At 42.9% G+C, this 144,179-nt stretch overlaps 4 protein-coding genes and 3 pseudogenes across 5 annotated transcripts; 3 read left to right on the forward strand and 4 right to left on the reverse strand.

The window, feature by feature from the left end:
* The first annotated feature begins 18,654 nt into the window (after nt 1–18,654).
* LOC121568059 (gliomedin) lies at nt 18,655–24,873 on the forward strand. Of its 2 annotated transcripts, none has more exons than XM_041878626.2 (13): nt 18,655–19,720; nt 21,299–21,350; nt 21,553–21,570; nt 21,665–21,754; nt 22,015–22,089; nt 22,480–22,641; nt 22,732–22,836; nt 22,949–23,230; nt 23,315–23,398; nt 23,495–23,545; nt 23,694–23,819; nt 24,017–24,167; nt 24,268–24,873. In XM_041878626.2, the coding sequence occupies exons 1-13, from the start codon at nt 18,998–19,000 to the stop codon at nt 24,740–24,742; spliced, it is 2,394 nt and encodes a 797-aa protein (XP_041734560.2). In that variant the 5' UTR covers nt 18,655–18,997; the 3' UTR covers nt 24,743–24,873. The 2 variants fall into 2 exon arrangements, with proteins under 2 accessions (XP_041734560.2, XP_041734561.2); XM_041878627.2 differs by having other exon boundaries at nt 23,318–23,398.
* A 7,212-nt stretch (nt 24,874–32,085) lies between these two features.
* Nucleotides 32,086–69,733, forward strand: LOC121568058 (ATP-dependent Clp protease ATP-binding subunit clpX-like, mitochondrial). Its single transcript, XM_041878624.2, has 15 exons — nt 32,086–32,267; nt 32,742–32,810; nt 33,743–33,903; nt 34,409–34,526; nt 34,702–34,856; nt 40,698–40,851; nt 54,097–54,138; nt 56,436–56,612; nt 56,747–56,911; nt 58,572–58,660; nt 60,326–60,490; nt 62,248–62,547; nt 67,201–67,293; nt 67,520–67,626; nt 69,588–69,733. Exons 2-15 carry the CDS (start codon nt 32,756–32,758, stop codon nt 69,679–69,681), a joined length of 1,875 nt encoding a protein of 624 aa, XP_041734558.1. The 5' UTR covers nt 32,086–32,267; nt 32,742–32,755; the 3' UTR covers nt 69,682–69,733.
* An 8,893-nt stretch (nt 69,734–78,626) lies between these two features.
* LOC123484396 lies at nt 78,627–80,674 on the reverse strand (annotated as a pseudogene).
* Nucleotides 80,675–90,856: 10,182 nt separating this feature from the next.
* LOC121568504 lies at nt 90,857–91,030 on the forward strand (annotated as a pseudogene).
* A 439-nt stretch (nt 91,031–91,469) lies between these two features.
* On the reverse strand, nt 91,470–91,649 carry LOC121568503 (annotated as a pseudogene).
* A 12,259-nt stretch (nt 91,650–103,908) lies between these two features.
* Nucleotides 103,909–124,050, reverse strand: LOC121568057 (protein regulator of cytokinesis 1). The gene is made up of 14 exons (XM_041878623.1): nt 123,894–124,050; nt 122,020–122,152; nt 121,630–121,752; nt 121,179–121,412; nt 109,727–109,897; nt 109,296–109,445; nt 108,674–108,821; nt 108,320–108,456; nt 107,795–107,890; nt 107,469–107,615; nt 107,108–107,218; nt 106,742–106,855; nt 106,443–106,625; nt 103,909–104,535 (listed from the first exon to the last, which is right to left on the reverse strand). The coding sequence occupies exons 1-14, from the start codon at nt 123,902–123,904 to the stop codon at nt 104,464–104,466; spliced, it is 1,830 nt and encodes a 609-aa protein (XP_041734557.1). The 5' UTR covers nt 123,905–124,050; the 3' UTR covers nt 103,909–104,463.
* A 589-nt stretch (nt 124,051–124,639) lies between these two features.
* LOC121568056 (transcription factor PU.1) lies at nt 124,640–139,069 on the reverse strand. Its single transcript, XM_041878622.2, has 5 exons — nt 138,821–139,069; nt 138,401–138,494; nt 137,399–137,598; nt 125,574–125,739; nt 124,640–125,281 (listed from the first exon to the last, which is right to left on the reverse strand). The coding sequence occupies exons 1-5, from the start codon at nt 138,851–138,853 to the stop codon at nt 124,962–124,964; spliced, it is 813 nt and encodes a 270-aa protein (XP_041734556.1). The 5' UTR covers nt 138,854–139,069; the 3' UTR covers nt 124,640–124,961.
* Between the last annotated feature and the right edge of the window lie 5,110 nt (nt 139,070–144,179).

Consider the following 144,179-nt stretch of genomic DNA (forward strand, 5'->3'; position numbering starts at 1 on the left):
TGAAGAATCCGGTTGGCGTTTCACTTCACTACTAATATGATGATAAGAGGAAGCCAAGTGACCGGCAGTGGGAGGAGATAGATTTTGGCCTACATTATGCTCATTTTCTCATCGATTAAACATTTGATCCCCATACAGTTGACTGTTTTCAAAACTAAAATCTGTAACAAACAGAGTGGGCTGCGTTTTGTAGACTTAACCCTTTGCCAGTCGTAAAAAAAAAAAAATGCGTTGTTTAGGAGTGCAAGGGCGAATTGAGTGACTGCAAACGCGCACTTCACAGAGTAGGCGGTCCCTAACGGAAATATGCTAATAAAAATACACTAGCTCGTGCTTGGCTCTGCCCACCTCCTTGCTCATTCTGCCCACTGAATCATTTGCGGCCATTGGAAATGGCAGGCTCTGGTCTATCTTGGGTTAGATATAAAAACCACTGCCTTAACTCTTACCAAAGACAGTACAGTATGAAGATTGGTAGTAACTGCTTTTCCAAAAGAGGCCTTGCAGGTTACCTAGTAACCGCACCAAGTGCTATGTTGGAAGACCAAACTCCGTCTGTTGAAAGTCCTCCAATCGTCCACATACAGTTGAAGTCGGAAGTCTACATACACTTAGGTTAGAGTCATTAAAACTTGTTTTTTAACCACTCCACACATTTCTTGTTAACAAACGATAGTTTTGGCAAGTCGGTTAGGACAACTACTTTGTGCATGACACAAGTAATTTTTCAACAATTGTTTACAGACAGATTATTTCACCTATAATTCACTGTATCACAATTCCAGTGGGTCAGAAGTTTACATACACTAAGTTGACTGTGCCTTTAAACAGCTTGGAAAATTCCAGAAATGATGTCATGGCTTCAGAAGCTTCTGATAGGCTAATTGACATAATTTGAGTCAATTGGAGGTGTACATGTGGATGTATTTCAAGGCCTACCTTCAAACTCAGTGCCTCTTTGCTTGACATCATGGGAAAATCACAAGAAATCAGCCAAGACCTCATAAAAAAATGGTAGACCTCCACAAGTCTGGTTCATCCTTCGGAGCAATTTCCAAACGCCTGAAGGTGCCACGTTCATCTGTACAAACAATAGTACGCAAGTATAAACACCATGGGACTACGCAGCCGTCATACCGCTCAGGAAGGAGACGCCTATCTGTCTCCTAGATATGAACGTACTTTGGTGCGAAAAGTGCAAACCAATCCCAGACAACAGTGAAGATGCTGGACGAAACCGGTACAAAAGTATCTATATCCACAGTAAAACGAGTCCTATATCGACATTACATTTACATTTTAGTAATTTAGCAGACGCTCTTATCCAGAGACATAACCCGAAAGGTCGCTCAACTGCTCCAAAACCGCCATAAAAAAGCCAGACTACGGTTTGCAACTGCACATGGGGACATAGATCGTACTTCTTGGAGAAATGCCCTCTGGTCTGAAGAAACAAAAATAGAACTGTTTGCCCATAATGACCATCGTTATGTTTGGAGGAAAAAGGGGGTATTTGCAAGCCGAAGAACACCACTCCAACCGTGAAGCACGGGGGTGGCAGCATCATGCTGTGGGGGTGCTTTGCTGCAGGAGGGACTGGTGCACTTCACAAAATAGATGGCATCATGAGGAAGGAAAATGATGTGGATATATTGAAGCAATATCTCAAGACATCAGTGAGGAAGTTAAAGCTTGGTCGCAAATGGGTCTTCCAAATGGACAATGACCCCAAGCATACTTCCAAAGTTGTGGCAAAATGGCTTAAGGACAACAAAGTCAAGGTATTGGAGTGGCCATCACAAAGCCCTGACCTCAATCCTATAGAAAATGTGTGGGCAGAACTGAAAAAGCATGTGCGAGCAAGGAGGCCTACAAACCTGACTCAGTTACACCAGCTCTGTCAGGAGGAATGGGCCAAAATTCACCCAACTTATTGTGGGAAGCTTGTGGAAGGCTACCCGAAACGTTTGACCCAAGTTAAACAATTTAAAGGCAATGCTACTGATAAGTTGCGTCAATTCAAATCTGGTATTGGAACAAAAAGAGGTCAATACACGTCTTCTATAATAGACTAGTATTTTAATTAATGCAAAACACTTCAATGGTAAATATGATGTTCGTATATACGGGTCCACTGAAATACCACGCAGGGCAGACAGAGAACTGGTCCATTGTTATGAGTTCTTCTTTAAATACTCTGACAGAGATAGTTCCTGTTCCAAGCAGGCCTATCAGAGTAGAGACTGAGCGTGGTTTAGACTTACTCAGCCTATCGTTGGCGCACAGGCTGGTCCCAGCCCCTTGGCGCTTCCCTGTTGCCAGGTGTTAGTTGTTTTGCAACTTGTCCAGAGAGTCAGCACTTTTGCAGTACACATGCCCTTGAGCGTTCTAACAAAGAGGCAGTGTTTGTGTCTGTGTGTGACACAAGCCTTATCTCCCCCTACTCCCCTAACAGCTCCTCACATGAATCACAGCTTGTTATGTTAAACAGTCGATATCAGTACAGCACATTCCAATGAGATAAGCTAATCTTTTTCTCCTGATTATGATCTAAAGATGGTAGTACACACAAAACATGATACAGATATCCCCAGTCCTAACCCATCAATAATTGTTTGTATCAATCTAATTTCTCATAACTAATCCATAAAACCACTAAAAATTCCTCGAGTATACAATGATTATTTAATTGATTACCCTAAATCTGCTACATGTGATCTCATCTCAAATGATCCATTATCAATTATTTGATCAACCCCCTAGGAAAATCTGTCTCCCCTTCCATTGTTCCTGTCCCCCCTGTAAATGTCATATTTCATTTTTTAGCCAATACAATCACGGTTACATCAAAAGTAATGCAATGTCTATATTAGGGTGGAAGGTAAATTATTCCTGTTTTCTTTTTCAGCTAAACGTTTTATATCCCTCAGTTAATGGTATTTTCTCCCTAATATATCTTCACACTCTGCTTCTTTCCCTAAATGAGATTTAATCCCTTGCCTTTCCTCTACTATCCTTCTATCATTACTGGATCAATGATAATAACTGTAATAACTATTAATAATAATTGTAATAACTATTTCACATTAAATTGTGCCTTTTTCTGATAATGTTATAATTGTAGCCTATTGCATTACTTTAGTTTAAAATATAAGTTTGTTTATTTAACAAATCTAGAACCCACTATAGGTTGGTGCTATTCCCTCAGCATAATAGCTAAAGCTCCTTGCATCCCCTGGTCCCCGTAACGAAAATACATTATCGTTGTAGAATTCACCAACTATTTGCATACACCACTGGCGTCAAGCAACCCATCGAATAAAGTAATAACAATTAGAATTTATCAAAGCACTGCCTTCCAGTCAAGCATTCAGACCTCCACTTGAAATCCCACAGCTCAACCCAACTCGCTTGACTGTCTCTATTTTTTATTTATTTTTCGCTAACCAGAGCCATAAATTATTCTCCTTTGTCCTCAACTCAATTTTCACAGCTCTATCGCCATTTCAGTTCGCTATTCAATTTCTTTAACTGTTCTCTCTGATTAGGCCCTAATTAATAAAACAAATACTTGCTATCGTTGATAAGCATACATTTAATGATATTCCTATCATTTGAACCATCTCTCACCCCTCCCCTTGCTCCTTCCTACACAACGGGGAAGGCACGGGGACCTTGTAACATATTTTCATAGACCTTTCTAGAATACTTCTACTTAAGCTATCTAATTCAACCTTTCACATTTCTCAATCCACGTAGTAATCTAGGTCTATAGCCCCAATGCGAAAGCTTTACCCACTGTCCCTACCTGTGTTCGAACCAGGGACCCTCTACATACATTGCCAGTCACCCCACACATTCCGCGATGCTTTCAAAGTCGCCAAACAACCACTTCCATGTCGCACAACCAGCCACGTCATCACTCCCCCACTAGCCAGCCCTTTCATCTCAAACACTAAATCCCCTAGTAGCAAAAATAAACACACTCTCAAACAGCGTTTTGCATTTACCTCTATCATCGGGTTTAAAAACTAACGTAACAACATTAACCATCCTCTATTGCTGTAGTAACGCCTTGTTTGGTTCAGTTTATTTATTACGGAGTGTCCATAATACTTCTCTATTCTCAGTAGTTTAACTCTCACCTCATTCAGTAACACAAAAACTCTCTCCCCGCACCTATTTCGGTTGAATAAGTGAGCCTTTCTATTTAACCCAAAACACGCTACAAATCGTCCATTCAACATCAACAAACCAAATACTCAGTAGTATCCGGTCACTACCCATACCAGCCGTTGAATTCACTCATACACACAGATTTCACCTTATGCCATTGAAATGCCCAACAAAACATAATAGTTCAATGGTGCCCCCTATTGGCTCTCCACTGTTTATACATTACTTCCATAACCACACCAGTCATGGTCCGATTACCCATCAAACCCTATCACATGATCAAACAACAGTACAACCTTAAACTCATATTCTCTACTTTCTCACCCATTACGTACGTCTACGTTCGGGTGTGCAAGTTCATACATATATATCGTTAGAAATTTATAGGTACCTCTCAAATAATCGCCCGTGGTGTTTTTAGCCAATTCTTAATCGACACAAATTACTTCTTCAAACATTATACCGTGGAAACAAAAATAGACTGTCATTTCCCGGACATTGCCCTTTCCCTTAGCTCTGCAGTCGCGATGGTTATGACCTGTTTTGTTACAGTATTTACACGGGTCCTTACACTCTCTAGCAAAATTCTCTAGTCTTTCCTGACTCTCCAAAAGCCACACTCTCGCTGTCTCCAGCCCCTCCCTCCTTTTGTTTCAAGGGTGGACTTCAGTACTTTCAGCACTCGTTCCGCCTCTGTGTGTCCTGCCATATTAATGTACACGACGCTTCCTTCTTTTTATTTCTATTCTAAAAGTTTTAAAATTTTAGGTTCAAGTTTCTATTTCTCACTTTTAATACGTTTTATTTTAATTTCTCTACCTTAGTATATCTATTCCCAATTATCATTCACAAATTATACGGTTTAAACAACCACAAACCCAATAGTTATTCACAAATTATACAGTTTGGACAGCCACAGCCGTCTTTAATTCCTAATTAGTTTTCTATCAAGGTATACAGGTTTATTAATTTTAGTTAATAATTAATTTTTTAATTCCGCATTCACTCTTTTATTTCGTCTGCAAACACTATTTTATTACACTGGGATCATTCGCACTCTCGTGCATACGACACCCTATACTTTAAAGTGCTCCTCCGATCTGGGCGGTACCCCCGAGTACAGCTCCCTGCCGAAGCGCAACACGATAGTGTACTTTAAAGTGCTCCTACGATCCTAGCCGTACTAGTTACGGACCTTGCCGATAGCGCAACACTATCTAAAATTTCCCGAACCTAGCCGTACCCTCGAAGTTACGGACCTTGCCGGTGTAATTCTTCGAACCTAGCCGTACCCACGTAGTTACGAACCTTGCCGATAGCAATTACTTAAGTCAATTATTCCCTGTATCTTCGAACCTAGCCATACCCTTGCAGTTACAGACCTTGCCGATAGATTTCAGTATTTTCTCCGAACCTAGCCGTACCCCCGCAGTTACGGAACTTGCTGGTAGAAAAATACTCTATGGTACCATGGTTTAACATCACATTCACCAAAGGTTTGCATGTCACAATATGGTGCTTATCTACTCATAATAGTTTCATAATTTAGTTCACTTACATCAGACAGGTGTTTCACAAAATTAATTTGGATAAAGCCAATGTGCAGAACTTTAGTTATATAACAATAGGTGTCTGCTTACCTGTTTTTAGTAGTCTGGACTCTTTGTGAAACACACCGTCCAATGACAGAGATGTCCAATGGGCGGACAATACCCAGCGAAGTCCCTTTACCAGATCACGCCGGGTACCAATTGATAAGTTAGCGCCAATTCAAATCTGGTATTGGAACAAAAAGAGGTCAATACACGTCTTCTATAATAGACTATTATTTTAATTAATGCAAAACACTTCAATGGTAAATATGATGTTCGTATATTCGGGTCCACTGAAATACCACGAGGCAGACCGAGAACTGGTCCATTGTTATGAGTTCTTCTTTAAATACTCTGACAGAGATAGTTCCTGCTCCCTGCTGGCCTATCAGAGTAGAGACTGAGCGTGGTTTAGACTTACTCAGCCTATCGTTGGCGCACAGGCTGGTCCCAGCCCCTTGGCGCTTCACTGTTGCCAGGCATTAGTTGTTTTGCAACTTGTCCAGAGAGTCAACACTTTTGCAGTACACATGCCCTTGAGCGTTCTAACAAAGAGGCAGTGTTTGTGTCTGTGTGAGACACAAGTCTTATCTCCCCCTACTCCCCTAACAGCTTCTCACATGAATCACAGCTTGTTATGTTAAACAATTTATATCAGTACAGCACAAACCTATTATGTTTAATCATTAATGCTTTCTTATTAAGCTAACGGCACATCTAAAATATAAGAGAATAATTTCCCACACTACCAAATACTAATTGAGTGTGTGTGAACTTCTGACCCACTGGGAATGTGATGAAATTAAATCTATTGTTGGGCTTGAACAACCAACAGTCAACACAGCAGGTTGTCATATCCCATTGAGGCCTTTGTCCTATGAGGTAATGTCCATACATTTTCCCCTCATCTTATGATAATGTTCTCAACAAATTTATCATTGGGTTATATAAATATGTGATAACCACTGGAGTTGTTTTGGGACAATAATGTCCACCAGTCTATATGGAAGTCGTATTGTACAATATGCGTCTCCCCTTTTCATGGTCACGGCTAGAAGGGATACAGCTTTTGTCAAATTAACGTCCTATTTGACATTTCGTAGGAGATTAGCAGAATTTAGGCAGCAGGTTTACGAGAATTAGGTTAAGGTTATGAAAAGGGTATGGGTTAGCTAGAAACGCAAAAAAAAAAAAAGCACGATCCCTTTTAGCCAGGACCCTATAGGTAGGCCTAGATTACATGGTTGCATTCAAGACGAGGTCATTTCTATTGAACCGGGTAGGACTAGGCTACCCGCGTATTAAAAAATATTCTGCTAACGTCTCCAGTCATATAAAAGTGTAGTAGAATCGCATGAAATGTTTATCAAAAGGCCACATTTTTCCGTGCAAAGGAAACGTCTCTGATATTGCCTATAAACCTATGCCACTATGCGCTTACTAATAACCTAAATTATCACTATCCACTTCTCATAACATTAGGAATAGTAGGCTTACGTTAGTCTGCAATGAGATGATAGAGGCAGGCAATCCTTTGTTATAAAGGTGCATTTTTATGGTGAAACATAGCTTCCCAAAAACGTTAAACTCACACGACACATGCTAGACTAAAAGCTATCTAGCTAACACCTGGTAAACACCCCCACACAGTGACAGAATAAATTAAACTACAACTTTGTTTTATCACAAAAAAAAACGGAGAGTAACCTCTGTCCAGTGAAGTCCACAAATCATATTGCATGTACAGCAGTAACAGACAGTTACATGACCTACAGCATGGACAAGCAAGTTAATGTTTCCGACTTTTTTGGACCATTAAACAACTATTGATTTAGAACCACGGAGAGTTACCGCAAGTCGCAAAGAAAAACAGGAGCTGCCTCCACTATTCCAGCACCATTTCAACTTTAACATTTCAACATCATCAAATCACATATGCTTAGTCTAATACAGTGACAACTAAATGATACCAAAAACAATTTAGTCCAATCAACGTAAGCTAAATATGATGTGGCTGTCCATGGTACTGATTTCTGTGTGTGTGTGTGTGTGTGTGTGTGTGTGGGCGCGTTCGTGCAAGTGGAAAATATGTTGACTCACCCTACTTGTAGAGAAACACCAATGCCATCCTCCTCTCTTTCATGTTGATGAAATGGTCTATGACTCTCATACAGTACATGGCGTTTATTTGTTGTTGTCCAAGGCTACCTGGATAAAATGCTTGATCACTACCCTAACTTCCATTCATGGGCAACGTTAGCTAGTTAACATTAGCCTTCTACATCTAGCTACATATTGAACGTCCATCCTCTCAGGCCAGGGGCACAACAATGTATGAATTAATGGTTGGATCAGAATCACTGTTATAATCATTGGCCAGTACATAGAATTAAGTAAAACCACAAGTCCAAATCCCTATCTCCATCCATGGCTAATTTAGGAAAGGGACAATTTTAGCTAGCTGGCAAGCTATAAGCCACCAGAGGACAACAACACAACGAGCTGCAACAATTCAAGTTTTTCTGTCAATGACGTATGCTCTCAATGGGATTTGATAGGAGTGAAGCCAAATACAAGCTGGCTTCACCTGACACTTTTTTTTTGGTGTGCCACCATTCACAGTGGAGCTCTCTCAGTCAAGGGAGGACAGATGCTTGCTGGCTTCCCTTTAATGTTGTTGTTTTTAATCGCACTGCTTTGCTTTATCTTGGCCAGGTCGCAGTTGTAAATGAGAACTTGTTCTCAACTGGCTTACCTGGTTAAATAAAGGTGAAATAAAATAACAATTAAATAATGCTATGGGCGGCTACAGTGTGATACTCCTTTTGACCAGACAGCATCAGATAGATGGCCTACAGGTAGAGAGACAGAGGGGCGCTGTTTCACACGCTCTGATGTTTTCTCCTGTGAGATACATTCAGCCTCTTGCGAATTGAAGGACAATTATGAAACACAAAGAGATTAATGATACATGATTTAATGTTGTTATTTTTTTATTGTCAATTTTCTTGGGGAAGCCTAGCTCCCCTTGGCATCCATGAATACACACCACTGCTTCTAAGTGTCAGAGGAAGGCCCTCAAAATTGTCAAAGACTCCAGCCACCCTATTCATAGACTGTTCTCTCTGCTACCGCACGGCAAGCGGTACCGGAGTGCCAAGTCTAGGTCCAAAAGACTTCTCAACAGCTTCTACCCCCAAGCCATAAGACTCCTGAACAGCTAATCATGGCTGCCCGGACTATTTGCACTGCCCCCCCACCCCATTCTTTTTACGCTGATGCTACTCTGTTAATTATTTATGCATAGTCACTTTAACTCTACCCACATGTACATATTACTTCAACTACCTCAACTAGCCGGTGCCCCCGCACATTGACTCTGCACCGGTACCCCCCCTGACTCTGCACATAGCCTCCCTACTGTTATTTTATTTTACTTCTGCTCTTTTTTTCTCAACACTTTTTTTTGTTGTTGTTTTATTTTTACTTTTTTTGTTAAAAATAAATGCACTGGTGGTTAAGGGCTGTAAGTAAGCATTTCACTGTAATGTCTGCACCTGTTGTATTCGGCGCATGTGACCAATACAATTTGATTTGATTTGATTTGAAGTTATGTGGGGTTTAACCTGGGTTGCCAGGTCTAGCTAAAATGTCTAGCCCAATGTCCTCTGAAAACCCGCCCACAAGACCTGACAACTAGCCAAAAAATGTTTTTTCGCAGCAAAAGGGGAGTTGCCACATTTATCCAATAAATCCTTTATCCATAACGTTATCGAGCAAATTAAGAAAGAATATCGTCATTTTTAACAAAAGTAGGCTAAGAAGCAAAATTCGTTTTTCCATCTAAATTATAATTATTGTGAGTTTAAGAATATGTCGCAAGAGAAAAGATAAATCGCCCTTATTAAACTCTCCAGATCATTTTTTATCAATGGATGTCAATTTAACCGGTTTTGACCGCTATGATTAAGCAATAAGGCCAGAGGTGGTGTGGTATATGGCCAATATACCACGGCTAAGTTGCTGTTCTTATGACATAGCCCTTAGCCGTGGTATATTGGCCATATACCACAAACCCCTGAGGTGCCTTTTTGCTATTATAAACTGGTTACCAATGTAATTAAAACAGTAAAAGGTATTTTTTGTTATTCCTGTGGTACACGGTCTGATATACCATGGCTTTCAACCAATCAGCATTCAGGGGCTCAAACCACCCAGTTTATAACTCTAAATAAATCATGTTTGTGCATAGCTATAGATAAATCCAACAGGAGAGTTTGAGTGATGAAAGATGGACAGAGGATCTCGAAATCTCTGTGCAAGAAACACTTTGACGAACTTTAAAAAAAAAAAAAAAAAAAAATGTTAGGCTATTTCCTGGTAATTGTGCCGTTATTATGTTCCAGATGTTAAGACTACAAACCGTTATAAATGGCCCATTTGCGAGATTTACTTATTATTTAAAATAGGCATAGGCTAGTGACTAAAATCTGGGTTTATAATTGCAATTCAATTTTGCCATAGTTTGCTGAGCTAGATGCAGGTATCCTATAGCCTCTGATAGGCCATCATCTAATTTCAGCAGTGGCGGCTGGCCGATAGAGGGCGCTAGGGCGCCGCCCCCTTAAATAATTTTTTTTTTTTTTTTAAATAAAAAAAATAAAATAAAAATAATAATAATAAAAACATCAGTATGTCAATATTTGTGTGTTTGAAATATGGAATGCACACAGTAATATGTGTAAGATATGATAGAAAATCATATTCGCAACCTTTCCTCTGCCTGTCAAACGCCTCGTCAGCTCTGGGCGATACAGAAAGTGCCCCGAGGAGGCGGGTCTACGTAGCAGTTAAGCCAATTGCTAATTTAAGATATGAATGTATGACATAAAATGTAGCTAATCAGCGATTTTAATTCGAATCCAAGGAGGGCGATTATTTTATCGCCCAAGCTCGCCCCTGATAAAATAAGGACCGGGCTCCAGTGGCGCCATTTTTACTAGACGACAATGGCGAACGCATAACGTTACTCCTCCAAGACCCAACCCTAACTTCGGTGAAATCTCTCCTCCAAGATCCGTTTGAGAGGAGAACTTTGTCAGAGAAAGTTCGGGTGAAAGAGCTGGGCCCAGATCAACCTGACCTCTCAATCAGACAGCAGGCTAGCGAGAAAGGGAAGCAGTATATGCACGGCTTCTCCCGTAGCTGGTACACCAGGAAGGCTTGGCTAGCTGGGTGCACTGATGCTAATGCTTTATTTTGCTTTCCGTGCTTGCTTTTTAAAACGACGGGGGTCAGATTCAGCATGGACAGGTACCGGAGTGAGGGATATGAAGCACCTGTCAGAGAAGGTAAAGAAACATGAGAACACCAGGGCACACATGGACAACTCTGTAAAGCTAGCTGTATTAGGAAGGGGTGAACATTGCTACGCAGCTGGATGACGGCCACAGGATTGCGGTGAGGAAACACAATGAGGAGGTGGATAAAAACAGGCACATTCTATCCAAAATTATCGATTGTGTGAAGTTCTGTGGGGCTTTTGAGTTGGCCTTGCGTGGGCACGAGGAGACTGACTCCTCGGACAACCCCGGCATTTTCCGGGGCTTAGTGGATTTTGTTGCCTCCCTCGACAGTGTGCTGGAGGAGCACCTGAAGACAGCTACCGTTTTTAAGGGCACGTCAAAGACGATACAGAACGAGCTGTTGGACTGTATGTTGTCAGTGCTTAAGGATTACATCCTGGAGGAAGTAAAGAGTGCTGATTTTATCGCCATTCAAGCTGACGAGACGACTGACGTTTCCACCACTGCCAGTTGGTGCTTGTGATACGCTACATCGATGCTAAAAGTAACGTCCAAGAGCGTTTTTTCGAGTTCATTTTGATCGAGACGCAACCGACGACACCATCGCTACAGCGCTGCTGGAGAGGCTCAGCACCATACTCTCACATGGACAAAAGGCCAAACTTATTGCCCAGGCTTACGACGGAGCAAGTGTGATGAGGGGAGCCACCGGCGGAGTGCAGCGTAAAATAGTGGATGTGTACGAAAATGCGCACTACGTCCACTGCTATGCACATCAGCTGAACCTCATCATGCAGCAGGCTACTTCACGCATCCCCAGGATCGGCACTTTCTTTTCCGACCTTGCAGGATTTTCTGCTTTCTTCTCCAGGTCTCCCAAGCGAACCACCGTGCTTGACGAAGTGGTTGCGCATAGACTCCCCAGAGCCTCTACAACACGGTGGAACTTCCACAGTCGCGCTGTAAACACTGTGTACGAGTACAGGGATGACCTCCTAACGTGTTTCCAGACCATCAGAGACTCTGGGAACTTTGATGCCCCGACTGTCAGAGAGGCGGGGGGCTTTGTGAGGATGCTCGAAGACGAGGCTTTCTGTTTTTTCCTGGCACTGTTCCACAAGATCATGCCAAATGTGGACATGCTTTTCCAGCCAGCTGCAGAAGAGGAACATCGACCCTGTCTTCATTAAAGCACTTGTCCAGAGGTTCACAGAAAGCATGCTAACAATCGGGTAAATAACTATATTTACTATTGGCTGATAAAGATGCTGTTAGAAAGATGAATAGTTCACTTACAACAGTTTAAAAGCCTAAATGTGTCTGGTCATCAAAGTGAGTGATTATCATAGAGCCGTCACAATTATATTTGTTTTAGTATTTTAAAAGGAAAGAGAAGACATTTACATTACATTTTAGTCATTTAGCAGACGCTCTTATCCAGAGCGACTTACAGTTAAGAGTGCATACATTTTTTCATACTGGCCCCCGTGGGAAACGAACCCACAACCCTGGCGTTGCAAGCGCCATGCTCTACCAACTGAGCTACACGGGACCACATTAGTTTTGGCAAGATCTGAAAAAATAAGTTGGTGGAGTGCAACCCTCAAACATTGAAGAATTACAGCAGTTTGCTGCTGAAGAATGGGCCAAATTGCCAGCAGAAAAGGTGCAGCAAGCTCATTGATGTCTACAATAAGCATATGTTGGCAGCTATCTTGGCCAAAAGCTGTGCAACCAAGTACTAGCTCCAGGGTGCCAATAATTTAGTCCATGACATTTGTCTATATTTTCTAAATTACAATTGTAAACTTAAGTTTACAGAAATATAATTAAAGGTGTGGAGACCCATTTTTTCCTCTCAAATTTCAACTGATTTTAGAAGAAATAGGGAATTATTTAAGAAAAGCCCAAGGGTGCCAATATATTTGGACACAACTGTATGCCTTCAGTCTAATTGGAATGTATGGCAGTAGAGTTGTTTGTATTTCTCCCCTAACCAAAATGGCTGCCATTAGGATACCATTCAGGATTTTTTTTCACCTGTGTTACCACGACAATCACGCCAAATGAGCATTGCATTTGTGTGCTCCTTCAGTGTGAATGCGCAAATTTGATATGGGTCACATGTAAAACTGATACATAATTGATACAGATTTACGGTATGTTGCCTATATATTACTATATACCGGTATTGATGCACAGACCAGTTTGGGTTTTTACTTTACCTTCTATAACGGTATTTCAATGTTTGGTTTGTTAAATGTGGTAATGCCACTCCGCCATGTGTAACGTCCGTTTTTCTAGTTTACTCCGCAATTTGGGTCAGTCTCTCTCCCTCTCTCACCAAGTACCACCCCGTCACTCAAGGAGCGCAGTTGTTGTTACTCGACCACGAGAACAAGTGTTTGTCCAAAAAGACACAATCAGACGTTGATAATAATGCAGGAAAGTACTACACAGTTTGTAATAATTATTCAGGTGTCCACCAGGTCAATTTCTAGAAGAGGCCTAGTTGTTATTGAAGATTAACTTTATTGCTAAGTGCACAGCATAACAAAATTATGTTGCATCCCTCTCACAAATGTAATAGAAAAAGGCTTTAAAACGTAATAACATCAGTTAATTATGTACATCACAGGTTAAAAGCAGTTACTAGACATAGTTTGTGTGTATATACACACTATCTGTCTGTCTGTCTGTCTGTCTATATATATATATATATATATATATATATATAAGTCACTGGTTGTGTGTTGAGGGGGAATTACAGTGAGCTAAGAAGTCTGATTGCAAGTTATCAAATTAAACTTTATTTTTTGGACCCAGGGCCTCAATTCCCTCTTTGTGTGGGGACAGCGCATCTGACGAGCAGCAACAGCCCATCAAGCGACGGAGGATGCTGGGACCAGGAGAACAACAGAGGTTGGCTATAGAGGTAAGTTGTGATGTAATTGTCAGTGTTTCCCCATATAACTTTTTTTCAGGCCTGGTAGTATGTAGCCAAAACCCTGAACAATCAGCACCTTGGTAATCATATACTTGAGTTGGACATAGGCATGTGTCAGTCAGGATCACTTGCATCAAAATAGCTTAATTGCAAATTAAAGCTGATGATGTATCTTTTACAGGTATGTGATACCATCCTGAGTCATGCCAAAGAGAGGTTCTCCTTCACCCAGCACCTCATCAGCGCAACACTATTGCACGGAGAGTTGTTCCCACAACACAGTGTGAAGTTCCCCGATACAGCGCTTGGAAACAACCGTGGAGGCGTACCCCATGTTGAACAAGGCCAAGCTCAAAACCGAACTGTCCCTCATCTATGAGAACAGTGAGTTCAAGGCTTTGTAGTGGTGCAGTGCCCCTGTACCAGTTCTTCATGGAGAACAACCTTCAGAGCACTTTCACAGAGACTGCCAGCCTCCTCAAGATCCTCATCACCACACCCATGACAACTGCTGAGTCAGAAAGGTGCTTCTCTACACTGAAAAGGATCAAGACCTTCCTGAGAAACAGCATGACACAGGATCGCCTGAACGCTCTGGCCATGCTCTCCATGGAGAAGAAACTTGTCAGGGACATTCCTGACTTTAATCAAAGGGTCATTGAGAGGTTTGCCACTCAGAAGGACAGACGGGCAAAATTCCTGTACAAATAAGATGACAGACACACACACACAGAGCAGCTCTGGCCGCATGTTTCTTTGTATATAGTTGACCTTAGCATAAAAAATCCAGTTATATATGGTACTCTAGAAAGTCTTAATAGTGTCTTTGCTAATATTACTGTATATATGTTGTTTTGTATCAATTAATTGTTGCAGTTCTGGAGCACATTAACAATTAGTCACATTTAGTATGATCATAAAATACTGTATGCTATTCTTCCAGTCAAAGGTTTGAGTTCATCCACTTGATATCCATTTCTATATTATACATCCTTTTATACAGTGTAAGATTTCCTATAAACTTTATAATAATTTCATGTTATTGTCCACTTTCCACTCTGTTCTGACAGCATGCCTGTTGCGTTGCCTGTTTACTACCAATGGTAAAAAGTTCACTTTAAATGCAAATGAAAGGCTTGGGTTTGTGTAATATGTTTTTGTGTAAGAATGCCTCAACTTTTTAATATTGGCATTAAATAATTACTGAATGTTTCACTGAGCACTGCTGTCCTGCAGTTTGTGTTAAAATATATCGCGATGGTTACAGGAAAAAAAAAGTATGGCACAGCCCCACCGAGAATATTTTTCACCAGCCGCCACTGAATTTCAGGGAAAAAAGTCCACAATGAAACTGACATTAAGCTGACAAACCGTTATAAAATGGCCTAACAGAAGCGGGCGAGGAGTTCCATAACTTCCATTTCAAATGTCCAATCGCGCAGCGCTCCACACCCTAAAACTGAGCATGAGTAAAACCCTTCGCGTGATACGGTTATCCATAAGAAAAGTCGACATTAGAATGCAGTTTACTTTAAACCACCTCTGGGTGAATTTATCTAAAAGAGCTCTACAGTTCTCGCCCGTTTTAATATGTTTTAATGGAAAAAGGGTGTCTCCATAATGAACGCAACATGTAAAGTGTTGGTCGCATGTTTCATGAGCTGAAATAAAAGATCCCAGACATTTTCCATAAGCACAAACAGCTTATTTCTCTCAAATTTTGAGCACAAATTTGTTTACATCCCTGTTAGTGAACATTTCTCCTTTGCCAAGATAATCCATCCACCTGACAGGTGTGACATATCAAGAAGCTGATTAAACAGCACGATCATTACACAGGTGCAACTTGTGCTGGAGACAATAAAAGGCCATTATAAAATGTGCAGTTTTGTCACACAACACAATGCCACAGATATCTCAAGTTTTGAGGGAGCGTGCAATTGGCATGCTGACTGCAGGAATGTCCACCAGACCTGTTGCTAGAGAAATTAATGTTCATTTATCTACCATAAGCAGCCTCCAACGTCGTTTTAGAAAATTTGGCAGTACGTCCAACCGGCCTCACAACCGCAGATCATGTGTAACCACGCCAGCCCAGGACCTCCACATCCGGCTTCTTCACCTGCGGGATCGTCTGAGACCAGCCACCCGGACAGCTGATGAAACTGTGGGTTTGCACAACCGAAGGATTCCTGCACAAACAGTCAGAAACCGTCTCAGGGAAGCTCATCTGGGTGCTCGTCATCCTCACCAGAGTCTTGACCTGACTACCAGTGTGGCGTCGTAACAGACTTCAGTGGGCAAATGCTCACCTTCGATGGCCACTGGCACGCTGGAGATGTGTGCTCTTCACGGATTAATCCCGGTTTCAACTGTACCGGGCAGATGGCAGACCACAAAGTCCTGGAAGCTGAAAATGTCCCAGTTCTTCCATGGCCTGCATACTGACCAGACATGTCACCCATTGAGCATTTTTGGAATACTCTAGATCGACGTGTACGACAGCGTGTTCCAGTTCCCGCCAATATCCAGAAACTTCACACAGCCATTGAAGAGGAGTGGAACAACATTCCACAGGCCACAATCAACAGCCTGATCAAACTCTATGCAATGGAGCTGCATAAGGCAAATGGTGGTCACACTAGGTACTGACTGGTTTTCTGATCCACGCCCCTGCTTTTTTTGTTGTGAGGTATCTGTGACCAACAGATGCATATCTGTATTCCCAGTCATGTGAAATCCATAGATTAGGGCCTAATTTATTTATTTGAATTGACTGATTTCCTTATATGAACAGTCTTTGAAATTGTTGCATGTTGTGTTTATATTTGTGTTCAGTGTATATTGATTAGATAAGTATTCAACCCCCTGAGTCAATACATGTTAGAATCACCTTTGGCAGCGATTACAGCTGTGAGTCTTTCCTGGGTAAGTCTCTAAGCTTTGGATTGTACAATATTTGCACATTATTCTTAAAAAAATTATTCAAGTTCTGTCAAGTTGATCATTGCTAGACAGCCATTTTCAAGCCAAAACTGTAACTAAGCCACTCAGGAACATTCTATGTCATCTTGGTAAGCAACTCCAGTGTAGATTTGGCCTTGTGTTTTAGGTTATTGTCCTTCTGAAAGTTTAATTCATCTCCCAGTGTCTGTTGGGAAGCAGACTGAACCAGGTTTTCCTCTAAGATTTTGCCTGTATAGCTGTATTTTGTTTCTTTTTATCCTTAATAAAACTCCCTAGACCTTGCCGATGACAAGCATACCCACAACATGATGTAGCCACCACCATGCTTGAAAATATGAAGAGTGGTACTCAGTGATGTGTTGTGTTGGATTTGCCCAAAGCATAATGCCTAGTATTCTGGACATAAAGTTAATTTCTTTGCCACATTTTTTGCAGTTTTACTTTAGCGCCATATTGCAAACAGGAAGCATGTTTTGGAATATTTTTATTCTGTACAGGCTTCCTTCTTTTCACTCTGTCAATTAGGTTAGTATTGTGGGGTAACTACAATGTTGTTGATCCATCCTCAGTTTTCTCCTATCACAGCGATTAAACTCTGTATCTGTTTTAAAGTCACCACTGGCCTCATCGTGAAATCCTTGAGCGGTTTTCTTCCTCTACAGCAACTAAGTTAGAAAGGATGCCTGTATCTTTGTAGTGACAGGGTGTATTGATACACCATCCAAAGTGTAATGAATAACTTCACCATGATCAAAGGGATATTCAATGTCTGCTTCTTTTTTTTTTTCATCTACCAATAGGTGCCCTTCTTTGCGAGCCATTGGAAAACCTCCCGGGTCTTTGTGGTTGAATCTGTGCTTGAAATTCACTGCTCGACGGACGTACCTTACAATTATCTGTATGTGTGGGGTACAGAGATGAGGGAGTCATTAAAAAAATAATGTTAAAGACTACTATTTCGGTGAGTCCATGCAACTTATGATGGGACTTGTTAAACAAATTTGTATTCCTGAACTTATTTAGGCTTGCCATAACAAAGGGTTTGAATACTTGTTGACTCAAGACAATTCAGCTTTTCATTTGTAATTAATTTGTCAAACAAAATTAAAAACATAATTCCAATTTAACATTATTGTGTGTAAGCCAGTGACCGATTTAATTACAATGTAATTAATTTAATCAATTGTAAATTCAGGCTGTAAAAAAGTCAAGGGTTGTGAATGCTTTCGGTGTGACCGACAGAAAGGGAACTGATATCAGCACTCCTACTCTGTACCATTGTGGATTGGTGCTACAGGAAAATAATTAAGTGGAAATGGCGTGGCAGTACAATTATGGATATTACATGGTGCTTTCAGCCTTTCAGAGACAAAGGAAGTCTTACAACAGAGCACACTGGTCTATGTGTGCTCATCATTCAATAGGCTCAGTTCAAGTTTCACTTGTTCATCTAATGAATGCTTTCCTTGTTCAGAATTATCTTGAAACTTTAGCAATTTTTTTTTCTCAAGCAGCATGCACTTGGCATGAAAACCAAGAACACCACAATAAGAATGTTGAAATTAGAATGATAAAAGAAAAACTCCCGTGCGCTCTATGCAGCTGTATCCATTTCCTGTCACATATATGATCACTGCTGCTACTAAACTGTTCTCCAGTAGTTTCCGGAGTTGCGCAATGAATCTTGCGTCTGACTCTTAGAAAAAAAACAAAAAACTACTACTACTACAGCTTTTCTTCTGATTTCTTCAACAGTTCTTCTATATTCGGTCTCTCGTTCGTTACTTAGCAATAGCGTGCACTACCTGTAACAGAGCGTGTTTGTGCCTCTGTGGACGTGAGATCCAGAGCCTAGATCACTGTGTTGTGTGTCAGTAGGGACTATTTGGGATGTATCCGGAGAGGAAGCAGTGTACCATGAACTAAAAAAAGCTTGTTGGTCATTTTTGGGAGCAGAGATTTCACCTTTCCTTTTTTTTGGAAATAGTCATGACAGGAGCGGAAGCAGGATGACGAGGGAGGGTCGTGGAGGTGGAGGTGGCTGTCTGGGACTCCCAGGGATGTTACGAGTGTTCTTGGCGGGGACGTGTGCTCTGACGGTCCTGAGCTCTGCAGGCTTGGTGTTCCTCCTGGTGCAACACAGGCACCTATCGGCCCACCTGGCCCGGTTGGATCTACAACTGCAGGTGCTCTCAGAGACCTCTGGCACTGTGCTGCGTCATTCTGCAGCAGTATCCCTCTGGACCAGCAGGGACCCTGGAGAGGAAGCTTCCCTCAGGACCAGCAGGGACCCTGGAGAGGAAGCTTCCCTCAGGACCAGCAGGGACCCTGGAGAGGAAGCTTCCCTCAGGACCAGCAGGGACCCTGGAGAGGAAGCTTCCCTCAGGACCAGCAGGGACCCTGGAGAGGAAGCTTCCCACAGGATCAGCAGGGACCCTGGAGAGGAAGCTTCCCACAGGATCAGCAGGGACCCTGGAGAGGAAGCTTCCCACAGGATCAGCAGGGACCCTGGAGAGGAGACTGATGGGGTACAGGTGCTCTCAGAGGACTCTGGGTTGGAGACATCACCCCACAGGACCAGCAGGGAGGACCCAGGCAGAGAGGCAGAGAGGGAGCTGCAGCATAGCCGACCCCGCGGTAAGAGGAGCCAGGCTGGGGAACACCAGACTAAGCGACAGCAGAAACGTGAAGACGGGGACATGATGATGATGATGACATACTCCATGGTCCCGGTAAGAATCCTCCAAAAATATTTACTACATTAATTATAGACAGTATGTTATAGATATTTATAGTAGGTTATAGTTAGTTCTAGTAGACATTTACATTACATTACATTTTAGTCATTTAGCAGACGCTCTTATCCAGAGCGACTTACAGTTAGTGAATACATATGTTATTTTTTTCATACTGGCCCCCCGTGGGAATCGAACCCACAACCCTGGCGTTGCAAACGCCATCCTCTATCAACTGAGCTACATCCCTACCGGCCATTCCCTCCCCTACCCTGGACGACGCTGGGCCAATTGTGCGCCGCCCATGAGTCTCCCGGTCGCGGCCGGCTGCGACAGAGCCTGGATTCGAACCAGGATCTAGTGGCACAGTTAGCACTGCGATGCAGTGCCTTAGACCACTGCGCCACTCAGGAGATAGTAGGTTAGTTATAGTTAGTTATTGTAGGTTATAGTTATAGTAGGTTATTTTTGTAATTTAGTGGTAGTGAGTGCATACGTTTTTAATACTTATTTCCAGTACTGATCCCCCGTGGGAATCGAACCCACAAAACCCTGTTGTTGCAAGCGCCAATGCGCTATCAACTGAGCCACATTGGATCATACCATGGATCATACCATTGGATCATACCATTGGATCATACCATTGGATCATACCATTGGATCATACCATGGGTTATGTGGTATGTGCAGTATAAACTGTAAGAAGACTCTGACCAGCTAGGACTGTCATGGCTTGAGTATTGGGTTTTCTTATGCATGTGTATCATCTATGTCCAACTGTGAATGCATATGAAAAGGATAGGAGATCGGGAAAGTTTAAAACTGATTACAGAACTTCAAGTTATTAGAGAGGTTTTTTTAACAGAGGAAGGAATATTCTCCAGATGTCCAGTCGTCTCCTCTTCTCAGTCTTCTGGGATTAGCAGAAATGTCCTTCCCACGCCAATAATAATCACAACCGAAGTCTCTGGATATATGATTAAGAGGAGGAAAACTGAGGATGGGTCTGAAATGGCACCCTTTATAGTGCACTACTTTCAGCGTTATGGGGTCCTGGTCAAAAGTAGTGCACTATAAAGGGAACAGGGTGCCATTCGGGGCGCAGCCTGATCGTTTTTCCAAGTGGTGTTTCCTGGAGAAGTAGGAAAAAACTCTGAGCATGACAGGCTGTCGTTGGATTAGTATGGCAGAGTACCAAGCCACTGAATGTGTCCCAAATTGCACCCTATTCCCTATGTAGTGCACTGGGTTCCTGGTCAAAAGTAGTGCACTGTATAGGGAATAGGGTACAATTTGGGATGCATTCAGTGGCTTGGTACTCTGCCATACTCATCCTATCCTCTGGGCCTTGGCTAAACTACAGAGGGACCCACTTGGCTGGAGAAATGACACAGGAAATTAACATCAAACCGCTGATCAGACAGTCATATGGAAATGAACCACTGGCAGTATTATTAGGTACATGATTCATTTACTTTCTCTGGCTGCTCTCAACTAATTACCCTTTAAAGCGCACTGGAGCTAAATGGTGAAGTTGCTGTTGTCGTCTTTTGACCCTTTCCTTCTGCCTTTCAGATCAAGGTCCTATTGGAATTATGTAACAGCAGAAAAGACATGTGTTTAACAGGTGTGTTGTTGGAAATATCTCTTCTAGTATCTTGGGTACACGGGTAAGAAGAAACACATTGTTTGAAAACTACAACGATTAAATCAAACATTAGCACCTAATTGAAATACTGTGTGTTGCGGATTGCACACGAAATGGACATGAATATATATATTTAAAAAAAGGTACATTACTAAACCATTCCTTCCATCCTACATTATAGGACCACCAGGACCTCCAGGTAAAATTAATCAATAACACTTTTCATCAAATCAAAGCATGACAAAAAGGCATATAGTTATTGATGATCAATACACGATGGTGTCTGTCCCAAGGAATTCCAGGTGTGGATGGGAAGCCAGGATTCAATGCTACAGATGGTATTCCGGGACCACCTGGAGTTGCAGGGAGACCTGGAAAAAAAGGTAAGACACTGTTGGTGGTTTGTGACTTTTCCTTCCATGCATAAGTGCTGTATTATGTAGACCAGTGGAGGCCGTGTCACCTTCAATTGGAGGACTTGTAATTCATTCCATTCCGGCCATTACAACGATTCCATCTTCCAATTCGAAAGTGACACCAGCCTCCACTGGTACAGTACCCAATAACGAAAACAAAATAATTTTTAAAGAAATCTTTCAAAGAATCCATCCATAACTATCATGATGACCCCCTGCCTGCCCAGGTCCCCCTGGTGAGAGAGGGGAGCCTGGACCTCCAGGACTGAAGGATGAGACCTCCAATGACATCATCATAGAGGGTAAAAGAGTGTAGAGTTCTCATTCTCTTCAAAAATCCATCTCACTAGCTCATCCTACTAAATTATCAACTACATCTGAGCTACTAGCACGGATTTTGCAGATATAGCTGCAATTTAAAAAAAAATGTTTTACTTGCAATGATCATAATTGTGGTTGTATTAGATACTGTAAATGTGGTCCTCTGTAGCTCAGCTGGTAGAGCACGGCGCTTGTAACGCCAAGGTAGTGGGTTCGATCCCCGGGACCACCCCATACACAAAAAATGTATGCACGCATGACTGTAAGTCGCTTTGGATAAAAGCGTCTGCTAAATGGCATATTATTATTATTATTATGTTAGTTTCTCTGAGAAGCCTGTTCAGATCCTGTGCCTCTGGTTGTGTTTGAAGGACCTCCGGGACCAAGGGGCCCTCCTGGCCCTGCCGGTCCCCCTGGTCTACCTGGCCCCCCAGCGACCTTAGAGGCCCCAGAACCCTCCAGAAACAGGAACATCCGAGCACACCTGTTGGAGAACGCCTGTCTCCATCAAGCCAACACGTCTGACTCTCTGGGTGAGTACGCTGTCGGAGATTCCACCAACAACAATGACACGCATTCCACTTCACTGTCGCTGCAAAACACTGTTACATTACATCTCTTAGCTTCAGAGAATACAGCCACAAGCAACGACGCCTTGAATGTAACCGACGCAGAGAATGTTACTAGGAACATCCGAGCACACACCCATCAAGCCAACGTGTCTATGGGTGAGCGTACTGTCCCTGGCAGAGATTCCACCAACAAGAACTCAGAAATCACTATGTGTGAACACACGTTTATTCCTCACTGTAAAATACTATTGCATCTTTCTCCCCTTAGAGTCAGCGAATCCAGCCGCCATTAATGACACGTTGAATGTAACTGACACCGAGAATGTGGAAGCAAATAACCGACAAATGACAGACACCGAGGTTGTGGAAGAAGCCCCTTTGAATGTAACCGTCTTAGAGAATTTGGAAGAAACTTATTTGAAAGAAACATACACAGAGATGGTGGAAGAAGAAAATAACCGACAAATAACAGACACCGAGGTTATGGAAGAAGCTCCTTTGAAAATAACTGACACAGAGAATGCGGAAGAAGCAGCTTTTAGGAAAACTGGTATGAAACTATTTACATCTATAAGGATGTTAGAAGGTGTTGAAATTGTCTTCATAATTGATTGCATTTTATGTACATTTTCAGCAGAAATCTTCTCTGTTCCCCCCAATGACACCTTGAACGTAACCGACACAGAGGATGCAAAAGAAGCACCCGTTTGGAAAGCTGGTATCAAACTATTTCTACATAGGCAACACTGGGGGTTAAATTGGGATGTTGAAGGTAGATAATTTTTCCTCATAATTGGTTGCATTTTGTCAACAGAAGGCCTTGACGTCTTTCCTGTTCCCACAAATGTAACCCCAACAATTAAAGGTACAGTCTGTAACCTTAGTTTGTACTACTGTACTGTGCCTTCAACCTTTACTCACGAGCACCCCTAGTGGAAACTGTTGCTGAGTGAAGTGTTTTGTCATTTCAAACATTCTTTAATTTCCATGTTTTTCCTTCCGTATCCATATAGAATGCATTATCAAAACCATAACATGCTTTACAAATGTCACTCAAATGGAAACTACATTTGGAGTTTGGATGCAAGACGCAGCCCAGGTGAATGATAACCAGATTTGGATGGCTGAACACTTTTCAGGTACAGTGCCTTTGGCAAATGGTGAAGGAAATACCCGTAATATTGAGGTAATATGTATTTATAATAGGGAAAACTCAGGGCCAAAGAAAGAAAACAGCTTGGTACAATACATCACGTTTATATAAGTTGCAACAATGAAGCAATCTCCAGCAGAGCAGAAAGAGACTGTGTGAAGGCGATTTACATTTGGCTTTCAGGTCGAGTCTTGAAGGAATACAGGAGCATCGCATCATTTCCCAACAGTAGCAGCAAGTCCATTGACATGAGGAAATTCTACCAGGGCTGTGGCCACGTCATCTACAACGGATCCGTGTACTATCACAATGCAGGAACCTCTAAAGTTGTCAAGTAAGCGTTTCTTCACTGCAGTTTAAAGCAACACGTATCAGATACGTATCCAAAAAAATCGAAGTATTTTGTCCCATTCTCAATATTTTTGCTTTTACAGGGATAACCTGAAGACCAGGAGATTACAGACACTGGCCATTGAGAATGCCCTTTACCACAATCTGACCTATCTCTTCCACAACTCCAAGACATACTTTAAGTTTGCCGTGGACGAGAATGGACTGTGGCTCATCTATGCTTCAGTTGTCGATGAAACCATGATGGTAGCCAAGTTAGACCACAGGAGGTTTTCTGTGTTGTCTGTGGTTGACACGTCCTATCCTCTGTTGAAAGCTGGGAATGCCTTCATTGCATGTGGAGTTCTGTACGTGACTGACACCAAAGACACGAAAATCACACACGCCTTTGATTTAATGAGAGCGAAAAAACCTTTGAATGTAAGTTTGGATCTTAGATCAGCCAATGGTATTATGGCTATGTTGTCATATTATCCCAAAAATCAACTTTTGTATATGTGGGACAACAGCTCTGTGAAAATATGCAAGGCTTATTTTACTTTGGATCAAAAAGTATAGTCAAATCTTATTGGTCGTGGGAGAATTAAACATTCTGCCTATGTCTTGAGCTTATTACATGTCAATGACGTGATCTGTTCATAATATTTTTTGAATTTTAGTGTCATAAAATATATATTTTTGTATAATGTAGCATCAATTTTTTTATATATGTTTTTTATTCATTTTGTACAATTTTACCAATAAATATGTTTTCTTTTCATCTTTTACTGTAATCCTCAATTCACCTGTAATCCAACCCTCATTCCTGTAATCCAACCCTCATTCCTGTAATCCAACCCTCATTCCCTTTCAAAGTTTGATAATGGGATACATGACATTAGTTACAGGGGCGTCATGCACCCCAAACATCTGAGGGGCCACAAAGTATGTGAGGATGGATGGGTTGCAGACCCGGGGCCAGGATAAAGGGACTAAAGGGGGCAGTTGAAATCGGTGAAGGGGCACAATTTTGGGAGGGTTGACGCATTGGAAATATATTGAATTCTGCTTACATCACGCTATACCACAATAAACATGAAGTTCAAATGCCGCGACTCAGAGACCATCGAGTGCTTTTGAAGTGACAGGTTGGCACAATCTGTAGGCTATCTCCGCTGCGTCAGCACAAGGGACAGCACCCTACACACTAAAGCAAGCCTGTTTTGGTAATGAATATAGGCTACAAGATAGATAGGGGTAATTCACCTATTACAGACAGCCTGTGTGAATGCAGCCGTACACACAGCGGTCTTGCCAAAATAATGCAAACTAAATGCTGAAAGTAGTAGCCTAGTTATTCATGCAAAATAAAAACACTGAATGGCAGTTTGGCTTAAGATAACGACAATTGCGAATGCGAACGAAGGAATGCTGTTACGTTCCCCAGCTAGAAAACCAAACAATGTCGCTCAAACAGAAGGGTGAACTAACAGAGCCACTGACAACAACCAAAACTGAGCAGGTGGGGTTCTAGAAGGGGTTCTAGAAGTTGACCAGCAACAACAACTGGAACCTAAAAGACACCCACCATGAGCGCCCACAAAATTTGCCCAAGAAGAGGCAAACAAAAGAAAAACCCACATCAAACTTAAAGACAAGAAACAAACCAAAACGTTGAGCAAAACTAAAACAGGGAAGATCAGACAAAGGAATGTTTTTCTAGAAATCAACTAGGGCGAGCCAACTAAAGGAGTTAACCCTCCACGTCTCTCAAGACAACTGGAGCACTGGGCCAGCCACTCTTAAATAGCACCTGGGCCAGCACAGGTGAAACACCTTCCCACTAACGAGATGGCAACCAGCACAGGTGTTAAATTTAGAATCTGCTTCCTATTTCGCAACAAAGCCTCCTTCACTCATGCTGCCAAACATGCCCTCGTAAAACTGACTATCCTACCGATCCTTGACTTCGGCGATGTCATTTACAAAATAGCCTCCAACACTCTACTCAGCAAATTGGATGTAGTCTATCACAGTGCTATCCGTTTTGTCACCAAAGCCCCATATACTACCCACCACTGTGACCTGTACGCTCTTGTTGGCTGGTCCTCACTACATATTCGTCGCCAAACCCACTGGCTCCAGGCCATCTATAAATCACTTCTAGGCAAATCCCTGCCTTATCTTAGCTCATTGGTCACCATAGCAACACCCACCCGTAGTATGCGCTCCAGCAGGTATATCTCACTGGTCATCCCCAAAGCCAACACCTCCTTTGGCCGCCATTCCTTCCAGTTCTCTGCTGCCAATGACTGGAACGAATTGCAAAAATCTCTGAAGCTGGAGACTCTTATCTCCCTCACTAACTTTAAGCATCAGTTGTCAGAGCACCTTACCGATCACTGCACCTGTACACAGCCCATCTGAAATTAGCCCACCCAACTACCTCATCCCCATATTGTTATTTATTTTGCTCATTTGCACCCCAGTATCTCTATTTGCACATCATCTCTTGCACATCTATCATTCCAATGTTAATACTAATTGTAATTATTTTGCACTATGGCCTATTTATTGCCTTACCTCCATAACTTGCTACATTTGCACACACTGTATATATATGTTCTATTGTATTTTTTGACTTTACGTTTTGTTTACCCCATATGTAACTCTGTGTTGTTTTTTATCGCACTGCTTTGCTTTATCTTGGCCAGGTCGCAGTTGTAAATGAGAACTTGTTCTCAACTGGCTTACCTGGTTAAATAAAGGTGGAATAAATTAATAAATTAATAAAAAACACATACTGACTAACGAGGTGACACCAATCGGTGCGCCCTACGTTCTAACGAGCTATACGTGCTAAAGTCCAACCTCAAAACATACATGGAAAAAAACAAAAACAAATCTGTAACAAAACAAAACAAAACAAATCTGTAACAATGCGAACAAAACAAAACAGAGGTACCAAGTAGACCTAGTAAACAGAATATCAGATCAATAAAGGCAAGACACCATCTATGTTTAGGCTAGTTAAAAACACTGTAAACAAAAAGGCGACTGGAGACCCAAATAACCAAAACAACGACGCCTAACGTCTACTACAGTGAGATGCAGCCATGCACACAGCTGTCCTGCCAAACGAATAGGCCTATAGGCCCGCTTCAATCATGCAAAATCACGGCGGAAGCCAATCCAGGAGAAATAAAATGCCATATGACAACCTGTGTTGTGATAATTGCATTGTTTGCTCTATAACCTGTTAGTTCATATGCTTTGACACCGTGATATAAAGGCAGAGACAATAAGAAGACCACGCCTGTGCTTCATCACAAAACTGGAGAGCAACATCCGTCCGGTGACGTCCACAAAACATATTGCATGTAACAAACAGTTACATGACCGACAGCGTGGTCAAGCAAATGAATGTTTCCGACATTTTTGGACCACTAAACATCCATTGATTTTGAACCACGGAGAGTTTTACCGCAAGTCGAAAAGAAAACTGGAGCTGCCTCCACTATTCCAGCACCATTTCAACTTCAACATTTCAACATCATCAAATCACCTATGCTTATTTTAATACAGTGACAACTAAAAGATGCCAAAAAACGATTTAGTCCAATCAACGTATGCTAAATATGATGTGGCTGTCCATGGTACTGATTTCTGTGTGTGTGCATGCTTGCAAGTAGAAAAAAACATGTTGACTCACCCTACTTGTAGAGAAACGCCAATGACATCCTCCTCTTTTTCTTGTTGCCTAAACGGTCTTTGACTCTGTCATACAGTACATGGCGTTTATTTGTTGTTGTCCAAGGCTACCTGGATAAAATGCTTGCTCTCTAGCCTAACTTCCATTCATGGGCAATAATACGCCAGTCCAGCTAGTTAACATTAGCCTACCACCTCTAGCTACATGTTGAACTTCCATCGTCTCAGTCCAGGGGCACAACGTATTGAATTTATGGTTGGATCAGAATCGCTGTTATAATCATTAGCCAGTACGGAGAATTAACTAAAACCACAAGTCCAAATTCCCATCTCCATCCATGGCAAATTTAGGAAAAGGACTATTTTAGCTAGCTAGCCACCGGAGGACAAAGACACAACGAGATGCAACAATTCAAGTTTCTTTCTGTAAATGACATTCTGTTTTTTATGTGATGTGATTGGTGTGAAGCCAAATCCAAACTGGCTTCCCTTGACACTTTTTTGTTGGTACGCCAGGACCATTCACAGTTGAGTTAGCTCAGTTTAGCTCAACGCTGATTGGCTATTTTTATTTTTATCAAGGCAGGCCAAATGCTTGCTGGCTTTCCTCGCATTCAATCCGATAACAAAGTCATACTCTTTTTGACCAGACAGCAGATGGGCTACATATACTGAGAAAGATTGGCACCGTTTCACTCGCTCAGATGCTTTCTCCGGTGAGATACATTCAGCCTCTTGCAAATTGAAGGAAAATTCTGAAACACAGAGAGACGAAAGATAAAAGAATATATGTTTTTTTAGTCAAAACCAATACGCTACCAAGACAACCATAATAGAACGTATCTATTTCTATGATGAAACATACCAATATGTAGCTATACCCAGGGGGACGTCATTTGGGTTCTTGCATTGGAATTATATATATTCTGCTTATATCACCCTGTACCACAATAAACATAAAAGTTTAAAATGCAGACACCATTGAATGCTTTTGACCAAGAAGTGACAGGTTGGCTCAGCAGCGTGAACAGCGCCCCACACACAAAGCAAGGCCATTGGAAAACACAGGCTGCTGGCTAAGGTAGTCATTTTGACATTCTAGACCCTAGATCTTTGCTGAAAGGACGCCATTGGCTATACCACCAAGATGTTGATAAAAACCAACCCGGCTAGATTGTTTCTTACCTTTTCAGAAGAGTTGCAGCCTCCTTGATGCTCTGTGGAACTTCCTGAGTAATCAATCATTCCATTCTCCCTGAAATCTTCTTGTAAGAACCCCCTCAAATGCCAGTTGGATTTGTTGAGCTTTCCTCAGGTGAACACGTTGGTCAAAGTAGGAAATGAGTTCTGGCATGTAGCTGTGGAAACCCCACTCATGAGCCCTATGATTTAATTTTGAATATGGTGTGATGTGTATGTGGGGTATGGTGCTAAACACCTTGGCAAGTTCCTTGTCTTTTCGGAGAGTATATTCCCTCATATACAGAGGAGGTCCACTGCCCCCCTCCCCTCTTGACTCTAACCCTCAGTGGTTGCTGGTTTGAAACAAGGAACTCAATAAAATCGCAGACAAATACATGTGATTTCTTGCCAGCTGCCCATCATTAACAACTGTTGACAGCGATGTTCCCAATAGCCCTTCCAACTAGTTTTTTCTTTCCACAGTGCATTTCAAATGCTTTTGCTTGATGGCGCCTAGCTAATCTTAGAATGGTACTATCCATAGCATTCTTCCAGTTAGAATACCCAGCTTGGGTGAAGGCCTTGTCTGCGTTAGCATTTGAACCAACACAGAACTTTTGACATGGGAAACAAAATGCTGCATCTTCAGTAACCGAGTATTCCAGCCACTCTCTTGCTAATGACCAGTTGCTATTAAATTAACGTTTTCGAACAGAAAACCTGCGGCTAGGGTAGGATTATAGGCTAACCTGGGCTGGCTCCTCTGTTCCAAGATTATCAGGAACAGTCGGAGGTCGAGGGGGCTGTGGAGCCATTATCCTGGCGGCGCTTGTGGAAGGGTGGGTAGGCTCTGTACGCGGAGCTAGCTGGAGCTTAAAGACTCCAGTCACCCAAGTCATAGACTGTTCTCTCTGCTAGCGCACGGCAAGCGGTACCGGAGCGTCAAGTCTAGGACCAAAAGACTCCTTAATAGCTTATACCCCCAAGCCATAAGACCGCTGAACAATTAATGAAATGGCCACCAGGACTATTTACATTGACCCCCCGTTTGTTTTTGCACTGCTGCTACTTGCTGTTTATTATCAACACATAGTCACTTTACAAATTACCTCGACTAACCTGTACCCCCGCACATTGACTCGGTACCGGTACCCCCTGTAAATAGCCTCGTTACTGTTACGTAATTTTTTTTCTTATTTTTTTAACTTTATTTAGAATTATAGACTGATCATGTCTATGTCAGTGGGCAAACGTACAAAATCAGCAGGGGATCAAATACTATTTTCCCTCACTGTATATATATATATATATATGTATATATATATATATATATAATATACACACACACACAACTGAGAAATGTCTCCATGTTTGTCATGCAGAGCACTAACAGCTCTGCTGACAGTGTTCCACATAACAGTGCAGTAGTAGGCTACCGGATGTATTTTCTCTCCTATTTAGAATAGAATAGAGCTGAATAGATTCTAGATTCTAGAACAGGTCTAGAATTTGTGGCAGTGGCATCCTGAAACTAGTTTAGTATGTTAATCACCTTCACAGCAGATGGCAGCAAATGACACAATGTGACGAAATTTACATTTACATTTACATTACATTTTTTGTCCTGACCTCAATGACCTCAAACCAATCCAAGGGAAGAATAATTTTACACTCCACCTTGGATATATCTGATGCAAACAGCCAACAACATCGTTCTTAATATGTATTAACACGGGGGGGAATTGCTGACCTCGGTCTCGCAGTTTCCCTGACCTACTAACAGCTAACGTTACATCACACAGGGGACCAGTCGTCCCACCTGCGCTGGGGTTAATATCGGTCTGACGCCGCGTTGACATGCTAGTCGGAACTAGGAAACTGACATTTCCCGACATGCTAACTGGTTGTAGTTGTACACATGCAGCGTTCAACGAATCAGCAAGTCCGGAATTTCCTAGTTCCGATTAGCATGTAAACGCGGCATGAGTTGAAGCAGGTTACCAATCCTGTTACGAGCTTATGTGCCGAATACATTACGATGTTACAGGTGTCAAACTTATGGGCATGTGGCAGCAGTGTGTAGGAGGGAGGTTCCAAGGTGTGAGAAGTGTGAAATTGAGGTTGTGGTGGCAGCTGCAGAGAGGTATTTGGGTGTGCGAGACTTGACATCAGAAGAGTGTGGGGATCTATTTTCTTATAACTAGATGTGATGCCTAGCTTAGAAAGAATACATTAATGATTAAACATAATAGGTTTGTACTGTACTGATATAGATTGTTTAACATAACAAGCTGTGATTAATGTGGGGAACTGTTAGGGGGTAGGATGAGATAAGACTTGTGTCTCACATACACACACACTGCCTCTTTGTTAAACCGCTCAAGGACATGTGTTCTGCTACAGTGGAGAGGAACAGACTATGTCTGAGGTTGCTGACTCGAGACAAGTTGTGGAGATAACAACTAATGCCTGGCAACAGTGAAGCGCCAAGGCGCTGGGACCAGCCTGTGCGCCAACGATAGGCTGAGTAAGTCTAAACCACGCTCAGTCTCTACTCTGATAGGCCTGCTTGGAACAGGAACTATCTCTGTCAGAGTATTTAAAGAAGAACTTATAACAATGGCTCAGTTCTCTGTCTGCCCTGCGTGGTGTTTCAGTGGACCCGTATATATACGAACATCATATTTACAATTCAAGTGTTTGCATTAATTAAAATACTAGTCTATTTTAGAAGACGTGTATTGACCTCTTTTTGTTCCTATACCAGATTTGAATTAACGCAACTTAACAAGAGTTACGGGGATTGTTAAGTGGTGATGTCCCATCATTTCAGGTTGAGGGCATGAGGTAGGAATGAGTATATTTGAATAGTGGAGTAGGGTGCTGTTAATTATTAATAATATTTTTGAATTTGTGAGTCTAGTGTTAGATGGTGGGGTATTTCTTTATTTTATTTTTCAAGCAAAATATAAGGGAGTTGTACTCCAGTCTAGTAGGTGGCGGGATGCCAACCGCCGTTAAACCTCATCGAGGAGGAAGAAGAAGAAGAAGAAGAAGAAGAAGGTTACCCATGCTAGCTGGACAGTCACACATTGGTACGACACCGTTGACCTGCTACCCTACACAGTCGCAGTGACTCGACGAAATTGTGCTCCGGAAGAAACTGTCAAGACTTGTTTTGGTTCCATCGTGCTCCTTTACGAGTCGACAGGTAACGTTAGCTGGCTAGCAAACCGTATTGTCAAGACACATTTTGCGTCTCTTAAACATGTCACATAGCTAGCCAGTTGAAATGTTTAGCTATGTTTCACACCGCTAACTAGCTAAATGACCTCTTTTCCGGAATGCTCACTTGTTTTTCTGTCGCCAGCCGCGTTTGCTAGCTAACATAAGCTAGCTAACTGCCCCACTCCATCCAAAATCATGCCTTGGCCTACCATCTCTAGGGGTGTTATTTGTGTTTTGAAGTTTGTACAGTAGCTTGTAAGTCATGTAACTACGCCCGCTACTTGTTGACCGGTGAACCCGATTAACTAGTTAGCTGTATTGTTTGTAGGGAGTTTAGTTAGATGTGTGTACTTTGCTAGCTACCTAAAATATGGCCTATGTAGTTACAGTACCTAACAGCTGCCCGGGTTGATCAATGCTAGTTAGTTAATCCTGCTTCTCTGTATTTATTTGCTAGACCTCGACTAAAGTATGTCCTGCACATGCACGTCGGCCGCGAGGATATTCTTGAATTCCGCACACAGAGGTAAGAAAACTTTACAATCATGAGAAATTAGCTAACTACAGTAATTTATTGGTCATCTAAACGCTTCTGCTAGCTACCTAATTTGCCAACCTAGACTATTTAAGTCTGTGGATAAGCTACGTGACATTGACCTCGTGAACTAGTTTTGAAAACGGGTCGCCTGTTGCATTCTGTAAATGCTAGCTGTATTTCCATATTACCAATTGTTGACGTTGTAAACAACACGTTAGGCTACGCCAATTCGTGATTTCCTGAAAGGCTGATCTAATGATTGGCTGATGAAGAAGGAAGGAATCATTCTATTTCTATGGAACAGGGAAGTTGGGCTGACCTAATATGAATCATGGTGTTAAGTTGCGTCAATTCAAATCTGGTATATACGGGTCCACTGAAATACCACGCAGGGCACTCAGAGAACTAAGCCATTGTTATGAGTTCTTCTTAAAATACTCTGACAGAGATAGTTCCCGCTCCCTGCTGGCCAATCAGAGTAGAGACTGAGCGTGGTTTAGACTTACTCAGCCAATCCGTTGGCGCACAGGCTGGTCTCAGCCCCTTGGCGCTCCACTGTTGCCAGGTGTCTAGTTGTTTTGCAACTTATCCAGAAAGTCAGCACTTTTGCAGTACACACGTCCTTGGACGGTTAACAGATCACAAAGAGGCAGTGTTCGGGTATTGTGAGACACAAGTTCTTATCTCCCCCTACTCCCTAAAACAGCTCCTCACATGAATCACAGCTTGTTAGGTTAAACAATTTATATCAGTACAGTACAAACCTTTTATGCTTAATCATTAATGCATTCTTTCTAAGATAGGTATCACATCCAGATCCCCACAATGGCCATCAGAAATAAAGATATAGGAAAAGTACACATTTATGGATTATAACATCAGCCTAAACATTTGGTCGCATTGTGTTTTCTGTTGTACAGGACTGTCTTGTTCTCGGATTCAGCTGTATGCTCTGAGCAGACCTGGTTCTCGTGAAGCCCCCCTATCTCCCAGAGTCCGAGTGAGATCCATCCATGAAACGGCAGTATGTTTCGCCGCTAAAGATGGATCCACCAAGGATGGATCCAGCGATGGCGGAAAGGTGAACTTGATTCCACTGGATTATGACATATCTGTTTGCCGCTTTACAGAATGAATCACCCAGTGGTGACTAGCTTGGACCCAGGTCTGTTTGTGCTGTCTCGCAAACTCCTATGGTCATTGCCAAACATGGCATAACAACGTGGCACGACGGCTTGTTCCCTTGTCTGTTCATGCTAAGTGGAGACGTCATAATTGAATGACTGAAATGAAATGGAATTGACCCCATCTCTGGTGGTGACATCATCATTGAATGACTGAATTGAAATGGAATTGACCCCATCTCTGGTGGTGACATCATCATTGAATGACTGAATTGAAATGCAATTGACCCCATCTCTGGTGGTGACAAGACACAAGAATAGACTTTCTAATAAATGCCCAGTGGTTTCGACATGTGACAACGACATAGAAACAAAGCTTCCTATCTGTGGGTATGTGTTCTACATGATGGTTTTTCCTGCTGTTTTGATAGAACGTCTCTATTGTGTCCAATCATAATGCAGAAGAACCTCAGTGAAGGAAAGAGACTGTCGGACTCTTCTGGTGGATCAGGGAAAGGGGGGAACCAGCTGCACTGTCCCAAATGTGGAGACCCCTGCACACATGTGGAGACCTTTGTATGTGAGTACCTTAAAAAAAAAAAAAATACTCTGTTCGCATAGGCTGTCTTTTTCTAAAGATTCAAGTCGTAGAAAAAGCAGCCGTATAAATGATTGACTTGTCACACCGTCACTACTATTTTATGACATCAGAGACGGATAACGGAAACATTAAAAATGTTTTCTTTTCTTTTCAGCGTCAACACGTTTTGTGAAGTGTGAGAAATGCCATCACTTCTTCGTGGTGCTCTCTGAGACAGACTCTAAGAAGGGTCTGAATAAAGAACCAGAGTCGCCCGCTGAGGCTGTCAAAATGGCCTTCGTACAGAAACCTCCCCCGCCACCCAAAAAGGTACGAGCACCAATGACAATAAACAGGAACTGGTTCTTTTTTTTCTCCAGTTTTTTTTTAGTTTCTATGATGTGATGGTTATTTTCAAACAGGAATTACTATGATAATGCTGCAGGTATACCTGGAGCTATAATGCATTCCCTCTAAATGTACACATTTTGTGCTCTTGTAGAACTATGCAAAATATCTTGCATAGTTCGTTTTGTTTCGGTATGTTGCATTGTAAGTGGCTAATATTGCGTTGATTTGATCACAATTGCCACGGTAAAGGGAAAACTGGAGTAGTGGTCACCAACCTTTTCTGAGTCAAGATCACTTTCTGAGACAATGAAAGCAGAGATCTACTGCTCAGTTTTTAAAAAAAGTTCATTTATTTATTTTTTAACATGACTTAACGTAAGCCTATGCTACATTAACCAATTAAAAACAGTACTGTAGCAATGAGGTTTGTGCAGTAAGCTATAGGTCCAATACATTATCACCACATATTGTCTTTGCTTGAATTGCCCTGCCAATGCATTATTCTTTTAAGTTATATAAAAAAAAATGGAGGTAGGTTATATGATCACACTGGTAATAGATCTGTGGTTGTATTACTTGTGAGGCACAGCTGAGTGAGCATACATTTTTAAATAATTCGCTTTTTATTTTACTGGTCTGATGGTGCCTGCATCTGATGGTACCTGGGCTGATGGTGCCTGGGCTGATGGTGCCTGGGCTGATGGTGCCTGGGCTGATGGTGCCTGGGCTGATGGTGCCTGGGCTGATGGTGCCTGGGCTGATGGTCAGTCTCAGCGGAGGGAGAGAGCGGCAGACTGAGGGTCCGCCTCTCAACATCCCTCCGCTCTCCCTTTCCTCCACTGACACTGAACCAAAAAGGGACCCTTTCCTCCACTGACACTGAACCAAAAAGGGACCCTTTCCTCCACTGACACTGACCAAAAAGGGACCCTTTCCTCCACTGACACTGAACCAAAAAGGGGACACCGTCTTCCAGCTGATGGCTAAACTCGAGTCGCACCGCCTAATGCACAAATTCATGTTGTTACTCCTATGAGCAGAGAAAGTGAAATATTCCTCCAATATAAAAAAAAAAGCCTATAGATACTCATTCACTACTGCTGCAGCACTGAGTGGAAATAGGATGAACGCTCATTTTACAGCTTATTCAAAAGTGTTGAATACAAAGTGACATTGCTGAGTAATAACTTAAACATGAACTCACTCATTAAAAACAGCAGCTCTTTGCTGTATTCGTTGACAGTCTCTCTGTAGTCATGGTTGTATGAAAATAACAAATAAAAGTATGCACTCACTAACTGTAAGTTGTTCTAGATAAGTGTCTGCTAAATGACTAAAATGTAAATGTAATGGTTGTAAATGTTTTGAAATCTCACAGTATCACTTTTCTGTAGCTTTCTTTTATGCCTGCCTGCTACGCCTGCTACGTTTTATGCCTGCTTCACAGTAATCTGAGCCATCCGATTGGCCAGCGGTAGGCCTATAGTGCACTTGATTTGCTCTCCGGGCCCACCGGGAAGGCAACAGTTCGCCTACTCGGCGAGCAGCGCAGCTGAATCAGGTGCACCTACCGCCAGCCCGAGGCGAATAAAAACAAAATATAAATAATGTTATAATGTGAGCCTACCAGACAAGCTAAATGCCTTCTATGCTCGCTTCGAGGCAAGCAATACTGAACCATGCATGAGCGCACCAGCTGTTCTGGACAACTGTGTGATCTCGCTCTCTGTAGCCGATGTAAGACCTTTTAAATAGGTTAACATTCATTTTACATTTACATTTTAGTCATTTAGCAGACGCTCTTATCCAGAGCGACTTACAGTTAGTGAGTGCATACATTTTTCATACATTCACAAGGCCACAGGGCCAGACGGGATACAATGACGCGTACTCAGAGCATGCACTTACCAGCTGGCAAGTGCCTTCACCGACATTTTCAACCTATCCCTGACCCGGTCTGTAATACCAACTTGTTTCAAGCAGACCACCTTGTGCCCAAGAACGGCAAGGTAACCTGTCTAAATGAATATCGCCCTGTAGCACTCACATCTGTAGCCATGAAATGCTTTAAAAGCCTGATCATGGCTCACATCAACACCATCATCCCAGACACCATGGACCCACTTCAATTCGCATATTGCCCCAACAGATCCACAGATGGCACAATCTCTATTGCACTCCACACTGCCCTCACCCACCTGGACAAAATGAATCCCTATGTAAGAATGCTGTTAATTGACTACAGCTCAGCATTCAACACCATAGAGCCCTCCAAGCTCATCACTAAACTAAGGACCCTGGGACTGAACACCTCCCTCTGCAACTGGATCCTGGACTTCCTGACGGGCCACCCCCAAGCGGTGACGGTAGGCAACAACACATCCACCCGCTGACCATCAACACAGGGGCCCCTCAGGAGTGTGTGCTTAGTCACCTCATGTACTCCCTGTTCACACACGACTGCGTGGCCGCGCACGACTCCAACCCCATCAAGTTTGCTGACGACACAATGGTTGTAGGACTGATCACCGTCAACGATGGGGCAGCCTATATGGAGGAGGTCAGAGACCTGGCAGTGTGGTGCCAGGACAACAACCTCTCCCTCAACGTCATTAAGGCAAAGGAGCTGATCGTGGACTACAGGAAACGGGGGGGCGAGCACGCCCCCATCCACATCGATGGGGCTGTAGTGGAGCGGGTCGAGAGCTTCAAGTTCCTCGGTGTCCACATTACTAAGGAATTAACATGGTCCACACACAACCGCACATTTGTGAAGAGGGCAAGACGGTGCCTCTTCCCCCTCAGGAGGCTGAAAGGATTTGGCATGGGCCCTCAGATCCTCAAAACGTTCTACAGCTGCACCATTGAGAGCATCTTTAGTGGCTCCATCACCGCTTGATGCGGCAACTGCAAGGCACCCGACCGCAAGGCGCTACAGAGGTTGGTGAGTGCAGCCCAGTACATCACTGGGGCTGAGCTCCCTGCCATCCAGGACCACTATACCAGGCGGTGTCCGAGGAAGGCCCAACAAATTCTCGTTCTCCAGTCACCCAAGGCTTAGACTAAGGATATTCAACACTTACCCATCCGAGGTCCGGAGCCTGCTGGTTTTCTGTTCTACCTGATAATTAATTGCACCCACCTGGTGTCCCAGGTCTAAATCAGTCCCTAATTAGAGGGGGAACAATTAAAAACACAGTGGAACCTGCTTTGAGGTTGAGTTGAGTTTGAGGGACATAGACTGTTCTCTCTGCTACCGCACGGCAAGCGGTACCAATGCACCAATAGGACCCTGAACAGCTTCTACCCCCCCAAGCCATAGGCCTGCTAAATAGCTAATCAAAATGGCTACCATGACTACCTGCATTGATCTCTCTTGCACTGACTCTATGCACACACAGTGAACTCTACCCACGCAATCACTCATACTTACACTGACACCCCAACACACACACACACACACACACACCCTACATGCGCACACAAGTATACTGACGCCACACACACACAATCTCACACTCACCACATACGCTGCCGCTACTGTCTTATCTATCCTGTTGCCTAGTAACTTGACCCCTACCTATATGTACATAGCTACCTCAATTACCTCGTACCCCTGTACATTGATTTGGTACCGCCTGCAGCGCCATGTTATTTTTATTCGTTATTCGCTGTGTATTTATGACTCGTGTCACTATTTTTAAATCAAATCAATCAAAATGTATTTATAAAGCCCTTTTTACATCAGCAGATGTCACAAAGTGCTATACAGAAACCCCAGCTTAAAACCCCAAACAGCAAGCAATGCAGATGTAGAAGCACGGTGGCTAGGAAAAACACCCTAGAAAGGCAGAAACCTTGGAAGAAACCAGAGAGGAACCATGCTCTGAGTGGTGGCCAGTCCTCTTCTGGCTGTGCCAGGTGGAGATTATAATAGTACATGGCCATTAAGGCCAGATCGTTCTTCAAGATGTTCAAACGTTCATAGATGACCAGCAGGGTCAAATAATAATCACAGTGGTTGTAGAGGGTGCAACAGGTCAGCATCTCAGGAGTAAATGTCAGTTGGCTTTTCATAGCCGGGCATTTAGAGGTTGCGACAGCAGGTGAGGGAGAGGGTTGAAAACAGCAGGTCCGTGACAAGGTAGCACGTCTGGTGAACAGGTCAGGGTTCCACAGCCACAGGCAGGACAGCGGAAACTGGATCAGCAGCACCACCAGGTGGACTGGGGACAGCCAGGAGTCATCAGGCCAGGTAGTTCTGAGGCATGGTCCTAGGGCTCTCATCCTCTGGGAGAGAGAGAGAGGGAGAGAAAGCGAGATGGGAGAATTAGAGGGTGCATTCTTAAGTTCACACAGGACACCAGATAAGACAGGAGAATTACGCCAGATAGGACAGACTGACCCTAGCCCCCCGGCACATAGACTATTGCAGCATAGATACTGGAGGCTTAGACGGGGGTGTCGGGGGACACTGTGGGCCCCGTCCGACGATACCCCCGGACAGGGTCAACCAGGCAGGATATAACCCCACACACTTTGCCAAAGCACATCCCCCACACCCCTAGAGGGATATCACGATGTGACGCACCCCTCCTAGGGACGGCATGGACGAGCACTAGTAAGCCAGTGACTCAGCCCCCGTAATAGGGTCAGAGGCAGAGAATCCCAGTGGAGAGAGGGGAGCCGGCCAGGCAGAGACAGCAAGGGCGGTTCGTCACTCCAGTGCCTTGCCGTTCACCTTCGCACCCCTGAGCCAGACTATACAATCATAGGACCTACTGAAGAGAGGAGTCTTCAGTAAAAACGTAAAGGTCGAGAACGAGTCTGCGTCTCTCACATGGATTGGCAGACCATTCCATAAAAAATTAGCTCTATAGGAGAAAGACCTGCCACCAGCTGTTTGCTTAGAAATTTTAGGGACAACAAGGAGGCCTGCGTCTTGTGACCGTAGCGTACGTGTAGGTATGTTCGGCAGGACCAAATCAGAGAGATGGGTAGGAGCAAGCCCATGTAATGCTTTGTAGGTTAGCAGTAAAACCTTGAAATCAGCCCTAGCCTTAACAGGAAGCCAGTGTAGAGAGGCAAGCACTGGAGTATTATGATCACATTTTTAGGTTCTATTCAAGATTCTAGCAGCCGTGTTTAGCACTAACTGAAGTTTATTTAGTGCTTTATCCGGGTAGCCGGAGAGTAGAGCATTGCAGTAGTCTAATCTAGTGACAAAAGCATGGATTAGCTTTTTTGCATCATTTTTGGACAAACAATTTCAGATTATAGCAATTTGACAAAGGTGGAAAAAAAAGCAGCCCTTTGAAATATACTTCATATGTTCGTCAAAAGAGACATCATGGTCCGGAGTAATGGCGAGGTCCTTGAGTTTTATTTGAGACGACTGTACAACCATCAAGATTGTCAGATCAAACAGCACATCTCTTTGTTTCTTTGGACCTAGAAGTAGGATCTCTGTTGTTTTGTCTTGAGTTTAAAAAAGTAAATGTGCCGCCATCCACTTCCTTATTCCTGAAACACAGGCTTCTATTTTTGTTACATTTGTTATCTTTATCTCACTCTGCATTGTTGGAAAATGACCCTTAAGTAAGCTTTTCACTGTTAGTCTACGCCTGTTGTTTTACGAAACATGTAGAAAATAAAGTTTGACTTGATTATGCACCGTAAGACTTGTCATGAGCTTGAAAACTTTACTTAAAGCCTGGAGATACAGTACAACGCGTTTATGAAACAGTTCCTTTATTGTTAGACTTGTATGACCACGTTTATAATGTCTTTATCGTAAATGACAAGGTCCCTGTCTTCCAGATCTATGCCTACCTGGACAAGTACGTAGTGGGTCAGTCCTATGCTAAGAAGGTGCTGGCGGTGGCTGTGTATAATCACTACAAGAGGATCCACAACAACATCCCTGCTGGGAGCAGACAGGTGGAGGAGAAACAGGCCTCGCTCACACCACGAGGTCAGTACAGTCTACTGTTAGTTAGAAACAGGCCTCACACCACGAGGTCAGTACAGTCTACTGTTAGTTAGAAACAGGCCTCGCTCACACCACGAGGTCAGTACAGTCTACTGTTAGTTAGAAACAGGCCTCGCTCACACCACGAGGTCAGTACAGTCTACTGTTAGTTAGAAACAGGCCTCGCTCACACCACGAGGTCAGTACAGCCTACTGTTAGTTAGAAACAGGCCTCACACCACGGGGACAGTACAGTCTACTGTTAGTTAGAAACAGGCCTCACACCACGAGGTCAGTACAGTCTACTGTTAGTTAGAAACAGGCCTCACACCACGAGGTCAGTACAGTCTACTGTTAGTTAGAAACAGGCCTCACACCACGAGGTCAGTGGTATAGTCTACTGTTAGTTAGAAACAGGCCTCACACCACGAGGTCAGTACAGTCTACTGTTAGTTAGAAACAGGCCTCACACCACGAGGTCAGTACAGTCTACTGTTAGTTAGAAACAGGCCTCACACCACGAGGTCAGTGTACAGTCTACTGTTAGTTAGAAACAGGCCTCACACCACGAGGTCAGTACAGTCTACTGTTAGTTAGAAACAGGCCTCACACCACGAGGTCAGTACAGTCTACTGTTAGTTAGAAACAGGCCTCACACCACGAGGTCAGTACAGTCTACTGTTAGTTAGAAACAGGCCTCGCTCACACCACGAGGTCAGTACAGTCTACTGTTAGTTAGAAACAGGCCTCGCTCACACCACGAGGTCAGTACAGTCTACTGTTAGTTAGAAACAGGCCTCGCTCACACCACGAGGTCAGTACAGTCTACTGTTAGTTAGAAACAGGCTCCTCACACCACGAGGTCAGTACAGTCTACTGTTAGTTAGAAACAGGCCTCACACCACGAGGTCAGTACAGTCTACTGTTAGTTAGAAACAGGCCTCACACCACGAGGTCAGTACAGTCTACTGTTAGTTAGAAACAGGCCTCACACCACGAGGTCAGTACAGTCTACTGTTAGTTAGAAACAGGCCTCGCTCACACCACGAGGTCAGTACAGTCTACTGTTAGTTAGAAACAGGCCTCGCTCACACCACGAGGTCAGTACAGTCTACTGTTAGTTAGAAACAGGCGCTCACACCACGAGGTCAGTACAGTCTACTGTTAGTTAGAAACAGGCCTCACACCACGAGGTCAGTACAGTCTACTGTTAGTTAGAAACAGGCCTGCACACCACGAGGTCAGTACAGTCTACTGTTAGTTAGAAACAGGCCTCACACCACGAGGTCAGTACAGTCTACTGTTAGTTAGAAACAGGCCTCGCTCACACCACGAGGTCAGTACAGTCTACTGTTAGTTAGAAACAGGCCTCGCTCACACCACGAGGTCAGTACAGTCTACTGTTAGTTAGAAACAGGCCTCGCTCACACCACGAGGTCAGTACAGTCTACTGTTAGTTAGAAACAGGCCTCACACCACGAGGTCAGTACAGTCTACTGTTAGTTAGAAACAGGCCTCGCACACACCACGAGGTCAGTACAGTCTACTGTTAGTTAGAAACAGGCCTCGCTCACACCACAAGGTCAGTACAGTCTACTGTTAGTTAGAAACAGGCCTCGCTCACACCACGAGGTCAGTACAGTCTACTGTTAGTTAGAAACAGGCCTCGCTCACACCACGAGGTCAGTACAGTCTACTGTTAGTTAGAAACAGGCCTCGCTCACACCACGAGGTCAGTACAGTCTACTGTTAGTTAGAAACAGGCCCTCACACCACGAGGTCAGTACAGTCTACTGTTAGTTAGAAACAGGCCTCGCTCACCACGAGGTCAGTACAGTCTACTGTTAGTTAGAAACAGGCCTCGCTCACACCACGAGGTCAGTACAGTCTACTGTTAGTTAGAAACAGGCCTCGCTCACACCACGAGGTCAGTACAGTCTACTGTTAGTTAGAAACAGGCCTCGCTCCACCACGAGGTCAGTACAGTCTACTGTTAGTTAGAAACAGGCCTCGCTCACACCACGAGGTCAGTACAGTCTACTGTTAGTTAGAAACAGGCCTCGCTCACACCACGAGGTCAGTACAGTCTACTGTTAGTTAGAAACAGGCCTCACACCACGAGGTCAGTACAGTCTACTGTTAGTTAGAAACAGGCCTCACACCACGAGGTCAGTACAGTCTACTGTTAGTTAGAAACAGGCCTCACACCACGAGGTCAGTACAGTCTACTGTTAGTTAGAAACAGGCCTCGCTCACACCACGAGGTCAGTACAGTCTACTGTTAGTTAGAAACAGGCCTCACACCACGAGGTCAGTACAGTCTACTGTTAGTTAGAAACAGGCCTCACACCACGAGGTCAGTACAGTCTACTGTTAGTTAGAAACAGGCCTCACACCACGAGGTCAGTACAGTCTACTGTTAGTTAGAAACAGGCCTCACACCACGAGGTCAGTACAGTCTACTGTTAGTTAGAAACAGGCCTCGCTCACACCACGAGGTCAGTACAGTCTACTGTTAGTTAGAAACAGGCCTCGCTCACACCACGAGGTCAGTACAGTCTACTGTTAGTTAGAAACAGGCCTCACACCACGAGGTCAGTACAGTCTACTGTTAGTTAGAAACAGGCCTCGCCACACCACGAGGTCAGTACAGTCTACTGTTAGTTAGAAACAGGCCTCGCTCACACCACGAGGTCAGTACAGTCTACTGTTAGTTAGAAACAGGCCTCGCTCACACCACGAGGTCAGTACAGTCTACTGTTAGTTAGAAACAGGCCTCACACCACGAGGTCAGTACAGTCTACTGTTAGTTAGAAACAGGCCTCGCTCACACCACGAGGTCAGTACAGTCTACTGTTAGTTAGAAACAGGCCTCGTCACCACGAGGTCAGTACAGTCTACTGTTAGTTAGAAACAGGCCTCGCTCACACCACGAGGTCAGTACAGTCTACTGTTAGTTAGAAACAGGCCTCGCTCACACCACGAGGTCAGTACAGTCTACTGTTAGTTAGAAACAGGCCTCGCTCACACCACGAGGTCAGTACAGTCTACTGTTAGTTAGAAACAGGCCTCGCTCACACCACGAGGTCAGTACAGTCTACTGTTAGTTAGAAACAGGCCTCGCTCACACCACGAGGTCAGTACAGTCTACTGTTAGTTAGAAACAGGCCTCGCTCACACCACGAGGTCAGTACAGTCTACTGTTAGTTAGAAACAGGCCTCGCTCACACCACGAGGTCAGTACAGTCTACTGTTAGTTAGAAACAGGTCTCACACCACGAGGTCAGTACAGTCTACTGTTAGTTAGAAACAGGCCTCACACCACGAGGTCAGTACAGTCTACTGTTAGTTAGAAACAGGCCTCACACCACGAGGTCAGTACAGTCTACTGTTAGTTAGAAACAGGCCTCCCTCACACCACGAGGTCAGTACAGTCTACTGTTAGTTAGAAACAGGCCTCGCTCACACCACGAAGTCAGTACAGTCTACTGTTAGTTAGAAACAGGCCTCACACCACGAGGTCAGTACAGTCTACTGTTAGATAGAAACAGGCCTCACACCACGAGGTCAGTACATTCTACTGTTAGTTAGAAACAGGCCTCGCTCACACCACGAGGTCAGTACAGTCTACTGTTAGTTAGAAACAGGCCTCACACCACGGGGTCAGTACAGTCTACTGTTAGTTAGAAACAGGCCTCACACCACGAGGTCAGTACAGTCTACTGTTAGTTAGAAACAGGCCTCGCTCCACGAGGTCAGTACAGTCTACTGTTAGTTAGAAACAGGCCTCGCTCACACCACGAGGTCAGTACAGTCTACTGTTAGTTAGAAACAGGCCTCGCTCACACCACGAGGTCAGTACAGTCTACTGTTAGTTAGAAACAGGCCTCACACCACGAGGTCAGTACAGTCTACTGTTAGTTAGAAACAGGCCTCGCTCACACCACGAGGTCAGTACAGTCTACTGTTAGTTAGAAACAGGCCTCGCTCACACCACGAGGTCAGTACAGTCTACTGTTAGTTAGAAACAGGCCTCGCTCACACCACGAGGTCAGTACAGTCTACTGTTAGTTAGAAACAGGCCTCACACCACGAGGTCAGTACAGTCTACTGTTAGTTAGAAACAGGCCTCACACCACGAGGTCAGTACAGTCTACTGTTAGTTAGAAACAGGCCTCACACCACGAGGTCAGTACAGTCTACTGTTAGTTAGAAACAGGCCTCACACCACGAGGTCAGTACAGTCTACTGTTAGTTAGAAACAGGCCTCGCTCACACCACGAGGTCATAGTACAGTCTACTGTTAGTTAGAAACAGGCCTCACACCACGAGGTCAGTACAGTCTACTGTTAGTTAGAAACAGGCCTCACACCACGAGGTCAGTACAGTCTACTGTTAGTTAGAAACAGGCCTCACACCACGAGGTCAGTACAGTCTACTGTTAGTTAGAAACAGGCCTCGCTCACACCACGAGGTCAGTACAGTCTACTGTTAGTTAGAAACAGGCCTCGCTCACACCACGAGGTCAGTACAGTCTACTGTTAGTTAGATACAGGCCTCGCTCACACCACGAGGTCAGTACAGTCTACTGTTAGTTAGAAACAGGTCTCACACCACGAGGTCAGTACAGTCTACTGTTAGTTAGAAACAGGCCTCACACCACGAGGTCAGTACAGTCTACTGTTAGTTAGAAACAGGCCTCGCTCACACCACGAGGTCAGTACAGTCTACTGTTAGTTAGAAACAGGCCTCACACCACGAGGTCAGTACAGTCTACTGTTAGTTAGAAACAGGCCTCACACCACGAGGTCAGTACAGTCTACTGTTAGTTAGAAACAGGCCTCACACCACGAGGTCAGTACAGTCTACTGTTAGTTAGAAACAGGCCTCCACACCACGAGGTCAGTACAGTCTACTGTTAGATAGAAACAGGCCTCACACCACGAGGTCAGTACAGTCTACTGTTAGTTAGAAACAGGCCTCACACCACGAGGTCAGTACAGTCTACTGTTAGTTAGAAACAGGCCTCGCTACACCACGAGGTCAGTACAGTCTACTGTTAGTTAGAAACAGGCCTCGCTCACACCACGAGGTCAGTACAGTCTACTGTTAGTTAGAAACAGGCCTCGCTCACCACGAGGTCAGTACAGTCTACTGTTAGTTAGAAACAGGTCTCGCACACCACGAGGTCAGTACAGTCTACTGTTAGTTAGAAACAGGCCTCGCTCACACCACGAGGTCAGTACAGTCTACTGTTAGTTAGAAACAGGCCTCGCTCACACCACGAGGTCAGTACAGTCTACTGTTAGTTAGAAACAGGCCTCACACCACGAGGTCAGTACAGTCTACTGTTAGTTAGAAACAGGCCTCACACCACGAGGTCAGTACAGTCTACTGTTAGTTAGAAACAGGCCTCACACCACGAGGTCAGTACAGTCTACTGTTAGTTAGAAACAGGCCTCCACACCACGAGGTCAGTACAGTCTACTGTTAGTTAGAAACAGGCCTCACACCACGAGGTCAGTACAGTCTACTGTTAGTTAGAAACAGGCCTCACACCACGAGGTCAGTACAGTCTACTGTTAGTTAGAAACAGGCCTCGCTCACACCACGAGGTCAGTACAGTCTACTGTTAGTTAGAAACAGGCCTCACACCACGAGGTCAGTACAGTCTACTGTTAGTTAGAAACAGGCCTCACACCACGAGGTCAGTACAGTCTACTGTTAGTTAGAAACAGGCCTCACACCACGAGGTCAGTACAGTCTACTGTTAGTTAGAAACAGGCCTCACACCACGAGGTCAGTACAGTCTACTGTTAGTTAGAAACAGGCCTCGCTCACACCACGAGGTCAGGTACAGTCTACTGTTAGTTAGAAACAGGCCTCGCTCACCACGAGGTCAGTACAGTCTACTGTTAGTTAGAAACAGGCCTCGCTCACACCACGAGGTCAGTACAGTCTACTGTTAGTTAGAAACAGGCCTCACACCACGAGGTCAGTACAGTCTACTGTTAGTTAGAAACAGGCCTCGCTCACACCACGAGGTCAGTACAGTCTACTGTTAGTTAGAAACAGGCCTCACACCACGAGGTCAGTACAGTCTATTGTTAGTTAGAAACAGGCCTCACACCACGAGGTCAGTACAGTCTACTGTTAGTTAGAAACAGGCCTCACACCACGAGGTCAGTACAGTCTACTGTTAGTTAGAAACAGGCCTCGCTCACACCACGAGGTCAGTACAGTCTACTGTTAGTTAGAAACAGGCCTCGCTCACACCACGAGGTCAGTAGTACAGTCTACTGTTAGTTAGAAACAGGCCTCGCTCACACCACGAGGTCAGTACAGTCTACTGTTAGTTAGAAACAGGCCTCACACCACGAGGTCAGTACAGTCTACTGTTAGTTAGAAACAGGCCTCACACCACGAGGTCAGTACAGTCTACTGTTAGTTAGAAACAGGCCTCGCTCACACCACGAGGTCAGTACAGTCTACTGTTAGTTAGAAACAGGCCTCGCTCACACCACGAGGTCAGTACAGTCTACTGTTAGTTAGAAACAGGCCTCACACCACGAGGTCAGTACAGTCTACTGTTAGTTAGAAACAGGCCTCACACCACGAGGTCAGTACAGTCTACTGTTAGTTAGAAACAGGCCTCGACACCACGAGGTCAGTACAGTCTACTGTTAGTTAGAAACAGGCCTCACACCACGAGGTCAGTACAGTCTACTGTTAGTTAGAAACAGGCCTCACACCACGAGGTCAGTACAGTCTACTGTTAGTTAGAAACAGGCCTCGCTCACACCACGAGGTCAGTACAGTCTACTGTTAGTTAGAAACAGGCCTCACACCACGAGGTCAGTACAGTCTACTGTTAGTTAGAAACAGGCCCGCTCACACCACGAGGTCAGTACAGTCTACTGTTAGTTAGAAACAGGCCTCGCTCACACCACGAGGTCAGTACAGTCTACTGTTAGTTAGAAACAGGCCTCACACCACGAGGTCAGTACAGTCTACTGTTAGTTAGAAACAGGCCTCACACCACGAGGTCAGTACAGTCTACTGTTAGTTAGAAACAGGCCTCACACCACGAGGTCAGTACAGTCTACTGTTAGTTAGAAACAGGCCTCGCTCACACCACGAGGTCAGTACAGTCTACTGTTAGTTAGAAACAGGCCTCGCACACCACGAGGTCAGTACAGTCTACTGTTAGTTAGAAACAGGCCTCGCTCACACCACGAGGTCAGTACAGTCTACTGTTAGTTAGAAACAGGCCTCACACCACGAGGTCAGTACAGTCTACTGTTAGTTAGAAACAGGCCTCGCTCACACCACGAGGTCAGTACAGTCTACTGTTAGTTAGAAACAGGCCTCACACCACGAGGTCAGTACAGTCTACTGTTAGTTAGAAACAGGCCTCACACCACGAGGTCAGTACAGTCTACTGTTAGTTAGAAACAGGCCTCGCTCACACCACGAGGTCAGTACAGTCTACTGTTAGTTAGAAACAGGCCTCACACCACGAGGTCAGTACAGTCTACTGTTAGTTAGAAACAGGCCTCACACCACGAGGTCAGTACAGTCTACTGTTAGTTAGAAACAGGCCTCGCTCACACCACGAGGTCAGTACAGTCTACTGTTAGTTAGAAACAGGCCTCCACACCACGAGGTCAGTACAGTCTACTGTTAGTTAGAAACAGGCCTCGCTCACACCACGAGGTCAGTACAGTCTACTGTTAGTTAGAAACAGGCCTCGCTCACACCACGAGGTCAGTACAGTCTACTGTTAGTTAGAAACAGGCCTCACACCACGAGGTCAGTACAGTCTACTGTTAGTTAGAAACAGGCCTGCACACCACGAGGTCAGTACAGTCTACTGTTAGTTAGAAACAGGCCTCCTCACACCACGAGGTCAGTACAGTCTACTGTTAGTTAGAAACAGGCCTCACACCACGAGGTCAGTACAGTCTACTGTTAGTTAGAAACAGGCCTCACACCACGAGGTCAGTACAGTCTACTGTTAGTTAGAAACAGGCCTCGCTCACACCACGAGGTCAGTACAGTCTACTGTTAGTTAGAAACAGGCCTCACACCACGAGGTCAGTACAGTCTACTGTTAGTTAGAAACAGGCCTCGCTCACACCACGAGGTCAGTACAGTCTACTGTTAGTTAGAAACAGGCCTCGCTCACACCACGAGGTCAGTACAGTCTACTGTTAGTTAGAAACAGGCCTCACACCACGAGGTCAGTACAGTCTACTGTTAGTTAGAAACAGGCCTCACACCACGAGGTCAGTACAGTCTACTGTTAGTTAGAAACAGGCCTCACACCACGAGGTCAGTACAGTCTACTGTTAGTTAGAAACAGGCCTCGCTCACACCACGAGGTCAGTACAGTCTACTGTTAGTTAGAAACAGGCCTCGCTCACACCACGAGGTCAGTACAGTCTACTGTTAGTTAGATACAGGCCTCGCTCACACCACGAGGTCAGTACAGTCTACTGTTAGTTAGAAACAGGCCTCACACCACGAGGTCAGTACAGTCTACTGTTAGTTAGAAACAGGCCTCACACCACGAGGTCAGTACAGTCTACTGTTAGTTAGAAACAGGCCTCACACCACGAGGTCAGTACAGTCTACTGTTAGTTAGAAACAGGCCTCACACCACGAGGTCAGTACAGTCTACTGTTAGTTAGAAACAGGCCTCGCTCACACCACGAGGTCAGTAGTACAGTCTACTGTTAGTTAGAAACAGGCCTCACACCACGAGGTCAGTACAGTCTACTGTTAGTTAGAAACAGGCCTCACACCACGAGGTCAGTACAGTCTACTGTTAGTTAGAAACAGGCCTCACACCACGAGGTCAGTACAGTCTACTGTTAGTTAGAAACAGGCCTCGCTCACACCACGAGGTCAGTACAGTCTACTGTTAGTTAGAAACAGGCCTCGCTCACACCACGAGGTCAGTACAGTCTACTGTTAGTTAGATACAGGCCTCGCTCACACCACGAGGTCAGTACAGTCTACTGTTAGTTAGAAACAGGTCTCACACCACGAGGTCAGTACAGTCTACTGTTAGTTAGAAACAGGCCTCACACCACGAGGTCAGTACAGTCTACTGTTAGTTAGAAACAGGCCTCACACCACGAGGTCAGTACAGTCTACTGTTAGTTAGAAACAGGCCTCCCTCACACCACGAGGTCAGTACAGTCTACTGTTAGTTAGAAACAGGCCTCGCTCACACCACGAGGTCAGTACAGTCTACTGTTAGTTAGAAACAGGCCTCACACCACGAGGTCAGTACAGTCTACTGTTAGTTAGAAACAGGCCTCACACCACGAGGTCAGTACAGTCTACTGTTAGTTAGAAACAGGCCTCACACCACGGGGTCAGTACAGTCTACTGTTAGTTAGAAACAGGCCTCACACCACGAGGTCAGTACAGTCTACTGTTAGATAGAAGCAGGCCTCACACCACGAGGTCAGTACAGTCTACTGTTAGTTAGAAACAGGCCTCACACCACGAGGTCAGTACAGTCTACTGTTAGTTAGAAACAGGCCCTCACACCACGAGGTCAGTACAGTCTACTGTTAGTTAGAAACAGGCCTCACACCACGAGGTCAGTACAGTCTACTGTTAGTTAGAAACAGGCCTCACACCACGAGGTCAGTACAGTCTACTGTTAGTTAGAAACAGGCCTCACACCACGAGGTCAGTACAGTCTACTGTTAGTTAGAAACAGGCCTCACACCACGAGGTCAGTACAGTCTACTGTTAGTTAGAAACAGGCCTCGCTCACACCACGAGGTCAGTGGTACAGTCTATTGTTAGTTAGAAACAGGCCTCGCTCACACCACGAGGTCAGTACAGTCTACTGTTAGTTAGAAACAGGCCTCGCTCACACCACGAGGTCAGTAGTACAGTCTACTGTTAGTTAGAAACAGGCCTCACACCACGAGGTCAGTAGTACAGTCTACTGTTAGTTAGAAACAGGCCTCGCTCACACCACGAGGTCAGTACAGTCTACTGTTAGTTAGAAACAGGCCTCAAACCACGAGGTCAGTACAGTCTATTGTTAGTTAGAAACAGGCCTCACACCACGAGGTCAGTACAGTCTACTGTTAGTTAGAAACAGGCCTCACACCACGAGGTCAGTACAGTCTACTGTTAGTTAGAAACAGGCCTCGCTCACACCACGAGGTCAGTACAGTCTACTGTTAGTTAGAAACAGGCCTCGCTCACACCACGAGGTCAGTAGTACAGTCTACTGTTAGTTAGAAACAGGCCTCGCTCACACCACGAGGTCAGTACAGTCTACTGTTAGTTAGAAACAGGCCTCACACCACGAGGTCAGTACAGTCTACTGTTAGTTAGAAACAGGCCTCACACCACGAGGTCAGTACAGTCTACTGTTAGTTAGAAACAGGCCTCGCTCACACCACGAGGTCAGTACAGTCTACTGTTAGTTAGAAACAGGCCTGCTACACCACGAGGTCAGTACAGTCTACTGTTAGTTAGAAACAGGCCTCACACCACGAGGTCAGTACAGTCTACTGTTAGTTAGAAACAGGCCTCACACCACGAGGTCAGTACAGTCTACTGTTAGTTAGAAACAGGCCTCGCACCACCACGAGGTCAGTACAGTCTACTGTTAGTTAGAAACAGGCCTCACACCACGAGGTCAGTACAGTCTACTGTTAGTTAGAAACAGGCCTCACACCACGAGGTCAGTACAGTCTACTGTTAGTTAGAAACAGGCCTCGCTCACACCACGAGGTCAGTACAGTCTACTGTTAGTTAGAAACAGGCCTCCACACCACGAGGTCAGTACAGTCTACTGTTAGTTAGAAACAGGCCTCGCTCACACCACGAGGTCAGTACAGTCTACTGTTAGTTAGAAACAGGCCTCGTACACCACGAGGTCAGTACAGTCTACTGTTAGTTAGAAACAGGCCTCACACCACGAGGTCAGTACAGTCTACTGTTAGTTAGAAACAGGCCTCACACCACGAGGTCAGTACAGTCTACTGTTAGTTAGAAACAGGCCTCACACCACGAGGTCAGTACAGTCTACTGTTAGTTAGAAACAGGCTCGCTCACACCACGAGGTCAGTACAGTCTACTGTTAGTTAGAAACAGGCCTCACACCACGAGGTCAGTACAGTCTACTGTTAGTTAGAAACAGGCCTCGCTCACACCACGAGGTCAGTACAGTCTACTGTTAGTTAGAAACAGGCCTCGCTCACACCACGAGGTCAGTACAGTCTACTGTTAGTTAGAAACAGGCGCTCACACCACGAGGTCAGTACAGTCTACTGTTAGTTAGAAACAGGCCTCACACCACGAGGTCAGTACAGTCTACTGTTAGTTAGAAACAGGCCTCACACCACGAGGTCAGTACAGTCTACTGTTAGTTAGAAACAGGCCTCACACCACGAGGTCAGTACAGTCTACTGTTAGTTAGAAACAGGCCTCGCTCACACCACGAGGTCAGTACAGTCTACTGTTAGTTAGAAACAGGCCTCACACCACGAGGTCAGTACAGTCTACTGTTAGTTAGAAACAGGCCTCACACCACGAGGTCAGTACAGTCTACTGTTAGTTAGAAACAGGCCTCACACCACGAGGTCAGTACAGTCTACTGTTAGTTAGAAACAGGCCTCACACCACGAGGTCAGTACAGTCTACTGTTAGTTAGAAACAGGCCTCGCTCACACCACGAGGTCAGTACAGTCTACTGTTAGTTAGAAACAGGCCTCACACCACGAGGTCAGTACAGTCTACTGTTAGTTAGAAACAGGCCTCGCTCACACCACGAGGTCAGTACAGTCTACTGTTAGTTAGAAACAGGCCTCGCTCACACCACGAGGTCAGTACAGTCTACTGTTAGTTAGAAACAGGCCTCACACCACGAGGTCAGTACAGTCTACTGTTAGTTAGAAACAGGCCTCACACCACGAGGTCAGTACAGTCTACTGTTAGTTAGAAACAGGCCTCACACCACGAGGTCAGTACAGTCTACTGTTAGTTAGAAACAGGCCTCGCTCACACCACGAGGTCAGTACAGTCTACTGTTAGTTAGAAACAGGCCTCACACCACGAGGTCAGTACAGTCTACTGTTAGTTAGAAACAGGCCTCGCTCACACCACGAGGTCAGTACAGTCTACTGTTAGTTAGAAACAGGCCTCGCTCACACCACGAGGTCAGTACAGTCTACTGTTAGTTAGAAACAGTCCTCACACCACGAGGTCAGTACAGTCTACTGTTAGTTAGAAACAGGCCTCACACCACGAGGTCAGTACAGTCTACTGTTAGATAGAAACAGGCCTCACACCACGAGGTCAGTACAGTCTACTGTTAGTTAGAAACAGGCCTCACACCACGAGGTCAGTACAGTCTACTGTTAGTTAGAAACAGGCCTCGCTCACACCACGAGGTCAGTACAGTCTACTGTTAGTTAGAAACAGGCCTCACACCACGAGGTCAGTACAGTCTACTGTTAGTTAGAAACAGGCCTCACACCACGAGGTCAGTACAGTCTACTGTTAGTTAGAAACAGGCCTCACACCACGAGGTCAGTACAGTCTACTGTTAGTTAGAAACAGGCCTCGCTCACACCACGAGGTCAGTACAGTCTACTGTTAGTTAGAAACAGGCCTCACACCACGAGGTCAGTACAGTCTACTGTTAGTTAGAAACAGGCCTCACACCACGAGGTCAGTACAGTCTACTGTTAGTTAGAAACAGGCCTCACACCACGAGGTCAGTACAGTCTACTGTTAGTTAGAAACAGGCCTCACACCACGAGGTCAGCCTTACTGGTGTAGTGTTCTGTTAGCTATAGTAGTTCTCACACCAGAAGGTCAGCAGAGTTCAGTCAGCTACATGCCTTTTGTTTGTTTAAAATATTAATAATAGTCAGCCGCCAGAAAACGTATACTGGACAAAACAGAATAGTATAATTTCATTAGGCAACAGCGTTATGCTTTCGTTATGAGCAAAGTTTGTGCTGAAACACCTGTTCAGATGTCACAGTCACCTCATGACGCTCTCATCTGTATAATTTGGCATTTGTTCAATGATTTGCTTTTACACCCACACACTTGACAGCTTGAAAGGACGATGCTAATGGATTTAACAAGATAACAGGGTGATGATTACGAACAACAAACAGTGGAATCTGATTCTTCCATGCAGAAATGTAGTGATGTGTTAATCTGGCAGTACGTGATGTCATCCTCTCTCTGTAGAGCTAGAGCTGAAAAGACGGGAGGATGAGTACAGATTCACAAGTAAGTGATTTGATTGGTCCTCCTTACGTAGCTGTCTCCGTATCATTGGCTATTTTAAACATGTCACTTTTTTGATTGGAGCGTTCTGTTGTGGTATATGTTTTATTTTCAAAGAATTGCACAAATGATAAAGTTTACAGACTAGCTTCTCTTGTTGTCAATGACGTATTGTTTTTAGGGTGTGTTAGATTAAAAAAAAAGAAAATGTATCCTAAACTTTCACACCTGATTCAATTAGTCAACTAATCATCAATCCTTTTTTATTTAACTAGGCAAGTCAGTTAAGAACAAATTCTTATTTACAATGACGGCCAAACCCGGACGACGCTGGGCCAATTGTGCGCCGCCCTATGGGACTCCCAATCACGGCCAGATTGTGATACAGCCTGGAATCGAACCAGGGGGTCTGTAGTGACGCCTCAAGCACTGAGATGCAGTGCCTTAGACTGCTGCGCCACTCGACTAATTTAATCAGATGTGGCAGTTTCAGATTAAAACAAAAATGTGAAAAGTCTGGCGGGGGGGCCGGGGGGGGCCAGAGGAGCGCCATGCTCTAATTAACTGAGCCACACGGGAAGCCCATATAAAGTATTTGAAATTATTTTGAATACTCCACACTGGCTCCCAGTAAAGAGTAGAGCAGGGCACCTGTATTTTTAGATTGAACTTGGACCTATTGCCGTGATGCAGCACCACCACAGATACTTCACATTATAACTAGGGAGCCTGGCGAACTGAAAATACGAGACACAAACGTGTTATACACGGAGTGTACAAAACATTAAGAACACCTTCCTAATATTTTTACATTTTTTTTTGTTGTCATTTTAGCAGACGTTCTTATCCAGAGCGACTTACAGTTAGTGAGTGCATACATTCTCATACTGCCCTCCCCGTGGGAAACAAACCCACAGCCCTGGCGTTGCAAGCGCCATGCTCTACCAACTGAGCTGCAGGGGACTTATATTGAGTTGCAACCACCCCTTTTGCCATCAGATCAGCCTCAATTCGTCAGGGCATGTGCTCGACAAGGTGTCGAAAGCGTTCCACAGGGATGCTGGCCCATGTTGACTCCAATGCTTCCCACAGTTGTGTCAAGTTGGATGGATGTCCTTTGGGTGGTGGACCATTCTTGACACACACGGTAAACTGTTGAGCATTAAAAACCCAGCAGCGTTGCAGTTCTTGACACAAGCTGGTGCGCCTGGCACCTACTACCATACCCTGTTCAAAGGCACTTAAATATTTTGTCTTGCCCATTCACTCTCTGAATGGCACGTATACACAATCCATGTCTCAATTGTTTCAAGGCTTAAAAACATCATTTTTTTCTCTTGTGGCTGTATTTTACCCCCTTTTTCTCCCCAATGTTTGATCTTGTCTCATTGCTGCAACTCCCCAACGGGCTCGGGAGAGGCGAAGGTGGAGTCATGCGTCCTCTGAAACGTGACCAGCCTAACCGCGCTCCTTAACACCCGCCAGCTTAACCCGGAAGCCAGCCGCACCAATGTGTCGGAGGAAACACTCTTCAACTGGCGACCGGGGTCAGCCCGCAGGCACCCGGCCCGCCACAAGGAGTCACTAGAGTGAGATGAGCGAAGTAAAGCCCCACCGGCCAAACCTTCCCCTAACCCGGACGACACTGGGCCAATTGTGCGCCGTCCTATGGGACTCCCGGCCACGGCCGGTTATAGCACTGCCCGGAAATGAACCCGGATCTTTAGTAACGCATCTAGAACTGCGATGCAGTGCCTTAGACCGCTGCACAGCTCAGGAGGCCCTATAAATCCTTCTTTAACCTGTCTCCTCCCCTTCATCTACACTGATTTTGAAGTGGATTTAACAAGTGTCATCAATAAGGGATCATAGCTTTCACCTGGTCAGTCTATGTCATGGAAAGAGCATGTGTTCTTAATGTTTTTTTTACACTCGGTGTACATTACAATACAGTGCAAACGTGTAATACAACTTAAGTTGCCAGATCACAGAGAGTAGGCCAACATTGCATATCCTGTTCGGAAAAGTTACGTTTTAGTGCCTGGTCATTGCCATGAGAGATGGGAAACATTGACCCAAAATGGATTCCCCTAGCCTGGGGGCAAATCTGTTTCTGCCCTCTCGCCAACTCCTTATGGAATCCGTCATGCCAAACAAGCTTGACGAGGACAACAATGGAGTTGACATTTGGCAAGAGCACAAACAGATCTGGGACCAGGCTAGAAATCACCACTATCCTGCTGCCAAATCTGAACCCAAATATACAATATGGCTGTTTTGTTTACATTTGTCATTTGTAGAACTCCTTCAGATAGCAGGGATCAGTCCCCATGGCAATGCTCTGGGGGCCTCCATGCAGCAGCAGGCCAATCAGCAGGCTCCTCAGGAGATGAGGGGCGGGGACGTGTTAGACTCCACCCACACCGACATCAAACTGGAGAAGAGCAACATCGTGTTGCTAGGCCCCACCGGATCAGGTTAGTAAACTACTAAATGTATTCACTACACGTGGCAAATTTTAAACAATTTTTGTCCAAAACAACTTACTGCTGTGAAAATATATATATCCTTGTCTCATGTCCATTAAAATATTTCTCACTATATTTCCCAGGAAAGACATTGTTGGCCCAGACCCTGGCCAAGTGTCTAGATGTACCCTTTACCATCTGTGATTGTACCACCCTGACCCAGGCTGGCTATGTTGGGGAGGACATCGAGTCTGTTATCGCCAAGCTGCTGCAGGATGCCAACTACTCTGTGGACAAAGCACAGCAAGGTGGGTGGCTCACAAACTCTGTTTTCTGGTTCTCCGGGACTTAAATAGATCTGTTATGCTTTTCGTGTACAGCACTTTGTAACTTGTGTGTAGTCTGATGCAGGGAATTATTTAAAAAACAAATTTGCGGATGAGAATTCACTATTCTCTTGTAGTTCAAATAGAACTATCTTATTCACATAAGCCCTCTGTACAAAATCTATATCTGTTTAATATAATGACCACAATCTCACTAAGATGTGGTACAGGCATTGTGTTTCTGGGTTATTTACAGTGCCTTCAGAAAGTATTCACACCCCTTGACTTTTTGTTGTTACAGCCTGAATTTTAAAATTGATTACATTTAGATTTTGTGTTACTGGCTTACAAACACAATGCCCCATAATGTCAAAGTTGGCTACCTCATCTTTGTGCCCCACACATACAATTATCTGTGAGGTCCCTCAGTCGAGCAGATTCAACCACAAAGACCAGGGAGGTTTTCCAATGCCTCGCAAAGAAGGGCACCTATTGGTAGATGGGTAAAAAAAAAAAAGCAGACATTGAATATCCCTTTGAGCATGGTGAAGTTATTAATTACACTTTGGATGGTGTATCAATACACCCAGTCACTACAAAGATACAGGCGTCCTTCCTAACTCAGTTGTCGGAGAGGAAGGAAACCGCTCAGGGATTTCGCCATGAGGCCAATGGTGACTTTAAAACAGTTACAGGGTTTAATGGCTGATGGTGATCGGAGAGAACTGAGGATGGATCAACAACATTGTAGTTACTCCACAATACTAACCTAATTGACAGAATGAAAAGGAAGCCTGTACATAATAATAATATTCCAAAACATGCATCCTGTTTGCAACAAGGCACTAAAGTAACACTGCAAGAAATGTGGCAAAGCAATTTATTTTATGTCCTGAATACAAATTGTTATGTTTGGGGCAAATCCAACACATCACTGAGTACCACTTCATATTTTCAAGCATAGGGGTGGCTGCGTCATGTCATGGGTATGCTTGTCATCGGCAAGGGAGTTTTTTTAGAATAAAAATAAATGGACTAGAGCTAAGCACAGGCAAAATCCTAGAGGAAAACCTGGTTCAGTCTGCTTTCCAACAGACACTGGGAGACGCATTCACCTTTCAGCAGGACAATAACCTAAAACACAAGGCCAAATATACACTGGAGTTGCTTACCAAGACGACATTGAATGTTCCTGAGTGGCCTAGTTACAGTTTTGACTTAAATCAGTTTTAAATAAGTTCTATCAATGATCAACAACCAACTTGACAGAGCTTGAAGAATTAAAAAAACATTGTGCAAATATTGTAAAATCCAGGTGTGCAAAGCTCTTAGAGACTTACCCAGGAAAGACTCACAGCTGTAATCGCATGCCAAAGATGATTCTAACATGTATTGACTCAGTGGTGTGAATACATCTGTATTTCATTTTCAATACATTTGCAAAGATTTCTAAAAACATGTTTTCACTTTGTCATTATGGGGTATTGTGTGTAGATTGGTGAGATACATATATTTAATCCATTTTGAATTCAGGCTGTAACACAACTACATTTTGGAATAAATCAAGGGGTATGAATACTTTCTGAAGGCACTGTAGTCGTTTTTACCTACTTTAGTTGAATGTAAATGTCTCCCTGTCCAGGCATTGTGTTTCTGGATGAGGTGGATAAGATCGGCAGTGTTCCTGGAATCCACCAGCTCAGAGACGTAGGAGGAGAGGGAGTACAGCAGGCCAGTACTCAAGCCGTACTTTATTATCCCAAGCTTAGGAAACTCATTTGGTCAACTTCACAGTAGTGACCAGACATACGCTGAGAACACAAAACATTAAGAACACCCTGCTCTTTGTAGATTGTCCCACTAAAGCCCAAACCAGATGGGATGGCGTGTCGCCTGCAGAATGCTGTGGTAGCCATGCTGGTTAAGTGTGCCTTGAATTCTAAATAAATCACAGACCGTGTCACCAGCAAAACACCATCACGTCTCCTCCTCCTTGCTTCACGGTGGGAACTACACATGCAGAGATCATCCGTTCACCTACACTGCGTCTCACAAAGACACAGCGGTTGCAACCAAAAATCTCCAATTTGGACCCCAGACCAAAGGACAGATTTCCACCGGTCTAATGTCCATTGCTCGTGTTTCTTGGCCTAAGCAAGTCTCTCCTTATTATTAAAATTTTAGTCATTTAGCAGACGCTCTTATCCAGAGCGACTTACAGTTAGTGCATTATTACATTATTTTTATTTTTCATACTGGCCCCCCGTGGGAATCGAACCCACAACCCTGGCGTTGCAAACGCCATGCTCTACCAAATGAGCTACATCCCTGCCGGCCATTCCCTCCCCTACCCTAGACAACGCTGGGCCAATTGTGCGCCGCCCCATGGGTCTCCCGGTCACGGCCGGCTACGGATTCGAACCAGGATCTCTAGTGGCACAGCTAGCACTGCCATGCAGTGCCTTAGACCACTGCGCCACTCGGGAGGTGTCCTGATTCACACAGTCTCCTCTGAACAGTTGATGTTGATGTGTCTGTTACTTGAACTCTGTGAAGCACTTATTTGGGCTGCAATTTCTGAGGCTGGTAACTCTAATGAACTTATCCTCTGCAGCAGAGGTAACTCTGGGTCTTCCTTTCCTGTGGCTTGTCCTCATGAGACCCAGTTTCATCATAGTGATTGATGGTTTTTGCGACTGCACTTGAAGAAACTTTCAAAGTTCTTCACATTTTCCGGATTGACTGACCTTCATGTCTTAAAGTAATGATGGACTGTAATTTGTCTTTGATTATTTGAGCTGTTCTTGCCATAATATGGACTTGGTCTTTTACCAAATAGGGCTATCTTCTGTATACCACCCCTACCTTGTCACAACACAACGGATTGGCTCAAATGCATTAAGAAGGAAAGAAATTCCACAAATTAACTTTTAACAAGGCACACCTTTTTAATTGAAATGCATTCAACTACCTCATGAAGCTGGTTGAGAGAATGCCAAGAGTGTGCAAAGCTGTTATCAAGGCAAAGGGTGGCTACTTTGATGAATCTCAAATATGAAATATATTTTGATTTCATTAACACTTTTTTTGGTTACTACATGATTCCATATGTGTTATTTCATAGTTTTGATATCTTCACTACTATTCTAGAAAATAGTAGAAAATAGTCAAAATTAAGAAAAACCCTTTAATGAGTAGGTGTGTCCAAACTTTTGACTGGTACTGTATATTTATTTATTTATTTATTAATTTTCTCTGAAAACTTTGGCCACCAAATGAATCCACCTGCAGGCCAAAGTCGGCCCGCGGGCCACCAGTTGGGGAACCCTGTTATAGAGTGTTACCTTACGGGATGGGAGATATCAGTGATTTGACGTCTGTGTTTTCTGAATGTAGGGCCTGCTGAAACTCCTGGAGGGCACGATAGTGAACGTCCCAGAGAAGAACTCCAGGAAGCTGAGAGGAGAGACGGTGCAGGTGGACACCACTAACATCCTGTTCGTAGCGTCAGGAGCCTTCAACGGACTCGACAGAATCGTCAGCAGACGGAAGAATGAAAAGGTTAGCAAGAAGAAAAAATATATATGTTTTCCCTCATTGTATCGACCCAGAACTGTAAAACGGCTGCGGTCCTTTGACTATTTATTCTGTTCACTGGTTTTCAAGAGACTCGGTCAACAGTCTCTCTAATCTGAGCAATCTGCAGTTGCTACATCCATTTAATAATATGTACCCATTGATTCTTGAAGAATATAACTTATAAATAAGTACCTAATGAGCTTAAATTCAACAGTCGTACCCCATCAGAACCTACACTGAACAAAAGTTACAGTTCATATAAGGAAGTCAGTCAATTGAAATATATTCATTAGGCCCTAATCTATGGATTTGACATGACTGGGAATACAGATATGCATCTGGTCACAGATACCTTTTAAAAAAAAAAGTAGGGGCGTGGATCAGAACTAGTCAGTATCTGGTGTGACCACCATTTGCCTAATACAGCGCGACACATCTCCTTTGCATAGAGTTAATCAGGCTGTTGATTGTGGCCTGTGGAACGTTATCCCACTCCTCATTGGCTGTGTGAAGTTGCTGGATATTGGCTGGAACTGGAACACGCTGTCATACACGTCGATCCAGAGCATCCCAAACATGCTCAATGGGTGATATGTCTGGTGAGTATGCAGGCCATGGAAGAACTGGGACATTTTCAGCTTCCAGGAATTGTGTACAGATCCTTGCGACATGGGGCTGTGCATTATCATGCTGAAACATGAGGTGATGGCGGTGGATGAATTGCCACCGATAAAATGCAATTGTGTTTGTTGTCCGTAGTTTATGCCTGCCCATACCATAACCCCACTGCCACCATGGGGCACTCTGTTCACAATGTTGACATCAGCAAACCGTGAAGAGCACACTTGTCCAGCGTGCCAGTGGCCATCGAAGGTGAGCATTTGCCCACTGAAGTCGGTTACGACGCCAAACTGCAGTCAGGTCAAGACCCTGGTGAGGACGTCGAGCACGCAGATGAGCTTCCCTGAGACGGTTTCTGACAGTTTGTGCAGAAATTATTTGGTTGTGCAAAACCCACAGTTTCATCAGCTGTCTCAGACGATCCCGCAGGTGAAGAAGCCGGATGTGGAGGACCTGGGCTGGCGTGGTTACACGTGGTCTGCGGTTGTGAGACCGGTTGGACGTACTGACAAATTCTATAAAACGACGTTGGAGGCGGCTTATAGTAGCGAAATGAACATTTGATTATCTGGCAACAGCTCTGGTGGACAATCCTGTAATCAGCATGCCAGTTGCACACTCCCTCTTTTTTTTTTTTTTTTAGCTCATGAAACATGGGACCAAACATTTTATATGTTGCATTTATATTTTTGTTCAGTATAAAATAGAAGCTTGTTCAACTCCGTTGTCTGTAATCAAAGTAAATGTAAACAAACACTATATAGCCTCAACATGGTTAAAACTGTCATTGTGATGTCATGGATGGTCAGTCCTTGCATCCACAGCTCTGTCTGTTAATCTGAGAGTGGGTACATTTCTCCATCCCCCATCACTCTGCTTTTTACCAAAACAGTGGCAGGGTGTCACTTTTTGTTATTGTTTGAACTGATGGTTACCGCTTTAATGTAGTATTTTAATGAATGGAACATGAATGTCTAGGCCTGCCTCTCCTAGATGACGTCTCATTTCTTCAGTGTTTTAGACCACGTGTTTTCCTTAACCTTCTCCTCTCTGGTCCCTCTCCGCCTGTGTAGTACCTGTTGTTCACCCACTAATCGCCTCTTTTTTTTCTCTTCTAGTACCTGGGCTTCGGGACGCCCTCCAACATGGGTAAGGGTCGCCGTGCGGCGGCAGTGGCCGACCAGGCTAACAGCAGTGAACAGACGGACATGGTGGCAGAGATGGAGGAGAAGGACCGGCTGCTGAAGCTCGTGGAGGCCCGGGACCTCATTGAGTTTGGGATGATCCCGGAGTTCGTGGGGCGTCTGCCAGTGGTGGTGCCTCTGCACAGTCTGGATGAAGAGACTCTGGTCCGCATCCTGACAGAACCACGTAACGCTGTCATACCCCAGTACCAGGCCCTGTTCAGCATGGACAAGGTTAGTAGTAGTAGTGGTCTCAGTACCAGGCCCTGTTCAGCATGGACAAGGTGAGGAAAGAAAGGCCTTTCTCAGGACTGGAAGAACAACTCTACTGCTGAGGATGCACTAGCTCCATACAGCTGACAGGACTGCTGGCTACTTAGCAGACACAAACTAGACAGATAATATTGTCATTTATCAAGGCTGTGTTTGTCATGTTTTAGTCTAACCCAAGTCTTTTGGATGTACATATCACATTCACTCTGCCTGTGTCTCGGTCCTGTTATAACATTTACGTCATTTAGCAGACGCTCTTATCCAGAGCGACTTACAAATTGGTGCATTCACCCTATAACCAGTGGGATAACCACTTTACAATTAAAAAAAAATAAAAAATTTAAGAGGGGGGTAGAAGGATTGCTTTATCCTATCCCAGGTATTCCTTAAAGAGGTGGGGTTTCAAATGTCTCCGGAAGGTGGTGAGTGACTCCGCTGTCCTGGTGTCGTGAGGGAGCTTGTTCCACCATTGGGGTGCCAGAGCAGCGAACAGTTTTGACTGGGCTGAGCGGGAACTATGCTTCCGCAGAGGAAGGGGAGCCAGCAGGCCAGAGGTGGATGAACGCAATGCCCTCGTTTGGGTGTAGGGACTGATCAGAGCCTGAAGGTACGGAGGTGCCGTTCCCCTCACAGCTCCATAGGCAAGCACCATGGTCTTGTAACAGATGCGAGCTTCAACTGGAAGCCAGTGGAGTGTGCGGAGGAGCGGGGTGACGTGAGAGAACTTGGGAAGGTTGAACACCAGACGGGCTGCGGCATTCTGGATGAGTTGTAGGGGTTTAATGGCACAGGCAGGGAGCCCAGCCAACAGCGAGTTGCAGTAATCCAGACGGGGAGATGACAAGTGCCTGGATTAGGACCTGTGCCGCTTCCTGTGTAAGGCAGGGTCGTACTCTCCGAATGTTGTAGAGCATGAACCTGCAGGATCGGGTCACCGCCTTGATGTTAGCGGAGAACGACAGGGTATTGTCCAGGGTCACGCCAAGGCTCTTCGCACTCTGGGAGGAGGACACAACGGAGTTCTCAACCGTGATGGCGAGATCATGGAACGGGCAGTCCTTCCCCGGGAGGAAGAGCAGCTCCGTCTTGCCAAGGTTCAGCTTGAGGTGGTGATCCGTCATCCATACTGATATGTCTGCCAGACATGCAGAGATGCGATTCGCCACCTGGTTATCAGAAGGGGGAAAGGAGAAGATTAGTTGTGTATCGTCAGCGTAGCAATGATAGGAGAGGCCATGTGAGGATATGACGGAGCCAAGTGACTTGGTGTATAGCGAGAATAGGAGAGGGCCTAGAACTGAGCCCTGGGGGACACCAGTGGTGAGAGCACGTGGTGCGGAGACAGCTTCTCGCCACGCCACTTGGTAGGAGCGACCGGTCAGGTAGGACGCAATCCAAGAGTGAGCCGCGCCGGAGATGCCCAGCTCGGAGAGGGTGGAGAGGAGGATCTGATGGTTCACAGTATCAAAGGCAGCAGACAGGTCTAGAAGGACAAGAGCAGAGGAGAGAGACTTAGCTTTAGCAGTGCGGAGAGCCTCCGTGACACAGAGAAGAGCAGTCTCAGTTGAATGACCAGTCCTGAAACCTGACTGGTTAGGATCAAGAAGGTCATTCTGAGAGAGATAGCAAGAGAGTTGGCTAAAGACGGCACGCTCAATAGTTTTGGAAAGAAAAGAAAGAAGGGATACTGGTCTGTAGTTGTTGACATCAGAGGGATCGAGTGTTGGTTTTTTGAGAAGAGGTGCAACTCTTGCTCTCTTGAAGACGGAAGGGACATAGCCAGCGGTCAAGGATGAGTTGATCAGCGAGGTGAGGTAGGGGAGAAGGTCACCGGAGATGGTCTGGAGAAGAGAGGAGGGGATGGGGTCAAGCGGGCAGGTTGTTGGGCGGCCTGCAGTCACAAGTCGCAAGATTTTATCTGGAGAGAGGGGAGAAAGAAGTCAAAGCATAGGGTAGGGCAGTGTGAGCAGGACCAGCAGTGTCATTAGACTTAACAAACGAGGATCGGATGTCGTCAACCTTCTTTTCAAAGTGGTTGACGAAGTCATCCACAGAGAGGGAGGAGGAGGGGGGGGAGGAGGATTCAGCAGGGAGGAGAATGTGGCAAAGAGCTTCCTAGGGTTAGAGGCAGATGCTTGGAATTTAGAGTGGTAGAAAGTGGCCTTAGCAGCAGAAACAGATGAAGAAAATGTAGAGAGGAGGGAGTGAAAAGATGCCAGGTCCGCAGGGGAGTCTAGTTTTCTTCCATTTCCGCTCAGCTGCCCGGAGCTCTGTTCTGTGAGCTCGCAATGAGTCATCAAGCCACGGAGCTGGAGGGGAGGACTGAGCCGGCCGGGAGGATAGGGGACATAGAGAGTCAAAGGATGCAGAAAGGGAGGAGAGGAGGGTTGAGGAGGCAGAATCAGGAGATTGGAGGGAGAAGGATTGAGCAGAGGGAAGAGATGATAGGATGGAAGAGGAGAGAGTAGTGGGAGAGAGAGAGCGAAGGTTGCGGCGGCGCATTACCATCTGTGTAGGGGGCAGAGTGAGTAGTGTAGGAGGAGAGCGAGAGAGAAAAGGATACAAAGTAGTGGTCGGAGACATGGAGGGGAGTTGCAGTGAGATTAGTAGAAGAGCAGCATCTAGTAAAGATGAGGTCAAGCGTATTGCCTGCCTTGTGAGTAGGGGGGACGGTGAGAGGGTGAGGTCAAAAGAGGAGAGGAGTGGAAAGAAGGAGGCAGAGAGAAATGAGTCAAATGTAGACGTAGGGAGGTTGGAATCCCCCAAAACTGTGAGGGGTGAGCCATCCTCAGGAAAGGAACTTATCAAGGCGTCAAGCTCATTGATGAACTCTCCAAGGGAACCTGGAGGGCGATAGATGACAAGGATATTAAGCTTAAATGGGCTAGTGACTGTGACAGCATGGAATTCAAATGAGGAGATAGACAGATGGGTTAGGGGAAAAATTGAGAATGTCCACTTGGGAGAGATGAGGATTCCTGTGCCACCACCCCTCTGACCAGATGCTCTCTGGGTATGCGAGAACACATGGTCAGACGAGGAGAGAGCAATAGGAGTAGCAGTGTTTTCAGTGGTAATCCATGTTTCCGTCAGCGCCAGGAAGTCGAGGGACTGGAGGGTAGCATAGGCTGGGATGAAGTCAGCCTTGTTGGCAGCAGAACGGCAGTTCCAGAGGCTGCCTGAGACCTGGAACTCCAGGTGTGTGGTGCGTGCAGGGACCACCAGGTTAGAGAGGCAGCAGCCACGCGGTGTGAGGCGTTTGTGTAGCCTGTGCGGAGAGGAGAGAACAGGGATAGGCAGAGGCATAGTTGACAGGCTGTAGCAGATGGCTACAATAATGCAGAGGAGATCGGAATGAAATGAACTAAACATCTGGGAAAGGAGAGAGCAGGGCCTCCCTCACCACAACTCCCAAATATAACTCGCCCAACTTCCACCTCAGAAACTATAATTGTTTCACTGAACCACCCGAATAAAACTCTCCCAACTTCCACTTTAGAAATTAGAATTGTTGTAAACTACAGCGGTTCAATGTTTCAAGGAATAGACTCAACTTACTTTATTCAGCTAGCTAACTATGACGCCATAGCTAACTAGCATGCTAGCATCCAATAACACACAGTTTAGCACCAATACTTGGTTACAACAAACTACCAATAGTGTGTTAACACACTAAACAGATAATTCGTGTCCGTGTCTAGTTCCTTTCATAACGCAGCAATAATTAAACGTTGGCTAGCTAGCACAAAGATATTGTATTTAGCTGCTACAGTACAGCTAGCTGGTAGTGTTGGCTAGCTAGCAATGGCTGCTGTGTTGACTTTGTTTGAAAAACGGTGTCGCTGCGAACGAATGTAGCTGGCTAAAATTATATTGTATTTAGTTGCTATAGTACTGCTAGCTGGTAGTGTGGCTAGCTAGCAATGGCTGCGGTGATGACTTTGTTTGAAAAACGGCGTCGCTGTGAACGAATGTAGCTGGCTAAAAGGATATTGTATTTAGTTGCTACCGTTGCTAATAGCTACTCACCAGCTAGTCCAGGAGGTGAGTTAGCTAGCTAGCTTCGTGCTACACCCGGCACCGCCGAATACAATACTAACCTACAATAAATACATACAATAACTACCCACAACAACCCACGATGCCTACCTACAATACCTAACTACAATCTAAATACATAGTTTAAGCCTTACTCGACAAAGCCCAAGCTATGTATAAAGCCAAACTTACCCGACGCCAGCTGTCTGGGTGGCAGACAAGAAGACATTGGTCTTCTGCAATCAGTAGCTGTAATTAAGTACAGTAGCTACTAACTACCTAACGTTAATGCTTCAGATAATGAGGTTAGAAAAACAGCTGAATGGTAGGTAGCTAGCTGGCTTAATTACAGGTACTCTTAAGCGTGAAATAACATTGGAAACAACTATCCACAGTTGCTAAAAGTTACCAGTAGCTACCCGCTAGCTAGCTAGCTTTATTGGTCCAGGTAGTGGGTTAGCTAGCCTCGTGCTTCACCGGGCTCAGCCGAATACAATACTTACCTACAATAATTACCTACAATAACCTACAATAACTACCGAAATAACGTTCCTCTCTCTGTGATTTGTGTTCCAGTGTGAACTGAATGTAACCACAGATGCACTGAGGGCCATCGCCAGGCTGGCTCTGGACAGGAAGACGGGAGCCCGTGGCCTGAGGTCCATCATGGTCAGTCAATACAACGTGCTCAATTCCTATACATTTGGTATTTGAGTCTTTATCAGCAGTAAGAATATACACAGAACGGATTCGGTTGCTGATGGTAAATCTAAGTGATATTACTAGTATGGTGAGTGACTGTGACAGTGTAATGAAGCTGAAATTCATTAATGAATGTCCTGTTTCAGTTTTCTGACACTGCTGTGTGAAATCTCTCTCTTTTTTTTTTAAACAGGAGAAGCTTCTTCTGGAGCCAATGTTTGAGGTGCCGTGTTCAGACATCATGGCTGTGGAGTTAACCGAGGACGTGGTCCAGGGTAGATCAGAACCACAATACGTCAGGTTAGGCAGCACCTGTTAGGATCTTACTGTCACTTGGCTTCGTACTGTCTATGTTTTTATTGCTGTACTTATCTCTTGCCACTTGCCAGGCCACCATTAATTGACTTGCCTGGTTAAGTAAAAGTTAAATTAATAGATACTCCCCCCCCACTGTATTTAGTCAGCCACCAATTGTGCAAGTTCTCCCACTTAAAAAGATGAGAGAGGCCTGTAATTTTCATCATAGGTACACGTCAACTATGACAGACAAATTGAGGGGGAAAAAAATCCAGAAAATCACATTGTAGGATTTTTTAATGAATTTATTTGCAAATTATGGTGGAAAATAAGTATTTGGTCACCTACAAACAAGCAAGATTTCTGGCACTCACAGACCTGTAACTTCTTCTTTAAGAGGCTCCTCTGTCCTCCACTCGTTACCTGTATTAATGGCACCTGTTTGAACTTATCAGTATAAAAGACACCTGTCCACAACCTCAAACAGTCACACTCCAAACTCCACTATGGCCAAGACCAAAGAGCTGTCAAAGGACACCAGAAACAAAATTGTAGACCTGCACCAGGCTGGGAAGACTGAATCTGCAATAGGTAAGCAGCTTGGTTTGAAGAAATCAACTGTGGGAGCAATTATTAGGAAATGGAAGACATACAAGAACGGTGAGGAAAAATCCCAGAACCACACGGGGGGACCTAGTGAATGACCTGCAGAGAGCTGGGACCAAAGTAACAAAGCCTACCATCAGTAACACACTACGCCGCCAGGGACTTAAATCCTGCAGTGCCAGACGTGTTCCCCTGCTTAAGCCAGAACATGTCCAGGCCCGTCTGAAGTTTGCTAGAGTGCATTTGGATGATCCAGAAGAGGATTGGGAGAATGTCATATGGTCAGATGAAACCAAAATATAACTTTTTGGTAACTCAACTTGTCGTGTTTGGAGGACAAAGAATGCTGAGTTGCATCCAAAGAACACCATACCTACTGTGAAGCATGGGGTGGAAACATCATGCTTTGGGGCTGTTTTTATGCAAAGGGACCAGGACGACTGATCCGTGTAAAGGAAATAATGAATGGGGCCATGTATCGTGAGATTTTGAGTGAAAACCTCCTTCCATCAGCAAGGGCATTGAAGATGAAACATGGCTGGGTCTTTCAGCATGACAATGATCCCAAACACACCGCCCGGGCAACGAAGGAGTGGCTTCGTAAGAAGCATTTCAAGGTCCTGGAGTGGCCTAGCCAGTCTCCAGATCTCAACCCCATAGAAAATCTTTGGAGGGAGTTGAAAGTCCTTGTTGCCCAGCGACAGCCCCAAAACATCACTGCTCTAGAGGAGATCTGCATGGAGGAATGGGCCAAAATACCAGCAACAGTGTTTGAAAACCTTGTAAAGACTTACAGAAAACGTTTGACCTGTGTCATTGCCAACAAAGGGTATATAACAAAGTATTGAGAAACTTTTGTTATTGACCAAATACTTATTTTCCACCATAATTTGCAAATAAATTCATTAAAAATCCTACAATGTGAGTTTCTGGATTTTCTTTTTCTATAATAATAATATGTCATAGTTGACGTGTACCTATGATGAAAATTACAGGCCTCTCTCATCTTTTTAAGTGGGAGAACTTGCACAATTGTTGGCTGACTAAATACTTTTTTCCCCCCCACTGTAAATACCAACCATATCAGTCAAAGGTCTATTGGTTTCATCATGCCGGAGGTATGTTAAGATCAGAACACTGAGTACTGAAACCTGACCTGAAGTTCCCATGTAATGTTCCCAAGTGAAAACACATCTCAACCGACCGTACCTTGGCTCCACTACCACTAATACTGACCCCCCTCTCTCTCTCTGCATAACTAACCCTACCACTAATACTGACCTTCCTCTCTCTTAGTACTCTGCATAACTAACCCTAAGAGCGTCTACTAAATGACTAAAATGTAAATACCTTTCCAGGGCTCCAGTGAAGGAGGCAGCAGAGGAGGAGTATGACTTTGGTACCGAAGAGGAGAACTGGTCCAGACAGGTGGACGCAGCAGCCAACAACTGATTTGATCCCCCTGTCCTTTACCGTCACTCATTTTCAAGAACTCCTACATAATCTACACACAGTGTAATCTAGAATCATTAGAACACCTTCTAGAACCTTTGGAAGCCAGTTGTGGGTTCCTCTAATTCCAGCCTCTGAGACTCCTACAGGCCACTACTGAAACTACAACACAATGAAACACATTGTTTCTTGACCCCTCTCTTTCTCCTTTTCTCTCTCTTTCTCTTTTTCTCTCTTTTTCTCTCTCTCTCTCTCTCTTCTCTTTTTCTCTCTCTCTTCTCTTTTTCTCTCTCTCTCTTCTCTTTTTCTCTCTCTCTCTCTCTCTCTCGCTCTCTCTCGCGCTCTCTCGCTCTCGCTCTCGCTCTCGCTCTCGCTCTCAGAAAGTGTTTTGATAATGAACAACAAGGATGTGAGATCTGTAAATACCTTTTTGGTCCTGTGAATCAGATGGGAATTATTTAGTTATAAATCAAGGGCTGCTAACGAGGTGGACCTTTTTATAGTATATATATTTTCCATCTTTGGGGATTGCCTTTTGATCTATCGTAAGAGAACGCAATTTTTATTATTAATGATTTAAATAGGGGATTGTGTTTCTCTCCTCTTGTGTTGTGGTGATGGCAGGTTGAAATGGCAAAGGAAACAAATATAACATGAATGGGACACTATATTGTATACTTGAAGACATAGCCAGGGCTAGGAATGTTCAGTTTTTGTATCTTCAATGTTACACAACAATATACAACTAATACCCTGACTGTCACCGGCAGACCTGGGTTCAAATACTATTCAACATTTTTTACAAATACTTTGCCACTTGCCAGGTAGGTAGGGGTTCACACTGTTGAAACTATTTTATTGATTCCATTGCGCCAGGAAAGCTTAATCAAGCCGAGCTAAATAATTTTAAAAGTAGTATTTGAACCCAGGTCTGGTCACCGGAGCGTGATATTCCACGATGAGCACATCATTATTGTGATGTTTTTCTATGGAGTAAAAAAAAAAAAAAAAAAAACATTCTTGCACTAATTTCACTCCATATCTCCTCTTATCCACCATTGTACTAATGGTGTTCATAATTAACATAACTGAGCTGTATATGTTGTTAATAAGCATCAAGTGCTGCTTAGAAAAAGTGTATAATCTTGTATCACAGGAACACACCTGTAAAGTGATTAGGGAAAACATGTGTACTACCCCCTACACCAGCACACTGAACAGTACGGGCAGCGTCCAAAATGGCACCCTATTCGACTGTCCAAAAAGGCACCCTATTCGACTGTCCAAAATGGCACCCTATTCGACTGTCCAAAATGGCACCCTATTCGACTGTCCAAAATGGCACCCTATTCGACTGTCCAAAATGGCACCCTATTCGACTGTCCAAAATGGCACCCTATTCGACTGTCCAAAATGGCACCCTATTCGACTGTCCAAAATGGCACCCTATTCGACTGTCCAAAATGGCACCCTATTCGACTGTCCAAAATGGCACCCTATTCGACTGTCCAAAATGGCACCCTATTCGACTGTCCAAAATGGCACCCTATTCGACTGTCCAAAATGGCACCCTATTCGACTGTCCAAAATGGCACCCTATTCGACTGTCCAAAATGGCACCCTATTCGACTGTCCAAAATGGCACCCTATTCGACTGTCCAAAATGGCACCCTATTCGACTGTCCAAAATGGCACCCTATTCGACTAGGGCCTCTGGTCAAAAGTACTACACTATATAGGGAATAGGCTGCCATTTTCAGACGCAGAACAGTTGTGTGTAGAAGTGACCTTTTACAAATTTAAAGAATGGTTATTTCTGTACTGTTGTATACCCCTCCAGCTGTAAACCCATTCTCTACTAGGGAATGTATGCATGTCTGCTCTCTCTAACCTCGCAGGATTACCGTTTGGATTAATTTCAAAGGTAAATTATATGTGAAACGCCCCAAAGTTGTGAAAAATCTCCACATTTTATTGATGTGATTTGTTTAAATATTATAAATAAAATGTATATCTCTATTACTGTCAATGTAGATTGTTTTAAAAGCTTATTTGTGCTGTTTTTGTTTGAACTCCACTTGCAATGCCATGTGGCACCACTGAGGGGCACCACTGAGGGCCACCATGACCACCATGGCTCCACCTCCACATGTCAGAGAGCAGAACTGGCCATGCAGCTCATGTGCAATCTGTGTTGTAAGTGTGTTGTTCAACACATTCCTGTTTCTCAACTCATCAGCATTTCCCTAATCCTCTCCCTTCAGCCTCCCTGTTACTTTTCAGGAAAACACACACCCAAGAACTGGAGGTTGCATAGGTAGATGGGGGGAGGGTTAAGAACATTTGTTCCATAAATACTGTGCAAAAAAAACCAAAGCTGATTTAACTAACTCAATGGTAACTAATTAACTTATCAACTGCAGCAGAGGTAACTCTGGGTCTTCCTTTCCTGTGGCGGTCCTCATGAGAGCCAGTTTCATCATAGCGCTTGATGGTTTTTGTGACTGCACTTGAAGAAACTTTCAAAGTTATTCACATTTTCCGGATTTACTGACCTTCATGTCTTAAAGTAATGATGGACTGTCGTTTCGCTTTGCTTATTTGAGCTGTTCTTGCCATAACATGGACTTGGTCTTTTACCAAATAGAGCTATCTAATGTATACCCCCCCTACTTTGAAGAATCTCAAATATAAAATATTTTGATTTGTTTAACACTTTTTTGGTTACTACATGATGTGTTATTTCATAGTGTTGATGTTTTCACTATTATTCAACAATGTAGAAAATAGTAAAAAATAAAGAAAAACCCTTGAATGAGTAGGTGTGTCCAAACTTTTGACTGGTACTGCATTTTCAGGTCTCTCCAGAGATGTTCGATAGGGTTCAAGTCAGGGCTCTGGCTGGGCCACTCAAGGACATTCAGAGACTTGTCCCGAAGCCACTCCTGCGTTGTCTTGGCTGTGTGCTTAGGGTCGTTGTTCTGTTGGAAGGTGAACCTTCACCCCAGTCTGAGGTCCTGAGCGCTCTGGAGCAGGTTTTCATCAAGGATCTCTCTGTACATTGCTCCGTTCATCTTTGCCTCGATCCTGACTAGTCTCCCAGTCCCTGCCTACGGCGGCCAGATCTAGGAAGAGTCTTGGTGGTTCCACATTTCTTCCATTTAAGAATGATGGAGGCCACTGTGTTATTGGGGACCTTCAATGCTGCAGAAATGTTTTGGTACCCATATCTGTGCCTTGACACAATCCTGTCTCGGAGCTCTGTGGACAATTCCTTCGACCTCATGGCTTGGTTTTTGCTGTGACATGCACTGTCAACTGTGGGACCTTTTATAGACAGTTGTGTGCCTTTCCAAATCATGTCCAATCAATTGAATTTCCCAAAGGTGGACTCCAATCAAGTTGTAGAAACATCACAAGGATGATCAATGGAAACAGGATGCACCTGAGCTCAATTTTTAGTCTCATAGCAAAGGGTCTGAATACTTATGTAAATAAAAATGTTTAATTTCTAAAAACCTGTTTTCGCTTTGTCATTATGGGGTAATGTGTGTAGATTGCTGAGGATTTTTATTTAACCAATTTTAGAATAAGGCTAATGTAACAAAATGTGGAAAAAGTCAAGGGGTCTGAATACTTTTCTGAAGGGCACTGTACATCATGGGTTCCACTCCATCAATGAGTAGTTAATAGTAATGTGATGTCAACACATCTGATGTCAGACAGGGCGGGGGCTTATACCTGAGCAAGAGAATTAGCTTGTGTGTTCATACTTAAGCTAAGTCATTTACCGTACATCTGTCCTGTCAACACGTCACACACGGTGGACCGCTGAGAGGACCGCTGAGAGAGGTGAGTACTGCAAGGAATGTGTGTGATCGATAATTTTAAGATGAGAACTGCCTTGCCTGCCATCTATTCATATTGATGTCTATAAGCCTTTCGTGTTTCTCGATATGACATGTTTCCTATTAAAGCTGCCTTCGCTGTCATCATACCATCACCTGACAGAATGTTGTATTTCAATTTCACCAAGGGAATAGAGAACTGGTTTAGACCAGTTTAGTTTGTTCTTTAGTTTATTTAAATGTGTGTTATTTGTGTGTGTGTGGCTGTGTGTGTGTGTGTGAGAGTACGTACGTGTGTGCTTGCGTTTGTGTGCATGAGTCTCTGTGTAAAGCTATGTGTCCTCAGTGTAAGTGTGTGGGTTTCATTGTTTTACTGTGTATACAGACAGGACGACCAGTCTAGAGGAAGTTCCCTTTTAAGAGCCCACTGGGATCACCACAGGAGCTGGGGACCCTGGGACGAGAGATGGAGCTGGTTATGGCCCCAGATCTCACCATATCAGACTACCTCCAGATACTACGAGACACTGAGGTTAGTTAAATGGCTTACGGCTATGTGATGTAGTTTTTGTGATTATGCTGGCAGGTTGCCTAGAGATTATATGAGACGGGCTTCTGAAGCACAGGGTTTTATTCCCAAGTCCAATGAAAATATATTTGGTGGGATTCTAGAAATACTATTTTAGATGCAATCTCCTGCCGTTGTACTCTTGAGCAGGGCAATTAACACCTAAACTGACAATGAACAATCAAGTACAGTGCATTCGGGAAAGTATTCAGACCCCTTGACTTTTTCCATATTTTGTTACGTTACAGCCTTATTCTAAAATGAATTAAATTGTTTTTAAAAATCCTCATCAATCTACACGCAATACCCCATAATGACAAAGCAAAAACAGGTTTTTAGAAATGTTGGCAAATTTGTTTAAAATAAAAAACATACCTTATTTACATAAGTATTTAGACCTTTTGCTATGAGACTTGAAATTGCGCTCCGGTGCATCCTGTTTCCATTGATCACCCTTGAGATGTTTCTACAACTTGATTGGAGTCCACCTGTATAAATTCAATTGATTGGACATGATTTGGAAAGGCACACACCTGTCTATATAAGGTCCCATAGTTGACAGTGCATGTCAGAGCAAAAACCAAGCCATGAGGTCGAAGGAATTGTCCGTAGAGCTCCGAGACAGGATTGTGTCGACGCACAGATCTGGGGAAGGGTACCAAAAAATGTCTGCAGCATTGAAGGTCCCCAAGAACACAGTGGCCTCCATCATTCTTAAATGGAAGAAGTTTGGAACCACCAAGACTCTTCCTAGAGCTGGCCGCCCGGCCAAACTGAGCAATCTGGGGAGAAGGGCCTTGGTCAGGGAGGTTACCAAGAACACGATGGTCACTCTGACAGCTCCAGAGTTCCTGTGTGGAGATGGGAGAACCTTCCAGAAGGACAACCAACTCTGCAGCACTCCGCCAATCAGGCCTTTATGGTAGAGTGGCCAGACGGAAGCCACTCCTCAGTAAAAGGCACATGACAGCCCGCTTGGAGTTTGCCAAAAGGCACCTAAAGACTCTCAGACCATGAGAAACAAGATTATCTGGTCTGAGGAAACCAAGATTGAACTCTTTGGCCTGAATGCCAAGCGTCAGGTCTGGAGGAAACCTGGCACTATCCCTACGTGAAGCATGGTGGTGGCAGCATCATGCTGTGGGGATGTTTTTCAGCGGCATGGACTGGGAGACTAGGCAGGATCGAGGGAAAGATTAACAGAGCAAAGTACAGAGAGGTCCTTGATGAAAACCTGCTCCAGAGCGCTCAGGACCTCAGATTGGAGCGAAGGTTCACAGGACACAGCCAAGACAATGCAGGAGTGGCTTCGGGACAAGTCTCAATGTCCTTGAGTGGCCCAGCCAGAGCCCGGACTTGAACCCTATCGAACATCTCTGGAGAGACCTGAAAATAGCTGCGCAGCGACACTCCCCATCCAACCTGACAGAGCTTGAGAGGATCTGCAGAGAAGAATGGGAGAAACTCCCCAAATACAGGTGTGCCAAGCTTGTAGTCTCATACCCAAGAAGGCTCGAGGCTGTAATCACTGCCAAAGGTGCTTCAACAAAGTACTGAGTAAAGGGTCTGAATACTTATCGAAATTTGAGATTTCAATTTTTTTTTAAATAAATTGTCTAAAAAACTGTTTTTGCTTTGTTATTATGGGGTATTGTGTGTAGATTGATGAGGGGGGGGAAGTATTTAATCAATTTTTAGAAATAAGGCTGTAACAAAATGTGGAAAAAGTCAAGGGGTCTGAATACTTTCTGAATGCACTGTATTTCTTATTTTTCTTCAGTATGAGTTCACCTTGGAGAACTGAGTGATGACTGAGCTCCATGGAGGACGCTACCCCCCCAGGGAGACCCAACCTCCAGCCCCTCTGCTACTCCCCTGTTGTGGGGAGGCCCCGGCCCCCTCCTGCACCCATACTGGCTCATGTTCTCCAGTCCCCAGGGGAGTCGCCTGGGCAGCAGGTGTTCTTATGTTCTTCTTTTTGTTGTCTTATGTAAAAAATAAATGGAAAACATTCATTTTATTTAAATGTTAATCACATGAATGTAGCCTGGTGCCAGATATGTTTGTGCAGTCTTAACAAAGACAGTACAGTATGAAGATTGGCTAAAACTGCAATTGGATATGCCCGATCACACTTGTAGGCGATGTCATGGCGACATTGGCTAGCAAAGCTCATGCGTAGAAACACGTCATCGAGTCTAACGGTCGTCTCGCGCCAAACTGTGCACGTGCAGGCCGTCAAATCAAAGGCACTCCTTCAGTATAAAGTTGTTTTTGACGAAAATGAAATTGTGTCAGTTTGTCACTTTCACGGGGTTGGAGTGATAACATGTTCAACTACTTAAGACATTGGCTCGAATCTAGGCTGTGCCTTTAGATTTCGAGAAAATTAACAACTAAGGAAGTATTTTTCACTTCTCTCACTAGCTAGGTTTCCATTAACTTGTCCTGTGATTTTTTTGTTGTTGTTGTCCACAAATAGAAAGTTCTAGAAAATGGATGCGACAATTGCCTGCTAGGGTGTGTTACCGTTTAACTATCTCGTGGTCCTCTGTAGCTCAATTGATAGAGCATGGCACTTGTAACGCCAGGGTAGTGGGTTCGATCCCCGGGACCACCCATACGTAAAAATGTATGCACGCATGACTGTAAGTCGCTTTGGATAAAAGCGTCTGCTAAATGGCTTATTATTATTATTTTATTATTATTATATTATTAAATTATTATTATTTTATTTTATTTGTATTATTATTATATTATTGTGCCATTTAAAAACAACTGGGCGTAGTGGAGTCTCTAAAAAAAAACTACAGTGTTAAATAAAAATGTAGTGGTTGAAGTGATTCCATTACTATTTAGGCAAATTGCGCCTTAATAAATTGCTGACAGCCTGTATGCCCTCCCACCTATCTGTTTCATGTCTCAGGTAAAGCCAGCATGGATAGAATGCAAGAATTGACTAATATTTGCCATATTCTAATAATTCTCATGCGCCAGCATATCGTCACGGTCCATGCCACGGTGAGACTTGCACTGTAAATAATTGGATGGTGAAACCTGCATCCAACCAACCAGAAAATCTGTTAGAAGCAATTCAGCCATTCTTGAAAATCAGGACAAGGATCCTGCAAATACACATTATTTTTTATAGTTGTAAAATAGATTTAGCAGGCAGTAGGCATTTAGAATTAAATGTGGAGTAGGGCCTCCTGAGTGGAGCAGCGGTCTAAGGCACTGCATCGCAGTGCTAGAGGCGTCACTACAGACCTGGGTTCGATCCCGGGCTGTGTCGCAGGATACATTCCGAGTAAGGAATTTCAGATTAGTCCCGTGTACCGGGTTGTGCTGCGGCTGACCCCTTAAATAGCTGCCACCACACTACTCCCACCTCATGTCCTATTCGAGGCACCGTAAGAGGATTGGAGTGATCCCATAGCTCACATAACCGTGGTTACGTACACAGCCTTCGTTATGTAGAACTATACTGGATCACTCCAATATGGTATCACAATACCAGATTAAAATTGGTGAACTAGGCATAGCCAGACGTGCAAAATCCCGTAAGACTGAGCTCAGGGCAGTCATAGTCGCTGTGTCCCTCCATCCCCCTCCAGGGAAGTGGAGGCAACACCCAACACAGCCGTTCCCGAACCTGGTTGGCGCCAGCAGCATTGACTCGATAGTACCTAGCAAAAGTGCTAGACGACGCCCAACTGGCCATGGCGCAAATGTCATCAAGGGGAACTCCTCGGAGCAGGGCCCACGATGCAGCTACTCCTCTAGTAGAATGTGCCACTACAGCAGACGGCAGAGGCTGGCCATCCAGCTGATATGTTGTAGTAATAGTGTCCACAATCCAATGTGAGAGTCTCTGTTTCGATAGGCTCTTCCCCAGAACTCTCTGACCATAACACACAAACAGCTGATCCGACTGTCGTATTGTCTTAGTCCGTGTAACGTAAGTGTCCAGTGCCCTCACCGGGCACTGCACACTTGGGGAAAAACCTAGCCCACTCGCAGCCGTGGGAGGTGCGTTTGCGGACAAATGTAAGGGCTGGTTCACATGCCTGTTAGACAGGACCTTCGGCAAAAAAGAGGGGTTAGGCCGGAGAGTAACAGTTCCCTTATCTGCACCCATTTGGAAACATTCAGCGCTCACTGAAAGAACATGAAGTTCACTAACCCTCTTAGTAGAGGTAAAAGCCAACAGGAATGCCACCTTCATGGGTAGGTGCTTCAAAGACGCTAACCCCAGGGGCTCCAAGGGTGGCCTAGCAAGTGCTGGCAGCACCACGTCAAGGTCCCAGTTTGGCACCGAACTGGCCTTCGCTGGACACAGACGTCTAACTCCCTTCATAAACTTGGAGAGCAATGGGTGGCCACCCATGGGTCCCTCCAGGCACTCGTCATGGCACGCCAAAATTGCAGCCAAATACACTCTCAAAGTAGATGCCGCTCGGGCCCGCATCAAGCAGTGATTTGTAAAAAGTGTAAAACCATTTGTACATCACACGACTCGGGGGGCAACATTATGACCCCCACACCAAGTACAGAATATGCCCCACTGCATTTGATATGACCACGTTGGTGGAGGAAACCCTGGCATTTTGCATCGTGTTCACCACATTGTCCTGAATGCCTAAACTTGCCCATTTACGCCTCTCGGGCCAAGCCCAAAGCTGGAGGCGACGCGGCTCGGGATACCACAGCGTCCCCGGAGCCTGAAAGAGCAGGTCGGGTCTCAGCGGCAGCTTCCATATGGTCCCAGACAGGAGGGACAACAGGAGACAGTATGGAGCTATCAGGAGCAGCCGGTGGCCCTTCAAGCTGACTCTGTCTAGTGTCGCTGTGATCAGGGGAAATGGTGGGAAAGCATAAAGTGTTGTTGCCGGCCAATCGTGAGCGAGGGCGTCCAAACCCAGAGGGCCTGGAAGGTCCAACATCGAGAACCAGCTGGGACAATGAGTGCTCTCCTGAGATGCAAACAGGTCCACCTGCGCTCTCTCTTTCCCACAGCTCTAGCACCACCTGAGGGTGTAGACTCCAGTCCGCCTCCGGCGGGCCATTTCTCAAAAGCATGTCCGCTACCCGGTTCAGGACCCTGGGAATGTGCGCTGCCCGCAGTGACGCTAAGCGGGTCTGAGCCCACAGCAAGAGCTCCCAAGCTCTGATCTCAGTCCCCCCTGGTGATTGATATACGCCACTATCGTGGTGTTGTCTGATCTGACCAGGACATGCTTCCCCTCCAAGTAGGGCAGAAACTGTTGGAGTGCCAGGCGAACTGCCCTGAGCTCCAGCACATTCATGTGCTCGCCACTCCATGGGGGGCTCCAGCATCCGCTAGCTGCCATGCTTCTGAACACTGCCCCATAACCCGCTAGCGAGCGTCTGTGCACACTAGCTCCTTGCGGTGGACTCTGTTCAGTGTCACTCCCTTCAACAGGAAGGAGTGAGAGTGCCATTTCAACAGAGTCCTCACACATGCTTTGGTCACCGATAGCTGACGATGTCTGTGTCGTCTCTGGTGTAGATGGTGAGAGTTGAACCATTGCTGGAGGGGCCTGAGGTGAAGAAGGCCCTGCGGAATCAACAGAGAAGCCGGCGTGAGTAGGCAGAGTAACTTCTGATACTCTAATACGGACACGTCTAGGTAGGCCTGTATCTTCACCAATCTCACCTGAGGGATATGTGCTCTCATAAGAGTTGAGTCGATCAACATCCCCCAGGAAGACCACCACCTGTGAGGGAGTCAGTTTGCTCTTCTCCCTGTTTAGGGTGAGGCCCAGGTCTTGAATGAGCTTCAAGATTATCCTTGTGTCTGCTGTGGCTTGCTCTCTTGATTAATCACACACCAGTCAGTAGTTCAGCACTGGAATGCCCTGGGACATGATAGGCGCTAGGACTGCAACCATGCACTTTGTGAATGTACGCGGCGCCAGTGAGAGGTCGAATGGGCGGACTTTGAATTCGTAAGCCACTCCTTCGAAGGCAAATCAGAGGTACTTCCAGTGATTTCGATGAACAGGAACGTGGAAGTACTCGTCCTTCAGGTCGAGCGTGGTGAACCATTGGCTGCTCGAGATTGCCTGCAACACCCGCGCTGGCGAAAGCCTCTTGAACTTGAGCTCTTTTAAACATTTTTTTAGGCCGCGCAGGTCCAGGATCAGCCGAAAGCTGTCATCCTTTTTCTGAACTATGAAAAATGTAGAGTAGAACCCACTTAGCCATTTCTAGCGGTTCTACCTTCCTGATTTGTGTCCTTGCTCAGCCGGAGCGCCTCCTTCCTCACGGCATCTGCCCCTGTAGGGTGGCGGTTGGCATCGGAACTGGAGTTTGTATCCCCCCCCAGGACTGTGTCCAGTACCCTTTGGGCCTGGGAGAGGCGGCCGAGGCTGACCGCCATCACCTCAGGAGGACTGCCGGGGCCCATCCTTCTTAGCCGCTGCTTGTAAGGGTGGTCATGACGCCTGTCCTTGTGATGTCGGGGTGTAAAACGCCGGTTCCCATTTCCCTGCCCATGCTGTCTCGGCAGGGGGAGGAGAGGGGCCAAGATGTTGCTGGAGCGCCCTTGAGACATCCTGCCCTGTCTTCCAGCTCCTCCGAGGGGTGGGGGTAGGGCACGCAGTTGCCAATAACTCCTGCAAAGTCTCTATGTCTTTGCGCAGTTTTGTAGTCCTGCTGTATGATGTTGTCAACCCCTGGCCCAAAGGTGGAACCTGGCATGAGGGAGCACCAATAATGTTGTCTGAACTGGCGGTGGCAGTTTAGACTGTGCCAGCCAAAGATGGCAGCGTGAAGTGACTACTGAAGCCAAAGCCTTGCCGATGGCATGTGCCATATCCGTCTGGAGCATAGTGAGCAGCGTTGACACCTCTGTGGCCTCCTTAAGAAGCTTGTCACCACCCCCATGGGAGGTGAGGTATCAGCAGGGCAAGGTAGGATTGCAGCATCGTAGCCGTGTTTATGAGGCATGCCATTATGGAGAGGGTCCCGGAAATGCTTTGCTGGCATTCGTCAATTACTCTTTCAGGTCCTGGTTTGAGGCGAGGCACCTTGCCAATAATCTCCTTGTCAGGGAGGATCATGGCAGCCACCATGTCATCCATCACCGGATAGTGGTCTACCTCCAAGGACTCTGCATCCCTTAGGAGAGTCCATGGCCTGGTTTGGTTAGGAGAGTCCATGGCCTGGTTTGGTTAGGAGAGTCCATGGCCTGGTTTGGTTAGGAGAGTCCATGGCCTGGTTTGGTTAGGAGAGTCCATGGCCTGGTTTGGTTAGGAGAGTCCATGGCCTGGTTTGGTTGTCACAACCGAAGCTCCCTCCAGTATTCGCGGAGAGCCAAAGCGCTACCCGGTACACAGGACTAATCTGAAATTCTTATTCAGAATGTATCCTGCCGAGTGGAAGGATACCATATTGGAGTGATCCAATATAGTGCTACGTAACTCTGTGGTCGTAATTGTATTGCTTTACTGTAAAGTGTGTTTTAAATTAGCTTTAAATAGTTTGATTTGATTTAAGGTGGAACAGCGATCTGTGGGGCCCTGCCCCCCCGACCAAGGAGCCACAGCCTAAGCTCCGTGGACACACGCCACCTTAACCACCACCCCCAACTCCACCAGCACAGCCACCGCAAAATCCAGTTCATGGTCTCCGACTCGGAAGACGAAGCTGGCTACTCAGAAGACGACGAGGGCTCCTCCACTGAAGATAATGCCTCAGGCTCAAAGTCACTCCGTGGAGGCTCTCATGATGGTGAACGGCCACGGTCGCGAATCTCTGCACCAAAACGGCCACTATCCAGAGTCAAAGACCACCATCTTGGCTCCTCCTCAGGTCATCACCACTTGGGATGGAAGTCCCAAGTGTCATGGTGGTCAGAGGCACTACAGCAGGAAGAGGCACCATTCTTTGTGCTCAATGATAAGGAAGCACTCGTACACCCTCACCCCACATCAGCTGCCACCACGGCCCTCCTCAGCTAGACCTGTAGTCAACAACCACAGGCAGACGGTAAGCAACACTGTTGTAAGTAGGGGTTAGGATCAACCCATTTTCAATTCAGTCATTTCAGGAAGTAAAACTGAAACCCAACCCTGGCTACTTAACCTTACTCTAGCCTGTCACTATTCTTCCTTTAGGCTCTGTGTCCCCGGAACTCCCACGGCCTGGGCTGGGACTTGTCTGCAGAGCTGCTGACGGCCCTGAGTCAGGAGGAGAGAGAGCTGCTGACGGCCCTGAGTCAGGAGGAGAGAGAGCTGCTGGAGCCCATCACTGAGCAGGGCTACCCTCTGCGTACTGCTATCCTGGCCCTGCAGAAGACTGGCCCACAGCAGGTAGAGATCCTGGGACAGGACTAGTTCAACGCCCACCAAGCTGTTATGTAGGTGGCTGAGAGCCGACTGGTCTCATAGAGTATACGTAACGTAGCAGCAAACTTAAATCCAGGACACTCAAATTAGTATGATATGTTACGTTTGGTATGGTGACGTATGATGGAAGGTTACTTAAAACAAAAGGAGGGTGGTTGTCCGGGATGGATGGGTAGGTAGGTGTATAATGCGAACGTCTAGCAACCCAAAGGTTGCGTGTTCGAATCTCATCACGGACAACATTAGCATTTCAGCTAATTTGTAACTTTTTAGCTACTTTGCAACTACTTAGCATGTTACCTAACCCTTCCCCTAACCTTAACCCTTTTAGATAACCCTAACCCTTTTAGCTAACCCTTCTCTAACACTAACCCTTTAACCTCACTCCTAACCCTAACCTTAACCCCTAGAGCTAGCTAACGTTAGCCACAACAATTTGGAATTTGTAACATATCATAGATTTTGCAAATTCGTAACATATCATAAGAATGATAATTCGTAAACATATCATACGGAATGGATGATGGATTCATACATACCATTCGAAACGTAACATACACTATATATGCAAAAGTATGTGGACACCCCTTCAAATTAGTGGATTCGGCTATTTCAGCCACATCCGTTGCTGACCGGGCACACAGCCATGCAATCGCCATAGACAAACATTGGCAGTAGAATGGCCTTACTGAAGAGCGAAATGCTCTGAGACCACGTCGCTGAGAGACATGGGTCATGTTCGTTAGGGTACACCGAAGCCCAAAAAATGTTTTACAACAGAAAACAAGCATTTCTTATTGGGCATGAGTACCTCCCTGTTTCACTCGGTTTCATGCCCACAGAACACAACCAATGTTTTTTGGCAGCCATGTTATGGAGTACCAGTCAGTTCACCTCTATGGTTCTTCTGTCCACAGATCCTGAGTTACCTGGTGGCCAGTTACCGTCTGTGTGCGCTGGGCTACGAAGAGGCTCAGGTGGAGGAGGCCGTGGAGATAATAATAATGTAATAATATGCCATTTAGCAGACGCTTTTATTCAAAGCGACTTACAGTCATGCGTGCATACATTAAATTTTTTTGTGTATGGGTGGTCCCGGGGATCGAACCCACTACCTTGGCGTTACAAGCGCCGTGCTCTACCAGCTGAGCTACAGAGGATGTTCCAGAACTGTGAGAGCAAGGTGAGATTCTCAATACACACATTCTAAATTATTTAATATTTTCAGATCCTATTGGCGCGTTCTAGCATGTATTTGCATATTTCCGTTAGGGAACGCCTACTCTGTGAAGTGTGCGTGTGCAATAACTCAATTCGCCCTTGGACTCCTTCTAAACAACGCACATTTTAGAAAACTTGGCAAAGGGTAAAGTCTACAAAACTTAGTCCACTCTGATCGTAGCAGATAGTTGTTTTGGAAACAGAAAACGTATTGAGATAAAATGTTTAATCGTTGAGAAAATTAGCAGAATGTCGGACAAAAATCCGTCTTCCTCCATCTTCTCCCTGCCGGCCACTGGGCTTCCTCTCATCACCATATTTGTTGTAAGAGGAAACGCCAACCGGAATTCTTCCTGTGAAAGCCAGGTTTCCTTGACACGGATTAATGGCGAATTTAGCTTTCTTACAACCAAATCGCTATTTTTGATGTAAATGATAAAGATCCAGACACTTCTTTTGCGATTTCACTTGTTTTTGAGAAACTTACTCCAACCAGCAAGTCACTTCCTCATCCTCATTGTGCAGTAGGGGCAGGGCTGGATTAAGAAATCATAGGCCCCAGGGCTTAAACAAATATATACAGTACCAGTCAAAGGTTTGGACACACCTACTCATTCAAGGGTTGTTCTTTAATTTTTTTTACTATTTTCTACATTGTAGAATAATAGTGAAGACATCAAAACTACGAAATAACACACATGGAATCATGTAGTAACCAAAAAAAGTGTTAAACAAATCTAAATATATTTTAGATTCTTCAAAGTAGCCACCCTTTGCTTTGATGACAGCTTTGCACACTCTTGGCATTCTCTCAACCAGCTTCACCTGGAATGCTTTTCCAACAGTCTTGAAGGAGTTCCCTCATATGCTGAGCACTTGTTGGCTGCTTTTCCTTCACTCTGCCGTCCGACTCATCCCAAACCATCTCAATTGGGTTGAGGTCGGGGGATTGTGGAGGCCAGGTCATCTGATGCAGCACTCCATCACTCTCCTTTCTGGTCAAATAGCCCTTACACAGCCTGGAGGTGTGTTTGGGTCATTGTCCTGTTGAAAAACAAATGATAGTCATTTTACATTTACGTCATTTAGCAGACGCTCTTATCCAGAGCGACTTACAAATTGGTGCATTCACCTTATAGCCAGTGGGATAACCACTTTACAATGTTATTTTTTTTTTGGGGGGGTAGAAGGATTACTTTATCCTATCCCAGGTATTCCTTAAAGAGGTGGGGTTTCAAATGTCTCCGGAAGGTGGTGAGTGACTCCGCTGTCCTGGCGTCGTGAGGGAGCTTGTTCCACCATTGGGGTGCCAGAGCAGCGAACAGTTTTGACTGGGCTGAGCGGGAACTATGCTTCCGCAGAGGTAGGGAGCCAGCAGGCCATAGGTGGATGAACGCAATGCCCTCGTTTGGGTGTAGGGACTGATCAGAGCCTGAAGGTACGGAGGTGCCGTTCCCCTCACAGCTCCGTAGGCAAGCACCATGGTCTTGTAGCAGATGCGAGCTTCAACTGGAAGCCAGTGGAGTGTGCGGAGGAGCGGGGTGACGTGAGAGAACTTGGGAAGGTTGAACACCAGACGGGCTGCGGCATTCTGGATGAGTTGTAGGGGTTTAATGGCACAGGCAGGGAGCCCAGCCAACAGCGAGTTGCAGTAATCCAGACGGGAGATGACAAGTTCCTGGATTAGGACCTGTGCCGCTTCCTGTGTAAGGCAGGGTCGTACTCTCCGAATGTTATAGAGCATGAACCTACAGGATTGGGTCACCGCCTTGATGTTAGCGGAGAACGACAGGGTGTTGTCCAGGGTCACGCCAAGGCTCTTCGCACTCTGGGAGGAGGACACAACGGAGTTGTCAACCGTGATGGCGAGATCATGGAACAGGCAGTCCTTCCCCGGGAGGAAGAGCAGCTCCGTCTTGCCAAGGTTCACCTTGAGGTGGTGATCCGTCATCCATACTGATATGTCTGCCAGACATGCAGAGATGCCATTCGCCACCTGGTTATCAGAAGGGGGAAAGGAGAAGATTAGTTGTGTGTCGTCTGCGTAGCAATGATAGGAGAGGCCATGTGAGGATATGACAGAGCCAAGTGACTTGGTGTATAGCGAGAATAGGAGAGGGCCTAGAACTGAGCCCTGGGGGACACCAGTGGTGAGAGCACGTGGTGCGGAGACAGCTTCTCGCCACGCCACTTGGTAGGAGTGACCGGTCAGGTAGGACGCAATCCAAGAGTGAGCCGCGCCGGAGATGCCCAGCTCGGAGAGGGTGGAGAGGAGGATCTGATGGTTCACAGTATCAAAGGCAGCAGACAGGTCTAGAAGGACAAGAGCAGAGGAGAGAGAGTTAGCTTTAGCAGTGCAGAGAGCCTCCGTGACACAGAGAAGAGCAGTCTCAGTTGAATGACCAGTCTTGAAACCTGACTGGTTTGGATCAAGAAGGTCATTCTGAGAGAGATAGCAAGAGAGTTGGCTAAAGACGGCACGCTCAATAGTTTTGGAGAGAAAAGAAAGAAGGGATACTGGTCTGTAGTTGTTGACATCAGAGGGGTCGAGTGTTGGTTTTTTGAGAAGGGGTGCAACTCTCGATCTCTTGAAGACGGAAGGGACATAGCCAGCGGTCAAGGATGAGTTGATCAGCGAGGTGAGGTAAGGGAGAAGGTCACCGGAGATGGTCTGGAGAAGAGAGGAGGGGATAGGGTCAAGCGGGCAGGTTGTTGGGCGGCCTGCCGTCACAAGTCGCAAGCATTGGGTAGGGCAGTGTGAGCAGGACCAGCAGTGTCATTTGACTTAACAAACGAGGATCGGATGTCGTCAACCTTCTTTTCAAAATGGTTGACGAAGTCATCCACAGAGAGGGAGGGGGGGAGGATTCAGCAGGGAGGAGAATGTGGCAAAGAGCTTCCTAGGGTTAGAGGCAGATGCTTGGAATTTAGAGTGGTAGAAAGTGGCCTTAGCAGCAGAAACAGATGAAGAAAATGTAGAGAGGAGGGAGTGAAAAGATGACAGGTCCGCAGGGAGTCTAGTTTTCTTCCATTTCCGCTCAGCTGCCCGGAGCTCTGTTCTGTGAGCTCGCAATGAGTCATCAAGCCACGGAGCTGGAGGGGAGGACCGAGCCGGCCGGGAGGATAGGGGACATAGAGAGTCAAAGGATGCAGAAAGGGAGGAGAGGAGGGTTGAGGAGGCAGAATCAGGAGATTGGAGGGAGAAGGATTGAGCAGAGGGAAGAGATGATAGGATGGAAGAGGAGAGAGTAGCGGGAGAGAGAGAGCGAAGGTTGCGACGGCGCATTACCATCTGTGTAGGGGCAGAGTGAGTAGTGTTGGAGGAGAGCGAGAGAGAAAAGGATACAAAGTAGTGGTCGGAGACATGGAGGGGAGTTGCAGTGAGATTAGTAGAACAACAGCATCCAGTAAAGATGAGGTCAAGTGTATTGCCTGCCTTGTGAGTAGGGGGGGACGGTGAGAGGGTGAGGTCAAAAGAGGAGAGGAGTGGAAAGAAGGAGGCAGAGAGAAATGAGTCAAATGTAGACGTAGGGAGGTTGAAATCCCCCAGAACTGTGAGGGGTGAGCCATCCTCAGGAAAGGAACTTATCAAGGCGACAAGCTCATTGATGAACTCTCCAAGGGAACCTGGAGGGCGATAGATGACAAGGATATTAAGCTTAAATGGGCTAGTGACTGTGACAGCATGGAATTCAAATGAGGAGATAGACAGATGGGTCAGGGGAAAAAATTGAGAATGACCACTTGGGAGAGATGAGGATTCCTGTGTCACCACCCCGCTGACCAGATGCTCTCGGGGTATGCGAGAACACATGGTCACACGAGGAGAGAGCAGCAGGAGTAGCAGTGTTTTCAGTGGTAATACATGTTTCCGTCAGCGCCAAGAAGTCGAGGGACTGGAGGGTAGCATAGGCTGAGATGAACTCTGCCTTGTTGGCAGCAGAACGGCAGTTCCAGAGGCTGCCTGAGACCTGGAACTCCACGTGGGAGGTGCGTGCAGGGACCACCAGGTTAGAGAGGCAGCAGCCACGCGGTGTGAGGCGTTTGTGTAGCCTGTGCAGAGAGGAGAGAACAGGGATAGGCAGAGGCATAGTTGACAGGCTGCAGCAGATGGCTACAATAATGCAGAGGAGATCGGAATGAAATGAACTAAACATCTGGGAAAGGAGAGAGCGGGGCCTCCCCCACCACAACTCCCAAATATAACTCTCCCAACTTCCACCTCAGAAACTATAATTGCTGTAAACTACAGCGGTTCAATGTTTTCTAGGAATAGACTAACTTAGTTTATTCAGCTAGCTAACTAGGTACAGTATTATTCCGTGAAAATCGTCCGGGCACCTAGTCATAAGACGCCACAGCCAGCTAGCATGCCGGACTCCAACAACACGGTTTAGCGCCAATACTCGACCACAACAAACCACCAGTGTATCAACACGCAAGCAGATCGTTCGTGTCCGTTTCTAACGTTGTGGGTTAGTCCCGACAGCTTGAGCGAGTCCGTTGTCAACTTATTCAGCCAGTTAGTTAGCTAGAATAGTTAGCAAGCTAGCTAGCCATTGCTTTCAGACAAAGAAGAACCCCTCCTTTCACAGCACGAACACACAGAGAGAGCCAAGCATAGTCCCACTAAGCCCAAACCAGATGTGATGGCGTATCGCTGCAGAATGCTGTGGTATCCATGCTGGTTAAGTGTGCCTTGAATTCTAAATAAATCACAGACAGTGTCACCACATGCTTCACGGCGGGAACTACACTTGCAGAGATCATCCGTTCACCTACTCTGCATCTCACAAAGACACGGCGGGTGGAACCAAAAATCTCAAATTTGGACTCATCAGACCAAAGGACAGATTTCCACCAGTCTAATGTCCATTGCTTGTGTTTCTTGGCCCAAGCAAGTCTCTTATTATTATTGGTGTCCTTTAGTAGTGGTTTCTTTGCAGCAATTCGACCATGATTCACACAGTCTCCTCTGAACAATTGATGTTGAGATGTGTCTGTTACTTGAACTCTGTGAAGCATTTATTTGGGCTGCAATCTAAGGTGCAGTTAACACTAATAAAACTATCCTCTGCAGAAGAGGTAGCTCTGGGTCTTCCTTTCCTGTGGCGGTCCTCATGAGAGCCAGTTTCATCATGGCGCTTGATGGTTTTTGGAACCATTGGAACCATTTCCTTGTTTGACCACTAGGTGTTATGGGTATTATGACTCATACTGTGGTACTCTGTTGTAGGCTGTGTGTAGCGGTTAGCGGTTATGATATGAAGGTTTGGCTTGGAAAGGTTTTTTCGCTTGGTCACAGACAGCTGATGTGTTGTGCACTGAAGTCCACAAGCGAAAGGAAAAGGTGAGAGGAGGAGAGTGCGTAGATGTGAGAAGGAATTATCCAATGATCAAAGGGATCATGCTGTTTTTATGTCACTGCTATGAAAGTGATCTGTGTTTGCGTGGGATAAACATACCTGCATTTTTCCAATGGAAACTCTCGTTTGCAACCGTTGGACTTATGATTACGCCACTGATCAGCTAGATGCAGGCAAGATTGACCAAGGCGGTATTGAATGTGTCAATGTCTGTCACCTTGATTACTCAAAAGTCTCTCAACCTGTGCACCTAGGTTGAAAACGTTCATTCATAGGCTAGGTTGTAGCAACCTCATGATGGGTATAGTGAAAATTGGAGTATCATGTAGTAGTAGGCTAAACCTAACTTTCAGGATGAATCAAACCAGTGTCGTTTTTATTAATCAATATACATTATTTCTGCGTAATGGCATTTTATGTGCATGATATGAAGTGTGTTGTAGTGACTGAGTAAGCCTAATTGTAAAAGTATGCCTCAAAAGTGCCATGTTTGCAAAAGTTTATTATGCGGAGGAAACATTTAGGCAGCCAGGACTATAAGCCAGGACCGCTCCGTAGGCCGCACTGTAGGCCTAGCTCTCACTGCAGTCCAGTGCCATGGACATCTTTGAAGTTTGGCCTCTAGTAATTTAGGAGGGCAACTTTATAAAGGCCTCCTCACAATGGCCTTATCATACAAGGCTCTACAGACAGATTGAAAAATACATAGGCTATTTTTAGTGTACACATTATTTGCGTTGATGATGTATGTATGTATGTATTGAAGAACATACACAAAAAAAAAATATGCACGCATGACTGTAAGTCGCCTTGGATAAAAGCGTCTGCTAAATGGCATATTATATTATTATAAGTCAAGTGGTTCAACATTCAAATGCATTTTGATTGACCACATAAAACAGCTTGGACAAGGCGACGGTCGGTGGAAGTCTGGCGCCACCAAGCGGACAATTACTTCAGTTCCCTTAAGGCAGCAGTGCTACCAGAGATATTTTATATAAAATAAAATGTTATGTCAATATTATTATCTCCTAATTGTTTTTCCCACCCTCGTGTTTGATAGATTATTATTCCAATGTAGCTGTTAATCTGGTTTTAATTCAACAAGGATTTATCTCCTTTCCGATTGGAGGGCGGATGACCACATGACTTTCAAACCTACCAATTTGTTACATTGTAACAGTTAAAAGTGGCTATTCCCGACGTTGAAGGATGCACTGTGGTCCTCCCGCAACCTGCTGGTGGGGAAACAGGTAGAGACCACCCCCCAGGCAGTGGCTTTGGTAGCCACGGAAGCCCTGGGGTGGTATGAACGACAGGGGGCCTCGACCCCAGGCGAAGGGTCCCCCACAACATCTAAGGTCCCGGCGGCCACGGCCTGACAGCGCTGCGGCGCCTAGGGCGATGCGCCTAGGGGAGGAGTCTCCTCTGGGCCCCGACGGACGGGTACGGAGTCGTTTCAGGAAGAGCAAGAGGAGGCTTTTTTGATAAGGACTCACCCCGTTTTTGTACAAAGGACCGAAGACAGCTTTTTAACAAAGTGACTTTTTGACAGGCTTTTTATGTCTTAAAAATGTTTTACTTTGTTGAATAATTTATACACATTTTAAAATGGCTTTTATTAATTGGCTTTTACAGGACTGGGTACTTTTATGTAGGATTGTTTTATTGTTTTAAATAAACAACATGTACCTTTTAAATTTAAATGTAATGTAATGCTGGTTTTTATGCACTTTTATGCCGTTTTTATGTGTGTAAATGTATTTCAAATGTGAGCTGTTTTAAAGGAAATGTACAATAAAAACTTTTCCAAAAGAAAAATCTGCTCTTATCAGTTTAATATCTGATACGTCCCCTATCTGGGGACCATATATTAAATTGATTTTTGGAATAGGGAGATGGAATAGGGGCTTGCTCCGTCCACTCCACGCATCGACCTGGTATTGCAGTACCTCCAGGAACGGTGCACCCCCTCTCGTTGTAAATGGAAAAGCAGGCGAGGTCAGCAAAATTATTTAGTTCTTATTATTGGAATAATGGCGGATATTACGTTTGAGCAAGTTCATCTCGAAAAAGTGCAGTGAGAAATCATAGAAATAGAATCAATGGGATAAATAGCCATAGTTACTTTGTAACACAGGAAGATGAAGAACAAACCATGCTTTCATTTCAATGGCATATATTTGAATTTTGTGAAAATAGCAGGCCTATGAATAATGACTTCAGGCAAATACATCAAATAACGTTACCAGTACATGACTTTAGTCAGTAGAATAGGCGACTGACTTGACCACCACTAGCAAGTCATCATCGACATTGAGATGAACTACCTCAAACGTAATTTCATCATGATCCTAATAAAATAACACTAAACCAGTCAATCGAATTGTCCTACTTTTTTTTTTACAACGACAGGGGGTGCACCGTTCCTGGAGGTACTGCAATACCAGGTCGATGCGTGGAGTGGACGGAGCAAGCCCCTATTCCATCTCCCTATTCCAAAAATCAATTTAATATATGGTCCCCAGATAGGGGACGTATCAGATATTAAACTGATAAGAACAGATTTTTTTTTTTTTTTTGGAAAAATAATTTTTATTTTCATTTCACATTCAAATACAAGTACAAATTCAGTGCATAACGTTGTACATAACATGGGTTTACAAAAACAGTACCTTAACCGTATAAAAATAGCAAAACTCCTAAAAAAAGTGCTGTTCTGAGGAACCTGACCAGCTAAAAGGCCTACATTCAAGAGAAGCATGTAAACAATTGCCTCTAACAATCTCCCAAAGCTGATCTTTCAAAGGAATAAAAACTATTATAGAAATAAAATCATACACATATACCAAAGGGAACTCTGAATAAACCTCGTGTTATCGAATATTTACAAAGCCTACATTTCAATTTACATGACAGAATACAGTTATACATAGGCCTATATATAGGCTATAAAAAAACGTTTACAAAGAAGGGTATATCCCTTTCCATCTATGTTTAACAGATGTGATGCCCCACTTATCTATTTCGAATTGTATTTTTTTCCAAATTTCTTGTTTTATAAATTTAACCAATCCCGTCGGTGACCACTTGAGGGTGTCATTGACCGCACCACATCTGGCCTCCCAAAGTTTGGTCTTGATAAGGGACACCAGAGTCACTAATTCTAATAATTGCACCTTTTCCACATGTTTTAGTTCAAATTTGGCTACCCCTTCATAATCAATGTTTTTTAAAATATTAAAATCCATTTTAATTTTCTTCCAAACTATTTGGGCAAAAGAGCATTCCCATAAAACATGGGGAATTGTTTCAATTCGAAACAGTTGTCCCTGGGACAAAATTTATTCAGGGTCAAATTATGATCATATAATGTTGAACGGACCGGAAGACGTCTGTGTAAAACAAGCCAATTAAAATCTTTCAGTCTGTTGTCTAAACCTTTTTAATTGTGCCCGTAGCCAGGTGGAAGGTGATATAGGTAATCGGTCTCTAGGACAACAATTTTCTATCAATTTCACATATAGCAGTCTGTGGTTGATTACATTTTCTTTTACTTTGCAGAAAGGGTTTTTCCTTGCCCATTCAACTATTTTCTTAAAATGTAATGGGATAATTTCAGCTTTTGGCTTACTATTATCCCACTCCACCATAAACCTTAACGGTATGGACAGCCAGAATTTGATTAATATATTACATTTGTGTACAGAAGACGACAAAAGACAACAAACGTTTGAGTAGAACAACGCATCTAGTTTTAGAGGAATATGAGGGAAATCCCTTCCACCAGCCTCTATAGGCTGGTACATCCGATCTCTCCGGATGTACTCATATCCCCCCAAAAGAAATTAAACAGTACACGTATGAACATTTTCCTTAGAGACACCGGCATGGGAAACACATATGCAAGGTGGAGTAATGAAGGCAGAATGTCCGCCTTCAGCACTAACACCTTGCCACTAAAAGATAGTCGCCTCACTTTCCACAGTCCCAATCTTTTATTAAGCGAAAGTAGTTTTTCTTTCCAATTAACCATGTCATCTTTAATTTGATTTCCGAAAGATATCCCGAGCACTACCATTGGTCCTGTGCACACAGTCAAACCACATAACTGATCAGATCTCCATTTCCACTGTCCCATATATTTTATTTCTGTTTTATTCTTGTTAATCCTAGACCCGGAGGCAACAGAGAACTCATCAATGACTTTGATAACCTCTTTCAAGCTCAGGTCGTCTTGTAAATATAAAATGGTGTCGTCCGCGTATTGTGAAATTTTTAGAATATCCCCTCCAGGTAATATAATGCCTTTGATGTTGTAATTTGTCCTAATGGCACATGCGAAAGGTTCAATATATAAAACATACAATAGCGCAGAGAGAGGGTCCCCCTGTCTGACACCTCGTAATTGCTTGATTACATTTCCAATATTCCCATTAATATTTACTCTGCTTCCCACATTACTATAAAGAATTTTTACCCATTTCATGAAATTATTTCCAAAACCACATTTTTTCAGAACTCTAAACAAAAACTCATGGTTTACCATGTCAAAGGCTTTTTCCTGGTCCAAATTTACAGTAATAGCTGGCAGGTGCCTTTCCTCTAAATATGCTTGAACGTCTCTGTGCAATTGCAAGTTCCAGGTTAACTTTCTCCCTACCACACCACATGTTTGGTCTAAACCAACAACATATGCCATGGCAGAAGACAGACGATTAGTTATGGCTTTACTTAATACTTTATAGTCTACACATAACATTGTTAAAGGTCTCCAATTTGCTAGTGTCTTGGGGTCTCCCTTTTTTGTAAAGTAGCGAGATTACCCCTCGCACATTGAACCTCCCATATGCTCCAAACCAAAAATAACTCTAAATACTTCCAAAAGATGACATCCAATTAAATCCCAATAAACTACGTAAAACTCTTTAGAGAGCCCATCCACTCCTGGTACTTTGTTATCTTTCATGCTCTTCAGTGCCATATATATTTCATCTAAATTCAATTCCCCTTCTAATTGGTCTCTAATATCTAAAGGTATCTGCACATCCACACATTTTAAAAAAGTAGTCCCCTTCTCATAATTAATTGTTTGCTTTTGGAATAGCTGAGAAAAAGTGCTGGGTAGCGACACCAAGCATGCCATCTCCATCCTCAACCGTCTCCCCCGTCTTGATTCAATAAAGCCGAAATGGTCCTCCTCTTTCCCCGTGACTTAATTTGTTTGAAAAAATATGCAGAGCACTTCTCATCATTATCCCATTTATCTTGTTGACTTTTAAACATGAAATCTCGAGCTTTCTTTTCAAAAAAGGCCTGCTGCTTTTTCTGCAGGTTACACAATGTGTCTTTATCTAAACCACCACCATTCAAATTACCTTGGATGTGCAGATCTTCTAGTTCGTTCTGCAACTTATAAAAATCTTTGTATTTATTACGTGCTTTAGTTTTGCAATAATTCTGAATAAAAATCTTGATTCTTAATTTTGTGCTCTCCCACCAGTCTATGACAGTAGAATAAAAGGATTTCATGGTTACACAGCCCTGGAAAAAATACCTAAATCTAGTCTCAAATGTTTTGTCATGTAAAATACCATTATTAATTTTCCAATATCCTTTTCCAAATTCAATTGTTTTTAATTCTACTGTCACAGACAGGCAACTGTGGTCCGAATAAAAAACCGGAGTGACGCGTGCAGAGGACACACCGAGTCCACGCGGAACAAACACATAATCTATGCGGCTCCTCGCGCCCTGCTGTTTCCAGGTGAAACCGGGATCATTTGCATGCGCCACTCTATAAGTATCAACCAAATTATATTTCTCTATGAGATTTTTTACAAGATGCCCTCCCAGATTACCTCGGTCATATGACACATTAAAATCTCCCCCCATAATAACCTGTCTGTTTGTCATAAAAATAGCGTCTAGGTTGTTCAGCATTTCCCTCCTTTCCTTGGGTGTCGATGGTGCATATACATTAATTAACCGAAGACATTTGCCCCTCCAATCAATATCTACTATTAAAACCCTCCCGTGTACTACCGAAAAACTTCCCACTATTTTTAAATCCCTATTTCCACATAGAACACCAACCCCTGTAGAATGCACCCCGCCAACACTCCACCTTGACTCTCCCTGAACCCATTCCCTCGTAAATCTCTCCACATCATTTTGATCTTTTAAATGTACTTCTTGTAAAAAACACACAGAGAAGCAAGTGGAGGACAAATGGGAAAAAACAGTCGCCCTTTTAACGGGGTTCCTAAGCCCTCTAGCGTTTATGCTAGCTATGCTAAAAAGGGACGACATGGGGGAAAGGAGGGAAGCAGACAACTATCTAAATATGACATTAATTTCCAGACTCACTTTAAGTACAGTTCCTCGTTAGGAGGCCTGTCTGGGAAACGGTGGTCCCCAGGGGGAGGACTGTCCACAAAGATAGGGGTCGGGAAAACACTTTCCTCCTCAGTCAGTGTGGGTGCTGGAACACCGCTGGGTGCGAGACCGCTGCTGTCGGTAGAGCTCGCGCCTGACAGGGAAAGCAGAGTCTCCTCTGCGCTGCCCGGGTTTCCCGCGCTTTTCTCCTCAGACTCCCCGCTTGCAAAACAACTGAAGCGATTCCCCCCCCAGGGCGGACTCCTCCGTCGCCTCCATGCGGATGAGTGAGGAAACAGGGCTCATCTGCTTCCTCTTGACCGAGCACTTCCTCCTCTCTCCCACCGTGGTCCAGCTCTCCGGAGCAGAGGGCGCGGTGGGCTCTCCCGTAGCCTCCTCCATTTGCTTGCTCCAACTCCTGTCCCCCGCTCTGCTCTCCTCAGGAGGTGATGATGGCGCCTCACTCCCGCTCTCCTCAGACTCTCGCAGTTCTCTCTCCATCACTAGCTCCTTCACGACCTCCTCAATAGCGCGTAGCTCTATAACTTTTCCCTCATCTGCTCTTTTCCCGCTCACCGCTCTGGCGTAGGAGGGGGCTGCCTTTGGGCAGTGACGGAACAGGTGCTCCTCTGAGCTGCACAGACTGCAGCGCTTAGGCACGGTGCAATCCCTCATTACATGGCCGAGGGCCCCACAGTTTCTGCACCTTGTCTGGGTGCAGGCATCAGCAAGGTGCCCGTACGTGCTGCACTTCCTGCAAAAACGAGGCTGCCCAGCATACATGAGGTAACCCCTGTCTGCACCGATAGAAAAAGACGCGGGAGGATGGAGGTAGCCATCATGGCCGCTCTCGTCTTCCTTTAGCAGGACGCGAAACTGTCTCTTCCCTGTCCAGATGCCTAGGGCGTCCTTAATGTCTCTCACTCCTGGCAAGATGGTCACATACCGGCTGAGGTAGCACACTAGCGTTTCTTCTGTGACCCAGGGGTTGAACATGTGCACCGTTAGCACCCTCAGATTGTGCCTGCACAGGGACTCAACTTGAAAGCTACTGAGGGCGGGTGCTGTCGAGTTCGCTCGGAAGAGCCCTCTCACCTCCTCCAGCCTGGTGATGGTGTAGAACGACACATCATAAAACTTCTCCGGTGTGTTTTGTTGCAGACAGTGCACATCGTCTGCTGTCAGGTGTAGAGGTCCAAAAAGAACGTCCTTTCCAAAAATAACTCTTTCCATCAACTTTTCTTTTCCAGTCCATTGAAAACGCAGTGTGTTCTTCAGTCCGGCGGCTGCCGACTGTGACGTGGACGATGACGACATCGCTCCACCTTCAGGATCTCCTCGGTACTGCAACTTGATCTTGATCTTAGCCAAAAGGCCGAGAAGCGATACCGCAATGCTTTCGGAAGGAAGGTGCCGTTCTCCGACACGACAAATTCATTGACGGCTACACCAAAATGAGCTCTGTAATCTTTCCACCAAATATAAAAAATGATGGTTTTAAAAATTGGTGGCAGAGATTGGGAGTTGATCAACCTCGGAAATAGACACTTTTAACTGTTACAATGTAACAAATTGGTAGGTTTCATAGTCACGTGGACATCCGCCCTCCAATGGGAAACGAGAGAAGGCCTTGTCGAATTAAAACCAGATTAACAGCTAAATTGGAATAATAATCTATCAAATACGGGTGGGGGAAATAATTTGGAGATAACATTATTGACATAACATTTGATTTTATATCAAATATCTCTGGTAGCAATACTGCCACAAGGGAACTGAGGTATTGTCCACTTGGTGGCGCCAGAGTTCCATCGTCGCCTTGCCAAGCTGTACTATGTGGTCAATCAAAATGCATTTGAATGTTGAACCACTTGACTTATAATAATATAATATGCCATTTAGCAGACGCTTTTATCCAAAGCGACTTACAGTCATGCGTGCATAATTTTTTTTGTGTATGACTTCAATACATACATACATACATACATCATCAACGCAAATAATGTGTACACTAAAAATAGCCTATGTATTTTTCAATCTGTCTGTAGAGCCTTGTATGATAAGGCCATTGTGAGGAGGCCTTTATAAAGTTGCCCTCCTAAATTACTAGAGGCCAAACTTCAAAGATGTCCATGGCACTGGACTGCAGTGAGAGCTAGGCCTACAGTGCGGCCTACGGAGCGGTCCTGGCTTATAGTCCTGGCTGCCTAAATGTTTCCTCCGCATAATAAACTTTTGCAAACATGGCACTTTTGAGGCATACTTTTACAATTAGGCTTACTCAGTCACTACAACACACTTCATATCATGCACATAAAATGCCATTACGCAGAAATAATGTATATTGATTAATAAAAACGACACTGGTTTGATTCATCCTGAAAGTTAGGTTTAGCCTACTACTACATGATACTCCAATTTTCACTATACCCATCATGAGGTTGCTACAACCTAGCCTATGAATGAACGTTTTCAACCTAGGTGCACAGGTTGAGAGACTTTTGAGTAATCAAGGTGACAGACATTGACACATTCAATACCGCCTTGGTCAATCTTGCCTGCATCTAGCTGATCAGTGGCGTAATCATCAGTCCAACAGTTGCAAATGAGAGTTTCCATTGGAAAAATGCAGGTATGTTTATCCCACGCAAACACAGATCACTTTCATAGCAGTGACATAAAAACAGCATGATCCCTTTGATCATTGGATAATTCCTTCTCCATATATATATATACACACACACACACTACTGTTCAAAAGTTTGGGGTCACTTAGAAATGTCCTTGTTTTCAAAAGAAAAGCAATTTTTTTGTCCATTTAAAATAACATCAAATTGATCAGAAATACAGTGTAGACATTGTTAATGTTTTAAATGGCTATTGTAGCTGGAAACGGCTGATTTTTTATGGAATATCTACATAGGCGTACAGAGGCCCATTGTCAGCAAACATCAGTCCTGTGTTCCAATGGCACGTTGTGTTTGCTAATCCAAGTTTATCATTTTAAAAGGCTGATTGATCATTAGAAAACCCTTTTGCTATTATATTAGCACAGCTGAAAACTGTTGTGCTGATTAAAGAAGCAATAAAACTGGCCTTCTTGAGACTAGTTGAGTATCTGGAGCATCAGCAATTGTGGGTTCGATTACAGGCTCAAAATGGCCAGAAACAAATAACTTTCTTCTGAAACTCATCAGTCTATTCTTGTTCTGGGAAATGAAGGCTAGTCCATGCGAGAAATTGCCAAGAAACTGAAGATCTCGTACAACGCTGTGTACTACTCCCTTCACAGAACAGCGCAAACTGGCTCTAACCAGAATAGAAAGAGGAGTGGGAGGCCCCGGTGCACAACTGAGCAAGAGGACAAATACAGTGGTGTATAGTTTGAGAAACTGACGCCTCACAGGTCCTCAACTGGCAGCTTCATTAAATAATACCCGCAAAACACCAGTCTTAACTTCAAAAGTGAAGAGGCGGCTCCGGGATGCTGACCTTCTAAGCAGAGTTGCAAAGAAAAAGCCATATCTCAGACTGGCCAATAAATAAAAAAGATTAAGATGGGCAAAAGAACACACACTGCACAGAGGAAGATTGGAAAAAAGTGTTATGGACAGACGAATCGGAGTTTGAGGTGTTATCATCACAAAGAACAGTTGTGAGATGCAGACCAAATGAAAAGATGCTGGAGGAGTGCTTGATGCCATCAGTCAAGCATGGTGGAGGCAATGTGATGGTCTGGGGGTGCTTTGGTGGTGGTGAAGTGGGAGATTTGTACAGGGTAAAAGGGATCTTGAAGAAGGAAGGCTATCACTCCATTTTGCAACGCCATGCCATACCCTGTGGACGGCGCTTGATTGGAGCCAATTTCCTCCTACAACAGGACATTCACCCAAAGCACAGCTCCAAACTATGCAATAACTATTTAGGGAAGAAGCAGTCAGCTGGTATTCTGTCTATAATGGAGTGGCCAGCACAGTCACCGGATCTCAACCCTATTGAGCTGTTGTGGGAGCAGTTTGACCGTATGGTACGTAAGAAGTGCCCATCAAGCCAATCCAACTTGTGGGAGGTGCTTCAGGAAGCATGGGGTGAAATCTCTTCAGATTACCTCAACAAATTGACAACTAGAATGCCAAAAGGTTTGCAAGGCTGTAATTGCTGCAAATGGAGGATTCTTTGACGAAAGCAAAGTTTGAAGGACACAATTATTATTTATATTAAAAATAATTATTTCTAACCTTGTCAATGACTACGTTTCCTATGCATTTTGCTATATTTCCTATTCAAACTCATTTAATGTATGTGTTCATGGAAAACAAGGACATTTCTAAGTGACCCCAAACTTTTGAACGGTAGTGTGTGTGTGTGTGTATATATATATATTGTTGGTGAAACCATACAGGAGAGGAAGTACAGAACCAACGACGCTAGACGGAGAGGAATATGTTTAAGCAAAAGGCAGTTTATTAAACACAGAGATAGCTGGTATCTGCTCAAGCTACATGCATGGACCCATTTCAGTTGCCTCTTATCGAGACAGTTGAAAAGGGATCAAAAACAGAGTTTTCAGCATTACTTTATACAATGCAACACAAAGGAAGGGGTCCTTCTTCTAGTCCCTTGATTGGTTCCCGAAGCGTAGGAGGCGGGTCTGCTCTGTCCAGAGTAGAAGCCCCATTTTGTGCACGGCAGAGTCCTCTGCCCTAGGCACCGACCAGTAGAAAGATGTGCAGTTTGTGTGTGTGCGTAACTCGTGAGGCATGAGGATGAGTGTGCGTATGCATGGAGATGTGTGTGTGAATGTGTGTATGTTCTCAAAGGAAAGTCTCGTGGGGAGCAACCAGATTGTGGCCTGTGGCGTGGGAGTTGTCCTTGAGAAGATATTGGCTCTGTCCATTGTTCTTGCATAGGAACAGCATTGACTGAAAACAAGCTCCTAACATTAAAATGGGTCATGCACAAGATTTTAGTCAGACCAAGCTATAACATTTTAATATTTACTACGACAATATATATATCCACACACACACACAGTGCCTTCGGAAAGTATTCTGACCCCTTGGGACACAAATAGAAATGTTTTAGAATAAGGCTGTAACCTAACAAAATGTGGACAAAGTCAAGGGGTCTGAACCCGGCCCTGAGTATGGGGGCTCTGAAGAAATGCTCCAAAAAACACCCAAATAAATCCTTTTAGAAACGGAAAAGCTCTCCGTATAGTGATGCAGGTCTTTAGAGGCTATGCACTAAAATTGGGTCATTCCGATCTTTATCCGCAATGTTATAGTCAATTTTGTTGCAACTCGAGTGAAACTTCTCCGTCCATTTTAGCAGGAAGTATAACGTTGCGGATAAACTTCGGAATGACACAATTTCATGTGTACAACATCGAAAGACCTGCATCACTATACTGAGAGTTGATCCGTTTCTAAAAGGACCTATTTGGGTGTTTCTGGAGCCTTTGTTTATGTTGTTTCAGAGCCCCCGTATTCCACGAGGATGAGGAAGTGACTCGCTGGTTGAGGTACATTTCTTAAAAACAAGTGAAATCGCAAAGAAGTGTCTGGACCCTGCTATACATGCCATTTAGATACAAAATAGATTCATTCTCCTTTATGCCTAGTTTTGGACTATGAAGCACTTTCAATAGAGTTTCTCAATTTAGGATCTTTATTCCAAGATTAGGCATAATCTGGGTCCAGGGAAACCAGCCCCCCATAGAATGCAAAATAAATTGTAAATATAAGTTTTATATTTTTTATTCGTTATTTATTCCCACTCTATAATGAACTCTTATTCCAGGCTGGTGAGTTTCTGCGTCTCCTGACTCAGTTCAATGAAATGGGTTTTCAGCGGAGTGCCATCAAAGAGGTTCTACTGGTCCACGAGAACCACCGGGAGAGGGCACTGGAGGAACTCATGACACGCCACAGCTAAATATGAACTAGTATGGTCTGTTATACTGCTGAGTAGTTATGGAGATAAATGTGCAGCAAACATAGTAACCTTTTTAATGGGTCATGTTCAGTAGGGCACACCGTAGCAGAACGTTTTTAAACGGAAAACAAACATTTGTTTTGTTGAAGTGCAGGCAGTCCATGTTTCAGTCAATTTATGAACACCGCCATGGTTTTTACTCCCCATCAGAATATATGTTTATGATGTATTTAAAGATAAAAGCTCGATTTGTGCTGGATTAATTTGAGTAAACATTTATTTTCACCAGATTGCCCTATCTTTTTTACACTAATACTGTAACATCCAATACATGCTCCGGAACTTTGGTGACTAGTATTTTATAAACCTCCTGCTTTTGGCGTAGTTCATACATGCATAATCTATGAGCAGATTTACAGGTTTACCCCAATTAGCCACAGGATCTCAAATTTGAAAGCGACTGTTTACTGGAAGCTGTGCGGTTCCGTTTTCCCTACATTTCCTCCCGCGTGGGCCATCCCCCTAGCCAATGGGATTCAGACCCTGCCATTTGAGTGACAGCTAGCAAGATGCAGACGTGGGTAGTGGTGCACATACAGCTCTGGAAAAAATTAAGAGACCACTGCAAAAATATACGTTTCTCTGGATTTACTATTTATAGGTATGTGTTTGGGTGAAATTAACATTTTTGTTTTATTCTATAAACTACTGACAACATTTCTCCCAAATTCCAAATAAAAATATTGTCATTTAGAGCATTTATTTGCAGAAAATGACAACTGGATGCAGATGTTGTCAGACCTCGAATAATGCAAAGAAAAAAAACTTCATGTTCATTTTTAAATAACACAATATTAATGTTTTAACTTAGGAAGGGTACAGAAATCAATATTTGGTGGAATAACCCTGATTTTCAATCACAGCTTTCATGCGTCTTGGCATGCTCTCCACCAGTCTTTCACATTGATGTTGGGTGACTTTATGCCACTCCTGGCGCAAAAATTCAAGCAGCTCGGCTTTGTTTGATGGCTTGTGACCATCCATCTTCCTCTTGATCACATTTCAGAAGTTTTCAATGGGGTTCAGGTCTGGAGATTGGGCTGGCCATGACAGGGTCTTGATCTGGTGGTCCTCCATCCACACCTTGATTGACCTGGCTGTGTGGCATGGTGCATTGTCCTGCTGGAAAAAACAATCCTCAGAGTTGGGGAACAATGTCAGAGCAAAAGGAAGCAAGTTTTCTTCCAGGACAACCTTGTACGTGGCTTGATTCATGCGTCCTTCACAAAGACAAATCTGCCCGATTCCAGCCTTGCTGAAGCACCCCCAGATCATATTTTTTTCTTTTTTTTTCTTCTTTTTTGTCATTTAGCAGACGCTCTTATCCAGAGCAATTAGGGTTAAGTGCCTTGCTCAAGGGCACATCGACAAATTTTTCACCTAGTCGGCTCGGGGATTAGAACCAGCGACCTTTCGGTTACTGGCACAACGCTCTTACCCACTAAGCTACCTCCACCAAATGTCATAGTGGGTGCAAGACGGTGTGGCTTGTAGGCCTCTCCAGGTCTCCGTCTAACCATTAGACGACCAGGTGTTGGGCAAAGCTGAAAATTGGACTCATCAGAGAAGATGACCTTCCTCCAGTCCTCTACGGTCCAATCCTTATGGTCTTTTGCAAACATCAGCCTGGCTCTTCTTTGCTTCTCATTGATGAAGGGCTTTTTTCTAGCTTTGCACGACTTCAGCCCTGCCCCTAGGAGCCTGTTTCGAACTCGCTGTGCACTTCACCCCAGCTGCCGTTCGCCATTCTTTTTGTAGGTCACTTGATGTCATCCTACGGTTGTTGAGTGACATTCGAATGAGTTGGCGGTCATCCTGGTCAGTAGAGAGTCATTTTCGCCCTCTGTCGGTCTGTAGCTTTGTTGTCCACAATGTCTGCTGCTTGACGTTGTTCTTATGAACCGCCGTCTTTGACATTTTAAGGATGGAAGCAACCTGACGCTCACTGTATCCCTCTGCCAGTAAAGCCAGAATTGAATCCTTCTTTTCCTCACTCAAAACTTTCCTTTTCAACTCTTTTGGCATGGTCAATAGTTATTTTTTGATTAATATTACTTTTGAGGTATTATTAGCACTGTTTTTACCATCCAGCTGGTCCTATTGCAAGAAGATAGTGATGACCACAGCAGTAGTTTTTATACTTTTCCTTGTTAAATAAGATTTGGTTCATGTGATCACCTAATTCAGTACAATGAGGTGTGCCTGTGTTGGAATTCAGTACCGGAGAATCTTTAAGACAACAGAAAAATTGATGCTCATTTGAAAACATTTAGTACCGGAGAATCTCTTAAGACAACAGAAAAAATAAGGCTAATTTGAAAGCATTTATTTACAGTTTTCAAAGAAATCACCAACAAGAGTATGCCTTTTGCTTCTCTCTAATATGATTCCCATTTCAGCTGTGAATAAGAATGACTGAATGTAGTGTAAAGCTAATGTTTATATGACAGAATAGTCATCATTTGCGACAACCCCCCCAACCCATAATTATATGAAGTACAACAATTTACTCTAGCACCAGCATGGATGATTTCTAAAACAAAAATCATGGGAGCGTTATGAACAGAGGTTGTTTCATAAACTCTTTTTACGTAGGTCTAGCAAGTCCTCCCAACATTTCATTCATCTCAGATCAAAGCTTAAAAATCAAATAAAAAATAATTATATTACAAATCTGACAAGAGTATTTAAAAGTTCAGTAGAGCTCAGTACATTCAGTAGGTGTTGACACGTCTTCATCTAGACATGGACACCGACAACAAACAGTGATTAAAACTGAAAAGACCCCCAGGCCAGAGTGAAGATGTAGGATTCAGGATCGATGCAGTAGTTTGGAAACCTCAGCGATAGAACACAGTTGCGCTGAGAGACGCAGGGTTCTGTTCTGATCCTAATGGATTATATTCAGTAGGCGTTAATACATTTTCTTTATCTAGACATGGACAGGGACAGAAACGGTGATAAACTCAAGGCCGAACGGTGTCTTAGCGGGATGAATCAGGGACAGGTGCAGTTGTGTCTGATCCCTCAGCTCAGAGATGAGTAACAGTAGAGTTTAGATGTCCTGTCTTGAAGTTAGATTTGGAAGCTTTTGAGAGAACTTGCTGTGGAGGAGAATAGATATTTAAAAAAACAAAGTGAACCGCCCATACAGAAGATCAAAATACAAGAATTCAAATAAGGCAAATCTGTCTTGGAGGTAAGTGGAAAAAATCATGTAGAATTGTTTTGAGTGAAACATCCCTTTTGTTTCTTTCAATCACTGGCACATTTTTCAGATGCAAGTGGTATATATTTTCAAAACTAAGTAAAAATTCTAAACTGATCACACTTGTAATGTCCCCCCATCTTATGTTCAGAACCTTTGTTTCACTCATCTTGTACCACGGAGTCATTCGTGCAAAATCAAAGTTTTCCGTGAAATACCATGAGAACATTTTGTTTAGTCACCAATACATCAGATGATAGGCTCACCATTTAGTCATTTTAACTACCATTTAAACAATAGCAAAAAAATACAAGATACACATTTCAAAACGGTTATTTTTGAATTGCTGAAGAACAGATGGTACATTTTTCCCCATACAGTATTTGACATGCACAATTATTTTTATAATTTGTATCCAATGGCAGGTTGTGAGCATGTTGAGAAATATTTCAGTCTTAGTTTCATTATCCCTCTATAGTACTTACTGTATGTAGGACAAATCATCAGAAAGGGTTATTGTAAAGCAGTTGGCTACTGTAAAAACGTAGCACGGTGTTGTGCCATATCTGCATGCGACATTGTACAAGATCACCTTTCCGACATGACTTGTCAACTGATACAGTCTCTGTTTTGAAAAGCATCAGTATCAAAGACATTCAGTTGAGTGGAATATATTCTGTACAACCCAGGTATTTCACCAGTGCATTGTACACTCATTCTAAATGGCAGCATAGTTTGACCGTCCCATTGAAGTACACTGGCTGATGGAGGATGATGTATTTACAGCCACACCCATATATGATTTGGTTTTACCTTCCAAAATAAAATTTGTCAAATTGATACATTAGGTCAAAATCATTTTAGAGTTCAGCAGTTAAACTATATACGTTATAGGCACTTCATACTTTTGGTTAAGTTGAGCAGTTTGATTAAGATTGTGAAAAGGACAAAAATAAGATCAAAAAGGTTAAGTGAATATTGCATTTTGAAAAGCAGATACTGTGATTTGGTGCAGTGAACAAGTGATTGTTTGCTGTACTCAGTCAATTGAAAATGTGCGTAGAGTTTTAAAAACATTAGCCATTTTGATGATCCGTTTTAAATTTGTGCTTAGTTGTGAAAATTGCACCAAAGTGATTGAAAAAAAATAAACTAACTTCCCGTAAAGAGTGTCCGGGAGTGGTCTGAGTGGGGCGGGGAAAACTAGCGGTTATTGGAACTCTTATTGGTCTATGAACTAATCAAATTTGGTGAGGGGTTGGAGTGAAAAAAAATGAAATTGATAGAACCCAAAATTTCACTGCAATATTAAAACTGATCTGAAAACCCAGCAACACACAGTCCAGTTCAACAAAGTGTTAGTTTGATCTTTAATAAAATGTTTATAAAATTTCTCCTCACAAGATGGTTAGGCCAACCGAACCGGACCAGGCTCTTGGTTAGCCATTTAGCACGGGGAGGCTCACTTATTGTTATGGCATTCAATTAAACGTTCATTCATACAGAACTGGAAATGGCAGTGGATTCAATGTTGACAAAATCCTTCTAAAATAGAATATATAGTTAGATGGTCAAAGAGAAAAGAAACGGTCTATTTCAGCTATCCATGATAGCATGCTAAACCTCCACTTAAAAACGTATCCCACTCTCAGAGTAAGACTGGTGAGTATAAAACCTGGTGCTATTCTCTCACTGGACACACAGAAAGACACAGCCACTCATCTCTGATTGGATTGTGAGTTGCTGGGTTTAAAAATCATTGGTGGGTAGGTGATTGACCTAGGAAATGGGGTTGGAAATTACCGAAAATTCAGAATAGGTGCCGGCGACAGTGTTAATGCTGATGTTACGGCGTGAGGCGGGGCTACGGGCCGGGGTTCTGAACACACTGCTCAGAGCCGCGGCGTTCGGGTGGGAGACGTTCTCCTTGTTCCTCTCCAACGTACGGGGGGTTCTTCCAACACGACTCGGGGTCCTCTGAGGAAGCTATGAGGGTGGTGTTAGAAGGCAGTTATTTTCCTTAGGCATAAAAACAACACACACACACACAAAAAAATGGAGTTTGTCTTTGCTTGAACACAGACGCCGAGTGCAATACCAACCTTGCTGACAGACGTGGGCAGCCTGGGGACTGGGGACTGACACGTGGTTCCTCCGAAGGCAGAGCGTAAGGTGCTGTTAGGAGTAGAGCCGGAGATGCTGCTAGTGGCATTGAGCTGGGAGAGGAGTGGGAAAATACAGGACCACGTTAAGTCACCAAGAAGACATAAAGAGACGATGGCTTTATTGTAGAGAAAAGTACTTCAGTGCTCCCGTTTTTTATTAAAATGCTGAATTACGAATAAACTAAAAACTGACAATGGTAATATATTTATAAAATAAAAACAGCTTGAATTTAATCCCCTTAAAAAAACAACCACAATAGTGACGAATCAATTAAAATGACCAAAAAAAACAGGTGATTTGACCTTTCTTGCTTTTCCAGGCGTAGGGGTCCCTGCAAGGTGTCTTTTGGAAGGGGTTCGTTGAGCAGTGCCATACAGCATGTCTTGTTCTATCTGCTGGCTCTTCTTCAGTTGCTGTTTGTTTCACAGATCACAGTCAACATTCTCTTCTGAACCAGATCATCACTACCGTTTTAATCATTTTTTTCTCTGCTCTTCCTCGAAGAAATCACTGATCCGATTACGACACGATTGGTTCAGGAAGTTCGGTGATTGCAATCTGATCAACGTTTTATTTAGTCGTGTTTGATCAGTGATTACCTCGCGGAAGGCAGGAAGCACATTTTAAAAGCACTGAAAACAGGGCTGTTGTCTTTATCCTCACCCTCTCATTCTTCTCCCGCTCCTTCTCCAGTCGCAGTAGTTCCCACTGCTCCTGTACGAACTGAAGGAACCGCTGTCCATTAACCAGGAAGTCTCTGTACTGCTCCTCCTCCCATAGGTCTATCTGGGTCTTCAGGCTCTTCTCCAACTGGAACACGTGAGAAAACATGCTTAAAAAAAGTGTAATATCCCCCTATGTAATAGATCCCACACAATAAAAACAGCAAGAAATATAGAACCAAAACAGGCCAGCTAGTCAGTATTCGGACAGCCTGTGGGTAAAGTACTAACTAATTAACATTTTAAAAAATCGCAACTTCTCCTCACCTTTGGCAGGCTTTTCTGCAGTTCAGCTCTTTGCTTCTCCTCTTTGAGTAGGTTCCCTCCTCGGTTGTTGAATCTAGAAGGATCGGTCACCTTTTTCTGTGGAGAGTTCAACAGTGTTCATAATACAGTCACTTGAAACACACTTAATAATAATAATAATAATATGCCATTTAGCAGACGCTTTTATCCAAAGCGACTTACAGTCATGTGTGCATACATTTTTTACGTATGGGTGGTCCCGGGGATCGAACCCACTACCCTGGCGTTACAAGCTCTACCAATTGAGCTACAGAGAACCACAATACAGAGGACCACTTGAAAACACATGAATGGTGGGGTCAAACAGTTGACTCAATGGGTGACATCTTCATAGTGCAAAAGATACAGTAAGCATCAATAACATTTTTGCAGTGCGATTTTAATATGAAGCTTTTCTTCAACAATGTGCATTATTTCGTTAGCGCTACAAAAAATGTTTGCTGAATATCTGTAAACGAGAACGCTTCGTATTCACCAAGCGCTCACCTCCAGTCTTAGGAACAGAGTCCAGCTCTCTTGCCACCGGCTGACTCCTTCAAACAGCTCCCTGTGGTCTTCATAATGCCTCTTCAGACTCAGGAGCTCAGCCTCGTGTAGGTTCAGCAGCTCCTCTGTGTAGTCAGCTGAAGAACACGTATTGTACCAAATCTCAGTAGGACAACCAGGGTTGTGTTCACGAGTTCATTAGTCACCAAAATGGAAGAGAACAGGGCGCAGTTATCTGGACTACCGTCCAATTAGAAACGTTACAATTTTTAGCAGTCCGTTGCAAAATGTGTTGCTACGGTGTACCCCAATGAACAACACTCAATGACATTACGGTCAAACTGTCAGACTGACCATCATAGTAGGGTGCGAAGGCTTGTCTCTGCTCCAGGCTGTAGTAACACTTCTCCCAGAACAGAGCCACCTCAGCCCTGACGGCTTCTATCACATTCCTCATGTTCCTCATTTTCAGCTCCTCCAGGCGCCGGCACTCCGCTTCTAACTGGAGGAAGGAACAGCAAACGTCAGTCAGTAAAAAAATAAAAATAATCAATCAATCAATTATAGTTCTGACATTCCATTCAAACCTTAGGCGATAACGTATTAGTCAACTTGAAAAGGCTATGGTTTGTTGTAGGTATTCTAAATCATTCTACTCAGGGCTATGGTTTGTTGTAGGTATTCTGAATCATTCTACTCAGGGCTATGGTTTGTTGTAGGTATTCTGAATGCATCCCTTGCCACTGCAAACATGTATGGTAACAAGGTAAATTAATATGTAATTCAACATTTTCCTGAATATAACTGTATCGAGCCACTGCATCCTTCACTGGACCAAGGACATTAGGCCTCTCCATTTCGCCACAAGTATGTCCATATCTGATCAGCCTGACAGGTTACGTACATAATTACACATTTGGAATACGAGAAGAGTGCCGTAGCTGTGAAAAAATATGAAAGAAAGAAAAATGCTCACAGCCTCCATGTTTTTCTTCCTGGACTGGACCACGTGTTCTGACATGCCCTCTCGTTCCTCCTGGGGGACCCCCAGTCTCTCCCACAGCTCCCGGATCTTACTGCGGTAGGAGTTGCACACCAGCTCATTCTCCGTCTTACGATCCTCCAGCTGAGAATAACACAACAAGACCGTCAGGTGACGAGCTGATGACTGACAAAGAAGATGGCATATGGGACGCATTTGTAAAAATGAAATACCATACATATACAAATAATATAACATACTACATTTACATAATTTGGACACAGAGTATCAAATTGTTCAATGTTCAGATAGAAAAATGTTATGTAGAACAAACATTCCTCTCTGACGTAGACTAAAAGAATCACGACAGCTCCATTCATGACATTCCACAATGTAACTGAACAGACTTCAGCAGTTCCCCTCACCTGTCCCAGCAGCAGTTGGAGAGCTGTGATGTTGTCGTTGGACAGACAGAAGGCCTCCTCGTCCTCACACACCACGTCCCTCTCAAAGCTGGTGTCCGGCAGCTGGTCCAGCTCCTCCATACACACAATGATCTGACGCTTGATGCCCACAAACTCACTGTGGCGACGATCCTGGAACACAGAACGGAGAGAGCATAATCCTCAACTTAATGAAACCAAGATTGTCTGAATGAACAGAGAGTGTTAGACTACCATATTTACTTACTTAATCCTGTTCAATCCTATGTGGACATAAGGCTTACTTGCCATTAAAACTGGCTTAGGAAGCCCAACAACCTGCCGGCTTGACCCTATCCCCTCCTCTCTTCTCCAGACCATCTCCGGTGACCTTCTCCCCTTACCTCACCTCGCTGATCAACTCATCCTTGACCGCTGGATATGTCCCTTCCGTCGTCAAGAGAGCGAGAGTTGCACCCCTTCTCAAAAAACCAACACTCGATCCTTCCGATGTCAACAACTACAGACCAGTATCCCTTCTTTATTTTCTCTCCAAAACTATTGAGCGTGCCGTCTTTAGCCAACTCTCTTGCTATCTCTCTCAGAATTACCTTCTTGATCCAAACCAGTCAGGTTTCAAGACTGGTCATTCAACTGAGACTGCTCTTCTCTGTGTCACGGAGGCTCTCCGCACTGCTAAAGCTAACTCTCTCTCCTCTGCTCTTGTCCTTCTAGACCTGTCTGCTGCCTTTGATACTGTGAACCATCAGATCCTCCTCTCCACCCTCTCCGAGCTGGGCATCTCCGGCGCGGCTCACTCTTGGATTGCGTCCTACCTGACCGGTCGCTCCTACCAAGTGGCGTGGCGAGAAAGCTGTCTCCGCACCACGTGCTCTCACCACTGGTGTCCCCCAGGGCTCAGTTCTAGGCCCTCTCCTATTCTCGCTATACACCAAGTCACTTGGCTCTGTCATATCCTCACATGGCCTCTCCTATCATTGCTACGCAGATGACACAACTAATCTTCTCCTTTCCCCCTTCTGATAACCAGGTGGCGAATCGCATCTCTGCATGTCTGGCAGACATATCAGTATGGATGACGGATCACCACCTCAAGCTGAACCTTGGCAAGACGGAGCTGCTCTTCCTCCCGGGGAAGGACTGCCCGTTCCATGATCTCGCCATCACGGTTGACAACTCCGTTGTGTCCTCCTCCCAGAGTGCGAAGAGCCTTGGCGTGACCCGATCCTGTAGGTTCATGCTCTACAACATTCGGAGAGTACGACCCTGCCTTACACAGGAAGCGGCACAGGTCCTAATCCAGGCACTTGTCATCTCCCGTCTGGATTACTGCAACTCGCTGTTGGCTGGGCTCCCTGCCTGTGCCATTAAACCCCTACAACTCATCCAGAATGCCGCAGCCCGTCTGGTGTTCAACCTTCCCAAGTTCTCTCACGTCACCCCGCTCCTCCGCACACTACACTGGCTTCCAGTTGAAGCTCGCATCTGCTACAAGACCATGGTGCTTGCCTACGGAGCTGTGAGGGGAACGGCACCTCCGTACCTTCAGGCTCTGATCAGTCCCTACACCCAAACGAGGGCATTGCGTTCATCCACCTCTGGCCTGCTGGCTCCCCTACCTCTGCTGAAGCACAGTTCCCGCTCAGCTCAGTCAAAACTGTTCGCTGCTCTGGCACCCCAATGGTGGAACAAGCTCCCTCACGACGCCAGGACAGCGGAGTCACTCACCACCTTCCGGAGACATTTGAAACCCCACCTCTTTAACGAACACCTGGGATAGGATAAAGTAATCCTTCTACCCCCACCAAAAAAATAAATATATAAATTGTAAAGTGGTTATCCCACTGGCTATAAGGTGAATGCACCAATTTGTAAGTCGCTCTGGATAAGAGCGTCTGCTAAATGACGTAAATGTAAATACAGGCACATGGAGGCCACACACACTACTGAGCCTCATTTTGACTTGTTTTAAGGACATTACATCAAAGTTGGATCAGCCTGTAGTGTGGTTTTCCACTTTAATTTTGAGGGTGACTCCAAATCCAGACCTCCATGGGTTGATACATTTGATTTCCATTGATAATTTTTGTGTGATTTTGTTGTCAGCACATTCAACTATGTAAAAAAAAAAAGTATTTAATAAAATTATTTAATTCATTCAGATCTAGGATGTGTTATTTTAGTGTTCCCTTTATTTTTTTGAGCAGTGTATATACAGTAGGTCTACCATAACTATATACAGTAGGTCTACTATAACTATATACAGGTCTACTATAACTATATACAGTAGGTCTACTATAACTATATACAGTAGGTCTGCTATAACTATATACAGTAGGTCTATTATAACTATATACAGTAGGTCTACTATATACAGTAGGTCTACTATAACTATATACAGTAGGTCTACTATAACTATATACAGTAGGTCTGCTATATACAGTAGGTCTACTATAACTATATACAGTAGGTCTACTATAACTATATACAGTAGGTCTACTATAACTATATACAGTAGGTCTACTATAGTGGGGGAAAAAAGTATTTAGTCAGCCACCAATTGTGCAAGTTCTCCCACTTAAAAAGATGAGAGAGGCCTGTAATTTTCATCATAGGTACACGTCAACTATGACAGACAAAATGAGAAGAAAAAAAATCCAGAAAATCACATTGTAGGATTTTTAATGAATTTATTTGCAAATTATGGTGGAAAATAAGTATTTGGTCAATAACAAAAGTTTCTCAATACTTTGTTATATACCCTTTGTTGGCAATGACACAGGTCAAACGTTTTCTGTAAGTCTTCACAAGGTTTTCACACACTGTTGCTGGTATTTTGGCCCATTCCTCCATGCAGATCTCCTCTAGAGCAGTGATGTTTTGGGGCTGTCACTGGGCAACACGGACTTTCAACTCCCTCCAAAGATTTTCTATGGGGTTGAGATCTGGAGACTGGCTAGGCCACTCCAGGACCTTGAAATGCTTCTTACGAAGCCACTCCTTCGTTGCCCGGGCGTGTGTTTGTGATCATTGTCGTGCTGAAAGACCCAGCCACGTTTCATCTTCAATGCCCTTGCTGATGGAAGGAGGTTTTCACTCAAAATCTCACGATACATGGCCCCATTCATTCTTTCCTTTACACGGATCAGTCGTCCTGGTCCCTTTGCAGAAAAACAGCCCCAAAGCATGATGTTTCCACCCCCATGCTTTACAGTAGGTATGGTGTTCTTTGGATGCAACTCAGCATTCTTTGTCCTCCAAACACGACGAGTTGAGTTTTTACCAAAAAGTTCTATTTTGGTTTCATCTGACCATATGACATTCTCCCAATCCTCTTCAGGATCATCCAAATGCACTCTAGCAAACTTCAGACGGGCCTGGACATGTACTGGCTTAAGCAGGGGGACACATCTGGCACTGCAGGATTTGAGTCCCTGGCGGCGTAGTGTGTTACTGATGGTAGGCTTTGTTACTTTGGTCCCAGCTCTCTGCAGGTCATTCACTAGGTCACCCCGTGTGGTTCTGGGATTTTTGCTCACCGTTCTTGTGATCATTTTGACCCCACGGGGTGAGATCTTGCGTGGAGCCCCAGATCGAGGGAGATTATCAGTGGTCTTATATGTCTTCCATTTTCTAATAATTGCTCCCACAGTTGATTTCTTCAAACCAAGCTGCTTACCTATTGCAGATTCAGTCTTCCCAGCCTGGTGCAGGTCTACAATTTTGTTTATGGTGTCCTTTGACAGCTCTTTGGTCTTGGCCATAGTGGATTTTGGAGTGTGACTGTTTGAGGTTGTGGACAGGTGTCTTTTATACTGATAACAAGTTCAAACAGGTGCCATTAATACAGGTAACGAGTGGAGGACAGAGGAGCCTCTTAAAGAATAAGTTACAGGTCTGTGAGAGCCAGAAATCTTGCTTGTTTGTAGGTGACCAAATACTTATTTTCCACCATAATTTGCAAATAAATTCATAAAAAATCCTACAATGTGATTTTCTGGATATTTTTTTCTCATTTTGTCTGTCATAGTTGACGTGTACCTATGATGAAAATTACAGGCCTCTCTCATCTTTTTAAGTGGGAGAACTTGCACAATTGGTGGTTGACTAAATACTTTTTTCCCCCCACTGTATATACAGTAGGTCTACTATATCTATATACAGTAGGTCTACTATATACAGTAGGTCTACTATAACTATATACAGTAGGTCTACTATAACTATATACAGTAGGTCTACTATATACAGTAGGTCTACTATATCTATATACAGTAGGTCTGCTATAACTATATACAGTAGGTCTGCTATAACTATATACAGTAGGTCTACTATATACAGTAGGTCTACTATAACTATATACAGTAGGTCTGCTATAACTATATACAGTAGGTCTACTATAACTATATACAGTAGGTCTGCTATAACTATATACAGTAGGTCTACTATAACTATATACAGTAGGTCTACTATAACTATATACAGTAGGTCTACTATATACAGTAGGTCTACTATATACAGTAGGTCTACTATATACAGTAGGTCTACTATATCTATATACAGTAGGTCTGCTATAACTATATACAGTAGGTCTACTATATACAGTAGGTCTACTATATCTATATACAGTAGGTCTGCTATAACTATATACAGTAGGTCTGCTATATACAGTAGGTCTACTATAACTATATACAGTAGGTCTACTATAACTATATACAGTAGGTCTACTATATACAGTAGGTCTACTATATCTATATACAGTAGGTCTGCTATAACTATATACAGTAGGTCTGCTATAACTATATACAGTAGGTCTACTATAACTATATACAGTAGGTCTACTATAACTATATACAGTAGGTCTACTATAACTATATACAGTAGGTCTACTATAACTATATACAGTAGGTCTACTATATCTATATACAGTAGGTCTGCTATAACTATATACAGTAGGTCTACTATATACAGTAGGTCTACTATATACAGTAGGTCTACTATATACAGTAGGTCTACTATAACTATATACAGTAGGTCTGCTATAACTATATACAGTAGGTCTGCTATAACTATATACAGTAGGTCTACTATAACTATATACAGTAGGTCTGCTATAACTATATACAGTAGGTCTACTATATACAGTAGGTCTACTATAACTATATACAGTAGGTCTGCTATAACTATATACAGTAGGTCTACTATAACTATATACAGTAGGTCTGCTATAACTATATACAGTAGGTCTACTATATACAGTAGGTCTACTATATACAGTAGGTCTACTATAACTATATACAGTAGGTCTACTATAACTATATACTGTAGGTCTACTATAACTATATACTGTAGGTCTACTATATACAGTAGGTCTACTATAACTATATACAGTAGGTCTACTATATACAGTAGGTCTACTATATACAGTAGGTCTGCTATAACTATATACAGTAGGTCTGCTATAACTATATACAGTAGGTCTACTATATACAGTAGGTCTACTATATACAGTAGGTCTACTATATCTATATACAGTAGGTCTACTATAACTATATACAGTAGGTCTGCTATAACTATATACAGTAGGTCTACTATAACTATATACAGTAGGTCTACTATATACAGTAGGTCTACTATATCTATATAGAGTAGGTCTACTATAACTATATACAGTAGGTCTACTATAACTATATACAGTAGGTCTACTATAACTATATACAGTAGGTCTACTATATACAGTAGGTCTACTATATACAGTAGGTCTACTATATCTATATACAGTAGGTCTGCTATAAATATATACAGTAGGTCTACTATAACTATATACAGTAGGTCTACTATATACAGTAGGTCTACTATATACAGTAGGTCTACTATATCTATATACAGTAGGTCTACTATTACTATATACAGTAGGTCTGCTATAACTATATACAGTAGGTCTGCTATAACTATATACAGTAGGTCTACTATAACTATATACAGTAGGTCTACTATAACTATATACTGTAGGTCTACTATAACTATATACAGTAGGTCTACTATATACAGTAGGTCTACTATAACTATATACAGTAGGTCTACTATAACTATATACAGTAGGTCTACTATATACAGTAGGTCTACTATATACAGTAGGTCTGCTATAACTATATACAGTAGGTCTGCTATAACTATATACAGTAGGTCTACTATATACAGTAGGTCTACTATATACAGTAGGTCTACTATATCTATATACAGTAGGTCTGCTATAACTATATACAGTAGGTCTACTATATACAGTAGGTCTACTATAACTATATACAGTAGGTCTACTATAACTATATACAGTAGGTCTACTATATACAGTAGGTCTACTATATCTATATACAGTAGGTCTGCTATAACTATATACAGTAGGTCTGCTATAACTATATACAGTAGGTCTACTATAACTATATACTGTAGGTCTACTATAACTATATACTGTAGGTCTACTATAACTATATACAGTAGGTCTACTATAACTATATACAGTAGGTCTACTATATACAGTAGGTCTACTATATCTATATACAGTAGGTCTGCTATAACTATATACAGTAGGTCTACTATATACAGTAGGTCTACTATAACTATATACAGTAGGTCTACTATATACAGTAGGTCTACTATAACTATATACAGTAGGTCTACTATATACAGTAGGTCTACTATATCTATATACAGTAGGTCTACTATAACTATATACAGTATGTCTACTATATACAGTAGGTCTACTATAACTATATACAGTAGGTCTACTATATACAGTAGGTCTACTATAACTATATACAGTAGGTCTACTATAACTATATACAGTAGGTCTACTATAACTATAAACAGTAGGTCTACTATAACTATATACAGTAGGTCTACTATAACTATATATAGTAGGTCTACTATAACTATATACAGTAGGTCTACTATAACTATATACAGTAGGTCTACTATAACTATATACAGTAGGTCTACTATAACTATATACAGTAGGTCTACTATATACAGTAGGTCTACTATATCTATATACAGTAGGTCTGCTATAAATATATACAGTAGGTCTACTATAACTATATACAGTAGGTCTACTATATACAGTAGGTCTACTATAACTATATACAGTAGGTCTGCTATAACTATATACAGTAGGTCTGCTATAACTATATACAGTAGGTCTGCTATAACTATATACAGTAGGTCTACCATAACTATATACAGTAGGTCTACTATATACAGTAGGTCTACTATATTCAGTAGGTCTACTATATCTATATACAGTAGGTCTACTATAACTATATACAGTAGGTCTGCTATAACTATATACAGTTGGTCTACTATAACTATATACAGTAGGTCTACTATATACAGTAGGGTCTACTATATCTATATAGAGTAGGTCTACTATAACTATATACAGTAGGTCTACTATAACTATATACAGTAGGTCTACTATATACAGTAGGTCTACTATATCTATATACAGTAGGTCTACTATAACTATATACAGTAGGTCTACTATAACTATATACAGTAGGTCTGCTATAACTATATACAGTAGGTCTGCTATAACTATATACAGTAGGTCTGCTATAACTATATACAGTAGGTCTACTATAACTATATACAGTAGGTCTACTATAACTATATACAGTAGGTCTACTATAACTATATACAGTAGGTCTGCTATATCTATATACAGTAGGTCTGCTATAACTATATACAGTAGGTCTGCTATAACTATATACAGTAGGTCTGCTATAACTATATACAGTAGGTCTACTATAACTATATACTGTAGGTCTACTATAACTATATACAGTAGGTCTACTATATCTATATACAGTAGGTCTACTATAACTATATACAGTAGGTCTACTATATCTATATACAGTAGGTCTACTATAACTATATACAGAAGGTCTACTATAACTATATACAGTAGGTCTACTATAACTATATACTGTAGGTCTACTATAACTATATACAGTAGGTATACTATATATATATATACAGTAGGTCTACTATAACTATATACAGTAGGTCTACTATAACTATATACAGTAGGTCTACTATATACAGTAGGTATACTATATCTATATACAGTAGGTCTGCTATAACTATATACAGTAGGTCTACTATAACTATATACAGTAGGTCTACTATATACAGTATGTATACTATAACTATATACAGTAGGTCTACTATATACAGTAGGTCTACTATAACTATATACAGTAGGTCTACTATATACAGTATGTCTACTATATCTATATACAGTAGGTCTACTATAACTATATACAGTAGGTCTACTATATACAGTAGGTCTACTATAACTATATACAGTAGGTCTACTATATACAGTAGGTCTACTATATACAGTAGGTCTACTATATCTATATACAGTAGGTCTACTATAACTATATACAGTAGGTCTGCTATAACTATATACAGTAGGTCTACTATAACTATATACAGTAGGTCTACTATAACTATATACAGTAGGTCTACTATAACTATATACAGTAGGTCTACTATAACTATATACAGTAGGTCTACTATAACTATATACAGTAGGTCTACTATATACAGTAGGTCTACTATATACAGTAGGTCTACTATATCTATATACAGTAGGTCTGCTATAAATATATACAGTAGTTCTGCTATAACTATATACAGTAGGTCTACTATAACTATATACAGTAGGTCTACTATAACTATATACAGTAGGTCTACTATATCTATATACAGTAGATCTACTATAACTATATACAGTAGGTCTACTATATACAGTAGGTCTACTATATCTATATACAGTAGGTCTGCTATAAATATATACAGTAGGTCTACTATAACTATATACAGTAGGTCTACTATAACTATATACAGTAGGTCTACTATATACAGTAGGTCTACTATATCTATATACAGTAGGTCTACTATAACTATATACAGTAGGTCTGCTATAACTATAGACAGTAGGTCTACTATAACTATAGACAGTAGGTCTACTATAACTATATACAGTAGGTCTACTATAACTATATACAGTAGGTCTACTATAACTATATACAGTAGGTCTACTATAACTATATACTGTAGGTCTACTATAACTATATACAGTAGGTCTACTATATACAGTAGGTCTACTATATCTATATACAGTAGGTCTGCTATAAATATATACAGTAGGTCTACTATAACTATATACAGTAGATCTACTATAACTATATACAGTAGATCTACTATAACTATATACAGTAGGTCTACTATATCTATATACAGTAGGTCTACTATAACTATATACAGTAGGTCTGCTATAACTATATACAGTAGGTCTACTATAACTATATACAGTAGGTCTACTATAACTATATACAGTAGGTCTACTATAACTATATACAGTAGGTCTACTATATACAGTAGGTCTACTATATCTATATAGAGTAGGTCTACTATAACTATATACAGTAGGTCTACTATAACTATATACAGTAGATCTACTATAACTATATACAGTAGGTCTGCTATAAATATATACAGTAGGTCTACTATAACTATATACAGTAGGTCTACTATATCTATATACAGTAGGTCTGCTATAAATATATACAGTAGGTCTACTATAACTATATACAGTAGGTCTACTATATACAGTAGGTCTACTATATCTATATACAGTAGGTCTACTATAACTATATACAGTAGGTCTGCTATAACTATAGACAGTAGGTCTACTATATACAGTAGGTCTACTATAACTATATACAGTAGGTCTACTATATACAGTAGGTCTACTATAACTATATACAGTAGATCTACTATAACTATATACAGTAGATCTACTATAACTATATACAGTAGGTCTACTATATCTATATACAGTAGGTCTACTATAACTATATACAGTAGGTCTGCTATAACTATATACAGTAGGTCTACTATAACTATATACAGTAGGTCTACTATAACTATATACAGTAGGTCTACTATATACAGTAGGTCTACTATATCTATATAGAGTAGGTCTACTATAACTATATACAGTAGGTCTACTATAACTATATACAGTAGATCTACTATAACTATATACAGTAGGTCTGCTATAAATATATACAGTAGGTCTACTATAACTATATACAGTAGGTCTACTATATCTATATACAGTAGGTCTGCTATAAATATATACAGTAGGTCTACTATAACTATATACAGTAGGTCTACTATATACAGTAGGTCTACTATATCTATATACAGTAGGTCTACTATAACTATATACAGTAGGTCTGCTATAACTATAGACAGTAGGTCTACTATATACAGTAGGTCTACTATAACTATATACAGTAGGTCTACTATATACAGTAGGTCTACTATATACAGTAGGTCTGCTATAACTATATACAGTAGGTCTGCTATAACTATATACAGTAGGTCTACTATATACAGTAGGTCTACTATATACAGTAGGTCTACTATATCTATATACAGTAGGTCTACTATAACTATATACAGTAGGTCTGCTATAACTATATACAGTAGGTCTGCTATAACTATATACAGTAGGTCTGCTATAACTATATACAGTAGGTCTACTATAACTATATACAGTAGGTCTACTATAACTATATACAGTAGGTCTACTATATCTATATACAGTAGGTCTACTATAACTATATACAGTAGGTCTACTATAACTATATACAGTAGGTCTGCTATAACATATACAGTAGGTCTACTATATACAGTAGGTCTACTATATACAGTAGGTCTACTATATCTATATACAGTAGGTCTACTATAACTATATACAGTAGGTCTGCTATAACTATATACAGTAGGTCTGCTATAACTATATACAGTAGGTCTACTATAACTATATACAGTAGGTCTACTATAACTATATACAGTAGGTCTACTATATCTATATACAGTAGGTCTGCTATAACTATATACAGTAGGTCTGCTATAACTATATACAGTAGGTCTGCTATAACTATATACAGTAGGTCTACTATAACTATATACAGTAGGTCTACTATAACTATATACTGTAGGTCTACTATAACTATATACAGTAGGTATACTATATCTATATACAGTAGGTCTACTATAACTATATACAGTAGGTCTACTATAACTATATACACAGGTCTACTATATACAGTATATTATTATATATTAGATCATCACATGCATATTCAAACTTAAGAACTGCACCTCAAAGTAACCTAGAGTCTGTGCTTTTTAACCCAATGAGTCCCACCGTAAAGCCAGCGCGTTGTGAACTTTAACCCCTTTTAAAAACGTGTGTCCGAGCTACAGTCTTCTGGGTTGCACCACTGGATTCATCTACTCCTGGTCGTAAATGCTGGCTACATCCTAGGAAAAAAGATGAACAACGAAGCATGCACACCTTCTCTTTAGTGAGATCGTTGAGGTAGGAGCGATAGCCGTCCAGTTGTTCCAGGGATGGGACCGTGTCCACGTCGATACAGAAGGGGACTGAACACATGATGTCACACAGCTCCCGGTCCTGCTTGGACAGAGTCTTGAGCTCCTTGACCCTCTGACTCTTCTGTTTCATCGTCACCTCCAGCCGTGACCGGATGTCCTTCTCCAGCTGCAGCATTGTCCTCCCCTCGTCCTCCTGTAGACACGTCAAGATGGTTGAGAGGAACATTAGCAATATTTCTCATTCCTTTTATTTAACCAGGAAATTAACATTGAGATTGGCATCTCCTGTTGAAGTGAGCCCTGAATAAAAAAAGATGCAACATTAAGGTAATAGGGGGTCTCTTATTGTCTTTGCCCATTTCATTTCTAAAAAGGTAGAATACATTATCTTTGTCATGTTTGTAGTATACCTCAAACGGGGATAGCTGAAGCTCAGTGCACAGAACATCCAGCTCTTTGCGACAGGACTCTATACTGCTCATCAATCTCTTCCTTAGACTGTCCTCCTCAGCGATCATCATGTCCAGCAAGCCCTGGTAGAATAAAAAAAAAAAACAGGTTAGAAGACAGGCCACTGGTTATAAAAAGAGATATTCAGCAACTCTTGGTAGTACACTGGAAGTTTGATTCAAAAAGCAACCTCCCATTTAACCTACAAAGAGTTGCTGAATAAATATCTCAATATTCAGTCTGCCCATACACCTTGGTCTAAAATGAGAGTGTGACAGCACTGTTGTTCTAGTCCAGTGCCCACTGGATAACAAGTAAACCTATAGGCTTTGGAAAGAAGCAGAACTCACTTTGATATGTTTCTTAACCACATCAGTCCTTTGTAGTCGCTGATCCTCTGGAATCCCTATTTCCTCCCAGATGTCCTTCAACCGGTTAAGGGCTCGATTCAGACATTCTACCGACTCTGCAGCGTGGATTTCACTGTACAGGGAGAAAGATAAAAAAAGCAGGTGACAGCAACTTAAATATGTTGTTAAATATGAATGCTGCAGCCTGCAACTACGGGAAAGAGTATAGATCAGGTTCACACTGTCCATGGATTGTTATGGCTCATTTTGTATTTGTATATATTATGGATCCCCATTAGATGCTGCCAAGGCAGCAGCTACTCTTCCTGGGGTCCAGCAAAATTAAGGCAGTTATACATTTAAAAAAACATTACAATACATTCATAACAGATTTCACAGCACACTAAGTGTGTGCCCTCAGGCCCCTACTCCACTACTACATATCTACAACACAAAATCCATGTGTACGTGTGTGTATAGAGTGTATGTTATCGTGTGTATGCATGTGTCTGTGCCTATGTTTGTGTTGCTTCACAGTCCCCGCTGTTCCATAAGGTGTATTTTTATCTGTTTTTATTAAAAATCTGATTCTACTGCTTGCATCAGTTACTTGATGTGGAATAGAGTTCCATGTAGTCATGGCTCTATGTAGTACTGTGTGCCTCCCATAGTCTGTTCTGGACTTGGGGACTGTGAAGAGACCTCTGGTGGCATGTCTTGTGGGGTATGCATGGGTGTCTGAGCTGTGTGCCAGTCGTTCAAACAGACAGCTCGGTGCTTTCAACATGTCAACACCTCTCACAAAACAAGCAGTGATGAAGTCAATCTCTCCTCCACTTTGAACCAGGAGAGATTGACATGCATATTATTAATGTTTGCTCTCTGTGTACATCCAAGGGCCAGCCGTGCTGCCCTGTTCTGAGCCAATTGTAATTTTCCTAAGTCCCTCTTTGTGGCACCTGACCACACAACTGAACAGTAGTCCAGGTGCGACAAAACTAGGGCCTGTAGGACCTGCCTTGTTGATAATGCTGTTAAGAAGGTAGAGCAGCGCTTTATTATAGACAGACTTCTCCCCATCTTAGCTACTGTTGTATCAATATGTTTTGACCATGACAGTTTACAATCCAGGGTTACTCCAAGCAGTTCAGTCACCTCAACTTGTTCAATCTCCACATTATTTATTACAATATTTAATTGAGGTTTGAAGTTTAGTCAATGATTTGTTCCTAGTTTTATAAATATTTAGGACTAACATTCCTTGCCACCCACTCTGAAACTAACTGCAACTCTTTGTTAAGTGTTGCAGTCATTTCAGTCGCTGTAGTAGCTGACATGTATAGTGTTGAGTCATCCACATACATAGACACACTGGCTTTGACATTAGTAAAGATTATGTGCATTGCAGAGCTTGTTGTTGATCAAAATAACAATTGAGCTGAGTAGGTTTGTCGAAGGTGTCAAATGACAAGTAGCTAGCTATGTAGGAAGTTGGTCAAGTTGTCATGTACATTTTCTGATCAAGGACTCATTGATTGGCATTCCGTCTCGGCAGGCTAACGTTAAATACATTTCTAGCCATTTTACATAGTTACTTGTGATAATATACAGTAGCGTTGGTTATGGGACAAACGGCTAGTTAGTATGGCAAGTAACTTAGTTACTAACGACAGGTTACGACAGCTAACTTTACTGCAGAATCTTACGCCAATATTATGTGACGTTGGTTAGTCTTTGCTAGCTAACTGAAGATATTAGCCTCGTCGGTTAAGTTGGCGAGCGAGCTAGTTACTGTAGCTAGCTGCCGACGTATTAACTTAGCAACAACATGAAAAGGCATTCAAACACAGAAAACCAGAAAACTTTTGACCAACCTCCTCCTCATGGTCACGGTCCACCGAAAAGACAACACTGGTAAAAAAAAATGTAAAAGTGTTGCCTAAAATACGTTTCTTTAAACACAACGAAACAACAAAAAGATGGTACTTTGTAGCTATCCAAGCGTCCCCTCTGTCTGCTGCTTCTGCGACTCCGTTCAAATTCTTCACCCGAAACACTGCTTCGCCTCCCATTGGCCGATACAGAGAACACGTCACAAAAACAGGTTTCTATGGGCGTGTCCAAAGTACTTCATGAATCAAGAGCTCACCTTTGGAATTTTATTGGTGAATATGTGAATCATAGCTGATTAATATTTCCCAAGATTAAATAATATATACATATATGTATTAGCTGCTAGAGTTAATATATTGATAAGCGATATTTTATTTTAGGTCTACAAGCCTCTGGGTTCCTGCTGAGGCACTAACTAACTACTGTAATTTACTCTCTAGATTAAACTAAAAGGAGATTGAGACCTGCCAGGCACACCCCTTGTTTCAGAACTCTTATCCAAACTAGGGCCTACACTTCAAAACTGACCTGTGACGGCTTCCCTTTTCATCAACCACTGAAGTGATCAGATTGATGATGAGGTTGAAGGCGGATAACATGATAATAGAGAAACACAACGATTGCTGTAACTATCTGCCCCTTCTTAAACTCAGTCATGATAGACTAATGTGGCAATTGTTTGGGGTTTTGATCTTTCTTCCATTCCACTGACAGATTTTCTGGGAAGTAGAGCATTTGCAAAATATACTTTATTGCTTTTTCCTTCACAGAAACAAAGATAGAGAGTCAAGAGCAAGATGATGCAACTCAGAACATGACGACATGTTCAGTTAAGGAAATAAATATACATGGAATATGCAAACACCGATAAAAAAAAATCTAAACATGTTTAAGGCTACCTGATTGTTTCTGGGGTATCATTTGAAATGTAATGAAATAGAATTACAGTAGACAGTCATTGTTGTCCTATTTGCAATGCATATCAGTGAGGGTAGGCCTACTCCCAAAGCCCATATCAAGGGGCATTATATGAACAATCTCTGGTACTCCTAGTGAGGGTAGTGCCTCCTCTCTGTAGTCAAGACTTTCCTCAGTACCTCCGGACTGAACTGGTAGGTCAGTTTCTTCTTGACCTTTTTGATCTCTCCCGTTTTGCCGTAGTTCCGCAGGGCCCTGGCCATCTTCTGATAGGTCATCCTCTTCCTGTTTCCTTTCTGTGTGCCCCAGCGATTGGCCAGGGTCTCCTTGTGTTTAGAGGAGAACTGGAAGATTCCTTTCTCTCTGTCCGCCCACCACACGCTGTCCTTCATGTCTCCTTTCCTCAGCAGATCCAGGAGAAACTGGTACAGGCGGTGCTTCCTCTTGTTACCTGGATAGAGAGATATGAAAGATATTTGACATTCATTTCGTAATGGCAGAATTAATTAATTTCAATGGCTATTGTTGGATTATGTGAAAGGCTATTAGCAAGCGTGTGATCCCTGTATGTAATAGCCACCGTGCAGATTTCTCCCCTGTAATACTACTGTACTCATTCTCACACGGAGGCCTTATGTTTCACAATGGAATGAAAAGGATTAAGTCAGTCAGTGAGTAAGTCATTAACTGAGTAATTTATTAATTAGGTTATTAAGTAATTAATTAAGTCGGTCAGCACTCACTGGAGTCTCCCCAAAAGGGGACATGGTCTCCGCAGTCCTCCTCTTCACCCTCGGACACCTCCAGTGGGGGGATGTGGCCCCCAGGTTCCTCCTTCTCTGAGCAGCAGTGCCTAGGGGACACAGGAGGCTGGTGCTGGTAGTATGATGTATGGGTGTAATACGGCATCTGTGGAGAAGAATGGACAGATCATTTGCTGTCACGATGTATTGTTGCACTGTATGTTTTTGTTTTAGCATTTATATGACATAGTACACGCATTTCAGGGACCCATTTTGTGCACAACTTCTGGCAGAAAGTGTGTGAAACCTCCACATAGCCTCTTCATCCAGGTAGTCCCATTGAGATCAAAATACTTATTTCACAAAGGAGTAGGCTTAGTATTACGCTTGATTAGTTGTCTCTCGGACTTTGTGATTGCACATCGCGGGAGGTTTGTGGCACTTTAATTGGGGAGGATGGGCTCGTGGTAATGGCTGGAGCAGATGGGAGTGGAATGGTATCAAATACATCAAACACATGGTTTCCATGGTTTCCATGTGTTTGATGCCATTCCATTCGCTCCATTCCAGCCATTATTATGAGCTCTACTCCCCCAAGCAGCAGTCCTGTGATGTGCATACTGTACATCTACTGTGTAAATAAACGTTGCTTATAGACTGGGCTTAGAGACCATAGGATTGTATTACCTTGGAAATGTAAAAATGGTCGGTCATCTCCCTGAAAGAGGAAGTGGTGTAAGGTAAACTAAATAGAATCTAAAAACAATTGTCAATGGCAAAATGGACATACAGTCCTAAACGAGAAATACTCTTGTATTTCCAGGTGAAATTTCCAGACGAAATACTTTAGGGACTCTGATTTTAATTTACATCCTTCTGTGGTGATTTACAGCGCCTTCGGAAAGTATTCAGACCCCTTAACCCTTTACTTTTCCACATTTTGTTACGTTACAGCCTTATTCTAAAATGTATTACATTGGTTTTTTTGCTCATCAATCTACACACAATACCCCATAATGACAAAGCAAAAACTGTTTTATTTTATTTATTTTGCTAATTTATAAAAAAAATTGAAAACTGAAATATTACATTTACATAAGTATTCAGACCTTTTACTCAGTACTTTGTTGAAGCACCTTTGGCAGCGATTACAACATCGAGTCTTCTTGGGTATGAAGCTACAAGCTTGGCACACCTGTATTTGGGGGTTTCTCCCATTCTTCTCTGCAGATCCTCTCAAGCTCTGTCAGGTTGGATGGGGAGATGTTAGATCGGGTTCAAGTCCGGACTCTGGCTGGGCCACTCAAGCACATTCAGAGACTTGTCCCGAAGCCACTGTCCTGTTGGAAGGTGAACCTTCGCCCAAGTCTGAGGTCCTGAGCGCTCTGGAGCAGGTTTTCATTAAGGATCTCTCTGTACTTTGCTCTGTTCATCTTTCCCTTGATCCTGACTAGTCTCCCAGTCCCTGCCACTGAAAAACATTCCCACAGCATGATGCTGCCACCACCATGCTTCACCGTAGGGATGGTGCCAGGTTTCCTCCAGACGTGACGCTTGGCATTCAGGCCAAAGAGTTCAATCTTGGTTTCAATAGACCAGAGAATCTTGTTTCTCATGGTCTGAGAGTCTCTAGGTGCCTTTTGGCAAACTCCAAGTGGGCTGTCATGTGCCTTTTACTGAGGAGTGGCTTCCATCTGGCCACTCTACCTTAAAGGCCTGATTGGTGGAGTGCTGCAGAGATGGTTGTCCTTCTGGAAGGTTCTCCCATCTCCACACAGGAACTCTAGAGCTCTGTCAGAGTGACCATCGGGTTCTTGGTCACCCCCCTGACCAAGGCCCTTCTCCCCCGATTGCTCAGTTTGGCCAGGCAGCCAGCTCTAGTAAGAGTCTCTGTGGTTCCACATTTCTTCCATTTAAGAATGATAGAGGCCACTGTGTTCTTGGGGACCTTCAATGCTGCAGACATTTTTTGGTACCCTTCCCCAGATCTGTGCCTCGACACAATCCTGTCTCAGAGCTCTACAGACAATTCCTTCAACCTCATGGCTTGGTTTTTGCTCTGACATGCACTGTCAACTGTGGGACCTTATATAGACAGATGTGTGCCTTTCCAAATCATGTCCAATCAATTGAATTTACCACAGGCGGACTCCAATCAAGTTGTAGAAACATCTCAAGGATGATCAATGGAAACAGGATGCACCTGAGCTTAATTTTGAGTCTCATAGCAAAGGGTCTGAATACTTATGTAAATAATGTATTTTTAATGCATTTGCAAAAATGTCTAATAACCTGTTTTCACTTTGTTATTATGGGGTATTGGGTGTAGATTGCTGAGGATGTTATATTATTTAATCCATTTTAGAATAAGGCTGTAACGTAACACAATGTGGAAAAAGTCAAGGGTTCTGAATACTTTCCGAAGGCACAAATGCAAAGTCATTGTCCTATAGCTCTCAATGCATTCTTCGATTACATCTTTGATTTAACTGTTGAATTTTAAATTTACAGATGTAGGATCTTAATTTGATCACCCTGTTTTTGCAGGAAATTTCAACCCCTACAAAAAAGCTGTGAAACCTATTGTTATTCTTAGATCTTCTTTTCCTTGACATGGACAAATAACTCAAGGATAGATTGGTAACTTTTTTTCTAATTTGGCACACAGAAACTCGAGGCCATGAGTAACTTGGTCAAAAGAGATGGCATGATTGGCTTATAGGTGTCGCTGTTAAAAGCAATCTCACGTAAACCCTCATATCTGCCACCACGTTTGACCTAGAGACTTACATAAAAAATACGTAAAAAATATTAATTATCATGAACCATAGCTCATGGAATGTAGGCCGATGGCATATGTCTTAACTTAGTTTGAGAAAAGCTAAGGGATTAGTCGAAAGATGGCTGAGATACTGACAAATCAAAAATCTGATTTTGCGTGTCAATTTAAACCACTGTAAATACACTCCACAGTGGTCTATCAACTTGAAACTTGTCATCGGTATCATGGACGTCCCTAAGATGAACCACACTGAATTCGGTATTGATATCTCAAAAAACAAGGAAACTATTAACAATTCATTCTTTGCATACATAACGCTAATGCTCAAAATCATCTGCAATCATCTTCTCCTCATGAACCATACGTCAGATTCACTCCAGATTTTGTATTTAGACTCATTCCATCAGACTTTAATGTTTTTTTTTAGCTGCATTCAAAAATGGCCGCACTCCACCTATAGATGAACGTTAGCACATATGCTAATGCTAAACATAATTACAAAATCTTCTCATGAACCAGAAGTCAGATTGACTCCAGATTTGACTGCAGATTTGTTTATAACAAAACCCTTTGATATTGCCAACCACTTTAATAACATTTATTTGTTGACAAGATTAGCAAATGTATTAATGACATGCAAACAACAAATGTTGAGCCTTCATAGTCATGCATAACGGACCAAATTATGAAAGACAAGCACTGTAGTTTTGGGTTCCGCAAAGTTGGTGTGGAAGGGGTGATTTTTTGTTGTTGCTATCTATACATAAGGACAAGCCACCTGGTACCGACAACCTGGATGGTAAATTGCTGAAGTTGGTAGCGGAATACATTGCGACTACTGTTTGCCATATCTTCAATTTAAGCCTAGAAGACGATGTGTGCCCTCAGGCCTGGAGGGATGCAAAGGTCATTTCACTGTCCGTTAATAGCAAGCAATCTTTAATTGTTCAAACAGCTGACCAATCAGCCTTTTACCGGTGTTTAGCAAACTTTGGGGAAAAAATCGTGTTGACCAAATACAATGTTATTTTACAGAAAACAAATGAACAACAGACTTTCAGCATGCTTATACGGAAGGGCACTCAACATCCTCGGCACTGACAAAAACGACTGATGATTGGCTGAAAGAAATTGATAGTAAAAAGATTGTGGGAGCTGTTTTGTTAAATTTCAGTGCAGCTTTTGACATCATTGATCATAACATCATTGATCATAACCTTAAGTGTTATGGATTTACATCCTCTGCCTTATCATGGATTGAGAGTTACTTATCTAATAGAACACAGAGGGTTTTCTTTAATGGAAGCCTCTCTCGTGCAAATAAGGTTGAGTGTGGTGTACCGCAGGGCAGACAGCTTGGGCCATTATTGTTTTCTGTTTTCACTAATGAACTTCCACTGACCTTGAATAAAGCCTGTGTGTTTATGTACGCTGACAACTCAACCGTATACACGTCAGCTAGGACAGTAAAATAAATAACTGACACCCTCAACATAGTGCTCCAGTCAGTTTTAGAATGGGTAACTGGCAATAGGCTGGTTCTAAATATCAAAACATCTAAATGCATAGTTTTTGGGACAAATCACTCACTCACTCAACCCTAAACCTAATCTAGATCTATTACTCAATAATGTGGCGATTGAGAAAAGAAGGACATAGGACAATTGCAGTTGGTCCAGTTGGTCATTGTCCTGCTGGAAGGTGGACCTCCGTCCCAGTCTCAAATCTCTGGAAGACTGAAATAGGTTTCCTTCAAGAATTTCCCCTGTATTTAGCGCCATCCATCATTCCTTCAATTCTGACCAGTTTCCCAGTCCCTGCCTATGGAAAAACATCCCCACAGCATGATGCTGCCACCACCATGCTTCACTGTGGGGATGGTGTTCTCGGGGTGATGAGTTGTATGCAATTTTAAAACTATTTAACCATAAACTTAATTGTTTAAAACCTATTGAACTTTTATGCTTGTACTGCGTATGACTGTCAGATAACAACTGTGCGCACAGTGCTGGAGAGACAGCTGCTTGCGCCAACGAGAGATAGGATAATCCCTGTTCTAATAGGCTATTCGTACATCTGCATTCAGATGCTTGTAAAATGGCTTTTGCAATGTCAAATCACAGGCTTTATTAGTTGAGTGACAACCAATGTAATTTACTGGGTCATTGTTACCAAATGCGCTGTAGAAAATTGTGTTTTACCGGAGTTGTGTAGCCTACCGGAGTGGATGCAACTCAATCCAACTGCTGATTGGGGTTTTCAATCATTTTATTTAGATAGTTCACCAATAATAAACAGTTGACTTAGTTTTGCTGTAAACAGTCAGTGTATTTGGTCATTTTTACATGAACAGGGTAATTTGATGAAGGACTCATGCTCATTCTGCCCTATGGCTCAGGTCGGGTGCCTACACACCATTGACTCATACTCGCTCACTCACTACGGCTGGGCGTTATGGCCTACAAAATCATAGTTAGAATTTCTTTCTAAATTAGGGGCGATTCACGATATACACTGAGTGTGCAAAACATTAGGAACACCTTCCTAATATTGAGTTACGCCCACTTTTGCCCTCAGAACAGCCTCAATTTGTCGGGGCATGGACTCTACAAGGTGTCAAAAGCGTTCCACAGGGATGCTGGCCCATGTTGACTCCAATGCTTCCCACAGTTGTGTGGGAGTCACTCACCACCTTCCGGAGACACTTGAAACCCCACCTCTTTAGGGAATACCTGGGATAGGATAAAGTAATCCTTCTACCCCCCCTTACCCCACCCCCCCCCCAAAAAAACAAAAAATAACATATTGTAAAGTGGTTATCCCACTGGCTATAAGGTGAATGCACCAATTTGTAAGTCGCTCTGGATAAGAGCGTCTGCTAAATGACATAAATGTAAATGTAAATGTAAATGTCCAGAACAGAGCAGCACGTATAGCACTTAGATGTACACAGAGGGCAAATGTCAGTGGTATGCATGTCAATCTCTCCTGGCTCAAAGTTGAGGAGAGATTGATTGCATCACTATTGGTCTTTGTGCGAGGTGTTGATGGGTGAAAGGTACCGAACTGTCTGTTCAAGCAGTTGGCACATAGTTCGGACACTCATCGATACCACACAAGACATGCAGCCAGAGGTCTCTTCACAGTCCCCAGATCCTGGACAGAGGCTGGGAAACATACAGTATTAAATAGAGCCATGACTACATGGATACCATGACTACATGGAATTCTCTCCCACCCCAAGTAACTAAAATTAGCAATAAAACCAGATTCATAAACCAGATAAAAGAACACCTTACTGCAAGACGGGGTTACTATGAAGAGACACAGACTTTTGTATATATTTTGTATTGTATTATGTATTGTATTATGTATTGTATTATGTAGTTTGTGTGTATTATGTATTGTATTATGTATTGTATTATGTATTGTATTATGTATTGTTTTATGTAGTTTGTGTGTATTATTTATTTTATGTATTATTACTGTTGTGTTTTGTTTCCTGTTTGGACACCAAGAAGAGTAGGGGAATTGGGGATCCTGATAAATTAGTAATAAAATACGAAATACTAAATATACTCAAGGAATTAGCCTCTAATGAATTAGAAAATCATAAGTTGCTGCATTCAAAGTCAGCCACGCTACACCACTAGATGGCACCATGTCACACCAGGGCTAAAGAAAACTGAACCGATGGACACAGGGCCATGGAATTTGGTATGTAAACCTTATGTATATATCCTTAGAAACTGTGTGAATATAAGGTCACTGCAACCTTAGATGGCTGCACCAGACCAGTTGGTGGCGCTATTGGCACCGTAGGATACTAGAGCCCTCCTGTTGCTCAGTTGGTAGAGCAATGGCGCTTGCAACGCCAGGGTTGTGGGTTCGATTTCCCACGGGGGGCCAGTATGAGAAAATGTATGCTCTCACTAACTGTAAGTCGCTCTGGATAAGAGCATTGCTAAATGACTGAAATGTAAATGTAACTAGTGGACTTTGTCTCATGCAAATAAATGTTAGATTTAAATTATACAGACGAAATATGGTGATTAGTATATCTGTATAATCATATATTGTTGCCCTATTATGTTGTCTAAATGTAGTGAAAAGTGAGAATCTTTCATTCAGGAAAATTAGAAACCGAAGGTCTTACCGCTTACACAGTCAGCATATTACAGCTTTAAGAGTGTCTTGAAGTATTTTGGAATGCTAATGTGGAGTGTACCAACTGATATTTAAATAATTTACACAACGAGATTTCGACAAAATAAAGTCCCGGAATTCAAAGATGACAGCAATATACCAGTACACTAATGCTGAAAATATTTCACAAATCTTAACATAAACCATTAGTCAAATTGACCCCAAAATTGCTATATAGACTCAATACATTAAAGGAAAACTCCACTCAAAAACAATCTTAAAATTTTTTTCTTTCATTAGTCTACTGTTGATACATTCCCACTATGTTTTGCATGTCAGCAGTCAAGTTTTGAAGATATTGGACTTTCAAGAAGCAAAGTGTCACTTGCCACATCATCAAGTCCATAATGCAACACAAATATGACCCCACTCACTTGGACATGTTTCCTGGTGTTGTTCTGATCCCCACCAGCGTAGCTCTCCTCGTCCCTCTGTCCCCCCCACTACTTGGTACTCCAACCCAGAGAGAACAGCTCCACGTGGGTACAGCTCATCTACTGGTACTGTCACTTGCCACATCATCATGATGATGCAAAATGTGGCAAGTGACACTTTGCTTCTTGAAAGTCCAATATCTTGAAAAATTGATTCGTTTTGAGTGGATTTTTCCTTTAAGTAATAACTATAAGAGTTATGTCTTTCATGGAGTTATCAGAATTGTATGGGAAGGTCTGCTCAATCCATGATTACAACCTATTGATTACAGCATTACCCCAAAATGGAGGAGGCAGGTGGCAGCGGGAGGAGGTAGGGAACTGGTCTGTCTGCCCAATATAAAGGATCAAAACTGGCGGAGGAACAAAAATATCATAAATAGGAAAGTATAGCAGTTTCATTTGAGGACCAGGATGTTGACAGCTGTGCCATACAGATTGCAAAATAGTTGGGAAGAGATTTTTGATGTACCGATTCCATGACACAGGGTGTATGAGTTGATATATAAAACAACTCAAGATTCAAGACTTCGTGCTTTTCAGCTAAAATTATTAGATAGAATTCTTGCCACCAACAAAATGTTGAATATTTGGGGCATATAACCATACAATCATCGAAGCTCTGCATATTTTGTTGTGAGGATACAAAATCAATAGACCATTTATTTTGGTATTGCCCTCAGGTAGCCTGTTTCTGATCTCAGGTTCAGGAATGGCTGAAAATGCATAACATTGATCTAAAATTGACCCTAGAAATGGTACTGTTGGGAGATCTGGAGAGACCGGGTCAGTCGATTACTAATATACTAATACTCTTAGTAAAAGTATTTATCTTCAACACGCAATCTGTGGATTCTATTCGGGGGCGGGGGCTTGGGGACGGGGGGGCTTGGGGGTGGGGAATGGAATTATTTTATTTTACTCGGGGGGGAGGGGAGGGGGGGGTCTCGGATGGTTGAGGGGCAGCTCTTGGGGAACTGTGGGGCGGATCATGGATTGACCAGGTGTTGGGCAAAGCTGAAAATTGGACTCATCAGAGAAGATGACCTTACTCCAGTCCTCTACGGTCCAATCCTTTTGGTCTTTTGCAAACCTCAGCCTGGTTCTTCTTTGCTTCTCATTGATGAAGGGCTTTTTTCTAGCTTTGCACGACTTCAGCCCTGCCCCTAGGAGCCTGTTTCGAACCGTCCTCGCCGTGCACTTCACCCCAGCTGCCGTTTGCCATTATTTTTGTACGTCACTTGATGTCATCCTACAGTTGTTGAGTGACATTCGAATGAGTTTGTGGTCATCCCGGTCAGTAGAGAGTCGTTTTCGCCCTCTGCCGGTCTGTAGCTTTGTTGTCCCCAATGTCTGCTGCTTGACCTTGTTCTTATGAACAGCCGTCTTTGAAATTTTAAGGATGGAAGCAACCAGAATTGAACCCTTCTTTTCCTCACTCAAAACTTTCCTTTTCAACTCTTTTGGCATGGTCAATAGTTATTTTTTGATTAATATTATTTTTGAGGTACTATTAGCACTGTTTTTACCATCCAGCTGGTCTTATTGCAAGAGGATAGTGATGACCACAGCAGTGGTTTTTATACTTTTCCTTGTTAAATAAGATTTGGTTCATGTGATCACCTAATCAGTACCTAATTCAGTAGAATGAGGTGTGCCTGTGTTGGAATTCAACAGACACTGGAATGGAATGGCTGTCATACATGTAGAGATGCTGATTTAAGAAAAATTTGCAGTGGTCTCTTAATTTTTTCCAGAGCTGTATATATAAGAATGATTACCTGCTGCATTCAAAGATAACCAACCTTCAGCACTAGACCAAACTTAATTTACGTCATCCTTGAGGTATTGAGAGATAAACATGGTAATGCTTTCACTGATTGTACATAAAGGAAGATAGTTCCTACATGATAGAGTGATGATTTGTTATCCAACTGATCTTGTTTCCTTTCTGTCATCCTGTGAACCCCGTTCATTGCTGCTCCCAGTTATTATTTTCCTGCTGTGAGAATCCCGCCCCACTGCTGTGCCTCAGATTATGTGTCAATAGCAAGGTTGAGTAAATGAGGTGTAGCCTAGGCTATCCACAGCCCAGCGGTTGGTGAGTTTGCACTATTCTGCTGCTCTGTCCTCACAAGGCTATTGGTCGTGGCGAAATGGTACCTCACTCAGGAAAAGCACATTGTTGTGCAATCCCTGTAGCTGCTTTCTGCAGACAACACTGTAGGCTATCACATGACATCCAGTCACCTCTCTGTCCTCCCTCTCAAAGACAGAGAGTATTATCTCTAGATATTGTAGATATTGATATTGTATATATATACTCTCGGTGGGTCTGACTTAGAATATGTGGACAACTACAAATACCTAGGTGTCTGGTTAGACTGTAAACTCTCCTTCCAGACTCACATTAAGCATCTCCAATCCAAAGTTAAATCTAGAATCGGCTTCCTATTTCGCAACAAAGCCTCCTTCACTCATGCTGTTAAACATGCCCTCGTAAAACTGACTATCCTACCGATCCTTGACTTTGGCGATGTCATTTACAAAATAGCTTCCAACACTCTACTCAGAAAATTGGATGTAGTCTATCACAGTGCCATCCGTTTTGTCACCAAAGCCCCATATAATACCCACCATTGTGACCTGTACACTCTCGTTGGCTGGCCCTCACTACATATTCGTCGCCAAACCCACTGGCTCCAGGTCATCTGTAAATCACTTCTAGGCAAATCCCCGCCTTAGCTGAGATCATTGGTCACCATAGCAAGACCCCCCCGTAGTATTCGTTCCAGCAGGTATATCTCACTGGTCATCCCCAAAGCCAACACCTCCTTTGGCCACCATTCCTTCCAGTTCTCTGCTGCAAATGACTGGAACGAATTGCAAAAATCTCTGAAGCTGGAGACACTTATCTCCCTCATTAACTTTAAGCATCAGTTGTCAGAGCAGCTTACCGATCACTGCACCTGTACACAGCCCATCTGAAATTAGCCCACCCAACTACCTCCTCGCCATATTGTTATTTATTTTGCTCATTTGCACCCCAGTATCTCTATTTGCACATCATCTTCTGCACATCTTCTATCACTCCAGTGTTAATACTAAATTGTAATTATTTTGCACTATGGCCTTTTTATTGCCTTACCTCCATAACTTACTACATTTGCACACACTGTATATAGATTTTCTATTATGTTATTGACTGTACGTTTTGTTTATTCCATATGTAACTCTGTGTTGCTGTTGTTTTTATCGCACTGCTTTGCTTTATCTTGGCCAGGTCGCAGTTGTAAATGAGAACTTGTTCTCAACTGGCTTACCTGGTTAAATAAAGGTTAAATAAAAAATATAAAATAAATACCACTATAGTGGTGAATCGTTGCTCTATGTGATTAGGAACGCTGTCAAATATTTGCTTTATGCCCGTTACATATATTTCTATTGTTTCTTTGACATGTTTCACAGCTATTACACTGTTCTCATCAGAAATACCAATTTCGTTATACATTTTACTTGTCGAGATGATCAAAGACAGAGGTGGACTAACCTGTGGGGAGATGGGTAGGGGTCCCAGTCCTGGGCCTACTAGAGGTGGACTAACCTGTGGGGAGATGGGTAGGGGTCCCAGTCCTGGGCCTACTAGAGGTGGACTAACCTGTGGGGAGATGGGTAGGGGTCCCAGTCCTGGGCCTACTAGAGTTGGACTAACCTGTGGGGAGATGGGTAGGGGTCCCAGTCCTGGGCCTACTAGAGGTGGACTAACCTGTGGGGAGATGGGTAGGGGTCCCAGTCCTGGGCCTACTAGAGGTGGACTAACCTGTGGGGTTAGGGGTCCCAGTCCTGGGCCTACTGGAGGTGGACTAACCTGTGGGGAGATGGGTAGGGGTCCCAGTCCTGGGCCTACTAGAGGTGGACTAACCTGTGGGGAGATGGGTAGGGGTCCCAGTCCTGGGTCTACTAGAGGTGGACTAACCTGTGGGGGAGATGGGTAGGGGTCCCAGTCCTGGGCCTACTAGAGGTGGACTAACCTGTGGGGAGATGGGTAGGGGTCCCAGTCCTGGGCCTACTAGAGGTGGACTAACCTGTGGGGAGATGGGTAGGGGTCCCAGTCCTGGGCCTACTAGAGGTGGACTAACCTGTGGGGTTAGGGGTCCCAGTCCTGGGCCTACTGGAGGTGGACTAACCTGTGGGGAGATGGGTAGGGGTCCCAGTCCTGGGCCTACTAGAGGTGGACTAACCTGTGGGGAGATGGGTAGGGGTCCCAGTCCTGGGCCTACTAGAGGTGGACTAACCTGTGGGGAGATGGGTAGGGGTCCCAGTCCTGGGCCTACTAGAGGTGGACTAACCTGTGGGGAGATGGGTAGGGGTCCCAGTCCTGGGCCTACTAGAGGTGGACTAACCTGTGGGGAGATGGGTAGGGGTCCCAGTCCTGGGCCTACTAGTGGCAGGTGGAGGGTGTCGGTATCGGGGTAACGATAGGGGTGGAGGAGCTGTTGGGAATGGACACTCTGTAGCTCTGTCAGGTGACTCTCTTGTGAGGAGGTGTCCAACAAGTCCCTCTGGTGCATGCCCCGGTCAGAGTGGTAGTCCCAGCCATGCTCTAAACCAGAAGAGAGACATCAATAAGCCTTGCTGTAAACGATGACGTTATATAAAGGCACTGTACATGCTAATAACAAGTTATAAAGAATTGTACCTGCAGGCTTTAAAGAGAGACTGCCCCCTAAAAACAATTTCTCATTTTGAAAATGGTCTATGTGGCATCGATATGAGTCAGAAACATTTATTCTAGTGTCAAAATGTACTGCAACGTGTAAATAGGATAATTTCTGGTATAAAATCAGTCTCGTCCAAAACTGAGATTTGAGAGATGTTAGGTAAAATGGTATGTCGTGGAATGAAGGGCTTATTTTAATATTACCAATATGCTCACAGCTGGCAGCACCCAAGTAATCATGCCCAGGGTCAATTTGGTTTGACATTTGATATCCCTATTGGGCTAGTTAGGGACCATCAGTAACATTACACAATGTAGATGGGAAAATATTTGAAAAGATCAATAGCTCCAAATTTCAAACGACTTAAAAACCTCAAACCAACTGCAAATTGTAGAAATTCATATACAAATATTGAAGCTAACGCTTCCCACCTCCGAACACACAAAAGAGACAGCCACATCAAACCACACGCCGAAACCAACAAACATTTTAATTCAGTCATGGCCACTAGCATGTAATCTTTAATTTTATTTTCAATAAAGGACAATTGACATTTCTATTCTACACTTCTTGAATTGACTGAATTGAAATGGAATTGACCCCAACCCTGTTGGACAGCTTTTCAATCTTTAACACTTTGGACAGCTTTTATCACTATATTCGCAGTGTGTTTTTGCCACTCACCATCGTGAAGTTCTCCAACATTGGTGACATATGAGTATAAATCCACTGGTGGTTGATAAATATCAGGTTCATATGGGATTATTTCTTCAGATGCCTTTTAGGAAAGAAAGATTAAAACATCTCATGCATGACAAAAAAATGAAGGTAGATAGCAAAAGTTTGCTTAATGTGTTTCAAGAATGGGTAATTCTATATACTGTAGGCCGAGTACATATCTTACTAGTGAGATATTATGTAATATACATCTCATTAGATATGAATACAAAGTTCATTATATATTTTACAAATTCATAATGAACAGTTTGTAAATCTGGACAATTTACCCACATTTGATGTATGTACAATGTAGCACATTTCATTTTCATATGTACTAATCTCTCAGCCACATTAGCAAAGAGCAAGAGATCATACAATACTCACAGAGGACATGATGTAGCTTTCCATCATATGCATGAAGACGACATCTGCATTTAGCTCAACTTTCAAAAACACACAGTTATAATCATGAAATAACTGAGAAATATCCTTTTGATCTAATTCCCTTTAATTTAGATTTAATTTCTGATTGAAGTCCTTTAGTTGAATACAATGTTACAGTTGACCACTATCAGACCACTCAGAGCTGAAAAACTATGCTGAGAGCATTCAACCAACACCAATAGTATACTTCCACTTTTTTTTTTCTTCCATTTTACTTTTTTTTTTTTTTTCTTCATCTGATTTTCACTCAGTTTCTGAGTTCCTGACAGTTGCTGATGTCAGAGGATGTGAACCAATCATATTCACATTCAAGAGTTTGGTCTCACTGTTTTCTGCCTATAGTTTTAACAATGGGTCAACCTATCTTTCAGGATCTTAACTATTATATTTGTTAAACGCACTAAAATAATTGTGTTTAAAACTTTCAAGCCTGTGAAAGATTAATAAGTAATTCCGAAGATATTTTAATGTATTTATTTGTCTGTATTTATTTGTAATGACTATTATTATGCTAATCTTTGTCACCAAATGTTCCATGGTCTCTTTTGTTGCTTATCCTAAAAAGTATTTAAAGCGTTCTAAACTGTATTATTGATATGCAGTCCAGGGTGAAAGGAATATATGTTGGACATGTTTTTACTTGTGGGAGAGTTATAGCAGACCTACTGTATATAGTTATAGTAGACCTACTGTATATAGTTATAGTAGACCTACTGTATATAGTTATAGTAGACCTACTGTATATAGTTATAGTAGACCTACTGTATATAGTTATAGTAGACCTACTGTATATAGTTATAGTATACCTACTGTATATAGTTATAGCAGACCTACTGTATATAGTAGACCTACTGTATATAGTTATAGTAGACCTACTGTATATAGTTATAGTAGACCTACTGTATATAGTTATAGTACACCTACTGTATATAGATATAGTAGACCTACTGTATATAGTAGACCTACTGTATATAGTTATAGTACACCTACTGTATATAGATATAGTAGACCTACTGTATATAGTAGACCTACTGTATATAGTTATAGTATACCTACTGTATATAGTAGACCTACTGTATATAGATATAGTAGACCTACTGTATATATTAGACCTACTGTATATAGTTATAGTAGACCTACTGTATTTAGTAGAACTACTGCATATAGTTATAGTATACCTACTGTATATAGTATACCTACTGTATATAGTTATAATAGACCTACTGTATATAGTTATAGTAGAACTACTGTATATAGTTATAGTAGACCTACTGTATATAGATATAGAAGATCTACTATAACTATATATAGTAAAATAATTGTGTGTAAAACTTTCAAGCCTGTGAAAGATTAATAAGTAATTCCGAAGATATTTATCTGTATTTATTTATCTGTATTTATTTGTAATGACTATTATTATGCTAATCTTTGTCACCAAAGTTCCATGGTGTCTTTCGTTGCTAATCCTAAAAAGTATTTAAAGCGTTCTAAAATGTATTATTGATATGCAGTCCAGGGTGAAAGGAATATATGTTGTACATGTTTTTACTGGTGGGAGAGTTATAGCAGACCTACTGTATATAGTTATAGTAGACCTACTGTATATAGTTATAGTAAACCTACTGTATATAGTTATAGTAGACCTACTGTATATAGTTATAGCAGACCTACTGTATTTAGTTATAGTAGACCTAATGTATATAGTAATAGTATACCTACTGTATATAGTTATAGTAGGCCTACTGTGTATAGTTATAGGATACCTACTGTATATAGTTATAGTAGACCTACTGTATATAGTTATAGTAGACCTACTGTATATAGTTATAGTAGACCTACTGTATATAGTTATAGCAGACCTACTGTATATAGTTATAGTACCTACTGTATATAGTTATAGTAGACCTACTGTATATAGTTATAGTAGACCTACTGTATATAGTTATAGTAGACCTACTGTATATAGTTATAGTAGACCTACTGTATATAGTTATAGTAGACCTACTGTATATAGTTAGAGTAGACCTACTCTATATAGTTATAGTAGACCTACTGTATATAGTAGACCAACTTTATATAGTTATATTAGACCTACTGTATATAGTTATAGTAGACCTACTGTATATAGTAGACCTACTGTATATAGTTGTAGTATACCTACTGTATATAGTTATAGTAGACCTACTTTATATAGCAGACCTACTGTATATGTTATAGTAGACCTACTGTATATAGTAGACCTACTGTATATAGTTATAGTAGACCTACTGTATATAGTTATAGTAGACCTACTGTATATAGTTATAGTAGACCTACTGTATATAGTTATAGTATACCTACTGTATATAGTTATAGTAGACCTACTGTATATAGTTATAGTAGACCTACTGTATATAGTAGACCTACCGTATATAGTTATAGTAGACCTACTGTATATAGTTATAGTAGATCTACTGTATATAGTTATAGTAGACCTACTTTATATAGCAGACCTACTGTATATGTTATAGTAGACCTACTGTATATAGTTATAGTAGACCTACTGATATAGTTATAGTAGACCTACTTTATATAGTAGACCTACTGTATATGTTATAGTAGACCTACTGTATATAGTTATAGTAGACCTACTTTATATAGTAGACCTACTGTATATAGTTATAGTAGACCTACTGATATAGTTATAGTAGACCTACTCTATATAGTTATAGTAGACCTACTATATATATGTATATTAGACCTACTGTATATGGTTATAGTAGACCTACTGTGTTTAGTTATAGTAGACCTACTCTATATAGTTATAGTAGACCTACTGTATATAGTTATAGTAGACCTACTGTATATAGTTATAGCAGACCTATTGTATATAGTTATAGTAGACCTTCTGTATATAGTTATAGCAGACCTACTGTATATAGTAGACCTACTGTATATAGTTATAGTAGACCTACTGTATATAAAGGACCTACTGTATATAGTTATAGCAGACCTACTGTATATAGTTATTGTAGACCTACTGTATATAGTTATATCAGACCTACTGTATATAGTATACCTACTGTATATTGTTATAGTAGATCTACTGTATATAGTAGACCTACTGTATATAGTTATAGTAGACCTACAGTATATAGTAGACCTACTGTATATAGTTATAGTAGATCTACTGTATATATTTTGAGTAGACCTACTGTATATAGTTATAGCAGACCTACTGTATATAGTAGACCTACTGTATATAGTTATATTAGACCTACTGTATATAGGTATAGAAGACCTACTGTATATAGTTATAGTAGACCTACTGTATATAGTTATAGCAGACCTACTGTATATAGTAGACCTACTGTATATAGTTATAGTAGACCTACTGTATATAGTAGACCTACTGTATATAGTTATAGTAGACCTACTATATATATTTATATTAGACCTACTGTATATAGTTATAGTAGACCTACTGTATATAGTTATAGTAGACCTACTGTATATAGTTATAGTATACCTACTGTATATAGTTATAGCAGACCTACTGTATATAGTAGACCTACTGTATATAGTTATAGTAGACCTACTGTATATAGTTATAGTAGACCTACTGTATATAGTTATAGTACACCTACTGTATATAGATATAGTAGACCTACTGTATATAGTAGACCTACTGTATATAGTTATAGTACACCTACTGTATATAGATATAGTAGACCTACTGTATATAGTAGACCTACTGTATATAGTTATAGTATACCTACTGTATATAGTAGACCTACTGTATATAGATATAGTAGACCTACTGTATATATTAGACCTACTGTATATAGTTATAGTAGACCTACTGTATTTAGTAGAACTACTGCATATAGTTATAGTATACCTACTGTATATAGTATACCTACTGTATATAGTTATAATAGACCTACTGTATATAGTTATAGTAGAACTACTGTATATAGTTATAGTAGACCTACTGTATATAGATATAGAAGATCTACTATAACTATATATAGTAAAATAATTGTGTGTAAAACTTTCAAGCCTGTGAAAGATTAATAAGTAATTCCGAAGATATTTATCTGTATTTATTTATCTGTATTTATTTGTAATGACTATTATTATGCTAATCTTTGTCACCAAAGTTCCATGGTGTCTTTCGTTGCTAATCCTAAAAAGTATTTAAAGCGTTCTAAAATGTATTATTGATATGCAGTCCAGGGTGAAAGGAATATATGTTGTACATGTTTTTACTGGTGGGAGAGTTATAGCAGACCTACTGTATATAGTTATAGTAGACCTACTGTATATAGTTATAGTAAACCTACTGTATATAGTTATAGTAGACCTACTGTATATAGTTATAGCAGACCTACTGTATTTAGTTATAGTAGACCTAATGTATATAGTAATAGTATACCTACTGTATATAGTTATAGTAGGCCTACTGTGTATAGTTATAGGATACCTACTGTATATAGTTATAGTAGACCTACTGTATATAGTTATAGTAGACCTACTGTATATAGTTATAGTAGACCTACTGTATATAGTTATAGCAGACCTACTGTATATAGTTATAGTACCTACTGTATATAGTTATAGTAGACCTACTGTATATAGTTATAGTAGACCTACTGTATATAGTTATAGTAGACCTACTGTATATAGTTATAGTAGACCTACTGTATATAGTTATAGTAGACCTACTGTATATAGTTAGAGTAGACCTACTCTATATAGTTATAGTAGACCTACTGTATATAGTAGACCAACTTTATATAGTTATATTAGACCTACTGTATATAGTTATAGTAGACCTACTGTATATAGTAGACCTACTGTATATAGTTGTAGTATACCTACTGTATATAGTTATAGTAGACCTACTTTATATAGCAGACCTACTGTATATGTTATAGTAGACCTACTGTATATAGTAGACCTACTGTATATAGTTATAGTAGACCTACTGTATATAGTTATAGTAGACCTACTGTATATAGTTATAGTAGACCTACTGTATATAGTTATAGTATACCTACTGTATATAGTTATAGTAGACCTACTGTATATAGTTATAGTAGACCTACTGTATATAGTAGACCTACCGTATATAGTTATAGTAGACCTACTGTATATAGTTATAGTAGATCTACTGTATATAGTTATAGTAGACCTACTTTATATAGCAGACCTACTGTATATGTTATAGTAGACCTACTGTATATAGTTATAGTAGACCTACTGATATAGTTATAGTAGACCTACTTTATATAGTAGACCTACTGTATATGTTATA

The sequence above is a fragment of the Coregonus clupeaformis genome, unplaced genomic scaffold, assembly GCF_020615455.1.
Source record: "Coregonus clupeaformis isolate EN_2021a unplaced genomic scaffold, ASM2061545v1 scaf0300, whole genome shotgun sequence".
NCBI classification, from domain to species: domain Eukaryota; kingdom Metazoa; phylum Chordata; class Actinopteri; order Salmoniformes; family Salmonidae; genus Coregonus; species Coregonus clupeaformis.

Excerpts from the sequence above, each read along its gene's own strand:
- LOC121568059 (XM_041878626.2), top strand. The coding sequence starts at position 18,998 with ATGACGAGGGAGGGTCGTGGAGGTGGAGGTGGCTGTCTGGGACTCCCA. Across the intron at positions 22,090-22,479 it reads CAATGACATCATCATAGAGG|GACCTCCGGGACCAAGGGGC; the intron begins GTAAAAGAGTGT and ends TTGTGTTTGAAG. Across the intron at positions 22,837-22,948 it reads TCAAGCCAACGTGTCTATGG|AGTCAGCGAATCCAGCCGCC; the intron begins GTGAGCGTACTG and ends TTCTCCCCTTAG.
- LOC121568058 (XM_041878624.2), top strand. The coding sequence starts at position 32,756 with ATGTCCTGCACATGCACGTCGGCCGCGAGGATATTCTTGAATTCCGCA. Across the intron at positions 40,852-54,096 it reads GGCCTCGCTCACACCACGAG|AGCTAGAGCTGAAAAGACGG; the intron begins GTCAGTACAGTC and ends CTCTCTCTGTAG. Across the intron at positions 67,294-67,519 it reads GTGGCCTGAGGTCCATCATG|GAGAAGCTTCTTCTGGAGCC; the intron begins GTCAGTCAATAC and ends TTTTTTAAACAG.
- LOC121568057 (XM_041878623.1), bottom strand. Across the intron at positions 108,822-109,295 it reads GGAAGAAAAACATGGAGGCT|TTAGAAGCGGAGTGCCGGCG; the intron begins GTGAGCATTTTT and ends TCCTTCCTCCAG. Across the intron at positions 107,219-107,468 it reads AGCGGGAGAAGAATGAGAGG|CAACTGAAGAAGAGCCAGCA; the intron begins GTGAGGATAAAG and ends TGAAACAAACAG.
- LOC121568056 (XM_041878622.2), bottom strand. The coding sequence starts at position 138,853 with ATGCATATGATGGAAAGCTACATCATGTCCTCT. Across the intron at positions 125,740-137,398 it reads CCCTACCCATCTCCCCACAG|ATGCCGTATTACACCCATAC; the intron begins GTTAGTCCACCT and ends TCTTCTCCACAG. Across the intron at positions 125,282-125,573 it reads CCCCTTTTGGGGAGACTCCA|GTAACAAGAGGAAGCACCGC; the intron begins GTGAGTGCTGAC and ends CTCTCTATCCAG.